The sequence below is a fragment of the Balearica regulorum genome, chromosome 17, assembly GCF_011004875.1.
Source record: "Balearica regulorum gibbericeps isolate bBalReg1 chromosome 17, bBalReg1.pri, whole genome shotgun sequence".
Lineage (NCBI taxonomy): Eukaryota > Metazoa > Chordata > Aves > Gruiformes > Gruidae > Balearica > Balearica regulorum.
The window spans coordinates 10402719-10528680 of NC_046200.1; the positions used below are offsets into that span (position 1 = coordinate 10402719).

The 125962-nt window shown below is 40.6% G+C and overlaps 3 protein-coding genes across 4 annotated transcripts; 2 read left to right on the forward strand and 1 right to left on the reverse strand.

Annotated features, from left to right (window-relative positions):
• Nucleotides 1-47219: 47219 nt before the first annotated feature.
• PI4KA (phosphatidylinositol 4-kinase alpha) lies at nt 47220-110751 on the reverse strand. 2 transcript variants are annotated; one of them, XM_075769591.1, is made up of 55 exons: nt 110499-110751; nt 107771-107887; nt 106438-106531; nt 105681-105769; nt 105098-105170; nt 104495-104754; nt 103735-103801; nt 101594-101742; nt 101005-101070; nt 100637-100733; nt 100062-100253; nt 99201-99301; nt 98330-98459; nt 97381-97510; nt 96615-96710; nt 95707-95890; nt 94849-94952; nt 93726-93894; nt 89914-89964; nt 76327-76435; nt 75663-75799; nt 74584-74717; nt 73460-73542; nt 73113-73183; nt 72871-72995; nt 72337-72418; nt 71557-71640; nt 71093-71182; nt 69819-69938; nt 68111-68203; nt 67602-67758; nt 67202-67329; nt 65794-65952; nt 65379-65530; nt 64779-64886; nt 63931-64058; nt 63731-63850; nt 62970-63049; nt 62637-62830; nt 61817-61907; nt 60837-61004; nt 60237-60290; nt 58892-59012; nt 58460-58589; nt 56261-56331; nt 55325-55397; nt 55135-55205; nt 54434-54543; nt 53716-53820; nt 53132-53257; nt 52677-52797; nt 51844-52003; nt 50471-50560; nt 49531-49614; nt 47220-47634 (listed from the first exon to the last, which is right to left on the reverse strand). In XM_075769591.1, exons 1-55 carry the CDS (start codon nt 110703-110705, stop codon nt 47583-47585), a joined length of 6357 nt encoding a protein of 2118 aa, XP_075625706.1. In that variant the 5' UTR covers nt 110706-110751; the 3' UTR covers nt 47220-47582. The 2 variants fall into 2 exon arrangements, with proteins under 2 accessions (XP_075625706.1, XP_075625704.1); XM_075769589.1 differs by having other exon boundaries at nt 97381-97513.
• Nucleotides 77797-86922, forward strand: SERPIND1 (serpin family D member 1). Its single transcript, XM_010302206.2, has 5 exons — nt 77797-77935; nt 79969-80840; nt 84677-84950; nt 85864-86008; nt 86422-86922. Exons 2-5 carry the CDS (start codon nt 79985-79987, stop codon nt 86611-86613), a joined length of 1467 nt encoding a protein of 488 aa, XP_010300508.1. The 5' UTR covers nt 77797-77935; nt 79969-79984; the 3' UTR covers nt 86614-86922.
• Nucleotides 110752-110885: 134 nt separating the features above from the next.
• Nucleotides 110886-120940, forward strand: SNAP29 (synaptosome associated protein 29). The gene is made up of 5 exons (XM_075769592.1): nt 110886-111433; nt 112938-113134; nt 113869-113954; nt 115010-115114; nt 116775-120940. Exons 1-5 carry the CDS (start codon nt 111221-111223, stop codon nt 116930-116932), a joined length of 759 nt encoding a protein of 252 aa, XP_075625707.1. The 5' UTR covers nt 110886-111220; the 3' UTR covers nt 116933-120940.
• The last annotated feature ends 5022 nt before the right edge of the window (nt 120941-125962 follow it).

The following is a 125962-nucleotide window of genomic DNA, read 5'->3' on the forward strand; positions in this document are numbered from 1 at the left end:
ACAATGTCACGCTCTGCTAATGCGGCCAAAGAACAAGTACCCTGCAGCAGCCATGGGAGAATTAAAATCTCATTCACTGCTGACCTGAGGCTAGAAAGAAGGGTAACGGACCTTTACAGGTTGCGTCTTCCCATTATGTTTCCCCTTTTCAGTCTCCAAGCCCATTGCTTCTGCACATTAAACTACAGTAGCCTTTTACCAGGGAATGCAGTTGTTGCATTTCAAACTTACTTGTCTTCACTAGCATTTATTTGGCCTCCAGAAAGTAGCAACAGATTTCAGCAAGCACCTTTCCCTTGCAGTAGTCAAAATGCTGTCCGGCGTGATGCAGCAACAGAAAGCTTGGAAGGAGCACCTATGCAGATCTCCTCCTCTTCCCACATCCCCCCAAAACAAAGGAAAAAGCAAAAGCCTGGTAAGAAAAAGTCTCACATGAGCCAATTCAGTAAATGAACAGTGGGGGCATGTCCCCCCATATTTTGCCCCCCCCTCCCCCCCCCCCCCCCCCAAAAAAAATCATTAAAGTGTGCTCACTCTGTGCCTGTTCTCAGTCATAAGTAAGGTACTGCCAGGTTCTTATCAGGTCTGTGACCACCACACTTGCAAAACAACAAATCTCATTACAGACTTTGCTTTTCTCTCCATACATCAATCCACATCCACCCCATTCAGGTGTCAGGTACACGAATTCACAGCAGAGTTGTTGCTTTCCTAAAAACCAAATATCTTTGTTTCATAAGAAGTTTGGTGTCGTCTTAGAATAAAAACTAGGAATTCTGGTTTTACAGTAGGAATTACTGGTGAATTTACAAATAGATTTTACTATTTGCTCACAAAGAAAAATTAAGATTGGGGTGCATTAAGAAATGTAATACCTTTATCATCAGCACGTTCCAAATGATCCTAGTTAAAAAAAAAAAAAAAATCTAATGTGTAAAATCTAGTGTGCCTTAGTACCTGTTTAATTTTGACCACAAGCACTATGACATCTCTATCATAGCAACAAAACCGTATCCCTACAAGGTAGAATTAGGTGGGTTTGGAGTTTTCCATTCCTTCCTTTATTTGGATTCTCTTTAAGTTTTATCTCAATTCAGAATTCCCTGGGCAAGTAATGCACATTTGTGGAATCCTATATGTAACATATCCATGCAATGTTTTAGTCTTACGTTACTGATATATAGTCTCAACTTCAGGTCCATTTTAGCACAGACTTTTCTTGAGATTATGATTCTGGATGTAAATCCAAATTTTGCGTCTGAGGACTGTCTCTTGCTATCTGCAATAAAGAGAAATATCAAGAATATAAGATGCTCTAAGCAGAACTGCACTTAGAAGAAAGCTACCCATGGGACTTTGGTAAATCTTAAAAGAAAAAAAACAGCTTAGGAATGTGACAGTGAGGTCTAGCATATCAAAATTCAAATATGTTTGATGAGGAATTTGAGCAGAAGATTGGACAAGATGACCTTCAGTGGTCTCTTCTAACTCAAAGTATTCTATGATTTATGACAATATCTTCTGCTTTGGCCATTAGAGAATTTGTTTCCATCTATTTATTTACTTTTCTGCTTATCACTCTTCTCATCTCAGCAGATGGAAACCAATAAAATGTTCCATGCTACTCCGAATCCCACCACTGGAGAAGTTCTAGATGGTCTGGAGTGGGTGCTCCTCCCATCCATAATGGAAACATGCTGACTGCAACTGACTGCACTTTGAACAGGAAGATCAAACGCTGTGAGTGACAGGTTGAGAAAATGAAACAATCATCTCCATATTTTGTTGTAGGATTTTTTTCCAAGAAAATATGAAAGTGAAATGTGGTGGACATGTCCAAGGAGACTGAATTTAATCCGCTTTTGAAGTTGTTTGTGGATGACAAGAAAAAACATGAAAAGAGTTTCTGGACAGATCTCCTATTTTGCAAGCTAATGGAATTTGCTGAAACAAGACCACCAGCTGCTTTACTTATAATAGTTTGCACTAGATTTCAATGCATTTATTTCCTTCTAATAGGTGCCAACTCTATTGCATACTGAAGATGGGCATCGTCCAATGCTCCAGATACAAACATCCCTTTACCCTAACAATACTCAAAACTGGAGGTTGCATTGTTCAATATGGAAAGTCTGATGAGTCAAACAAACCCCTCAAATCAATGACCTCTACCTTCTGAGTGCATGCAATAAGATCTTGGTTAGAATTCCATGACCTGGAATCCTGAAAAATAAATCATTAATTTCCTGTGTAGGAATGGGCAAGATAAGAAAGATATGTGATAACATTTTTTAAAAGCATTTCTAACATCTATTTTTAAGCAAACATTTCTTGGAAGTTTGAAAATGTTCAGATCCTTCTTTCCAAACCATCCATTACTTATCGGCTGGTTTCCTGAGAAAACCAGTCTTACACAATCCTGCTCTATGTGTAAGTACATATTTATGCAAGTCTCTCCATTAATAGTTGTGTGATTTATTAATATTCATTACAAAACCATACACTACATATTGTTTATTAGTTATAACTCAGTGGCCAATGTCAACTAAATTTGACAGATACAGAGATCTCAAAGATACTCCAATCTGGTTATAGCCAAAACTGGTTTTTTGCTAATTCTGCACACAGTTTTGCATATAATTACTCTGCTTTTTTTTTTTTTTTCCCCACATCTCTCTCTTCTGATTCAAGTTAAGACTGTCATGAAAATACCTTGTTGAGCCAGGGAGGCTAGCTAAGTTCTTATGCAAATGTAGCTTAACTAACCAAAATTTGGATGTCTATCCTCCTCTACTAATGATCCCAGAAGAGAGCAGTGAGAATGAGAGCTTAAGCAAATCTGGTTTTACAAGCAAAAATTACAGGAATTGAGGTTGTTGATTTTAGACTCTTGAGGAATTAAAAAAACCTATGGAGAAATTTGACAGAAGTACTTAAACACAGAAAAGGATGCGGCAATGGGAGGAAGCAGTCTATTTTCCAAGCCCATGGTGGATGTAATAAAAATGGATGTAAAATGAACCAAGGATAGACCAGGTAAGACACCAAGAAGCCATTTCTTATGGTAAGGAATAATGAAGCAATAGGACTAGATTGTCTGGGAGGCTGCAGAAGCTCTATCCCTGGAGAGCTCTAAGAACAGACTGGACATCTCCCAGGAGTGGCACCAGGAAAGCTGAGCCTGCCCTGAGCCAGAAGAATAACTTGGATTCTCTTTTGAGATCCCTTCCAGCTCCATTTGTCTATGCTTCTGTAAGCAGCAGAGTGCATTGGGAAAAGAAAAGGGCAGAAAGAAAGAAATAGTAAAGGCATTTAGAGAAGGAGAAGCAGGCAGAAGACTAGAAAATAAGATACATTAAATAAGTCTAAGCATCATTTGTTCACTGCTGGAGAGACAACTAAACAAGAGTACTCCCTCATGTCACACGCAACCACAGTTGCGGGCCACCAAGCCTGGCCTATCCAATGGAGGATGTGGAGCACAGAGCAAGTGCAAGGCCAGTTCAAAAACGATCCTTCATCCTCTTCATTGCCCTCCAGCTTTGTGCCAAAAGCTTCCAAGGTTCATCTGCCTGTACAGTACAGGGATACCCCGAGACCCTCTGTCATCCTTCATCAGACACGTGTCACTGTGTCCAAATGTCACTCTTTCCAGGCCCAGAGCTATTCTCCTAGCAAGCTGTGAGCAACCCCCCCAAAGAACAAGATCAGAGTCTCCAGCTGTAACACAGGGAGAAAGTAAAGACACAGCTTGGGACCTACAGAAACTGAGTTTAGGTTCCATTTCTGCCACACCTCACTCGCAGCACCGTGCCATAACCATGCAGCACTCTGCACTTCGGACCCCATGGGGAACCTGGGCATAGTACTTCTTGGTGTGAATAGGTGATGCGAGTCCGAGCTCCCAAACCTCTGCAGATGCTTTTGGGACTCCCGGAGTGAAAGGGCTCTGTAAAGGCTCCAGGAGTTCGTTTTGCACATCAAGATGCTGCCACCTAATGGCAAGAGAGGCCGAGCAGCACCTGGGTAAATCGCCCCCTGCCATTTGCAACGCTTGCAGAGGCCCAGGTTTTCTTTGCAGACATAGAAATGCCTTGAATTTATCCAACTCTGCCAGAAATCCCATTCATTCTTCCCCCACTGCTGCACCTTCCAGTGGGCACATGGATCCTTGAATACCATCCTCCCCACGCTGTTATTTACTAGTCAACACAGTAAGTCATTGTTATTGCCTCCAACTCCTTCCACGCATCCTAGCCAGTAAAACTTCCCCTGCCGTGTCACATACACATTAAATATCCATCCCTGTGATCCACGCATGATCGATCTCCCCATCCCACATTACAGTCATGATTAACCTTCTCCCACTACGTCACATATTCAATACACCTCCTTTACCTCCTTCACTCAGACAAAATGAATGTCCTTAGTATTGTCAATAATAATTTTCTTTATATCCTGCATAACAACATGAGGCAACCTGACAGAGTACTCGGGCAATAATTCAATCTTAGCTTCCCACTGACGTTCATTAAACTGAATATAACTTCACTAGAGCTGCCACTGAATTATACCCTCACATCCTTGTGGGAATTGTATATTATTCCCTAGGGAATAGCAGCAATGCAGCTGAAGATGAAATAATCGTTTTAAAAACCCCAGGATTGTATCTGATAGCACATTATTTCTTCATCTCATTACTCATTTTGCATATTAGTAATTAGCAGAGGTTATTTCCTCCATTCCCCCCACCTTTTTGTTTCATTTCATGTCTGATAACACTAATCCAGGGGAGATAAGATGCTGCAAGATTTTAATACAGCCGAAATGACTGAGATCTTCACTAGAGGCAGGCAAACCCTAGGAAATTCAAATTCATTTTGGCAAAAAACCCAAAAATCACTCCTTACCACTCCACCCTGTATTTTGGCATCTGTCCCTTCCCCTAGAGAATGAGCCTCTCCTGGCCCTACTGCACAGCTGGATGGTGCAAGGCTCAGGTGGTCTCTGTGCTGACATTGTGGTGCTGCTCCTACTGCTGCATCTCCAGCCTGAATTTATCTTGCTTGCTATTGAAGAGAGTCTTATGATTTACTCAACCCTAACGATAAGCACAAGATTTTTGCCAGTCCACAACAATTTCTTCCAAGGGCTTTGGAAGCTATTCTGTGATGCTGTTGTGCAGGAGATGGGGAGAGTTTGCTATTTGCCACAGAAGCTTGGAACAGGAAGAGGCTGTACCTATACATAATCAAAATACATCAAAGTACAGCAACTGAAGTTGTCTTCCTGCCTTGTGCCACTTCCTCCAGTCTCCCTGGCCTTTGAGGCATTTCCTTTAGCCAGCACATACAACCCTGTTACCTACAACAGGACTATGTTGCCTTCAGCAAGATGGCCACTGGTCACAAAGCAACTGAGAACCACTCTCTAACGTGTCAGCATCAGCTCAGATCACAGAACTGTTTCCCAATCTCCACCAAAGCAAACGGGGCTAAAGAGCCGTCAATGGCTCTGCTGGGCGGTGAGTGGTGACCACCAGGCTCTGTCGCTTCTTTTTCACAGGCTCCCTGTTCCTGTGGTGTTTGGGGACAGAGCCCAAACATTCCCCTTCAGGTCACTCTCCTGCTCCTGCACACATTGCCTGCTGTTAAACCTTATCCTGCTGAATACCATGTGTTTGATATTAATTACATGTCCGAGCCCCATGAAAGTCATTTAAATTTAATGAGATGCAGGGATGGAACCACTGAGCCAATGGCATTCATTAAGGGTTGCCATGGAGATCAGTTTGCCAGGCTTGACCCACATTAAGTGCCACTGGTCACCTCCCAAACAAGACAAAAACATGAAATAAAAAAAAAAATTGGAGCCAATTCCTGAGGGGTCTGAGCACTATGGGCTCTGACGGCCTTCAGTCAGTGCAGCTGGGGCTCAGCAGAGTTCAGCTTGTGGCCTGTGGCTCTGTCAGGGAATGGGGCTCTACCAGAAATCAGGATGCGCTCCTGAGCGGCATCTGCAGAAAGGAGAAAAAAACAAAACACCAACTCACTGACACAAAGAAGCCAGTGAGCTCTTAGCACTTCCCTTCCATCCTTTACAAGTGGTGCAGCTGAACAGGGCTGTCATTTGAAACATATTTTGTGCTCTGATTCCAAAATTATGCTGATCGTAGCAAATATTGGTATTGTGGCTATGAGTTCATGGAGATAGGGTGAGAGAGTGAGAGATGGGTGTGTGTGGAGAAGAGAGGTTGTAACTCAGTGTGGAAATATTAAGATGAAGACATTTTAAAAGAGAAAACTTCAGTGAGAACTCAGGATGCTCTGCAATACAGGCCCTGCACAGGGCTTGGGGAAAGCTGATGTTACTTCCTGGCTCAGCCATAGTGTCTGCACAGCCTTGGCCAAATCCCTTACTTGCCATCTTCCCCATTTCCCCTCTGCAAAATCAAGGTCACAACATGTCCTTCCTCCCTACCCTTGTCTACTGAGATAGAAACCAAATCAAAGTAGAAAGTGTCCTGCCTATGTGCTCTGTGAAAGGAACAGCCTGACCTCAGACAGCTCTTTGTAGTCTCTCAGTATAAATAATCATAATAAAACAGAATTAATTAACCAGCTCACCAATCTGTCTACTTTCCAGCCCACCATTAATCTGTAAGGATCAGACTAAGATGCAGCTGCAGGAGTGACTGGGTGGAGGGGGCAGCAGGGGAAGGCAGCAGCAGGCCAGCTGTGCAGTGGCACACACACAGCTCACACCCAGGCAGTGTCTTTAACTCTCAAGTAAATCTGGCAGCATTACAGAGCAGCCCCTTATCCAGAGCTCACTGCAGGTGATACAGTACAGCAGCAGAGTTGCCTCTGATTCCCAAATATCTTTTTATATTTTATTTTTTCACCGTAGTCCAAGCACTTACATACCAGCAAACACACACAACTGTCACATCCCAAGTTCTAGAAGGGAACCTGCAAGAACATGATAGTTTAAGCCAGGTTTCAATGAAATGAAATATGCCCTCACAAAGGTGAAAATATAAGTTACAATTTATAAGGCAACTAACCCCTAAGCGCAGAGGCCATCCTTTGAAGCAAAACCCAAAAACCAGAGAGAAATTGCAACAAACTTATCAGAGTACATCTGGTTCACCTACCCCATCTGCAGCCCTGGGAAAGAACCCCATTGCCAAAAATGGCTGAAACCTTATCCTTACAGCCTACGGGGGTTCAGATAATTATATCTGACATGAAAACTTGTAGCACATACAAAAAAACTGGAGGGGGAATAAAAGGTCAACTGTATAAAGATGCAATCACTGTGGCAGGGGCCAAGTTACAGCATGGTGAGCTGTTTAAACAGCCAAGATAAATAAGACACAATTAGGGTTACATTGGCGCACCCTTTTGAGATCCCATACGTGGGTGTATGAACCTTAAAAAAAAGGGGGGGGGGCAAGTTATCAGGACTTGCTGCTTATTTAACTTGGCCCATTCCAAGGCTCAGCCTGTTCTAACTTCATCCCATTTTTGCAGCAAACATCCCATTTCCAATATTTTTGTACTTGTCAAGTGTTTTCTGATCACATCTCTCTTCTTTTTATTGTTTTCATTAGAAAAAGTGCTGAGAAAGGGAAGACAATCTGAACTCAGGGCCTCCTACACCAAAGTCAGCAAACCTTATCCCTTTGTGCCAGCCAGCCTAGGGTCTTCGGTCAAAAATGAAAGCACAGCAATTTCCAGTGTGTTTAATTACCAACCACAGGGAGCCTGGTACAGTCCCACGAATGGAATAACAACATATTGAAACTAGCAAAGGAAAATCAACTGAAAATATTTTGTGGACGGGCCACTGAGTTGAAGCCCACTTCTGGAAAGATGCAGAATTTCATGGGAACATGATGTTGGCATTCAAACCCTGGCTCCTGCAGAGCTCCTCAGACTCATGTCTTGGGATCAGCATTCCCCAGCCTCTGCAGAGGTTCAGAGAAATCCAGTATTTTTACATACCTACCACACCAAAAGGGGCTTGTGTGCAGCAGTAAGGTTAATACAGATCACTTGTTACAGCTCCACCCTCTTTAACACACTTTATAAACAGAAACTCTAGTTACATATTTATGTAGTCTTTACCAATCACATATTTGAGACACTTCCTGCTATCTTAGCATTACCAACACCACCACTGAAACAGACAGGAGGCTGACTCCATCACCTGCTTTAGCCCCTATGCCACCCCACTGATGCAGCAGGAACCATTTCTGCAAATCTTTGAAGCATCATCTTCATTCACGTGTGAAAGAGTACCTGGTTACATGATGGTGACAACCATTTGGGGCACAGATCACAGAGCAAGAGGGAGGCTACAGTGATCCAATGCAAATGTGTGAGCACAGAGGGATGAGATTTCCTTGCTACGTGCACACAGTAAGTGTGCCATGAGTAGCCCCACAACTTTAGCCACACGCTACTGTGGAGCAGAGGAGGGTATGTACCACCACAGGTGTTCTCATTTTTGGTAACTCAAATCCACTGAATTGCTCAAGTCCCAATAGCTCTGCAGCGCATTCACACACAACAAGACAAACTCATTGGAAAATGTATTCAAGAGTGGTCCATCTCACCGCAGCACAAGGAGCTATGGGATGGGAACCCAGACTATTTTACAGTATGACTGGTGGTGAATAAAGCAGCACAGTCAGCTCACCTGCAGTTTTGCAGCGTGGCTATCTAGAACAGGCCAAGGAGCATGCTAAGAGAAAAACCCCACACTAATTCTGCAGCGAAGACATACTGTCAAGGCAGGCTGATCTGTACAGAGCACTGTATGCAGAAGCACGCCATAAATGTCCTGGCCCTGTCACTGTCACAGCAGTGCTCTCCAGGACAGCACAGCCCTTGTCAGTTTGGTAAGCGCCTGCAAATAATACTGCCAGAATCAGAGCCCCAGATATTGCTTGATTTTCTGTGCAGGGCTCCAAATCATTAAAATAGGGTGAAAGTACCACTAAATACACATTTTGTTCATCGCACACTTTCAGCAGGGTTCATTAATTTATAAAGATATTTATGTTTTATGGAAGAGCAGGTCTACCTCTTTCTTGAGCATTCACTGTCACCTGTTCCGCTCTGTGGAGTCTTGCTCCTTTATCAGGTTTGTGTCTGTGCACCTGACTCCAAGAAGCTGCCTGGTGACTGGGTAAGTGCTTTGCCCTGCCTTTACTGTAAAAATGTGTTGGTTTACCACACAGTGGCTTTCCTTCTGGGTGAAGGGCAAAATTCTCATCCCCTGTGCACCACTGCAACCCCACAGAAGAGAAGTGGGAGTTTGTTCTCATTAAAGCACAGACAGTAAGGACAGGCAACCTGGGAAAGGCTCATGGAGCTCTTTGGAAGAAAAGCATGACCAAGGCACTAGCTGTCATACTCTCTGTGTCAAGCTCTAAGAGGCCTCAGCCTAGGACTAGCACTAGAGATGCCCATCTGCTGAAGTCCTCTGTACCCAGCATGTCTTCCTGGGCCACAGGCACACTCAGACAGGCTGTCCTACTGCAGCACAGGGCCAAACGCTCTCCGCTTCCCTTGGCCTGGGGAGTGGAGTGAACCTGTTCACCCAGTTCATCCCACGGCCCAGCAGGATGAAAGTGCCCATGAGGTTTTAATGGCAGTGCCAAGTTCAGGTGGTCCCTGTCACACCAGATATTGCCCATCCAGCTGGGAGAAGAAAAGCAGAGATAAAGGAGCTGAAAAGGTCTGAGCCAGAGTGCAGCACACAATGAGCTACCCCAGGCTGCTGGAGGCCCTTCAGGGCCATCTGGCCCTAACAGCAGCACCAACCTCCCACACACACTCCCCCCCGCCCCCTTCTCTGGCAAAAAGGCTGGCTCCTTCCAGTTGTAGGGAGGGGCAACTGCCATATGGGCTTGTGGCTTGGACACTGTGGAGGGACACCTAATACAGCAGACAGATGAGGGTGGAGATAAAGCCAAGCATGCCAGAGAAAAACATATACGCTCCCCACCCCTTTGCCACCTCTGCCAGATATTCAGGAACCAACACCTCTGCCCTGCTTCATTAAACAGAGAAGACCTACCCTCCCTATTGTCAGCTGTCCCTGCCCCATGCCAGAGAGGCATTTTTGTTCTGTTATGCTCCCCCCTCCTGCCCAGCACTCCCCAGAGCCACTGGCACAAGACAGGGATATAGCTCAGACCAACCAGAACAGAAGCATCCAGAGGAGGAACCCAGCCATGCAGCCCCTCTTCCCCTCTCCATTCATCACTGTCAAGCTGCAATAATTGAACATTTGCATCCCCGATTTCACACAGCCATCCCCTCAACTCCCCACAAATTAGCAGTCCACTATATTTACAGACCAACACGTCTGCTAGATATCTGCTTGTGGTGAAGGCTGCAGAGAGAGGGGGGAGCAGAAGAGCATGATGTTTCTATCCTGCTGGTGCCTGACAAAAAGTTCTGGCCCTGAGGCTGCCAGTAATACTGGGCTTCATTCTTTATGTTCCCCCATCCCACAGGGTAAGGCATCCAAGTGGTGCTACTGCTGTTTTGGGGAGTTTGTTCTGTTTGCATCGTTTACACTTATCTCCTTCCTCTGTGAGCCCTCATGGAGGTGTCTCCATTTAGTATGCAGGCCTGGTTGGCCAGTTGCCATAGCAATCCATAGCAGTCCTCATAATATTGCAGGAAGCAAGATCAAAAAAGCAGGATTGTAATAAAGAAAAAAAAAAAGACAGAGGAAAGGAAGCAGCAGAAAAGCATCTCTCCCTGCTGCTCGCCTGCCCCACCACACACACAGTTACTTTGGAAGAACACATCATTTTAGGATTGGAGTGAAAGATGAACACAGTTTCAACAGCCACGCTGCCAAAAAGCCAGATACCCACAGGGAAGAAAACAGGCGTCACTCATTTAGAAGTGCAGCAGCATGCTCAGTGTGCATGCAGCCTCCGTTCCCTGGAATACTTTATACACCACTTCTTCCTCTGCTAAATTATGTACTATTTGCCTAGAGACAAGGCTCTACCTAGCACCCCCTTATCCACACAGACGCACAACTCCTTTGCTCTAAGGATAGCTAATGCCTAAACAGTATGTTTATTCACATTCCCTCCTGTCTGCTCAAGAGGGAGCAGCTCACAAGCTAGAGTTTGCAAAGGCTGATGTCGGCCTTCAGTGACTAGAGACCAAGCGAAACAATCTTTTCCCTTTATTTCACTACAGCAATCTCATTTGCTGTTTTTCCTGGATGTGCTTGGGATGCCCATTTGAATCAAGTCTATACTGATGTACAAATAAGAACTAACCCAGCCCTGTACACAGTGGCCTCTGAAGTGGTGCACAGATCTATCAGCCAAATCACTACCATGTACAGTTAAGTCCCAGACAAACAAGACTTTGCTATGAAGGAGTTCAGCAGAGGAATGCAATAAACACACCAAAACATCCTATTTGACAACAGTTCCAAAAACAAAGATTAGCGGTCTTGGCCTTGGGGACACCGCAGCTGATGCTTATGTCAGCGCTGTTTGGTATCTGCTCCAACATGTGCTGCTAACCCCATGCATACTGTGGATTTGTGAGGTTATGAGGTATCTAAATGAAAGGAGAATACAGCTGGTGCTACCTGAAAAACAGACCTGAGCTCATCACCAAGACCAGGCATTCAGCTCTGCCTCCCCTGAGCCTAGAGCCTTCACCCATGTCTTCCTTCACCTTTCTCCTCTATTTTGAACATTTCAATTTACCAGCAAAAATATTAAAAGGAGATTTTATTTTTTTTTAATTTCACATTGTATGAGCAGCTTAGGAAGCAAGAGGATGAAGACTCCATCCCCAGTGGAGAGCACGTGGCTAACGGGTAGATTTAATTTATATGAAGCACACTGCTCTCTCATAAGCCCTGCTTGGCATATTAAACTGGTGTGTTACATCTCCTTCCAGTGCCAGAAATATTCATTTCCCACATCATAAAGACCCATCCATGAATAATAATATTAATAATTAAGCACCTGACTCTAGGGCTATACTTTGAGCATCATAACACTCTAATCATTTGCTTATCCCATGATAATTATACTCTTCCATCCTATTTCTATGCTCTGTCTTATTGGTTAACCATTTATTTGCTAGAGTGTTTCTTAAGACTCCACCCAAGTTTTCAGACCCCAAGCCTCACCTTCCTAGCAAACAGATGAGGTATGTGCTCCAGATTCAAAATACTGTCTTTCAAAAGCAAAAGCTATTTGTGCCACCATGAAAAGCAAGGAGAAACAAATCTAATTACCCCTACTACTTTTTAACCGCAGCATAGAAACAGCACTTTGTACTCCTTCCTTAGAGTCTAAGCATCAGCATTCTAAAAGACAGCAGTCCCAAGTCTCTGCTGACAACCGTCATTCTCGCCAGGCTCACAAAGAGGGGTGGATCAGCAATGCATGGCAGTACAGATGTCCCTGCAACCTGTGTTAGTGCAACAAGAGCCACACTCATTTCAGCTCCTTCCTGAACTGAGAAGTAACCAAAGCAGTGGGAAGGGAGGAGAATGAATCTCTGCCACAGAGCCAGGCAGATAATTCCAGCTAAGCTTGCTCAGCACTAGTGAAGAACTAGAAGCAATACAGCTGTGTTAATATGGCATTCTGCCTGGACTAATTAGGTTTTCTGAGAAGCATAGTCTATCTTGCACAGGCTCACCTGAAAAGGCCATTTGTAAGGGGTTGGTTAGTTCAGTGTTGTTTTTTTCAAGCCCATTCCTATCAAAATTGTGGTCCCGGTTCTGCCATCTTTTCCACACCATATGTAAGTACACTAGCTACTGCACTTGATTTCAACTAAAAAACTTGATCTCAACTAACTAAATACAGTTACATGCAACTCAGGGCAAGACAAGGCTTACTGACTGCTTTCATACACACTCCTTTGCTGTGGTACTTACCTCCATGTTTTCCCCACCAAGGCCTGCAACTGCAACACAGAAATCCTATATTCTCAACCATCCACTTATTCACAGCATTCCTGCAAAGCCCAGCCACAAATCTGCCCCATGGAAAAAAGAAATCTCTGAACAGGCACAGATTCCTCATTACATATAATCTCACAGTATATAAGGCATCATTTCTGAAGGAGCTTCAGAAAGAGAGAAGGTTCATTAAAAGCAAGTGGTTAGCAGTCTGCAAGGCCATCAATAAGAAGAAAACAACAGCAGAGAAGCCAGAACAAAATGGGCAATAACTACTAGTACTTCAAAAGCAGAATATATCAAAAAGTTTAGTGTCAGCAAAGAGGGCTTAAGAAAATAACATGAAAGCAGCAAGACCATAAAAAAAAGGTCTGATAAGACAAAAAGGCTGGTGTGTCAGGAAAGATATCTAATGTTGGAAAAAACCTGCTTTTGTAATTGTTTCTGACTCCACACAACAAACAAACACTGGCTCTTATGGCTGAATTAAATCAGAGACTGGTGGTATTGGTTATTTCTTTTGTCTGATAAATAAAGTACCAAAAGAAACAGGTTTCTTGCTGATGTTCTCCCAAAACCAGGGAGTGAGAACACTTACTCCAAAGATGATGGGATTCCACATGCTTACTTGGGTAGAACTTTAATTTATCAAAGAGTTACTGGTTACATAGGGATGAAGACAAGTCAGCTCCTGCAAACTTAGGTGATATAAATAACCTCTTCTGCAAAGTCTGTTGAAATCAAGGACAGACAAAAAGACTGGATGCCAATGCAGGGTGATGCATTTGAAGAGACCGTGTTTTGGCCAGTAATGAAATAAAGGGAGAAGGGGAAGAAAAATTGATTTTCAAGAAGAGATAAAAATAAGGCCAGTTTTATAAAAGTGTGACCTATCAGACTCCAGCACTGACACTACCAGACAAGTATGAGAGCAACTTCTCATCAGATTTCAGTCCCTTGGGGTACTGACATACACAGAGCTACCCGCCAGAAATGATTCACCCTGTTCATTGGTGTCATGTACAGCACGTTAGATTTTATGAAGAAAGCAAATGCCCATACAGCTTGTGGTTCCCCACATCTCTAAAAGCAAGTCACACAATGTCAGACAGGAACATGACTGCTTCTGTTTGGACCTTTGCCTGGGGCTTGGTCTGCACTAGAAAGCTGCACAGCTTTCTTACACCAAGATACCTACAAACCTCCCCAGCCAGGCAGACCTGGTCTTAAAGGCATTCTATGTAGATTTCGCTATTCCTGTAGGAAAAATGGGACAGCCACCTCTCGCAGCACTGCCCAGAGCGCAGTGATATGCAGAGACATATTACCCTTCTTTTTTCCTCCTTTGCAACACCACCATGCTGCCTCTCCCCTCTACTTTTTAGTCGAACAGCTGCACGCTAAATGCCTGGAAGGAACTTGCAGGGGCTGCTGTTTCACACAGAAGCAAACCACCACCCATCAGCTGCAGGAAGTCAGAGCCCAGGGACAGGAGCCAAGCACTGCTGCTCACAGGAAGCAGCTGATGGCTAAATCTCACCTCACTGCAAGGCAATACCTCCTGGCTCTTCCTGAGTTCTGACAGTATCCTTACCTCCTCCTGCCTCGTATGGAATACAGCCTACTAATAACCTATACATATCACTATACCTGCCTTTGTACTATGACTTTTTACCACTGCAACCATACCAGCAAAAAGTCATATTGCCTAACCATATTTAATTATTAAAATTTCAAAATAAGCTTAAGTCAAACTATTTAAGAAAAACCCCAGAAATAAATACTTCCAACCATTGTTTTAACAGCGTAATATAGCCTTATCTGATGGTTTATGCAAACACATTACACACCAGAATACTTGCAATACTCCCTGGAATACCTTACTTATCTGGAATATTTGCTAACAACTTGCCACAACTGTTGACTTTGAGTGTTCTTCGTTGGAGTTTATTATCTGTCCAATGTGACTAATTGTCTAGATAATGTTTCTGGATTTGCTGCTTGACTAGGCACCTCTCAGAATCAAAATCAGCCTTCATAGTAGCAACTGACTATTTCAACAAGAATACTTGCATATGTCCACAGTTAATGTCATTTACCAAAGTCTCCTTTTCCCAACATCTCTATGAACTATGCTGGTCAGAGTAACCAGGGGAAGCCAACAGAGGAAGTCAGAGACATCACGGGGGATGATATTTTGATAACTCATATCAAATTCTGCAAAGAAACTGAGACGAGACAATGAAAAACATCAACTATCCATCAGTGGCTTTTGGCAGCAGCCATTCAGCTCTATCTGGCACAGGACAGTCTCCCCACTAGTTATCTCAGGCTTCTTGTCTCATTCAAGCTGCACACTAAAACAATGTAAAACATTGTTTAAACACAAAACAAAGTATATACACTTGCATAAATGATACACAAGCAAGCCTGCCCCACTGCATCCAGAAGGCAAACTTGAATGTAACCACAAGAGCAGCACTGACAGCCGTGAGGACCTGAGGCTAAAACCCAACTGTTGCTTTATACTTTTAATTGTCTGATAATACATGTTCATTGCATGTCTGCTGTCTCTCATTGTGTACTCAAGACTGCAAGAGCTTCAGGGCAGAGGCCGTCATTTTTTGTATGTTTATACAATGCCTACAACAACAATACAATAGCAACTGGAAATCAAGTAATTGTTATAGTAATAACGACAGCTCAGAAGCAGTGATTCTGGCTATGTCAAAGCTGCACAAATCCATTTAACACACAGATCTTTTAACCTCACTGGCCTATTACAGAGTCTCGCTTTTGAGGGCTGAATATTGGGAGATGAACTAATGCACTGAGGGCTAGCAGTCCTAGTAGGTCAGTATGCAGCTGCTAGTCAGGGTGATGTGATGGGACAGTCAAGGAAGCAAATGAGTCTGTCTGCTTCAGAACTCCTACTCTGAATGCCACGGGTTAAATCCCTCTAATGTACAGAGGGTAGAACTGAGTACAAAAAAGATGAATGGAATTTTCTTTTCATGAGTGGGGGAACTGGTAACAGAAACTTCTCAGACCTGCAACCTAGGTCAGACTTGGCACACTCATCACTGCCACTGCACAACACAACAGCTTCCTCTCAATGAAGTTACAGCCTCAACACTTCCTCTGGAGGCTGCTTTTACTCAGACAGTTAATTCAAATCAACAACACAGGGCTCCACAAAGCTGTCTTCCAGTAACCAGAGTGTAAGCGCAATCAGTTTTCAGACCAAAAAGATGAAAAGTCAGTGAGGCAAGTTCAACTCTGACTCTACTACTGGTGCATCAACTCCATTAATAAGATCCTTCAAGTCTAAGTTACCACAAGACTGTGACCCTATCGCTCTCAGTGGGACACAGGCCAGAGAGGATGGATCCTGCAATCTATCTGTCGATAATTTTTGAGCAGAGCGCAGTCCGCATTCATAGATAATGTAGAGATGAAAGAGTAAAAGCTTATTTTTGTTGTTTCTATTAGCTAATATTGTCTATAAAAGTAGTAATGTGTTGTCTATTATGCTAGAAATTCTATGAACATTTTTGTCTACTTTTATTTAAGCAACAACTGCTCTGAACTGATTATACTCTCAGTTAATGACAGGCACAACAGGTGGGTGGAATAGAAGGAGGAGACAGAAAAGGAGACAGGGCAGTGAATAAAATGAGAACATTTTGCATTCTAAGCATTTACCACATTTCTTTATGCCCCAAGAGCAAAGGGACCCTTTCTGCAGTGTTCATTCATGGTACCTGTTCACTGTTTGTATGACAACACCTACAAGCCATGTTAGATAACCACCTGCTGCAACACTTAGCGCTCCAAGAGATTTGGACTAATACCCAGATAGGCTATGGTGTTTTAAAACAAACCATATGGGGCACCAAACACTGATCACATTTGCACCTGGCTTAAAAACTCCAACCAAAGACTAAAGTCTTGCCCGTCTAGTCAGATGTAATGCTAATATGCCATAGTCCTTGGCTCTGAAATCTTAAAATTTCACCAGACGGCTGGTGAACAAGGCATACAGTTGAGGAGCTAAAGGCAACAGAACATACCAAAAGCAGGGCTGGGAAAGAGCTCGAGCCTCTTGTGTACTAGCTCAGGGTTTCACCAAGACACCACACTGCCACTGCCTTATCCACGTTTTGCCTTGCAGAGCACAAGGGTTAGACCACACTGTCACTGCTTGCCTGCACTGTTTCCTCCAACCAGTTCAGCCTGTGTTTTGTCAGTGAGTGCCCCTAACAAGTGGGAAAAGGAGGCAAGTCCTCTCCTGTAGGAAGCACCATGAAAAAATAAGTATTGATTACCAGGGTGGTGATTGTTGTTTTGATAGCTTCTCACCTATGGGAGGACAAAGTTCCCAGGAAGAATCAGCAGCTGATGCAACCTCAAAATCCAAAGAGCAAAAGATTACAAGGCTCAAAGACAGACCCTGTCCTGAAGGGGTCAGATACAGGGCCCAGTAGCCATCCAATTAAACGCTGGCAGATGCATTATTTATGAGATCACAACTCAATAGCTGCTGGCCACCCTGGGCTACCCTCAGTGCAAACAGCCCCCAAGCAGGGTGCAGCCAGACACACACAACCCATGTGCAGAAGTGGCTCTGGGCAGGTGACAAGACCCTAGACCCAGGTTTAGCAGGGGACTTTGCTCTTTCCTCTGCGAGCCCCAGCCTCCAGACAGCCACCCATACTGCCAGTGATGGTGCCCACTTCCAAGGCCAAGAGAGGCACTAGTCCCTGGCTCCTTCCACTCAGTGAGACAAAGCACGTAGCAGAGCTGCAGGGCAACAGCGGGCAAAGGTTGCTTCCTCTTGCACAGGCAAGAAAAATCTGTCTGTCCCACACCCCTACCATGAGCCTCTCTGCAACATCTGCTGGGCAAGGTGTCGCAAAACCAACACACAAGGGAACCACAAGGTCAAGCGGGAGGTGAGAGCGCAAAATTGCTGTTCTTCCTTGGAGGAACAAGCATCAAAATCCTGCAGCCTGCCCGGGTGGTTGCAGGTGAAGCTGGCTTACCTCTGCCACTCAGAGCTGTTTTAGCAGCTGTCAATTTAACAAGAGTAGTATTAAAATAACTATACTTATTTATAAAAGCAGGCAGGCTAAGTGACATTTCTATTATAGAGCGCACACCACCAGGAGATTCCCTGACGCTGCAGCAAACCAATGTAATCTGCGTGATGATGCACTATTCTCTCTGCAGCACATACGAGACAGCTGTGCTGTACTGGTGTACCAGCAGGGTTTGATTCTCCTCCTCCTAGAGCTGGGGGAAGTTTTGTTACAAGCTTCGGCGGTAATAAGATCAAGTACTAAATCCACAAGTAACCACTAGTGTTACTTGCATTCACTTTCCTGTTCATCTCATATAATCAGCATTATATATCTTGTGCATCATGCTGTCTCTACAACATCCTGCAGCACGCTGTTCTTCCTCACAGTCAGAAATGAGAGCATTCTCTTTAGAGGATATTGCATAAAACTGCATTATAATATCATTTCTATTTTACACTGTATGGCTGAGATTTTCAGACACTTAAACATGGGACCTCTGAGGTTAAGGCAAGGCTCATCTTACAGTTATTTAGACTCCTTCAAAAATCTCAGCAACGTACTGGAATCCCTTTATAGATTCCTCTCCTACCCATTACAAAGACTGCTGCTGTACAGTATTGTATGTACTAACAAACATAACAAAACAACGAGGTCAGATGCCCTTAATCACACCAGTTTAAATCCAGAGTTGCTTTGATAAAATCAACCGGATTATTGATATTTACAACGGTATACAGGGGTGCAGAATTTGACCCCTAATCTCTATCACATGGGTTGCTGCCCTGCAGCAAACTGCAGATCCTAGTAATCTGTTCAGATGCCATCAGTGTAATCTGCAACAACTGCTCTGCATCTAGCAAATTAGTATAACGATCAAACACTCAGCAGTAAAAACAAGTAATGCTTATATCCAAGGCATGCACTGTCCTCTATAGCAATAAAACATGCATGGAACCTCTGCAGTATATTGCACAAACTAGCTGTACATGTCAACAAGAAGCTGCAAACTCAAGATACCCTCCATACAATATACCAATAGCTTTATTCTGCCTGACTCTCAACATTCACTGGGCCAAATTCTGCCCTTCCCATCTAAGGTATGGGCATGATGATATGCTCACTTCTCCCTAGCTGGACAATCAGGGTCATTCCAGATTAAACTGGTACCCACAGCTGCAGAATCAGAGCTGCTAATATGAACAGAAGTTGTGGAACACATTCTTCTACCTTTTGTGCCACTTCCTAGTAATGTTATATGCTGAGCTTTCTGAAATGTTCTTTGAACGTACATAGGTCTCATCTGTACCAAAACACTTTTTTTTTTTTTTTTTACAGTGACTATAGATTGTGAAAGATAATGCTCTCCTGCCTTTTTCCACAAAATATCATTTATAAAAAATCTAGTCTTTTTTTCACTATGACTCATAGGGAAAAAGTTGTAAATCAAAGCCATAAATTAAAAACAAGTCTATTCTAATAAAGACACTAAGCTCTGCTCTAGGTGCCTATGGATTCTGACTGTGCCCATACCAGTACAAAGACGGCAGCAGCACGTGTTCAAACAGAACATAATTTAAAGTTATTCTATGCCACGGTCAAAAGGCATACATGGTGTAAATCATAATCCCAAAGACTGACACTAAAATTGCCTTAGATATCTCACAACTGGATATAGCTTAGCTTTTACATATTAATTTGGCTGAAAAAGACCTGCTTTTCTAGTATTCAAACTGCAAGCAAGATGCAGGGGGATGACTTTTAAGCAGGTAGGTGGGCTCTTCCATCCCAGCTGACTGCTGAGTTAAAAGTTTATAAACCACAGCAAGCTTGCCGCTATGACTATTAGAAAATGATGCCATCTTAAAATAGCACAAAGGCAGGTCTCAAAGAAAACAGCACGGTTTCCTTCCATATACTCATCTGTGTACGTGCCATTCTCGTGTCATGCAGACGGACAGAACAACACTATTATAGTATTGCTGTTTATCTACAGATACAAACACTGTATCTAAATGCTGATACTACTTGGCTACAGTGCCACCATTGTAACTATCTCCTTTTCAGCCCTTGCTCATCATAAATTAAGTACTTCCTAAATGAGAATATGTTCACTTAGCTTGTATGCAAGAGGCCTGTGCTTTGAAAGAAATCCTTCTATAAGAGATTTAGGTGCTGGGGAAAGGCTACTCTGGGCCAGTGCAGATTTTTCACACTGACTATTGGAGAAGGAAAGCTTCCAGATACTCAAGTATTAATTACAAAACATGACAAATTAATATCAACATTCAAACAAGTTCGGAAAAATAATTTCCCCTTCAAGCACGCTCAGCTTTCCTTCCCATTCCAAATTCAACAGAGGGAGCGCCAGGTGGGATGGCCACAGGCAGGCAGCCAGTGCAGCACAGCCCCACCTGCACCAACAGCAGTGCCTTCGCCCCGCTTCTGAGTGACCAAAATTCTGCTCAGTGGCTCAGGATTTAATGCACTATGGGATTTCAGTGCTTCATAAACTGGACTTTTTTTGCTTGTTTTCCCTTAATCAACTGCAAAGACATAAATATGGGGAGCTTCACAGCAGGCAAATTACAGAACAATCTGCCCAGAGGGAAAGCTCCTTCCTAGCAAGCACAAGTCAGAGGTTTGTGGCTTGACATACAGGGTTCTTGTAGCTTTACCATTTTATTTCACTTTATCCTTTTTAATTCAACTGTTAAGGTCCTCAGCATTTAGAGACAATGAGGGGGGTCTCAAGATCAGGAGAGCAGGTTCAGCATTCAATTAATTTCCACAGGGAGTACGATGCCCAGCTTGTTTTTTCTGCCTTTGAAAATTCTCCTTTTTAGTTCTTTGGATCCTGTTGAATTGGCCCAGTGCTACCTTTCGGCAAGATGTTCTGCAGGGTGTGACAGACCGTTTTCTTTAGCCATTTTAAAAATGTTGCCTTTCAAAGTTATCTAGCATCTCCTTCCTCTTCTACTGTAAAATGCAGAAAGGGGAGTTCCTGACCATCATCATACTAGTCCTCATTTCACATGCTTCTAGAATAACTCTCCATTATTACCCCCCTCTCCAACCTAAATAATCTCCAACCCTCTCTTTTTCTGTGGAAGCTGCTTTATGTTTCTAAGAATAATCACTTCTCCCTGAACACTTTTGATTTTTATAATGCTTTTGTGAACACAGAATGACTGAGAACGGACCCAGAACCCCAGGTGAAGTCTGGAGAGAAAATGTCCAGATCTTAACCAGGAGCAGCTCTGGCTGCTGAGACTGCTGACAGTCTAAATTAACAGTTATCAACCTTTTCCAGGTTGCAGATCCCAAAAATTTCCCAGTGGCTGTCCCAGGCTTTGTATAGCAAAGTTAAGCACACTGACAACAGGCTCACTTTCCTGCGGCACTCTCAGAAGAGCCTCCGGGAGCCTCCAGCCCACAGATTATAAATCAGTAAATCAATTGCCTTAAAAAGAGGTGCAAGTTTCTCATTCAGCTGAACAAGGTGTTAACACTACAATGCAGCAACAGCAACGTGCATGTCAGCACTCCTAACCAGCCTGACAGAATGATGACCAACAGAAACATCAGACAATTTTGCAGTTGTGAGTGGATTCGGGGAATACAGCTGGTGTCAACATCTGTATCTTCCAGTCTGACCTCTGACACTGGAGTACTAATTCAGAGCAAGGAGTTTAATGAAATCCTGCTTCTCTTCCTATGGCTCTGGTTAGCATTAATATATGTAAATTTCTATGCAAATACCTGACATTTAAAGGTAAAAACTCTTATCTATATAATAATTACACATACTTTTTTAAAAAAGGTTTTTAAAGACCTGTAATTATGAGACAAAAGAGAGAGCATGTAACGATTATAGTTAATGTCCCTACATAAGTTAAAATGGGTATTGTAGCTAAGACGAGAAAAGGTTTGCCTTTTAAAGTTCTGATTCAGCAAGATGCTTAAGCATGTAAGTAGTTTTAAACATATAAACAAAGCTGGTTGAGAAATACTTGATGCTTTTCTAAAGAAAATTCGGGGGGGGGAGGGGAAATGTGTTCATTACCATTAAAATATTTTATTTCACTAACCATAAACGAGACCTTTAAAACAGGCATTTTCAAAACTAAAAAGTTTCTTCCCAAAACCTTAAATTTCTATTTTCATTTTTCCCTTCAAACAGGAAGAGACAGAGCAGAAAGTTTCAGTGAATAAAAATTCAGTGCAAAACTGTATTTTTCCATTTTTCTCCTGCAAGCTCCTCCGTGAGCCTGAAGTTTAACTATGCTTAAATGCTCTGCTGAAACAAAGGCTAGACAGGGTTTCCTCAAATATGCGTGTTAGGGCTGGTCCCTGTAGTCTCTGCTCCTGACACTGTAGGCTGGCTACCCATCTGCAGTGCAGCATCCCCAAGGCACTTGGTGATTGCTGACTGCTGCAGCCCAGCCCCTGCACTGGGTCCCAGCTGCTGTTCACCTCCAATTCATTTGTGCCTGACCTAACCCACACTGCGATGCGGGGGCTTGATCTCTTCACTGGTGAGTGCCGTGAGCTAATATCCCATGTTAGATGTCACACAGATGAACACGAGGCAGACAAGGGGAGCACACTAGGCCTCAGCCCAGCCGTGAATAACTTACATTTGCCAAGAAGAATGGGTAAATCCATGGGCAAATCATCAAGTAACATCTTAACAAGAAGAGAATGATGATGAGGTGTGCTAAAGGAAATAGCGTGACCAGCCTCACTCCCATCGGCCCCAATGAGCCTCTCTCTTTACCAAGGCACCAGGCATTCACAGAGCCGTCAGGCTGCAAAGGCTTCAGCCAGGTCACTTGTCTTCCCTTCCTGGATTCACACCTACCAGGTTGCTTGGCTTTGCTTTGAACTCGAACAGAAAATTAGGCAATCCCCTCCCTCAAGAAGCAGCTAGGGAAGCAATACGAAAAACGTACACAAAATTAATCCAGGCCAGTGTCAACCTGAGGATGGGGGCAGAGGGAGAAGAATTTATTCATTTTCATGACAATAGCCACAGAGAAAAGAAATGCTCTCCTGCCTCTCCCCAGGGACTTGAATTGAATTCCCAGGGCTGCCAATCAGATCAAGAATTTAACAGCATTTATTCTGCAGGGAGGCTGTCTGGAGCCAGCACGCCAGCATCTGGATGATGCCCTGAGCCTGCACAAGCAAAGCAGTCAGGATCATGAATCTGCCTGGCTTGCGATGCAATGAGAGATTCTGGACACACACACAGAGAAGCGGTTTCTCTCTCATTTATGGCAACATAAAGCTGGAGAGTCAGGGAAGCCTGTATTATTTCATTAGAACTCAAATTATAGGACACAAGCTTCAGACAAGAAATCACTGGCATTTGGACACACAGTGTTGCTGTAGACTCCACTTCCACAAACCAGGATCTTGATTCACACTCAATGACTCGCAACAGACTGGTTTAAGTGGTTCCCATTTGGAACAGTGGTTTTGCACCTCCGCAGGCAGGGAAAAAGACCCAGAATGTTATGAGGCTGGCTGCTCTTCTGGGATGGTTTGCAAAGAGTTAAATTGCAGCTTATGTGACTTTTAGCCCACTGCTTGCAAAATTAATTCATGTTTCAGGCTCTAGAGAACGTGAACCATTCAGAGTGCCAGGGGGATGATAAGCTCTTAGGGTCAATTACTGAACAGATGTGTCCCAGTTTGGTTGCCACTGATTTTAGTAATAATTCCACAAATATATTTAGCCTATACAGGTTAGTTGCAGAGAAGTCTAAATATCCCTGAGTTAGTATATCTATTACCACAAAAAGTTTGCACTGCTGTTTCTACAGAAACAAACAGGATCATATATGTATTTCTGCCACTAGCAGTTCAATCTTTCCCTCCCTGCAGTTTCATTTCTTCCACTGCTGTTAAATGATCAACTAGGAAAAAAAAAAAAAAAAAAATCACAGTGCAAAGAATGCCAAGTCCTCTTCTATTCTTTCCTGGAGCACTTCTAGCAGTGACATTTTCAAATGGTGCACAGCCAGTGCAAGACACTATATTCAACTGAAAATCCTGGAAAGGTTTCCTGCCAGTAAGAAACTGTTCCCAATTTCCTCAGAAACTGGAGAGCAGAAGGAAAGGATCTCCCACTGCAGACAGGACAACTAGTCTCAGACTGCAAAGCATTCCAGCAGGATTTCAGGAGACAACTAGCTATCGAGAACTGGCAAGTACAACACGCAGTTAATCACACAGAGATATCACAAAGGTATCATTGGCATTGCCCTATCTTTCCAGTGCACCATCACTGAACCACAATATAAGATGACTTCATATTCCATCTGATGCAGGAAAATTTTCAGCTACTACCAAGGACTCCAAGGCGGTAGAGTACTAGTGATGACAATGGATGCCATAACTTATTATGTTGCATATTTCCCTACATTAAGCTCAAATTATTTTGATAACATCTATAAATGGGTGCATGCCATCCATTGGAAATTCTTCATATTTCTTTAAGGAAATAACGTTTCTGTATAGAAATTAAGAGTTGGAGGGGGCAAGGTTTCATTGAAAGTACCAGGGAAAAGGTTATGTAAATAACTGCCAGAAAGGCAGGCTGTCTTTTAGTGCAACTTACAGACTGATCCAAACTGAGAACTCTATATTATTGTTATTCATCCATTTAAGGTCCTGTTTTCACTTCCGTTTCCATAGAAACCTGTTGTCCTAAATCTGCAGCACTTATAGCCTTTTAGTGTCATGGGTTCTTTCTTTACAGCTCTAATTACACCATCATCCACAAGGGGAAATGGCTTGGATGCTTTTCCCACCACAGAAACATTCAGGAAGTGCTGCTCTACAGACAGAGGGAATATAAAACCTAATCATAAACCTTCAGACATCGTCCTTTTTGGACAATTCCCCTATGTCACAGCTGTATGTTTTATTGTTTGGGTTTTGAACGTGGGCCATGGCAGAAATAAGGATGGAATTTGCAGAGGAAAAAGGAATTTTAAGATTTGGGTTAGCTTTTGCCTTTCCTCTGTCTTTTTTGGTCTATGGTAAAGAATAATTAAATATGATTGAAGAAACTGGAAAAATACTTGTAAATTAACTACTCTGGTGTCACATGGATATTTAACACATAAGCTTGAACAAGGCTATCAACGCATATGGTCCAGAAAGACCTCCCACTGCCAAAGGAATGAAGCTCATGTGCCCTTTTATTCATTTAATTCAGCTCTCAGGTCTGCATATAATTTGCTTCTCAGCATATGAGGGGTTAAAGTTCCCACCTATTGCATTCCAGATAGGCTCAGTAAGACTTTTTCAGTGTGGTAATAGAAAACACACAGAGACCTTTGTCTTCCTACATGCTGGTAAAATGCCTGTTGTGCTATGCAGATTATTATTGTTATTATTATTTCTGGCGCTATCACTTCTAGCTATGGTGCTTCAAAGCAATGATATTAAAAACATAAAGGCAGGCAACCCTTTGGAAATGAGGAATTGCAACAGCAACATCAAGAACTTTTTATAGCACCCCTTATTGAAACATCTGGAGGAAGTATTATCTAATGGTTAGTGAAGATAGCTAAAAGGCCAGGACTCCTATGTTCTGTTTCTAGGTCTGTCACTGCCACTGACTTCACATAACCTTGGGCAGGAACCTTAAAAGTTTATATAAAGTGATACCTACCCTAGTTTGCTTCTTTATGACAGATAAAGAAGTCATCTAAGACTTGCCAAAACTTTCGTTTATAAGCAATAACAAAAGATGTGTCTATATGCAGACAGTTTTCTGCTATCGCTCCAGTGGTACAAAGGTGTTTAAGGACATGGCCAGTCATCACCCAGAACTATTGCTTACCTCCTCCAGCTGCTCACTTACTCCTCCCATCTCTTCTGTCCTTACAGAGGTCGTGTTTCTACTGATTTGCCAAAGAACGCTTCTTGTGAGCGCTCCCTAGTTTTCTTCAGGCAGAGCCAACTGGTTTGTTGTGGCCAACAATTGGAACTGCTTAAGACAGACACTCAACTTTGCCTGGGGCTCTTCCGGTGATCGGTGTAGAGAGTACCATCAGTTGGTGATGGTAACATCTTTTACTAGCACAGCTGAACCTGGAAGACAATGTTTGCCTCTAATCTGACTGATGCAATTGTTTTCTTTAGGGGAAGAGAATACTATTAATGAGTTAACATATGCATCTGTTAATGTGCCCTATCTGCAGGCCTAGAGGCTGTCCCAGTGCTTTTGACAAAGAACCCTACTCCTTACCAATACAATTTATGCAGATATGGAAGTGGCGTACAGACCAAGTTTTGAAGCCTGGTATTCCCATTTTGCTGGTAGACAGATATCTCCTTGCTCCACTCCTGCGAATGCTTAAATTGAAGTCAACTGAACAACCCACAGACAAGCCTCCTCATGGATTAGTCCATGATGATTGATATAGTGAGAACACAAAGCAGTTAAAGTACTACCAGGTACTTACAGTAAGTTTAAAAAAAGGAGATGATGAGAAAGAGAAAGAATATTTGCTGTTCTCTTAGGCAGTCTTAAATCAGATTTAAAATTGGAAGAAGATATTTAAACTGAATTCTCCCTTTTAAATAAGCTTAAAACCCCAAGCCCTCTCCCCCTCTTTGCAAACCCTGAAAAGTCTTCTTGGTAAACCCTGACTCAGTAATGGTGTCTCCAACACATAGATTACTGTGCAGATATAAAACTTCTGCCATGGTCTTTCCAACAAGGTCTTCTGACATTATTTACTCTGCATAAAGCGTATCTGATAAAATTAAAATGAGAGGCCCATAAAACCAGTCTTTCTAGTGGACATCTTATCTAGTAGCACTTTGGACTGCTCTGCCAAACAGCACCACACAGGTCCAGAGGACACCATGAGTGATAGCTGGAGCACTGAAGCTCTGCTTTCTTTTTTTGTATTTGGGAGGTGCTCCATGCTCTCAGCGTGCCTGCTTCAAGTGAGAAGTGTGCCTTATTAGGAGAGGAGAAAAAAAGATAACCTGTGGCTCTAGTGACATCAAAAATAATAGCATCATGTATGGGACAACTGCAGTGTTGTTTAATGGCTCTATAATAATCAGAAAACTACCTCGATCTCCAAATCTACTTCACCTGGCATTTCAACTAAAATGATTTAAAAAAAAGCGCTGTTGGGACAATGGTAAACCTGAGGTCATAGGTAGAGAGGACACAGAATATAACACTGTCTTTTTGCTATATTCACAACACGGTGTGGTCCTCACACCTTAGAGTCTCCCTGTTACCACACACATCTCAAGCCAAAGTAGCAGGAACATAAAAATCAGACATCCTGACCACACACACACTCCTCAGAGCAAATGCAGCAAAAGAAACATCACAAATATTTATCTGGCTATGGGAATCACTGTCATTGTTGTGCTCTTGCCATAATTTCTGTGAATAATGAAGCTTCAAAGACGCTTTCCATGATTATCTGCATCAGCAGAAAGCCACTTGCCTAAGTCTTTACTGAAACAGAACAACAAGACATACCCCAGCAAAATCTGCACCATAACTATTTTCAAGTTTAGGGAATGTAAAACATTAGTCATTTAACCACAGGGACCACAGTTACCAAGTGCAGGCAGCTGTTTAAAAGACAGCCTATGACAACCCAAAAAGCTCAATCTCCACCCTCCAAAATGGCACAGAAATCCAACAACTTTTGAATAGTGACTAAATGCATAAAGAGTAGGGCGACATGTGTCAGCTAAATTATCTTTTTGTTTGGTATCCTACATCCTGACACTCTCCAGAAGCAAGAAGCTGCCATGATTTACCAATATTTCCTGAACACAATGCGCTTCCAAGCCAAACCAGAGGTCATACTAACCCCACCAAGGCTTTTAAATCTCCAGGAGCAGTGTGTAGTCTGATACAACTTTGCCCTCGTCAAACTGTTACCTGTTCCAAGTGTTTGCAGATGTTTTCCAGCCGTGTCAGAGGCTGCCATTATGACTTTGTTGTTAACGACACTTGAACAGTTTTCTTTAAAAATAGTTCAGGCCTACTTAAGCTACGAGTATTGGGGGTGAGGTAGAATGCAGGCTCAGGGTTCACAGCCTGCTCTGCCAGCTGTTGCCATGCAAAACAAGAGCAGCTCTCACATATGGTGAGCAGGATGTGGGAACCAAATCACTTCTTGGGCACTGGCAGCCCTTGCAAAGCCATTTCCAAACTGTGCCTTGGGAGAAAAAAAGAGGTCACCAAATTGCTTGTTTCCAGCTAGGACATGCTTCAACACTGAAGCAGCCTGTGCCATGAAGTAGAGGCAGGTATGTTATACAGGGACATGGCACTGGCTGGAAACTGCTCAGGAACAAGAGGAGAAAACATGGATGTTCTCAGCGTTAGGAAAAGCAGGAATGCAGCAGTAACCATTCATGCAGGAGAGGTTATACACAAACCAGCCACTACAGATACAGGCATTAGGCCATCCTACAAGGAAAGGAAGGGCAGAGGAACCCCTTGTTTCTTGTTGCTGGGGTGACCATTAACACCACCATAGTCCTCCTTGGGGCCAATAAGCCCCTTTTTCACCCATGCTAGATGGGGAGATTAATTCCAGAATTAACACAAGGATGGGAGACTCCTCTCTGCTCCCTCAGTCAGCACCTCAGACTGAGCCTGTGCTCTGCACCAGCAGGAACGCTCAGCCTCACAGATCTTCATACTGCATTCACTGCCTATGTCCACAAAGGTTCAGTCATCCTTTTATTTGGCTCCATTTCCCAATATGACACACCATGGAGAATGCAACCATGGACAGGTGTTAGGGGGTACAGGAGGGGCTGTGCTGTGTGTTAGGAACGTGTGTGAAAACATCTGAGCTCACAAGAGAAACTCTGCAGCTCCAAGATGGAATTTTTCCCTCAGCGTTTTAGTTAATTATGGCTTACCTCACTTCTCATCAGAAATCCTCTTTGTCCTTTCCACTACCGTGCTATTAAGTGTATCATGCTCAGCACTGACAGGTGACAAATGAAGCGTAAGTTGGTTCACCACACTGACCCTTCTTAGCAGGGTTTACCAGGCTGGGCCTGACCTTTTCTTGCAGGCTAAGCAAATTTCCCTTCTCTGATACTCTGCTGACAGGGTGCTGCTTTGTGGGGAAGCACCAGAGCAGAAGCTTCTCACTCCCCACTATGGGGTTAGGAATCCTCCTCTCCTGGCACCTCAGTCAAAATCATCTGGAAAGAGTAGATACAGCAGAATGTGAAGAATATTCTTTTGATGAGTGAACTATAATGATAATATTATTTCTGGATACAGGAGAAAGGGGCTGAAGGGAAATCAGAGCATTGCTGCAACGCCACCCCGCAATGCCACTCATCCCCTCCCAGTGAAGGTACTATGTCTCTCAAAATGCTGAATTTTCTGTACAGCTTTCAGCAAACACAAGTTTTCCAAAAGAACTGGTCAGCAATAGCCTGCTTTCATGACAACTTAGAAAGAAGGGAGCAGGAGGGGTGATTTGTACCCAGTACAAAACCAAACCACAAACACGTCCCATGTAGCAGACACACAAAGCTGCACTCTGCACATCAGAATGCTCCCCAGAGGAGTCAAAGAATCAAAGCAAAGGAACAGTGATACAAATAGCCTGACTTTTCAAACGGATCAAAGGCCAGAAAAGAAGTCCCTCTCAACCCCAGGGACGAAGATAGAAAAGATCTAATAAAGAATTCAAATGCCATAATCACATAATCCAATAAGCTACAGTTAAACCAAAATGCCTCTTTAGCAAACATCCATGAGTAGGAGAGGAAACAGCTCCAAAGTGCTAGGCACGAATGGCTCCCTTCGCTTCTCCTGTTAACACATCATCCTCGGCCAGTGAGACAGATCTAAAGGTTTGTTCTTGAAATCAAACTCCCATGTGGGAAAATGGAAAAGGGAGAAGAGCATCTCAACAGAGAGAAACAGCACAGATCAACCAGTCATTGAGAGCTGAGCAGTGCAGAATGCATGCTGAACTGACTTGCCATGAGGGAAGCTGGTTAAGTTATCTATGTGAGAAAAGGGAGAAAGGGTAGAGGTTGGGAAAGAAAAAGGGAGAAGAAAATCATCCTCTCCAGACTGCTGCCAAAGTAAGTCCCTGTCTGTATCCTCCCACAGTACTCCACCCCTTATTTTCATTTTATTCTGGATACCTTCCTTCTTCTCTTCCACTCCTATATGATCTCTTTTCCCTTGTCATCTCTGAATCTCTCTTGTACTATCTGGGACTCCCTCAGTCATTCTGCCCAAGTACCTGCTCCCCGAGGTGCGCCTCTTCCATCATCTCCCTGCCCAGTGTGTCAAGCAGGGAAATGACCTTTACTTTGCCATTGTACAGCAGTAGCAGCTGCACCAAGTCTGAGGCAAGATGACCCCAATGCTCACATACAGCTATCTGCTTGGTTATACATGCCATAGAAAGAAGATCTCCCTTCAACATTGGTATTGATATCAGCCAGGAACTGATATCTCCTTTGACATGCTAGGCAGGACTCTCTCTCCTCCTTCCAAGCTCAGACATGTGGACAGGAGCAGACTTAGGGGAAAATTCTGACCTTGCCTGAAGAAGACAGATCCAGACTTAAAATCCCTCCTTTGACAGAAAGCCCATCCCTGGCCTAACTTGAGTAATCAGGGAGCACAAGTTTTGCTGACATATGCATCCCTTTGGTATTTGCTTTTATACCAGCTCCCAAGTACAGTCAGTGAGCAGAGAGCAGTAAATCTCTCTGAAACACAGCAGGGGATGGTAGCACCAGAAAGGGTCATTTCCTCTTGCAGAGACTAGAGCAGGGAAGTACTGTTCAATGGGCAAAAAGGCAAAGAAAGAGGGGCCCTCAGCTCCTCTGATACTTTTGTATATACAGATGCTTCTGCAGAATCCTAATATTGTCCAGTGAATCTGTACATAAATAGTAGAATTAACATTCATAAATACATCAACCTTGTTCTGGCAGAATTCTACCCACATGACTTTCCTTCCCGTGCAGTCTCCTGTCGCTAGCCCCTCTCCTACTGTACTATGTGCTAATCCCAGTTTTTAATGAAAGTACAATATTCCCATGAGATACCTTATAAAGTGCTTTGCTGAAATCTAGCTAGATGATGTCTGATGATGATCCAAGACAGTTAGGTTTTCTTATTAAAGAAATATATTAAATTAGTTGTAGACACCAGGACAGTATAGAACTGGTTGACTCGAATGTTGCTGCAGAGCCTTAGAACGTGACATGTACGCTCATGCCAGCAGCGGTTTTGGTCCTGATGCTTCAGTTTTCACAGCAAGTGCAACGTGTAGGCGCCTGCACAAAATACTGGCAAGGCATGAGGAGGAATGCTGGAATCCAATGAAAAAGCACTTTTTCTTTCCTGTAAGTAATCATTATGGAGGGGAGCACAGCTCAATGCAGCCATTACAATTCTGGGAGTGGGAATTAACTTATTGGAAAAGGTTGGGCAGTAACCCAGACACATGACCCATCTGGAATAAAGCCAGAAAGGGTCATCAACTCTTTTAAACTCCTTGCTTTATGCAATATGAAATTACTTACTGTTGATGCAAAACATGACAGTACTTGCATAGGTTATTCAAGAAAAATCCATTACCTTGATGTGCCACATACATATCTCTGCAAGAGAAGTCTGTGTGAGCACGTTCACACCAATTGTACGGTGAATTTCAGAAAGAGGGATGTAGCAGAAATGGGAAGGAAATGGTGAATTGTTGTATATGATCTTTTACATGGTGAGTTATCAGTTGATTTATGTAGCAAGAGTCCCACAGAGTTAGTTCATGATAAATTCATGAGGCATGTGCTTTTGATCGCACAGTGCTCTTCTCATGTCTTGCCATTTCCAGCTTGTCTTTATCCATCTTCCTGAGACAGTATTCTACCTCACACAGTAAGTTGATGCTATAGACAATAAGGACTAGTCTGCAGCAGTTGCCTCTTCTGACATGCCACATTCTGGAAGGGAAGAGATGCCTTAAGAAGTCAGAAGTCTGGGAGATAGCAGTGCAAGCAGGCTGATTAGAGGAGTTAAGTCTCTCCTAATTATACTCAAGCGTGTGTATGCATATGTGGAAGACAGGGCTGACAGGGACCAGTTCTCAATCACTTGGCCATGGACAAAGATGCTCTGTACGGTACACGCGCAACTAAAGTGCTCTCGGTTCACAAGTAGCTTAGTAGACAGATGGCTTTCTCTGCTAAACTGTGTGAGATGAAAACTCTTTCAGGGAAAAGACAATATGAGAGAAACAGTCTATAGAATTAAAAGGTGCATCAATTCCTGGTTTAGGCCTCAGATGACATAAATTCTGCAGTCTGAACTAATCCCCAGTTTTTAGCTATACTGCATGAGCATGGCTACACCTAAGGAGTAACCAGAGACACTGCAACCAGCATGGAGCTCAGCACAGGTTAACCACTAGATACCTGACCAGCCTTTTGGAAAGGCTGTGCAGCCCACACACTGGTACTATATTGCTTTGAACAGGCACCTTTCAGATCATCATTAAGGATGGCTTGGAGTATGTTGTGGCATTCCCCAGTTCTGCTCTCACTGAAGCCAGCAGTGATCTTGGTGAGCATTGCATGTGAGACCATGGAAGCAGGGAAGATAACCTCTCTCAAACCCCATACTGCTTCATAGTTTGCAACTGCTCAGTACCCAGAAACAATGTTCCAAAGCTAGTTTTAGGGCACAAAGGCATCCCTGGGTTATCTCTACTGGGAGACCTACCTAGTAGGAAGAGCCAGGATGGCATTATTACAATGGCATGACAGTAACAACCAATCACGTGACAAAGTGATGCAACCTAGAGAGCAGCCCAAACTGGCATATCTACAAATCAGAATCTGCTTCTGCACCTTGGGAAATAGTGACCTGCAGGAAGATTGTTGCTTTTCAGCACAGGGAGAAAGCAATGGGAAAGAGAACAGTCTTGGGAAGATCTTTGGCATTTCAACCAACTGCTGCGGTCTGAAGAACTGTGATGATGGCACATTCCAGAGTTACAAGGCTGTGTCCACCACAGGGTATGGAGCACTGGCTTGGAGAAAGCAACCATACTGGAGCACACGTGCTCTAGGGAGAGAATAACCAGATATATCACAGAATGATCTATGTCTCATTTTCATCATCTGTCAGACTTCATAGCTGAGAGATGCACAGACAGGAGAGGACCTGCACGAGCTAAGGACTGTGTGCCAAGCTTGGACATTCTTGCTGGTAGGAATATGCCAACAAGGAGACATTTCCTTACATTAAACACCCAGCACACCACCATTTGGTAAAGAGAGGTCCTTTGGTGTCCAGATACTCGACTCTGATTTAGTATGTGGTACAAGAACCTCTGTCCTTTTAAACATCCCTCAGTAACTGTGGCACTTTGGGAGACAATAATTAGCATAATTGCCAATTCAGCCTCTAATAATGTACAATGCGCTCATTAACCCAATTAACCCCACACAGCACAACAACCATCACAAACAACACAACTGATGTGGTGGAGGGGAATGGCCGCTTGACAGCCCTGCCACATCCCGCACTGCTGACATGACACTTGCAAGGGCTGAAGGCAACTCGCAGCAGCAGGACCCCCACCCAGCTTGGAGATGAGGCATGCTGCCACCTGAGCTGGCGTGTTAGCCATGCGCTCAGCTTTCTTCAGCTATCTCAGGGCAACAGAGGACTTTCTCCTCCCACAAGGTTTTGCCTGGAATAGGCTGGTATATTTAATTAACTACTACGTATCAACACCCCCTACACACACCCCACTTCTCCACCCCCCTCTCGCTGGAAGAGTCTCAGGTGGGATTCACTCGCCTGCTTTCGCTGCTGCTTAATTCAGTCAGGCTGGTAAATAATTCAGCAGGCACTCAGCCAACAAACAAACAGGCAGGCAGCACGAATGGCCAGACAGGGAGATGGAAGAATGAAAGAAAAACCAAATGGGAGAGTAACAGCCTTTGCTGGAGCTCCTTTACCACAGGCAGGACTTCAAGCAAGAAGCCATGCCTACTTCTTCATTCCCTGCAGTTACGCTCTCATCCCCTAAAGAAGCAGGGAGTCTGTCTGACACTGCCATGACCTACTGAAAACCCACTGGTTGAGGCCCTGCTGAATGGCCCCCCAGCCTTTCGCTTCATGTTTAGGGAGAGCTTCAGTGCTCTGCTTAAGGTCTTCAGCTTTGAAATCTCTCCATGACAGGCACCAGCAGCTCTTGGGCTAGAGCTGGGCACATAGGAGTCTGCATCATTGACTCAAGTCTGTTTAGGCCTTTGCTTTTCCGGCCATAAAAGAGAAGATGAAAATCCTTCCCCACTGGGGTCTCAGCAGGCCCAACAAACAGGAGTAACGCTAGGAGCCCAACAGGTCTTCTGATGCCAAGCCTTGGCACTTCCAGTCCAGGGGTCCCAAAGCAATTTCAACATTAGGTTCTTCATGCCACCCTGTGTTACAGACAGGCAAACAGACCCAGGCTCTTTTGCTGACCTTCCCACCATAATGCAGCCCATCAAGTGACACCGCTGAGAAGAGCTTCTCATTTTGGCAGCTCTGTGCACCACTTGCACCATTTAGGTTATCTGCATGAGCAACCTGCAGGACTCTCGCAACCATGTGGGAAACTAACTTGGCAGAAGCTTGTTGGAGAGTGGATGCAGTGTGGTGTTAAAACAGCACCAGTGAAATTTGGCTAGCAAAGACAACACTAATTCCTGACTTCAGCTGGAGGACCCAGCACTAGGCCAAGCTGTTACCCACTTTGCTATCCTCTGTGTAGATGTGGGAACAAATGATCAGGCACAGGCAGCAGAACAGAAGGACAACCACACTCTCACCTATGTCTCCCCTCTTCTCCAAACGACAACAGTTCTCTGGCTCTCCATCAGCTTCCTGGGTTGCTTCTCTATCACATCAGCATGCAGAATGTGAGCAGGCAGCAAGTGCTAACTTGTACAGTATCAGTTCTCAGGCAAGAAATTCCCTACCCCCAGCCACACAGCATTCCTACAAGCATTACAGGAATCTGCACCAAATAGGCTTGCCACAGTGACATTTCATCCTGTTAAACAGTCCCATTCTGCCTCCCAAACATCCTGCGGGAAAGTCGGCTTTTCAGAAGGTGTCCAGGCCCCTAAGTAAGTCAGGCACAGAATAAATCAGAAATCCACATTTACGAGCAGTGATGATGTTTCAGTAATATTGCTATTTCCTGCAAAGTTCTTCATAGTTCAAGGTGTACAGTGCTCCCAGCACAGACGTTTGGAGTTTCCTCACTCCAGTGTCCATGCTGGAGGCTGTCAGTCCTCCACCACTGGGGAGAGCTACCTTGAATACTGTGAGACTGGCAGATCAGGGGCAGGGTGGGCTAAGAGATATGGGAATTATTCTTTTCCCCATCCATACTTTGCTAACGGCAGTGGAGGAAGAAAGGTTAAGGGTTAGAAGGAACACCTACAGAATGGTCTCAACATTTAGGGAGACCATGGCCTGTTAATTCTGGAGCAGAGCTGCACAGAGCCCTGGAGGGTGCTTGTGGCAGCTCCACTCAGCTCCCTCACACATCTGCTCCAGAAGTACTTTGCAGGCAAAGGAAAAAAATGGTTCCTGTAGTATATTAGCCCTTTGGAACAACATAAGCTCACATAGGACTTCAGGAAAACATTAAGAGTAGCATAAGTTTAGACAACGTAGTGCTGAGTGCTGGATACAGCTCTATCTTATGTCTTTAGACACAGCAAGAAATCTCTGCGGTATGACACACTGCTCAGAAAGCAGTAGTTTTCTTTAAGCAATAAAGGCTTTCAATGCAAAAAAAAATTTCCAATGAATTTTGGAAGGCTTATGAGGGATGAAAGTTACCCAACACTCTGCCAGGAGAAGCATCACATGACACTGACTGAGCTCCTACTTTCTTTCTCTTGTGATAACCCAGTGAACACATCTGAATACCACTCCTCCTGTTCCAGACTTGGACAGGAACAACCCAATACAGACAACACATCCAGATCACCACTGGCATTCTAGGCCATGAGTACCCAATTGTTTTACTTCTATTACCTACCCATATCCATTGCCTACCCTGATCTGTCCTGGTGTCAGTTTTACACACCACTTGTGGCCGAGTATGTTGGGCTGAACTATCACAGTGCAAAGAGGAAAGAGTTTGCCTCTTATTTCTCCTGCCTAGAATCCTGCATCTCCCACCAAACAACACCTAATCATGTGAAGGGTCATAAGAATGAGGTGTCTAAACTGTGAATAAAAATATGCAATGTCTCATTAAAATCAGCTACAGTGTCGCAGCCTTGCAAGGTAACAAGTGTACCTGCATTTCAAAGAGGCCCTCAGGGTTTTCTGGCGAGCTACAGACTCAAATGCTGTATGCTGGTAGATTCATTTAGATGTTAATTAAAAATAGGAATAGTAATATTGCTGTTCCACGATGGGCTATGAACACAGTTTTTGTAAAAACTAATCCTTTAGAATTCTTTGACTGCATCAGCGAATATAGCAAAAGACATAGTATCATCAAGCACCAGAAATATAAATTCCAGCCTTACACAAAACCTGACTTCCATAAAAACATACTCCAACTAGAGCAAAGCTTCGACATGATTCATGGTAAACACTCCACTATTTTGTCTACAAAAACAAACAATAAACCAAAACATTTGTAGTGGGGTTTTCCGAGATACTTAACCTTACAATAGTAATGAAGCTTTTATGAATGTCATTTTCAAAGAGTCTTCTACATACATAACAACAAATTAGCATAAGATAATTGTATTAATACAGCTAGTTTGTTTTAGCTAGCCATCTGAGCATCCTATGAAAATATCAATGTATGAAGTTAACTACTCAGGAAACTGCCATGAACTACAAGATTGTCAATATAAAATCCAAATCTCCAAGCACTACTGGGAGTCACAGCGTTACCAAAAAGACCTGTCAAACTGCTGGATTCCTCTAGGCTACGACTAGCGTGGGACACAGGGACAGCAGGCATTTGGGGGCAGCTTACACACAATGTTCTCATTAGGTGAACATCCTCACTCTGTGCTGACTCCTAGCTACAAGATATTTATCCAGTTTGCATGTGAGGATTGTTGCTGAGGTGGTAAAGGCATGAATTTCAAAGGAGGTGAGAGAGCATTCTACAAACACCTCTTACATTATCAATACCCTGAATCTATCCTTGGAGCCACATAATTACGTGATAGTTACTAAACTTTCGGATGCAGAAATACCCTTTGCAAAAGTTAAAGAGGTGTAGGTTGGTTTATTAACATCCTCTGAGTCTCATTGAAAGGGACAAAGAAAAAAACAATGAAAGACTGAGAAAGAAGTTTTTTTCAGGCTAGGAAATCACTAAGCATTTCCTCTGTCAAAAAAGAGAAAGCAGCAGCAAGCAACAGCCACTGCTCAATGAATAGTTGAAGAGTTGTACCTGGTAGAGCCTGTGCAATTTAAAGAGAGCCCAGAAAGACACTCCAGGAGGAGCAGATACCTTCTGCTGGTGGGTAATGAGTCAGTCAGTTGATTAGAAAACAAAGCGTTCCTGGAGACAAGGCTGCCCCTGTAGCAGCTGAGCCACCATTATGCTACAGTGAGCTGTTAAGCCAGGTGTGGTGACAGCCTGGTAAGGTGTGCTGACTCCCTGTCAAGTGTTTAGTTACGTACCACCCACAGTGACAATTGGTTAAAAGGGAAGCAGGGCTACCGCTGACCAGGTCTGGATACTGTTGGTGGGTTCGCGCCTGGACCCACCTCAGGTGAGCAATGAAGTCACGTAAACTCTCTTACGGCAGTTCACAGCAGGGTCGTGCAAACCCCTTCTGGTTTTGGCTCAGGCAGGCTCATATTCCCTGAACCTCGGTCTTGAGATTTTTATTTCAAATACACAGGCCCTCCAAGCATAACCACAGCCAAGATCAGCCTGGTTGCAAGTCAAATGTTCAGATGGTTTCCACCCCAAATCGTAAATCCCAGCCTGTCACCTGGAACTGAGCCCATTCTGCTCAAACCTCAGCCTGCATTTAGGGGAAACTTGACCCTGGTTCACTGAAAGGTTTGCAAATCCAGCCCATGTTCTGGGTTTGTAACAAACCCTCCAAAACAGGCAAAATGCCCTTGGTTTTAGGGTTCATCTGGACCTCGTTGTCAGAGTCATGGTGTCATCTAGTGGTGACAGCTTGTAGGGGCATACACTCAGTACCCACCTCCACTTCCCAACACCCACACCCCCCCCTTAGAGTGTAGTGCAATCACAGGTCCTGTGAATAACTTTCTCCTGAAGTGCATCAACATTTTGAGAGGCAGAACAGTCCCACCATTTCAGCAAAAACCATTCACACTGCAAGGAGAGCTTTTTGCAAAGGCTCCCTAATTAACTAAAGGACAAGTTTTGCTTTTCCTATCGCTTCTACACAATTAGTAGACCCAATCTCCTGGGAAAAGGGCAAACCACAATAACTTTGAGGGATAAGAATCAGCAGCAGGCTCCATTGTAAAAAAGTTTTAAATTTGAGAGTCATTCTCAGTTGCATCTGCTGAAACATCACTTCTACCTATACCATTACCAATAATACTCAAAAATCCTAGTAGTAGATATTAGAGGAAAAAGGATTCCAATTTCCATTTGTACTTTGCGAGCTCCCTCACACAGGTACACAGATGTGGCAGCTGATTTTAGGATTCCCAGTTTACATCCTATTGGGTTCAAGTTCCCTAAGAATTGAGCAGCCAAAGCAGCTCCCAAATTCAGAGCACATCTTTTGCAAGAAATCAAGCTCCCTATGTCTCACTTCAAGCATTTCTAAAGGGATTTGGTCCACTGTATATCCCATGTGACAGGGTTATGGCAACATAAATTCCTGCTCCTTGATGAAGCTGGGAACCGGTGTACCTGCTCTTAAGCCTGTTCTGGTTTTAAGGAACTTTCAGCGAGATTTAAACTTAGAAGTTTTACCTTTTGGCTGAGACTAAGCAGGAACACAAACATAATTGGTTTTCCAGGCTCAGCTGATGGGTAGGAACTCAGTTACCATCAGCACTGTTCCCATAGCCTCAGGCACTGCACTGAGTCACTTGTCCCACAAGCTGATAAGAGCTACATCTCAAAGGAAAGAAAACTCTCTTCAAATTGGAAGAAGGATCACAGTGTCAGCAGAGAGAAAAACTAATTTCAGCATTGTCCTGGAAACCAACTGGGTTTTCAGGTTCCTGAGGTCTTTCTGAGGTTTCATCACAGATCCAGCTAAGGTTTCCTTGGCAGGTTTGTCTTCTTACCTAGAGCTTAATCCCTCCCTCTGATCTAGTCATCCTGTCTGCAAGCTAATGAGCTTGAAATTACTGTGTATTTGTTTGCCCCTCTGTTTGAGCTCTGATCTGTGGCACAACCACAGCTATAGCTGGACTTGCTTCTTTCTTTATTGTCTGGGGTTGCAGCCTAAAGGCCGGGCTTGATGCTGAAAACATTGAAATTCAAATCCCAGTTTACACGTGGGGTGGGGAGAAAACACTTTCCAGAGCCCAGGTTTCTGTTGGGATCCATCTCTAGACAGTGCTTTTCAAGCCTGCTAACAGCACAGACCAGGGCTATCTTCATGGCAGAGGATTCCAAACACTTGATCCCACCTTTGTCACAGACGGCACGGGGAAGACTAACCACTACTTGCCAGGACTTAAAATGACCACAGGAATTATTCATAATCAATGAGCTCTTTACAGCTGTACTGATTCAAATTGTTTTCTTCTCTTGGACCTGTTTTCTTCCCCCATCCTACCACCTGTGTTCTGCTTATTCTGTGAGGTTTAAAGATTTCACAGTGCCATCTACCCACAATGTCTACTACAAAGGTGAAGCCCAAGGCAAATTGCTCAAAGGTAAGAGAGAAGGTTAAGTACTGCTACGTGGGGAAGTTTTTATTTTTTAGGAAGTACTCATGAACCTTAAAATAATGGACAACTTACATCAGAGCCTGCATATGGAGCACCTTTCACCCCAAAGCAGCTTTCCAAAAAATGTACGTGCACTGAGCTACAGAAATATAGTCACCTCCAGAGTTGAATAGAGCCGCTGCTCACGCAACACAGTGCAGTAATAGTAACTACTACATCATCCACAACAAACCTCTGGGTTTTTGGTAAATGCACTATGGATTTCTGCATGCTTGCTATATGAGAGGAGCCCATATATTTAAAGGCTTCACCTGAGACAACAATGCAGAGTCAGCAAAACACACTTCATGTCCCTCAGAAGGTCAAAAACCTCCCCAGCAGAATATGCCAGAATACAAACTGCCAGGCTCTTGAGCAATTTCATATCTGATACTCAGGTACTCGCTAGCTCTACCACTCAGTGCCTGCCGTGACAGATATGTCACAACTAAAGGTCACGGCAAGGTTTTCCTTCCAGACTTGCTCGCCTTACAGGAAAGGCAGATTTGTTTCCCCTCAATTGCTCGGTCCGTGTGTCGCAGGCAGTCACCATCGCTTGTTTCGGAGTGCCCTCTGCCGCTCAGCCCACAGAGCTACGGGGCTGCAGCTAATGAGGCCGAGAAAATTAGCGGGATCTCAGTTAAGGACAGGCAGCAGTCAGCACCATGCAGCCTCACATGCAGCTCAGAGACCCCGTGGTAGAGCTGAGACCGGAGCTCAAGGTCAGCCTCTAATTACCAGAGGTCTAAAGGCAACAGGTTTGGAAAGCACTGCCACCTACCAGGGCTGCACAGTTGGTTTTCAGGGGGAACTGTACCTCAGCTCACCTCCCACACCTCACAAGGCTCTTGCCCTGTTCTTCTCATCTGGGATCCCAGGCAGTAAAGGCCCTTGCACTGGCACTGCTGGGACCCTTCCTTGTAGCCATGGGAAGCAGCTTTACTCTTCACTTCCACCCGGCCCAAGTTATCCACAGGAAAATAGGAAAGCTGACTTTAACACTGTCTTTGAGTATGCCATGTGCTGCCCAGCAGATTTTAGTCTTTGTTATATGGGACAAGCAAAAATGCCATGTCTTAACACCTAGCCCAAAACCTGGAGCCAGGAATCCCTTTGGGGGTCAAGGGGCCTCTGAAAACTGCACAGAAACAGTTTCTATCTAGGTGGTAAGAGATCAGATATTCTAGAAGGTTCTACTAACTTACAACCTCTAATATTTGGCAAAATTGTTTAGTCAGTCGGTTATCCTCACAGCTCCAAAAATCCTCACCCTTCGCCTCCCAATACTTTTTCTGTTCACACTGGAACAGACAACCAGACCTGGCACTAAGATTCAAGTTTCTGATTCTCAATGCCAAAACACATGCTCCTGCCATTTGTGACTTACCTAGGTTAATAAAGTTCTTTCAAGCACAACACCCATAAGTAGCTTTATTAGATCACTTATGTACAATCAGCTACCACACAGGCGCAGCACTGTCCTGCACAAGAAACAGCTTTGCAATACGTACAGAATTCTCTGTGCAATGAGGTCGGGTACTGTGAAGTTGCTAGGTCTGTGCTCCAAAGAGCAAAGTGAAGTTCTCAGCACGGAAATGGTTTGCATGTGCACATGCAAAGATGTACACATACAGTCTTCATCTGTATGCTAACAGCAAGCATCTTAAAAAATATTAGATGCATCGGTCAAAATATAACTCATCGAGTCTTGCACTGGGAAGGAGAACTATATGACAGCAATATATGATTTTATCTTTTTGTTATCCAGAGGCATATTATTCTTCATAAGGTATCACTCCTGTACCTCTACACAGATGGAATTCCATGACTCGCCCCTTCTTACACCAGGATCAAAGTCACCACCCCATGTTTACTCCTAATCAATACACACAGCTTTGACTGTCTCCTAGATTTGCTACAATTCAGCCATTTTTTCCCCTCCAACAGCAAAGCACAATCTGTTTTGCCAGTCTTGTCATTGCAAAGCTGAGACAACTTGCTTAACAACAGACCAAGACGCTTTCCTAGCTCTGTATCTGTTGCCAAAGAGGGGGTTTTAATTCCCAAAGGTGTGTGTGGTGGGGTGTGTGTGTGTGTCAGGGTGTGTAACACAGTCTTTGTGTGAGCACTTACACCCACACTCCCAACAATCACTCCCAATTCCCTTCCCCTTTTGGCTGCCAGGCTTCCCCTGGGAAGAGATACCTGAATGCAGTCAGGTAGGTAACTTCTCCCTTCAGTGAACTGCCAGCCATTGTTGTCCACCTGTATGATTACTGTGATTGCTTATCTATGTCACTGCCTTATTCTTCCTGTTCTGCTCCCCCCCCCCCGTTGCAAGCAGCAGAGACACGCATAATGTTCATAAACCTTAACACAAGCGTGTTCTCAGTTCATTGCTACTACAGTAAGCACTGAGACTAACCATGGCAGTGTTAACCCTGGAGAGGGACACGTTAGAATAACAAGACTCACAGAAACACTATCACTGCTGTTAGGCAACGCTAACGCACCAGAAATAAACACAAAGGCATCACCTAGAACTACAAAGCTCTAGCAACAGGGCTGCTGCAGTTGCAGCAGCTCATCAGAAAAACAGTCCTTTTGGGGCAGTTGTGCTATTTAATAAGCCAGGTGATCCCAGGACTGCATGTTATCAGAGCTCATCTGCTTTTGCCAGCTAAGTAGCTTATCTAATAAATACACTATGTCACCTCACAAATCTTGCTTCTTCAGGATTGTAACTCCTGTGACCTCCCAAATGCAGAATCCTTACAAAAGCACAAAAAACCTCAAACCAACCAACCCGCCACTGACATACTGTAGGTAACAGCCTTGGGTAGGCCTCCTTCACACCAGGCCTGGAAACTGCAACAGCACCTCCAAACATTATTTCAAGGTGCTTTCAGTAACAAGGTTCTGTCAGAGAGCCTTTATCTATAAATAACCCCTGTGCATGCTTTCTCTGAGCATGCCACATGCTGCCCAGCAGATTTTAGTCCTTGTTACATGGGACCAGCAAAAATACCATGCCTTAACACCAAACAGCACAAACACATTATTTTTCATGTCAGATCATTATTAATCATGCTTTTAAGCTGTATCTACATTCAGGACAAATTCTTTTGTTTACTGCTCTTTTTTTGACAGCGTTCATGTGGAAAGAAGGGGAAAGGATGGACATATTTATGATGAAAAGGTAAAAAAAAAGTCTAATCTGAACTGTTCTGTTAGCCACAATCCCTTCCCCCCTCTCCAGCATTTTCCAAAGAGGACTTTAGCTCCTCTGCCCAATGTCTGCTCATTTCATTGGCTCCTCCACCGAGTTCCCATTCTCTGGCCGTATCACCCCTGATGCTATGCAGCATGTGCTGGTGCCCGCAGGGGGTACGGCAACCCTGCGCACCAGCCAGAACATCACACAAGGCACGTTGGGCTAATGGAGGTGGATTGCTGCGCTTCAGTCTCTAACACACATAATGAGATTAGCATTTGAATAGTGCTGATCAAGTTACCAGTAGCACTGAACCCTGGGTCCATCAGATGCAAATGAATCACTATAAATTTTGCTCCTTTCTTAAAGGCTCTTTATATGCACGGCCACCACAGAAAGAACTGCAGTGGGGACAGCCAGGGAAGTCTGTCTCTCACTGTGACCTGGGATTTCTGAGAGTGGAGAAACCATGGGAGCATCTCTGCTTAGATTTTTTTTTTTTTTTTTTCCCCAAAGAGCATTTTTTTTCCCCCTCTTTTTGAAGCCTCTTTTCTCCCAGGGCAGTGGAGGCATCAAGGACATATTCTGGCATAAGGTTCAAGGACACAGATCTTCAGAATTACCTTCGTGTACATCTTAATTCTATCTGTTCTTAATTACCTGAGCAACTTCTGAAAGTCCGGCCAGCCTCCTCGCATAAAGGGCATATCCTTCCCTGGTGGGAGGATGAAGGTGGCATGAGTCTATGTTATCTCCAACTGCATTGATTCAGTATCTCCAAAGTGCTTGCAAAATACTGGAGCATCTTAGTGTTCTCACCTCCTCAGTCTCCCTGGAGGAAGATACAGAACACATCTCACTTAGGAAGAATCAGCTTTAGGGTACTGCCTTGCACAATTAAATGTAAACTACCTAATCCCCTCTGTATCTCAATGGATGCTCAATTATAGAGAATTTTCCTCCCACCTCTATGCTGAGGGAAGGAACCCAGAGGGGAGGGGAAGGAGGCACAGTCAACTTGTGAAAATGAAATCTGCAGATGTCACCAGCTGAGCTTTGGCACACACCATCACCAGAAACCACAGTGAGAAAGTCACAAGAGCTCATCTTTCCTACTAACATGGAATTTTAACACATTCACATTTCCACAAGCTTCATAGCAGAAAAGAATGATAACAACCAAGGGATCTCAAATGCAGTCAGTTTTAAAGAGCATACTGCAAACCAGCTTGCTCTTGTGATAACTGCAGTTGACCTCTACATGCAATTGGCTCCAGGTGCTTTCATTTCTCTGGATAAACTTGACAGAACAAACTAAGATCATGTCAGCTCTCCAGACAGCCTGACTGAAGTATGTAAAATAAGCAAGCACTGTGAAGAACACTCAAACTCACTCATTTTCTGATATAAAACCCTGGACGGCTGTAATTGCTTCTAGCAAATTCTATACATCCTATGCTAGAACACACAGAAATTGCTATGTGGGTTGAGATTTGCAGCTGGGAGTGGCTTTCTGAAGTCCAGCATTAGCAGAGCTCCATTTATTATTCCTAATAGCATTATTCACCAGCTGATAGTCCCTTCTAGCCCCAGATATTTCTAACGATACTACTACAAGCATTTGTTAGGAAGTTCACACCAATTAGCATTCATTTATCCTGTACTCATTCAAGAGAGCAACTTCTGATGCCATCTCCATTTATGCTAGCTCTTGATTGATCTTCTCATCATAAGGCTGCTTGAGACACTCATTTGGGTTTTCATTTTACATGGTGGATTTATTTTGAGGTGCAGGAAGATACATGCACATAAGCATTAACTTGAATTAGCAAAATATTAGAACTCCTCACCACCTCCCCCGAGAAGAGAAGCCTTCACACCTAATCAATCCACCTGCTCCCTGTTACAGGAAAGAGGTAAGTATATCACATTTGTAGTGTCAATCAGCTCCTTTTCCTGTGGAGCCTGAATAGGTACAACTAGCTACAGAGCACAAAAAAAAATACTCCATGTCCCAGTTGCTTGTATAATAAAGCTGAATTAAATCAATAATTAAAGCAGTTCTTGCCACTACTTCTCCCCAGTGAACCTTCAAACGTTTTTGGAAAGCCAGTGGCACCTCCTCATTTTGCTGATGAGAAAAGGAGCTCAGAGCCCATCTTGCTGTGAGATACCCACCACAAAGGCAACAGACATTGGCACAAAACCCATTTTAACACCCGTGGAAAAAGTGCAAGACATTTTTTAATTAAACAGGCAGATTGCAACCCTTCTTCTGGGAAAGGGCCTGGCCCCCAACCTCACAGGCAAAGCCCAAACAAACTGCCCTCGCTGCTCCCTCTCCTGCCCCTGCCTCCCTGAGCTGTGAGCACAGCAGTGCATCTCCCTGTACCACCGCAGCAGCATTCTCTGGCAGAGGCCTCATTGGCCAGCCCAGCTTTGGACCAGCTGCCCCTTAAGCAACTCCAGCTGCCCTAGGCCAAGCAAACACACTGAGAGTTTCTTCAGCAAAACAGGAAATCACCCAGCAAGGTTCAAGCGCTGATTCAAAGGTGCTCAAAAGAGCACACTACTAAGGATAAGATGTTGGTGCAGCCACACTATCGGCCCTGCAGGGCTAGTACCCACCCGTCCCATCACACACAGACTGCACTGCAAGGCTCAGCCTGCCGCCAGCCACCCAACTCCCAGGTAACACCAGGAGCCTGGGCCAGGCAATTACAGCCCAGGGTCCTTCCCCCTGGGGCCGGGGCCGCCTTTCAAAGACCCAGGGCCTTGTGTGGATGACACTCCTCGGGCTGTGGCCCCTCACGACACACCCACGCCCTCAGGGCCCAGTCCCCTCGCTGCGCAGCCTCACCTCTGGGCTGAACCAACCTCACAGCGCGGCCCCGCCTCAGGGCTGGGTCTCCGTCACGACACCTCCGCCCCTCAGCATTGAGCTCTTTCGGGACTGGGACCCTTCCAGGGCCGACTTCTCCTCAGGGCTGGGCCCTCGCCTTATCGCGACCCCGCCTCAGGGCTGGGTTGAGCCCCCTCAAGGGCCAGCTTCTTCTCAGGGCGCGATTCTCCTCAGGGTTGAGCCCTCTCAGGGCGCGTGCCCGCCGCAGCGCTGCGCCCCCTCAGGTGCTCCCGGTCGCCCGTCAGCTGCAGCTGCGGAGGGCGCGTGCCGCTCCCCGCCTCCCCCCGCGCGGGGCAGCCCAGGCCGCGGGGCAGGCAGCGGGCGCCGTGCACGAGGCAGCAGCGCAAGGCCCCTTCCCCCCTCGCCAGCCGCGGGAACCGGCCCGGGCCGGGCCCTGGCAGCCCCTTCCCGCAGCAGGAAGGGAAAAAAATCCCCTCAGGATGGGACCGTCTAAGTTTCCAAGAGCACATTCTAGAATGACAAGCGTGTAGAAAGATGTGTCCCAGCCCTGGGGAGGGCAGCACGGGGGGAGCTTTACCTCGGTCCGATGTTTCAGCTCCTCGGTACGCAAGTCTCGCACAAAACATTTCTTTTCTGAATAAACAATGTCATTTAAGACAGACGAGAAGCTGAAGAAGAAATCTGATTTCTCCAGTAGAAAGAAAGGTCACGATACAATGAACAGTACACAACCGCAGAATGATGTAGTATATAAACTAAAACTCAGCGCATGGCAAAAGATTTGCAACAGACAAAGTCTAAGGTCTTTTATTACATTTTATAGATTAAATATATCTTCAGTAGAGTCTCTTTTTTTAAAACACACAAAAGGAAAAATACATTCTTCATGTACATATGAAATATTGACCACGTAGCAGGGACCACGTACAGTGCAAAGTACGAACACAGCTACATAGACATCACCACCTTGGATGATTATCAGGCCTTTTCTACAGTAAAATAAGAACAAGTCAACATTTCTGCTTCCAAAGAGAAATCCATATCCTTCCCTTCCATGGCATTTTGTGGGATTGTGCAGGAAAGGTTTTTCAGGTTTTTTCTTTTTTTTTTTTTACTTTTTAAAGGTATTATAAAATTGTTGCATTGCATGAAAAATTATCAGTCTCCACAAGCTTTACCTCTTTCACACATTCATAATCGTAGCACAATTTTTATTGTGATTGCAGCCCAACTCCAAAAATCCAGGGAAAAACAGAAATATCTATAACCTGGTAAAAAGAAAGGAATGAATCAGACTGATTGTTGCAATGTCCAGGGAACATGTACCCACATGTACACACATACACAAAAGATGGAAGATAGCGAGGTGTGACTGAGCATCTCCAATTTATTACAGGTTTGGAGTGAGGGCACGGGGTCGCACGTTTCACTTCAGCAATGAATCTCTAGTGTCTCTCAGTATGGGATGTCATTCTGGTAGTACTGGATCATGTCATATGTCCTACTCCTAGAGAAGAAAAGCAAAGCCAGAAGTAAGTAGGAAGTTTATACCCCTCCCCCCCATTGTCACAGAAACAAACATCAAGATTCCACAGGAACAAAATATGGGTGAAGGAAATTAGCTTTGAATGCTCTGAAGGCACTGTGAAAGTCCAGTTACTGTTATGAACAGCACAAGTCATCCTGCTGCTCTTTAAACTAGGTTAAAAAAAAAAAAAAGAAAAAGTATTTCCTTGCTTTTCTAGTGTGGCAACAGCAACAAAGGCTTGGATAAGCCAGAAGCATCTCACATTGCATTGGCAGTTTGTTTTATGAGAAGGAAATGCATAATGAACGAAGCAAGACCATCAGGGTTGCATGGAGACAGGATTATGCGGAAATAAAAGTAATTTTAATTGAGGAGAATGCTAATAACGAAAATAAAAGTGCAGGGGAAATAACAGCATTAATAGCAGCATCTCTGATGAGTGACTGAACGAACAAATCTAAGCCTTGTTAGAGATAACTCAATTATCCATGGGCAGAACTTACTCAGGTCACAGACTAACCATGCTACAGGTAGAGAAGTTCAAGCTTGTCAGAACTAAGCTGGCTCTGGGTATTCACACAGCAGTGTGACTCCCTTCCTAACCCCCAATATTAATCTAAGATTCTGAGCAGATGCACCAGCAGGCACTAGAAAATCCAATTCAGTTCTAGCAGGGCTGTATCTGAGCCAGCGAGCCTTACTGGTTTCAAGCTGACCCCATATGGAACTACACCAGAGTTTGTATGAGACTCTCCAATATATCCCACAAAGTCTGTATTATCTGGGATAATAATAGAACATGCACTTATGATGTTTAAGCATTAAAATTATTTTATTTGAAGTATTAAATGTAATAAAATTGCATTTTACATGTCCCTCCCTTTCAAAAGTTTTGCACAAGATACCAAACTATTTATATACTTGAAGGGAAAAAAACCACAATTGACTGGCTAGCTGGTGATTATGTTGATTTTTAAATTGCTAATTATCTGATAGAACTGATTATTCCATTCAGTATACTGAATAGCAGGTGACAAATAAACATGGCTCAGCTACAAAGACATTCAAAAACCACACTGCCACTGTTCTCTACTTGACGCATTTTCCCTAGTCAATATTATACAATAAATAACATATGGTCTAGGAAAATGATTAATGTGTTAATGTAGTATCAAGTCATGAAGAGAAAATTAGTAGAAAGATTAGAACTCATTTCTAGAGAAGTCAAATATACTTTTGCACAGAATAGCAGCTTTGAATTTCAGGAGGATATTCAGTCAACTTAAGGCCTACAAGCAATTATAAAAAAGATTTTGAAAAGCCACTGTAGGCCTGTTTCAGCTTCATTCTTACTCAGACCAATGGACCATGCATATTTTTTTTTTAAGAAACCTTCTCATTAAAAGATAAAAGGGAACAAGCTTCAAGATCAACCTCTCACCATTCTGACCAGAAGGCATGCTATTCCTGTTACCATTCAATAGCATTCTTTACTATTTGTCCCTTTATCCATAGAGGTGACCCTACCCTATATAAAGGAGATATATTGCAACTAGATATATAACCCCAATAGTACAGTTGGCCGTGCCCTAACACAGGAGCCAAAATGCTTCAAAGATTCATTCTGACAGAAAATCTTCTATCTTTAGACTAGCCAGCCTTGCTATTTGACCAGCCTGGGCTTCAGCCTTCCTTCCCAGTGTAAAAGGGAGGAGATGCAGCATGTTCAGAAGCAAAGCTGCTTTCCTGCATTACCTTAATATCAACAACTCAAAAGTGTTTGGTATCTGACTGATAAAACTCCAGTTTTTAGCTCTGCTCAAAGCTTGATGACCTTCTTTAGCCATAGGGAGAAGACATGCATAGATGCCAAACCTGTTGCTGAGGAAACAATTCTGGATGATCTTGATGATGAAAGTTGCAGCCTCCCGTTCAGTCATGTTGGGACTGAACCTGTGTCTATATGCAGAAAATCACAAAAAGCAAGAGTAAAATTAGTGAGGTTTCCTCTGAGCGCGATACAAATGTGTCTTTGCACAGGCTTAGCCAGATGTTGATTTCACTTGCTGCAAGTACCTACTTCATGGGAGACTGCCTCGTACAAATCATGTAATGTTTTAATGAGCACTTGCCATTACTCTTGTAGTGCAGACAGAGACTGTGAACTTTTCATCAGTCTAGCGGTAACTCTAGGAACAGCAGATCTCTCCTTCTAGGCAGCTGCTACTTTTAAAATATCTTTGTACCTAGTAGTGCCCTTCAGCTCCAGGCCATCATACTTGATGAATCTGTGCTTATCTTTAGGAAACTGTAGGAAGTTACATGCAGGAAATGCTGAGCTGACTCTGGAGGCATAAGCCTGAAGGGCTGTTTAAAGTGTCACATTAGAATTTGTATTTGCCTAAGTTGTTGGATGTTACAACGCAGTCCCCTTCAGTACTGTATTATCTGCAGAACAAATTTGAAGATGCAGCTTTCCAGAGTCCAACACCATTATAGAGGACATCAGACTCTGCAACACATTACTTCTCAATTAAAGCAGATCTTCCCTGTACAGTCTTATTTTGCTAGTCCTATGAACTTAAAGATAATCCACACGCTTGCAGAGTCATTGAACAGCTTGAACTTAATTCTAAGAAAAGGCCTTTGGAATTCCTACTTTCTTAGTCTATAAACAAAAGTTACCATTTTTACAACACTAGACATTTAAGATATTTGAGCAGCATGACACCTATACTCATTGCACAAGTTGTGACAGTATACATTCTGTGAAGAATATACGAACATTTTCCAGTTTGTACATACGCTTACTTACTTCAACAGCTTGATTGTCTGCCCTCGGAAACAGGGCAGTCCCGTATCCAACATTAATGTAACCAGTGAGACTACAGCATCCATGTAAGGCCTAAAGAAAAAGAGGACAAAAAGGTTATAGGACTCAAACTTCTGCAGCTGTAGGAGGTAAAGCAGGCAAGCCAAGGAGCTCGACAAGCTGGATCCCACCTTTTTCTGTAATTAAATCAACACACATAATCCTCTTAGGTTTGCTGGTGGAGCTATACCATTGCTTGCAATCTGTCACTTTAATTAAATTTCACTCTTTTACATTGGACTACCAGATACTCAGAATGCTGCAAGATGAACAGTCTCAAGTAAGATTATACAAAGCAATGCTTTAGTAAACAACATTTCTTTGGCATCAGAAAGGTGAACTACTGCATCAAACCAGTACAAAAGGCTGAAACCAGCAATACCATAGTAGTAGATTATCTTCTAATTCGTAATTACCCCATGTAATTCTTTGCTACATCAGCCCAGCTTCCCTTCTCCTTCCTCTCCTCCCACTTAGACCTTTTATCACCTATCAAGCTATTATACTCTACTACTTGGGTGACATTTTTGCCTTGACACAAAACCTTCTCCAGACTGTTCCCCCTCAAGGAACCAAATTGATCTTGACTCGAAGACAGCCCCTCCTGGGGCTACTAGGTGAAGAAACTTTGATTCTGTAAGATGACATCAATAATACTTTACACTCATGATAGAATGAGCTTTTATCTAGACTCTACTGTACTGTCCTCCTCCTACCCACATGCAACATCCTCTTGATATAGATTTATTAGTGCTTCTGCACGTTAAAGCAAACCTTGTGCAATGTAAAGTTGTAAACCTTTATGGTGACTGGTTGGCAATCACAGCTGAGGAGCTGAGCTACCAAAACCCCTGCATATTTTACAACAGAAAAATGTAGCACTTTTTCACATCTCCTACCTAATTAACTATAGCTGAAATGGTGATTAATGCAATTGTCCTATTTGGGAAAACAAGAAAGATTTTGATTCTCCTATAGTTTCTTACTGCAAAGTTTTAACAGCATACTAAATTGTGTGAGGAAATGTGTGTAACAACACATTTATAAATTGAATATGAAGAAATGTGTGTAACATCAAATTTATAACTTGAATATAATACAGAAATTTTTCAAATATAACATAAGAACAGAACCCTCCCCACAAAGTTAGGCTGCAAAATTGCAGAATTATTATGTTTTTTCAAAGTTTGCAAGATGTACCAGGACAGTCTGACAGGCTCAGACTTCCTACAGACAAATGTTTATTATTATTTATCTTCTCATCTGGTTTTATGCATGCAAGCACTTCCACTTTTGAGCACTTAAGAACACCTTACCTGACTGCCAGATAGCCTCTGACACACATCTCCATAAACCATTTGAACGGAGTTGCCTCCATTTTTCCTCCCATTATCATCACCATCTCATCAGTCAGCTTAATGTCAGGCTCCCAGCCCAGGTTTCCACCAGGTGAGCTTTCAAACATGAATCCAAAATCTGTGCACAGAAGAAAAGTCACCTCATAAACTTTGTTGGTTAATTGCGTGCTGTCAAACCTTACAGAAGAAAGGAGAAGTGGATTTCACGTAATAATACCTACTTTTTCTACCAACATTTCAACTCCTACTGGAAAAAAGCTTTGGGGAAGTGTAAGAATGCCAACAAAAGAATCATCACCATGACATTAGGCTAGACTTAAGAATGATGACATCAAATAAAAACTCCTTGCTGAAACATCTGTGCAGTACCAGAAAAGCAAAGCTAAGGCAAAGGTTACAGCCTCACATAATTATATAAATTTACTTGTCAAATTTAATTCATACTCATACAGTGATTAAAGGAACATAAAGATATATACTTATACATATACACACATATATATCTATGTATGCATGCATAAGCATGTATACATACATAATCCATACATACGTGTGTATATTCTTTCCTGAAGCTGGTATAACTTTGTGAAGCTACATTTAGACAGAAGCAGTCAATACAAATACACATACAATACTGAACAGGCATGAAAAAATCCCATCTGTATTTACAAACTGTGAAATCAGTATATAGATGGATCTCAAAAGGGAAATAGCTTACTATCTTCTATGAGCAATACTTTACAGCAGAAGGAAAAGGTAACTACTGAAATTTGAATGTGGATATAACTGACCAATATGAATAATGTGTCCCTTTTTGTCCAGCATGATGTTGCCATTATGTCTGTCTTTAATCTGGAGCAGAAACAGGAGAAGACTATACGCAGCCATACTGCGGATGAAATTATAGCGAGCCTGTACAAACAAGAAGTTAAAACAAATCAGAAGAACATAGAGAATTTAATAACTCTCCACCCCAGGAGCAGATACAGCTGAACAAAGGTTTGGGGTTTTTTTCATTTTTTTTTCCATTCATGATTAGTTTGAAGCAATGTTCAATGATATTCTCCATACATCTACAGCTGCAATAACTTCTTTAGCTAACTCACTCATAGCTAAAAATGGATTATCAGCATCAGAAACCAGATACAGCATTATGGTAGTCATTATCCAATTATTTGTCATTATTTCTTATAGCCAGAATGTTTCTCAGTTGAGATTTTGCTGTGCTTGCCAACTGATATTTTACCTTCTGGAATGCAAGGGTAGACTCATCTCCATATTGCCTTGTAAAGTAATCATACATCCCGAAGTCTGTCTGCCTGCCCAGCTGGTCACGGGATGTGCAGTCAGGAATGCATTCAATAACACCGCACTGAAGGGGAAGAAGAGAAACAGGTCTGTAAAGCACGCTCCCAACACGTATTTTGTTCGTGGCTCTTGGCAGTCATACAAGTCCCTTGGGAAATGTGGGGAAGCCTATAGATCACCGAATACAGAATTTCTACTCGTATAAGTAGTATATCCATTTTTTTAGGATTTCCATGCAAAGACAAACTCTGTGACTTTCCACTGACTTGTACAATGTAGTTCCAAAAAATCAAACAACGAACACGAATAACCACAGGCAGCAAAATTTCAGAGCCAAAAGCTTCAGAAAATCAGGAAGCAGGAGAGGTAAGACTCTTTTTGTTGCTGGTACTCCAAATATTTGGCTTAAGTGATGTGGGCAGTATTTCCTTGCAGTATGGAATTTTTATGTGTGCTGGAAGAGAAAGGTTTTTTTTGATTAGAAACTATTTTCTACAGTGGTACAGTTAATTGCCCACTTACCCCCGGAGCTGTGGCCACCACTCTGTACGGAAACACAAAAAGATCCAAGCCTACCAGCTGAAATATGTTCTTGAAGAGATCGATGATTTGTAAAGCTAACATGTCCTGTTATACAAGAAAAAAATTGCACAAGCATTACAGGGGTTACGGATCATAAGTTAGATTACAAAAACGCTCTGAGGAACTCTGAAGTGAACATTAAGTTACCCCAGCAGGTCTGCAGATGTGTGCTTGTGCATGAACTGTGGCTCTGGGGGAAATCAAAAAGGGAAAAGATAAATGCTGTTTAAGTGGGTAGCAAGCAACACTGAAGATTTAACTGCTGACCTACAAAGAGCAAATTTTTCCATCACTCTTTGATAAGAGGGCTACTAATAACTCCAGGGATAACAAAAAGCATTCCCTCTTAATCAAAATCAATCAAACTTCAATGTACAAGATATCACCTCAGAAACTGCTGCTATGTTACCAATTGTTCAATTGAAAAATAAACTCTGAAAAATAATTTTAAGTCATGGTAAACTGTATTGAAAAGGTGACCTTTGGTTCCAAACCAGAATTTCTCTAGTGGTACAAGACAGTTCTCTCCCTCAGTCCATAACTAGTGCAGATTCTCAAAATTCCAAAGAAAAATATTTCTATACTAAAATTACTTTCTTTTCCACTATTGTCACCTACAAATCTGTCTCCTATAACTGCAAAGCCTGATAGCTTTTACCTGTCTGCAGTCATCGCCCACTTTAAAGATAGCTGCCTGCCAACAGATTTTCTTACTGTCCACCCCTTCTTCTGCACTTTCATCTATGGAATCAGAACGACAACGCAGACCTGCAAGAAGAGTACAAAGAGAAACCCAGACATGGACTTCAATTAGTAGCTTTCTATCATGACAAGCCTTAAGCACTCAACCCCACAACATTTCACTGCAGGTGCACTGCAGATATTTCTGCCTTGCAAGGTGGATGCTGTAAGAGAGTTCCCTTTGTCTACTGGAACTGGAACATACCAAAACAGTGTTCATGATTTACTTGATAAATGCCTGAATTGCATTAAGCTAGTCAGCTAGAGCATCCCACAAAATTTATTATAAGAAAAAACTGCCAAACCCTGGCAGTCTAAGAATCAGGGAAAGGCAATCAATTTATATGTTAGTCTAAAGTAATAGTTAAAATTTCTTCAAGATACCTATGTGGCTTGCTTCCTGGGACTTAAAAATTGCAAAAAAAAATGGATTTAAGTTTTCAGAATTTTCTACTCTCTTCCTTTGATCCAGTTTCATTTCTGAGCGGAACCATTGCAGATAAAGTTCAACATGAAAATAATTTTACTGCAGCAGTACAGGTCACTAAAAGTAGGCAATTTTAAAGGAATTGCTGACTCTTAATTAGTAGTGTCAATGATTAAAACACAGTTACTAACCTTCTTTTTCAAGCTCACTAACTCCACATCGTTTCACTTTAAATTTGGCCAGGTAGGGTGCTTTTGCTGCACTAAATTGTAATAAAAACAAAGATGATGACAAGTGCAAGTTAGCCAAACAAGAATTTGCAGAAAAACACCTAAATATCATGAATTAACTTAATGGGAGAATATAACAAGAACATGGTACCTCTGCATAGGAGTTCCTGATTTGTAATCAATGTCCAGAACAATAGCTTCAGGATTGCTGGGCAAGTAACAGCCTGCAAAATGGAGCAGACAGCTGAGAACAAATCCCTTGGCTAGTGTGACAATGCAAGTTGGAGAAAAATTGGTGTTCAATACATAGTTTTGAATTAAATAAAATGTTGGAGATAAACTGGAGATTACAGTCTGTGAGCCACGAATGACGCAGTATCCTTTGTATTAGCAAGTGGCTGACAGAAACTAATAGAATACAGTTTTGAACTAATACTGCAGGATCTGTACCACAAAAATGTACAGACAGAACTTCTCTTACAGTAGTCCCTAATAAGATGTGGCTGTTTTTCCCAGTGCACTAGGGAGGGCCCTCAGCAACCAACACATGGCAGAAGAATTGAGACCTGTTAGTCAGAGATGAGGAAAACCTTTCCCCAAACTCCATTTTAAAGAGAAGATTCAGGTTGTGAAAACATATGTTCAAGATTTGGAAGGACCTGCAGACAATGATGTTTCAAGGGAATGCCTGATGGGACAAAAAGGAGAATGAAAGGAACTGGACACACTTCATTCTTGAGATAGCTTCTCAAAAGCGCCTCATCTTTTTTAAAAAAGAAGGTGGTCCAAAGAAAAAGAGCTTATTTATCTTCCCTCTTCAGACATACATTTCTACTTTTATCCATGATGTGCGTTATCTAACTTGCTCTTGGGCAAATTTTGATGGACCAGATAGAAATTATTTGATGAGTAAAATATTTGAATTGTTTCAAGAGAAAAAACAATCCAACTGTTACAGAACAGCAGCCACCAGCATCAAAACTGAGAGCTGCCACTTGCAGAGATTTCAAGATTTGCTTGCAGAAAATACAGTACTCATGCTGAATGCAAAAAGCCCACTATATTATATGATTAAATCTCATCTTACCAGGCTGCACTTTCACCTCAGATAGAGCACTCAAACACGCTTTTTTTCTTTCATCTCCTTTAGGGAATGGCCTAGAAAATTCAATGGCATTTTATTTATCTGCATACTATATATTATTCTTTGTACTAGCCTCAAATTTCTTTCAAATTTATTCAAACTTCACTAAAAATGTTTCTCCCTGTAATGACAAAGATCTCTTACTGCACCATTTCTAGAGAACTTAAAGGCTCAATACCCAACCAGAACATTTTTTATCTCAATGAAGGTTATAGTCTTTGCTTTGTAGATTTAACATTGATTTGACGTATTGGTTGTTGACAAACCCAAACAGCATAAGAGATGTGAATGAAATACATGAAGGCTCTTCCTCATACAGAAATTTGAGCATAATTCTACCTGTGTAAGCACTGCTATAGTTATATCAATGTGATTTTCCTTTGTGGAACTTATTCTAGAATAAGAACATTGCTAACTGGAAAACGACAAGCCAGCAAAATGCCTAAGCAATTACACGCCTAATTTGTTCACATACTTAGCGTGACTGCTGGTGTCAACTGGATAATTGGTAACATGGTTAACGATTAGTATGTACAATTACCCATTTGCACAGGCACTTGAGTTAACCATCTATTGAAGTCAGGCACACAATTGCATGCTCACCTGATGTAGCAGCATGCAACTGAAAGATCCTACCTATGCTCTCGTTTTAAGCAGTACAGCAGATTACTGAAGCAGCAACATAACACTTAATGAAATCACCACAGATGATACATTCATTCATTCATGTCATCTACAAAGCAAACAGCATCTCCTCTGTGTTGTCTTTACATTGGAGATGCACAAAAACCACATTCATTTTAAGGCTGGGGTGCAAAAATGCAATGCTTGCAAAGCACTATTATTATCTGTTGCTTAATTATGCCTTCATACTACCAAACAGTGGATTGATTTCATTCTAAATACCAAGATACTCAGATCCTAACCCCCCTTTTAACTCACCCTACTGGGTGAAAACATCTTAACATGCACATAGAAGGCACTTAGTATTTGATTGTTTCTGGGATCTCAGTGTCCATTAGCCTGATGCCCTTACATTGGTGGTTTGCAAAGCTTCAATTTAAAGTAGGTATGTTCCAGAACATACATTTTATATGACTTTCAAATACTTTCATACACCAGAGAATGTTTTAAAAATATGCAATGAAACCACACTTACAGACTTAGAGCTTGTGTGCTGAGCTGCTGCCATCCACTGGCAAGCTTTATAAAAGTTGAATTACACTTCTTACTGCAGTCTGTACGGTCAACAGTGAGAATCCCTCTATGAGTAGGACTTTCAGTTTTAAAAGATCAACAATCCAATGTTTATGACATCAAAACTTTCTCCATAACCACGATTTAGGAATGAAGGAAAAAGACTTACATATGCAAAAAGAACAATCATCTTTGAATTACACTGCACAATGAAATCTCTTTAAGAGGAAAAGACAATTTCATGGAGTTTTAGCAGAAGGGAAACCATTTATCTATGTTTGAGTTCTTTTGGTTTTGTGGTGGTTTTTGTTTTCTTCATTTGTTTTTAAACTCCACACAAAATGTTGATATGCAAAAAAATGACAGTCAAACTGGTAGACCTAAAGAGACAAGCGCTGTTTTTCCTGCCTGAATCGAGCTCCGCTTACTTTTCAGAAGAACATTGGCAGCATATCCAAAAAACCAAATTAATGATGCAGGTGACAGCTAGGCTGATGGAATTTCAGCTGGGACAAGAGCACCGATTGCTTTACAAATTCCATTCCCGTATCAGTGCATTTTTCTATGGAACCTGATTCCACAATGTATTTGATAAAATCAGACTAAAAACTAACGTTTAAGTTTAGAATCATCTGCTTCCAAAGTAAAAAAGTCATAGTTGTTTCAGATGGACTGCTAGCTCAAAGCATGAACACTGAGATCAGGGCAGGTATGAATTATCCCTAAAAGTCAAATTAAAATGAGCCTTTGCATCCTACTAGAACTCTTCAGTTTAAATGTAACTTAAAAAAAATAATCAATTTCTTATCATATAAGTAATTAATTCTTTTTTCCTGAAAACACTATCCCAATACCCCTAAAAATGACTTAGCCTCTTAATCAGGACACTGGTAATTAACAGAACAGAGAACCCCAAAAAGCACAATTCTGAAGTACAGCACTTACTTGATAATGGCTGAAACGTTGGTGATTTTATTAAAGAAATCAAATTCCCGTTGGTAGAACTCCTTGGCTGGGCCAGATAATGAGCCAGTTATCTCCTCTACTAGCTGCTCCAGAAGTTCCCCAATGTCAGCTGCACATGAAAAAGGAAGCATTTGTGTCAGAAGCTTATTTCAGAAACTAAATGATAGGAATGATGGAAATAGCCACCTTCAGATAGTATTCAGAAAAAGGTACTGATGCAAACATTGCCACATCTCTTTTGATGCATTCTGTCAGGTAGAACGCTTCTACAGAATGGGCCTTACTTCTGCAAATGAAAGCAAAGTTCCTAGATAAAAGGATTCATCCCACCAAGAGAGAAGCAGAAAGGAGATTTAGTCTTAACTGAGACAAGGAAAGGAGTCAAGCTAGATTATATTTTAAAGCACTCACGATCTTTTTGGTGTCCTTCTTCGTCCAGGTAGATATTAGTTTTCATGTTCCAGATGAATTGGTGAGCCAAGAGCTGGGATTTGGCAGCTGCCCACAGGATGTATTCTCTAACGTAACCCATCTGCAACCATATCCAGTCCAGTAAGGATCAAAGATCATCACAACTCATACCAGACTCGGTACTACTGCTTCTAACAGCTATTCTTCAAACTCAAAAATATTTAATGGATGGAAAGATGACGTCTGCACTCTCATTCATGTCGCTAAACTGACCTTTGAAGAACAACAGCATATTTTAACAGGTAGTGAACTGACCTAAACTGTTTTCAGCTTTATTACTGACTTATTCCATTATTCTAACCAACCTTCTCCCCACTTCTGTGCCATTTTCTATCTCTTTGGATTGCAAATCTCTTTCAACTTAGGGCATCTCCTCATATGTGTACAAGAGACATTAATCTTGCTTGGCATCACTAAATGCTCCCGTAATACCAAAAGTCCAGGCAGTGTCATATGGACTGCACATTTTGGTGGCAAGAACTGCATGTGGTGGCACAGTTCCACAGAAATTCTAGAAAGAACAAACTTACAAAAGAAGTTGAAGTGTACAAGGGAATCCTACTTATTCCAGAAGTTGCACTCCCTTTCCTCTACCTGCAGCTACTTCTGTAGTCTGTAGATGTTCCTATGTTTGACTGATATTAACAGACAAGATCCCTGATGTTCACTGATGTGCACTGCAGAGGATACTTTATGCGAAGTTCTCAAAGAATAACTAGTCACCTACACTAGTGGCTGGGGATGTCTTCACCTGAAAACAATGCACTGACCAGAGCTCACACACCTTGTGGGCAGATAACAATGATCTCACATTAATGAACTCTGAACTTGGTCATCAAGCTTTACTTCTGACTTCCACAAGATGAAGCTAAAATCTGATTTCATATACATGATGGAGCACAAGACACTCCTAGATGTCTTCTTTGGTTAACTCCACAGCAAAATTTTTAAGGATAGTGATTTAAATTCATTACTGTTTGCCTCATGCAGACCTTCAAAAGCTTTATTCAGACAGTGTCTTAATCTGGGGTTTCCCATAACAAAATCTCTTTCCTGACAGATGAGCTACATAGGCTCTGGCTTCTCAAGTTTACCTGTTCATAAAAGAGGTCTATCTCAAGCAAGCCAGCCTCTAGAGACAGTAATTTTTCTTCTGTGTATTAGAGATAGAGGACAATAATAAGCAGCATTAGTTTAAGCTTTAATTTTGTCTGATTTGCAGTTTTAGTCTAAAAGCTGCTTTAAAAACGTGGTTTGTTGATATGCAGTTGTTTCATATCCTCACCTTGTCATACCGAAGTGCTTGCACAATCTGTGGAATGTAGAATAAAATGGCATCCTGAAAAAGAAAAGATGGCAGGGGTTTTATTGTTATTGTTTTAGTAGTCAGAAGGGAAGATAGGTCACATGCACAGAGAAAAGCTCTCTTCAGTTAGGTGATGAACAAAGTATAACTACCTCTTAAATTTAAACCATATATATGCCACCTCAAAGTATTTTTTCTGTCTAGCTACTCCCTTCTAAAATATCATTAATAGTCATGTATTTTACAGTCCTAATTCAAGTCTGACAGATGTTAAAAATCCAGCCTTCTGCTGCTTTAGAAGAAATATCTTTCCACTGAGTGAAGATTCAAAAGGAACAATTTAAGAATAGCCTGAAGAATTCAGCTTAGTGTGATTTATGACAAAAAAGCTGCAAGCACACGAGCCAGTTCTGCGTGGGACAACTTTAACTTTTCGTTCCAATATATTCACATTCTGCAATGTGGTGTGCCCATTTAGCATACACGTCTCTCCATGGTATTAAAATGGAGCCTGTGGCCACGATGACTAAGCCCATAACTTTGCTTGGGGTGTTAAGGCTCTCTTGGAACTCATCTTACCGGAGGAAAAGATCGCAGGACTTTAACCCCATACTGAGCTGTTAGAGGATGAGGTGGATACATGCTTGAAAAATAGGAAAGGCCAGTTGGTGGATCTGTTGGTGCCCAGCACAGAACGTGGCTGAGTTCAGGTGCATCAGCATCAATTGTATGCCAGGTAACCAGGTACTGAAAAAGCAGGTCAGACATGTTAGGCATTTGTAGCACCCAGTAATGTCGGGTAATACACATCGGATGGTAATGCTATAATCTAGCTTCCTATAACAGGGAAAGTGAAACATGCTACATTTTATTTTACAAAACCACAGCTATTTTATCTAAAGCATTTTTTTTTCCATGAAAATCTAACTATTGGAATCGCCTCACCTCCCAGATCACCAGATGAAGTTAGTGAAGTCAAGTTACTAAAAGCACAATACAGGAGTTCTAGCATAGGGAGAAAGAAGAAAGGATGAGCCCGTTTGTAAGAGTCAAAGAAGGTTCAAGTTTTCCTGTCATCTATTTTACAGGCGATGTACAGAACGCAGCACTGACAAGACTGTCCTTCACAGGACTAGAGTGCTTCACTGCAGATCAGCATGAAGAGTCTCCTCCATTTTAAGAGGCTTGGCCTCTTGACACACAGAACGGGTTAAACTTGAAATAATTTCAGCAGCAGCACTCAACAGTGGTCTTTTTACACATTACGCAAAAGGAACAGAAATGGTGGCTGTACTGCAAGTGATGAGTTTTGAGACATTTTGTGTATGGTGAGAATATACCCAGGAACAAGATGTACCATTAGCTAACGAGCCACCTACTCTTACTACTGTGATTCTTGCCTCAGCACCCTATTTCCACAGCTGTTCTGTCATTCTCTCCTACAGAGCTGCGGTTAGCACTAGAACATACGCTGTGTTAAGTAAAGACTGTATTTTCCAATATATCTGGATGCAACGGCCATACTGAGGCCCTGTAACAGTATAAATATCCACAAGTACCTTTATTGCTTCAGGAACATCACTAACAGCTCCTGGGTCCAACCGAACCAGACGGGTCACTTCTGTTCCAATAGCTTCAGTGTTCTTAAATCTAAGGATTACCAGGAATACAATAACATTATTAGAAAGTTTTGAAAGCCTCTTCTATTTATGTGGAGGACAGCAAAAGGCAGAAAAGTATATGCTTAATAAACAAATAGTCCAACTATGAAATAATGCACACTGAGGGACCAATATGCTGTCAAAAGAGTATTTGTGAACAACTGGTCCTCATCCAATGCTTTTGTATAAACCACTAGTATTTTAGCCCACTGTTGGATTCTTGGCTGAAACATACTGTCTGGGATTCTACAGAAACCAGTGTGCAGAACTCTACTTGGCAAAAAACTATCACTGTTGTAAGAGGGAAAGAATTTCCTTTCCCTTTTGGAGCCAACTATGCTAATTCTCCTACAATACTTATTAAAGTGCAAGCCAATATATAGCTAGAACATTTCATTCAAAGATACTTTTAGCACTGTTTAAATGCTATGCTTGCTAATGGGTTAAAAACCAAACATAATTTCTTCTGAATAAAACACCATCTAAATGTTAGCAAAGAATGGGTGGCCAGAAAGGAAGCTGGACTCTACTAGAGCCTGAGCCAAATGAGTATAGCAAGTAATCTACTTCTTTTCATTTCAAAGGTCTCAACCAGCTATGAAACTATGCAAAGGGGCTGTAAACAGGAGCAAGTGCATTCAGTACTTAGAGCGTAAGTACTCACTCAACTTCCAAGGCAGCAGGAATTACATCAGTTCTTTCTTTTGAAATATCTCACCTGGTAGGCAGCTGTACAGCAAGATGAGGAGAAATGCTCCAAGCCAGATTTACATTGTCCTTCCATTGCTTCTCACTGAGACTGATATACTTAGACCTCCAGTTTGCTACACTGCTCTCTCCAGTTTGATCCAGCTCTAGCTCAGGGGAAGACAGTGGATTGTACCATGTGATTAAGCGTTCAATCTCAGTAGCCTGAGGAAAACAGGAAAAAAAAAAGTGTTTTCTGGAAGAAGAAAAAACACTCCCAATTTCATACTTTAGTTTACGTATCCTACAAGACCATCACAGTCTTAGAAATTCATGCAGTTTCCCCATTCTTCTGATGACCCACCAACAACGAGAGCAGTAGTGTTCTTCGCTTCATGTAGTACTTGTGTAGCTGTGTACCTCTGTTAGTCTTCTTAGACATTCCTTGAGAAAAGGATAAAAAAAAGTTTTCAGTGGTTTTTGTTCAGTATATTAAATGGTGCTTTCAAACTGTCATGGCAACATTAACGCATAAGAACTGAATAATCTGAATAGGATGCTTGGAATAGGAATGAATAGGACGCTTGGAAATTTAGATTAGAGTGACTTCGGAAAGTCAGCGCTGCAGCTACTCATTGTACAGTTGTTCTCTGAACATATGCAGTACAACAGGCTACAGGGATATAAATTTAGCCAGCATTGCATTCACTTTAGAAACATGACAGTCAACTAAAAAGAAAGAGCACATAGTTTACAACTGTACAAAAACACAGCCCACAATCCAAAGTCACTCTGCTGCCCCTGAAAAGCACTAGGGGCAGGTTTGCACAAAGAAAGCAATTTCCTTACAGGATTTCAATACCTCTTGACCTCCAGTATTACTTCTTCTGCACTACAGAACTGAACATTCTATCAAAAAAATCTCCAGGTAATTTCAAAACTTTGCTGCTCACTACCAGTGAGATTTTTTCTGCCTCCTCTCCAAAGTTTGGCACTGGTAATTAAATACCCTGCCAGAAGAAGAAGAGCCCTATATTAAAGGTAAATGTTGACTTGAAGCAGTATCTGCATATAAAATATGCTGTGTACTTGGCTGCAATGAGCTGGTGACAATCAAAAAGATACCTGATTTTTTAGATATGGTTGACATGCCACTGGACAAAGGGTAAGTATTTATCCATCCTTGTGTAGCCTGTTGCCGAGATCCAACATTGATATCCAGGTTGCTCCTGGTGTCTTGATTATCTAACAACAGAGCACAGACCTGATGTAGAATCCAAGCAATGAAACAACAGGCTTTTGAAATGGCACATACAGGAACTCACCAGGTGGCACAAGTTGACTGGCTGTTAGATACTTCTTGTCTGAGAACATTGCAGTCCAAAACTTGATCAATATGCTGATATCCTCACGAAGCCTCTTCTCCCCTTGTGTAGGGAACTTTGAGGGACAACTTAAAGAAAAATAACATGAAGTTGAATGTATTAGAAAAAAATCAAAACCCCCACAAAACTAATCAAGTCATATTTCTTATTCTGACCAGAATCTACAAGGATGAGGCTACACATCACTACATTTTATCCTCACTGATTTACTCTTAAATGACTCTTAAATTACTCTTACTGACTTAAGAGTACAAGCTTCCTATTATAACTGAAAATTAAGCAGCAGTCTGTCAGCATCTTGGATTCATCTGAAATTTATTATGACTGACTGACCTCCTCACATTTAGACATTCCTATCAATTATTTTCTCTTGTGTCCATGTCAAACGTTGAAATCATCAGATTCAGTGTGGGTGTATTTTCAAAACAGTGAAATTATATTTCAGCCATGCACTCTGTAACAGCAATTCTTTAAATCTTATAAATCTAGGTACACTTTTCAGAATTGAATAAACTCCAAAATAAGGAAAGGAAGAAAACAACAGAAATGTTCCTGAAGGTATTACTTTATAAACCACACACAAAAGCCAGAACTTGTATCTAAGCCTCTTTGAGATGGCTTATGAACTACAGAAAAGCACCAAAAAAAAGTTTCTGTTAAAATGGGTGAAAAAGGAAAGGAACAAGTTAAATCACTACAAGAGAAAGACAGCTGCTGCTTTGAAGCATCATGGGAGGTTCAGGAAATCACGCACACTTTCAGTGAGTAGTTGCAAATAAAAAAAGTACCTGAAATAATCAAAGGCAGTTGAATAAATCTTTTCTCTCAAAACATTTCGGATAGTTGCATTTGGAACCACATCAGCATGCAGCAAAGACAACCCGAGAGTCAGCAACCTAATAAGCAAAATAGTTAAGAGAATAAAAATGATGGCATTCCCAAAATGGTGACCAACGCAACACCACAAAAACCACAGCTATAGCTGTAACTCCATTCGACTCATTGAAAAGTGTCTGTTTCAGAGGTCTTGGCAAACTGTTTTCATTACCATCATTCTGTTCCTAAAGCTGGGACTACCGAACCACAGAAAGTTGAAGCCTTCAAGTCACAAAGAGTGAAAGCGATGGAGCAAAATTATCCCCAACTGATACACTGACTGGATCCATGATGCAGGCAATTCACTGTAAGAATTATCCCATGAAGTTTTCTGAAGCACCAAAAATGACTTTCAAGGAAACAGAGCTTAGACTCTGCATCATTCCAGGCTTTTTAAGGAATTTTCACCACTTGAAGCCAAGGACAAGTTATACATTTAATGTTGAGGTTTTTTCTCCCATCCCTGTATAACCTGTATTTCTTACACCAAGGGAAAAAACAGAACTACTCACTTAAATCGGGGTCCAATTGCTGCCACATGCCTATTCAAACTGCCTTTCGCCCCTCCAATGTTCAACGAAAGAGACCGCTGGAGCAGGCTGGAGAAGATCTCTATTTGGTCAGAACTGCAGTACTTGGCTATTTCAAATCTCTGCACCAAAAACTGAGAAAGAGAGAAAGACATGCCGTGCTTCCTTTGACCTTTTTCATCTCAAAAAACCCGCAGACTTTTCTGTTTCAAACACCTTTCTCCCCCTCAATTATTATGCTCATCTAAAAAGAGTGTATCTCCTGGCTTTGAGGCAGAGGGACTATCATCATGACTCCACTCCCTTCCTGAACCATGACAACAAATAGTGCTGAGTAGCTTAATCACAGAGTCCCTGCAACACCGCCATAGGTGGGACGTTCAGAAGAAATACACACCTCTATCCAGATGTAATGCGGAGTCACCTCTGGTGGACAAGGCCTCGGCTGGCTCTCTTCTGAGGCTGCTAATGGATCTGCTTCTTTCTGCTCAGCAGAGAACAGGCCAACTTTCTGCTCCACTGTCATCTGCCAGGCTCCTGCCATTTCCCGCATGAACTGCAAAAAGGAAGATAACAGTGTTTCCTGTTTCAAGAGCATCTTCTTATAGGGAAAGCACACTCTTTCTCCGTAGAGCACACAAGGATCTAATACATCAATTAAAATGCACTGAAATATTAATGGAGAGGCAGAGACAGGTCTATACAACCCACGTGAAATAAAATGTTTCTTTCACATCCTAAATTACGGGAAGAAAGACTCCTACCTGCAGAAGTTCAGCTAGTAACAGAAAGATTAATGGTAACAGCAGACAAGTGCTATATTTTGTTGAGGAGACTGAACTGTTAGATCAGCTTGTGCTGTCCTTCCCTCCCCTCTACTAAAGGTTACTGCCTCCAACACCAGGACAGCAGGGACAAGCCTATGCCAGGTTCTCACGTTCCGCAGGATACAGCTTGGCCCACGAGCACACACAACTGATGAAGTGCACAACATAAAGATGGCACATAATTCACTTTTGCTGAATCTGCTCTACGGAGCAGCATCCTCTGATAGAAAGGAGGCCCAGCAACCAAGGCTGCTTAAGTGATGGCCTCAACAAGATACAAAGAAACTTCCCAGAAGCCTAAGGAGAAAAAAAGAAACTGATGCTTAAGAAGTGAAACACTGAAACGTGCATGTAAACTGACCTAACTAAATTTAGATTAATGATTTTTCTCCAGCAAGTGAAACACTTTTGCTCACTAACTGGAGCAATTACCAGAGGCAGCTTTCTCAGCTGTGTGTGGACTGTAACTACACTACGCTCAGGTGCTTTATTACTATTAGATTCATCCCCACTTCACAAAATACAGCTGGTCTAGCCTGTCAGAGGATTAGGACACTTGCAAACCTATTCTTAATGCAAGGGTGCAATGCCAGATACCAGAGGCTCTGACTGATGAGCAGGGACATTGATTTCTATTTGGTTTAGAACACCATTCTATAAAGTGTGGTAGTTCAGAACCTGATTAACGAGCAGCTCAGGCATCTCAGCAGCAAAGGTAGTTGTACAGCTGAGATCCTAACACATTTCCTTTGCTATATCATTGCTGCTGCTGAGAAAGATCCATTTCCCACAGTCCACATTGTGAGGGTGCTCAGACTTCCAACAATACATGAGCAGAGATTTCCTGGCAGGCTAAAGTGATTAATAATGCTTTTAACATCCTTATTTAACACAGATTCACAATAACTGTGAATGTCTCAAAATTTTCTTCTTCTCCCCTGGCAGGGCCAGAGAAAGAGTTGTTAAACAGCTTCCTACCGGTACTTCTATTCCATTCTTGGCAGCAAGCAGCCACTCCCAGCAAGCAATTGCTGTTTCCATGCCATGTTCATTGAACATTCGCAGGGGTCCCCAACACAGATGATGAAGGAGCTGGGGATCACAGTCTGAAAACAAACATTCACTCAGATTTCTCCAAGAGAATAAATAAATGCTTTTCACATCAGCATGAAATTGGTGTGCACAGCAGTAATAATCAATTCCTAATAAATAGTTTCTAGTTTAAGAAGGCTTTTCCCCAATATAAGCCTAATTGAAAAAACTCAAAACAGTTTTGCTTCAAGTTGATGCGTACTAGGTTTGTATACGGATAGTTTTTGTAGTTTATTACTCTTGGCATTCACAGCCAGAGAGCAGAACTCCATTTGTTTTTAATTACCTTTGCTGCTAATTAGCAGTGCAGTCAACTTAAACATGGCCTGGGTGTAGAATTCAGTGTGTCCTGATTCAAGAGCATCATTCAGCTCTTTGACCATCAGTTTATTCAGGTCAGATGTTCGTCCTGTAGCATTTGAGAACTGAATCATTCCAGAAACCTGTAAAATATAAGGGGTTTTTCAACAGAGAACAGTATTTTTAGGAATCTAGTTTGGTATTGGTCATGTGGTGATTAAGGAACTCCATAGAGAGATCTTTTTTATTACTTTGTTAAATCTTTAGCTTTATCTGCAATCTAAGAACCCTCTGCAAGACCAACAGTAAAATGATCTGCTTAATAACCTAGGAAAACTATGCCCTTTATCTTGAAGGAATTTAACTTTAGAGCCCATGCTTAAAATAACACAGACCCATATAATACTTAAGGTTGGAAAAACCTTTTCAGCCGTGGCTGAGAAGCCATGCCAGAGCTCATGGACACCCCACGCTCATGAGAAATCCTGTACTTACCTCTCCTGCATAGCGGTTACGCAAGTTAAGAGAAGCCATGAAGTTGGAGTAGTCCTTCTTCACGCAAGTTGGTCTTTCAGTTAGCTGGGTAGCCTGTGACCAGACCACATATAGATGTTTACACTGTTCATATCCAACCACTTGTCTTTTTTATTTATTTATACCTTCACATATGTTTTAAGTTTAGTTTTCTTTATGGTAATAAACAGAATAGTATCAGGACTATTAGGTATAACAGTACTCGGACTGATAAAAATGAAATAAGGAACATGTGCATTAATTCCATGTATACAGTTTGAAATATATATGTATTTGTATATACTTTTTGAAAGATTAAAAAAAAAAATCATGAAAAGGTCAAATCTCTGGGACTGCTGCTCCCTTTTCAAGAACAGATAAAGAAGACAGAAGAGGAGACGTCATCTTGGTTTTGCCCTCTCCATGCAACAGCTTGCTGAACTGACAGTAATGCAGAAAGAGTGTTTTGTTCCTGTCTTTAAAAAGTAAACTACTGATCCATATTTCCCTTTACAGAAGCACTGAGTAATTTGTGACTCAGAGGTTTCTCCTCAAAAACAAATAAAAAGAATGATTCTTTAGACTGTAAAATTATTTTTTTATATTGAGGATTTAATACTAAAATACAAGGCCAGCAAAATCACCAAAAATTCAACACTCCTGCAATGCTTTGTTTCAGTACTGCTAATGGCTAGCTTAGCTCAGCAATGGATAAACTTTTGAGAACTATTCCTATTACATGTCTTGGATATAAAATTTGTGTACTATCATCTTTGCATTAGCAACGTCCAGTCCATGGGAATAAAGCAAGAGGAAATACAGACTGCTAGCAATCTGAAAGAGCTTTTGTTGCTTGGTTGACATACAAGGAGGGCCCCAATCAAAACCAATACTGTTAACATATTAAGAAAATGAGAAAGTTGTTTCTCTAATTTCCTTTCCAGTAATAAAAGTTTCTAGTTTCTTCCAGTAGAGTCTTTATTCTGTCAAGTTTTTTCACCTTGCCCCTTTAGGGAAGTACATGACTGCACTCCTGAGTCCTGGGAGCTCGTTATCCTATTTACAGTTAGTGACTAGTGCTGTCTGTAAGGACGACTGTAACAGAGAACCAAAAGGAAATCCTGCTGAAGCTGGGCATGGAGGCAGTTTCAGAGCTGCTGCTAGAAAACAAGCAGGCTGATAATACAACTGATTCTACTGCATGTTTCTCCAGGAGATCAGAAATTACAACCACAAATGAGAAAAAATGAACTGTAAAAAACTACACATAACTGCATGAAATGTTCAATGCAAAAGCATGTTTTGAGTGAACCTATGTAAAACTCAGAGCAAATGGTTGTCACCCTACACTCACCTAAGTTATAATTCTAAAAAGCAGCTTGTTTCAGCCTTACACAAAGATACTACTTTGGAAGCATTAAAAATCATCTACAGGAAACACTTCAACAGGATTAGATACAGTTTTATTTTCTTGGTTGTTACCATCTTACTTTTCAGTATTTTACAGAACAACATGAGTGGAAGACACCTTGATTTGAGATGGAAAGAAATAAGGTACCTTTCTGAGTAATGTTCAAGTGCTATGACAAAGGTGATTTCGAAAATCTGTATTACGTGGCTATACAGAATGCTATAAAATTAACATGACAGCTGTACAGCTGCACAAAGAAGAATTTTGTCCAATACTCACGCCCAGAGTGGTGTTCTGTCTGTTGTAGCCTGCAAAGTGCAAAACACTTTCTGTAGCCATAGCCAGTCCTGTGTGCTGGGACAAACCTGATACCCAGTTCTGATGTTTGTTTAGGTACTCCTGACAAAACAAAACAATACCCAAACAAAAAAAGTTTTCGTTGGAAAACTACTGTGTTTTTCAAAACAAGGCAGCTCATAAGCAAGTGCTGCATTCATTGCAAACTACCAGAAAACTTAATTATGCATATAACTGACAATAAATAGACTGTCTCTACTCAGCCCTTTTAGGCACTGCTCCCCTGGCAATAGAAACTCTGAATCTCCTCCTAAATACATAAAGAGTAAGACTCGTTCCATTTTGTAAAAGGATAAAGTGATCTAGATGGATACTTGACTGCTAAGTTCTTCTTGAAAAAGAATCACTTTTCACAAAAAGAACCTTACAAAAGGAAACACTTTGGACTCCATGGAAGAAGGGAATATAATTAGTTATCCTTTTACATAAGGATATAATTCCTTGAGGTTTTTTTAGGGAAGGAAATATAAACTTCAGGTAGATTTGCAGTGTCCAAAGTCTTGAGCCTTCCCAGAAATTCTGTTACCAGCAGTAAGTTAGGCACCTCTAGACAGAAAACTAGTCTTAGATAACAGAGACCTGCATTTTACTAGTGAGACTTTTTGTTTACATAAAAGGTATTTTATTTTATTAGTACATCATAAATAGTTTTTTGTAGTCTTTGCTTGTGGTCTTGTGACAGTTTTCTACTGAACTCTGCCACGTGTCAGCATTTACTACACCCATGCTCAAATTTAAGTCTGTAGTTTAGTGTTCTCATGTATTAGCAGTGTTTCTCCATATTTAAAAAAAAAAAAAAGAAAGAACAAAGACAGAAAAAAAAAAAAATCCTCCCAAGAGGGAAACAAGTTTCACATCCTAATCATACATTTCAGTCCATCTCATATTTCAGCTAATGTACCAGCATTAAAACAAACTTTGCTAGGCAGATCATTCTGTTATACCAAATTCTGACTTCTGAAGTAAATTCAGGATGATCAACTGCTTACAAACCTGCTGTTTTGAAGATACACAAAAGTCATATGAAATCAAAAATTCTAATTATTCTCTGCCAATGCTATAAAGGAAATCTCAGAACAACAGAAAAAAATAAAATGATGCTTGGATAGACTGAAAAATCAAAAACATCACCTAATTTAATTCTCATTTTTAAGATCTGCAAAGATGAAATTCTTTCAGAGAAGCAGGCTTATTACCTGTAGATGAGATTTGGTAACTGAGGGAGCCCATTTCATTGCTTCTTGCAGAATCATCCCACAGCGTGCAGCAAAATCCTTGACTATGCTCTAGAATTAGAAAACATCAACACAATCAGTAAAATACAGGATATTTTACAAGAGGCACTGGTTTTAATGGTGTAATAAGTAACACAGGGAATAAGACAGGTTGCAGCAACATGGTAAGGTTAAAATTTTCTCTAACAATTAAAAAATGTACTCTTGGTAAGCGACAAACTGTCACACTTCTAGTCAAGTAAAATAATGAGATTCAGAAAAACCTAAGTAACAAATGCAATATTGTATTTGAAAAACCTCAGCTAAGGAAGTATTTTTTAAAAATATGACCATTTAGGGTAGCTCACTAATTTAGCTCCAAGACATTAAAAAAAAAATAATCAGGCATTATTTTGCTGTTTGATAAATCAAGGAGAACTGCCTACCTCTCTGGCTTCATGTGTGTCAGGGACAGTTATTCTATATGGAGCATCAGGAATGTCATAATACGGTTGGTCCTTGTGAATGTCCTAAACAAAATCAATTATAAATTCTCAGTAAGACAAAATTCATCATCACTTAACTTGAACACTACGGTTAGCACTCTCTCCAAACAAGAAATCTGATATACCAAACATTTTTGCTAGTATTTGCTCTCAAAGTCAATCTGAATAGCTCTAAGAAACAGTTTGTATTCCAGTTTGGTTCTCAGTATAAATAATTTTGACGATCCAATGTCCTCTCCTCTACATTTAGTACAAAAATAAAACTCTATAAAGCATTTCCATCTTCAAAAATACTTGTATGTAATAAATCCAAGGAATATGGATACATATGCACAGACTGGAATGAACACAATCCGACAACCATAATTCATAAAAAATACACAAAGAAAAAAAAAACACTAAACTTTTATTTCATATTAATTACCAGAATTGGTAATCCAGTGATTTACTCTTGATGCTAAATATGACTTTCTGAACCACATTTGACAACAAATTTCTAGCACTACTTTTACTACCTATGAAATAGGGGTGCAAATGCACTTACTTCACAGAACTTAAAATCAAGATTTTATCAATCTTAGTGATGAAAGCAAAACCAAATTAGTAACTCAAAAAAGTATCAAATAAATGCAAAATAAAGCAAAAAAAATCAGTTCTACAAAAGAAAAATGGAAACATACATTTTATTTCCTTAATAGCATTACTAAAAAAGGAACTTACTGCACTAAGAGACAGTGACAGTGTCTGCAGAATATCTAGCATTGTCTTCAACACAGTTCCACTCCACAGCAAGTGAGGAAATCTAGAACGAGATAGGACTCAGAAACACAATAACCATGGAGAGCTGAGGAAGGAAATTATTTTATCAAAAAATGGAGCTGCTCCAAGACCTAGCTATATACATCAGTAGGTAAGCTCAAACTCAACAGAAGTCACAAAGCTTGCCACGGCTCACAACCATGTAGCTCAACACAGAGTCAAAAGCTCCCCAAGAGCAAGCTAAGCAGAGCTATTTCATAGGAGTTGAGATTGCGTTTATTTCATGGACACTTTGCTTTGCTCCATCCATGGGAATACTAAGCAGACACAGACATTTTAAGCATGGGGTTCAGAGCTCAGGTTAAAAATACTATTGAATGTTATTTTTCAAGAAATACCAGCCAAGAAATCCACTTGACAATCATCATCAATTGCAGAAGTAATCCCTACGCAGTCAATGTAAAAAGAGAACAGGAAAATGAAATCTATACTCACTTGTCTACCAGACCAGATAAGTATTTGTCTGCAACTCTCCTGATCCTCTTGTGAATGTGGTTAAAATTCACCAGCAAGAACTGAGCATGTCTCTCCAGCTCTTCTTCATTCTCCTTAGTTTTAGGCTAAAAAGCATGCCAAAGAGAAGTATGAAGCTCTTGAGGAAAAAGACAAGCACATTTTCATAAACTGAAGTGAGAACATTTATACAAATTTAAAATTTTAGTTTCCATGTAACCTACTTTATCAGCCATCATCGTCAGGAAAGCTTCAAACACCTTATCAGCAACAGCTATCACACACTGCATCATGCCTGAGGAATTGACAGAAGTGACAAGTTTGATTATAAGGATTACATTTGCTTTATAAACCATGTATAAGAGGTAAAAAGTGTTTATGTTTACCTAGCCAACACCAAACCAAGCTGATTCAAAATAAAACCAGCATTCTTGCCAAGAACAAAGCAACAACAATCTAGTGAACATGATTAATTTTGTTACATAGTTGCTTGACTTGTTTTAGTTTTGCATGCCTGGAGATAACACCCTAGTATCTGACATTGCAAGATAACCTAGACAGGTAATCTTACCAGATTTGTCTTTTTGAATGGCTTTATCCTCAAAATAGCAAAACATAACTTGGAAGCGATCTTGGTCAGTTGAACGCAACACCCTAGGAAAAGAAGAGGTTTGTGGGTTGGATTGTTTTGGTTTTTTGCCTTTCCCCCCCACCTCCTTTCTTTTAAACATCTTCAACACAAATCTATGTATTTTAACACCACAGTACACACCATACACATACGGTCATTGTTAATTTCATGATAATTTTAAGACTCTAGTAATTGTGATATTGCTATTTGTTTCTACATTCAACTAACAGGGCTCAGATAATAAAATGCTGGCTTGTCACTGAGAGAGTAACTTTCACACCTCAGGAGTGGGAAATCTGATGATGATGCACTTATAAAATCACCACAAACACATAAACACAGTACAATCTTTGGTTTTTCTATATGCTTTGCATCTGTCGAATTTGCATATGATGGAAATATCACTTGTTAAAAAATTATTTCTAAAATACAGCTATGATGTTTCTGGAAATGGTCGTCCCTGTTGTCAATTATTGTTAAAGTAAAAACATGATGGAGAAGTTTCTTCCTACTTTCCTGATCGCTAGACCTCCACCTCACCTTTCAGCTACTCACGTAGTAATAAATACACTTTTAAAGAAAAGAAAAAAAAAAAAGCCTATGAATTCAGTATGTTTGATTAGTACAACCTAACACACACTACTGAGGGGAAGAAAAAGTACACTACGAAAAAAATGTTCTCAGGTCCTATGTTACATTAATCTTGTAGAACACGCAAGCGTCTCCATTGTCCTTCAGAAGTGCAAGCACAAGACTGTGCAGAGGACACATCATGCTTGCAAGACATTCCTTCAAAGAACCCTTTTGTCCATCTTCTATTAGGTCCTATACAGCAGAGATCCCATATTTTGGGCCCTACTGTATTATTCCATCCTTTTTATCTACCCAAAAGGCATTTTTGCACAGATGAATTCCCAGCCTCAGAATCTTCAACAGAGCTAATATGACTCAAAATACTGATTCTCACTTATCTTATTGTCTGGCAACTCTGACTTGAACATAAACAGTTTTGGTTTTGTTTTTTTTTTTAAATTCATCAGCGAAAAAAGTACATATATATATACCTCATATACTCTAGGCGGTAAACAGAAAGGAGATAGGTAGACATGGCAAAGTCCAACTTATTGATCAACGCTGAAACTTCTGGAGGAGGATCCAAGAGATTTATTATGGTACTCCGCAATTCATTTAATTCAGCCTAGAGGTGAATACATGAAGTTATCTGAAGTGGGAGTACTATATTAGTTTGTGTTCTGAAAACATTTGCTTTCAGCTATTACTCTTTTTACTTTTTAACCTTCACAAACAATATACCAGGATACCTCTGTCTGCAGACTAAGACCAACCTGCTCTGACTCAGCAAGTCACGATTCTTCAAATACAGAATTAAACAGAATTAAATACTGGAGTCAAGCTCCCTGCTGATATAACTGCTAGTTTCCATGTAGTTACACCAATGAAGAAATACAATTCCTACACTAAATGCATGTAATTTTGATCAACATCAACCCTGTCCAGCTTCTGAAACTTCAAGGGTCTGTTGTGCCATTCTTTGATGTCAGAGAACTAAATATCTAGGCACAGTCCAGATTTCCGTACTATCTGGGAGTCAAAGACATTTCATAAGTTGCAACTCTTCAATTCCCTTTACACTGCTACCACAAATAGTCCTCAGGTAAAATCTATCCTGCAAACACTAGGGAGAGAGAAGTATACCAGTACCAAGCCAGAGGACAAAAAGGGAAAAAGCTCGCTTAATGTTTCTTTGAAAGACTGAATGTGTGTTTCCTTCCAAAGATTGTTGTTTGGTTTTGTTTGGGGTTTGTTTTTTTTTTTTAATAGTGCAATTTTTGTCTGTCTGATACAAAACGGATGAAAAACTATTAAAAGGCTTCCATCTCCACAAAGACTTGTTTTCTACCCCTAATCAAAATAGTGTAGCTACCACACTAAACACTTGTATTAACACTCAATAAAACTAAAGCCAAGTCATTTACGTACACTGCTGTCCTAAGAGTAGTGTAAAAAAGCTGATTTTCACTAATAGGTGGCAGGTTGAAAGGGTACTGTACTATGTCAATATATGACTATATCATTTAACTCTGATGGACATTGTGGAAGGAGATAATAAAATAATTCTTACAGAAGTCACGGTATCATTCTTCATGGCAGAATTGTACTGAAGAACAGATCGAAGTGGTTCTTTGCTGGGAAAGGTGAGTAATGGAGACTTGGTGGCAATTTCGCACACGCCTTCATACCATTCTTCTGGCCAGAGACCTGAAGCACAAGAGGAAGGTGGGGCGGGGGAGAAAAACAGTATTAAGATTCAAAGTTAGCTAGCATTATCAAGCTATTTCCTAGGGCCAATTTTTCATGCATTTAAGCACAGTCAACACAAGTGATCCATGTTCCAACCATAATAAACATGTTTCAGTAAATCCAAGTGAAGTTTGTCACTGGATAAGTTTCTACTTGATACCATTGTACCCCATGTGTCTGATCTTCCATTTCAGGAACTTAGCTATCAAAACTCACACTTAACTAAGGCTAACTGCTGTATTAGCTTAAAAAAAACCCACCCTAAGTACAAGAACAAATTGTACTGTGCTAAATCTCATAGCAAAACAGAGCAAAGACGTAAAGAAATCCTACAGAGAACTGTCATTTAAGCTGTTTGCTTTGTACTGCCTTTATGCCTGTAGATTTTCTTCAGCCTACTGTGAATTGTTGACATGCAATTACACTTACATTCATCAAGAGTTTATATGTGAGCAGCAATGTTGTTCTTTTAGAATTTACACTACCTGATCCTTCCACAGCAAATCCCATCAGCACTGAATACAACCAGAAGTCACGAAACAGCTTTTGCAACCTGGGCTTGGCCTCCTTGATGGGTGGCAAGCGTCTAGTGAGCTACCAAAGAAATACAAATTAACATCAGAAAATGATGGGAGTTACAATAACTTAATTCCACGCTAAGGGATCAATTCATGTACCTGCTTTACTATGCTTTATGAAGGTAATATTCATTGTCATCTATGAAAACTAGTATTGCTATTGTTACACTGAAAAAAATTAGATGTTGTTAGAATATCTTAAATGCTAACATTTGAGATGCCTGAAGTGAGAATTTCCTTTGTTTTATGCAGGAATAATACCATGCTGATACAGTAACCTCTGAAGAAAATACATTATATTAGTATCCTGTCAACTGCAGAGAGGAAGAGACCACACGAGTCCTTTAAACTGTGTTGAAGACAATGCCATGCAGCTTTGCTTCAGTGCAAAGGAACTCAAAAACAAATAAATATTAGTCAAACATAGTTCTGGTTGCTATTGTTTATTGGCTTTGTGGAAATACATTGAGGCACCAATTGGGGATCTTTCATTGTCTGCACCCACGCACACAATGACATCAGTTCTGGAGAATTTACTATCTAAACAAGCAAGTAAAAGAGCATTATTTTCAACACATTTATTAAAATTCTCTGATACTTTTTGCACAAACAGCTGCTACCACTGGAGGAGCAGTTTATACTCCCAGCCAACACGATATGCAATGTTAGATAAATTTATATAACAAAGCTCTTAGTGTGTTATCCTTAGAAGTGTTAAAAGCACAGGCAGTGTTTAAAAAGTGAGAGAAATGTCCCATCAAACTGCAAGCTTTATTCAATATGACTGTATATTATTACTGTAACCTTTATTAAGAAAATATTAGATTCTAATCTAGCTAGAGGGAATTTTCTCTAACTTACAATAATTCCCTTGAGATATGAAAGCCAGCAGTATTTCAGCAAAAAGTTATATAAAGCCAACTTTTGATATATTCGTATATCATGAGACAGATTGTTCATTTTAAAAAAAAAAAAAACAAACCCACACGAAAAACTCCCTGTAGTATAGTAAAATTAATCTGAGTTTAAGTTGGTGACTGGCATTATGGTAGAAAGTTGCTTGTGCAACACCAATGTTTACACCAATGTAACACTGACCGAAGAAGCCTGACCATCACAACCACAGAGGCCTCAACCACATCTGCAATAAGATGCCCCCCCATTTCAGCACAAAATAGCAGCGACAGGGCTTTTACCAGTCCTCAACAGTCAAGTTTACGTGCATGCTTGACTTTGAAACTGTACATACACACCAATTTTTGCTCAAAGATCTTCCTCAAAAGTGAACAAGTACCTGCAAAGCCCTAAAAGTAGTTCAACAAACAGCATACAATTCAGCAGAGATCACTAAGCAAGGGAGGGATTTTGGCTGACGAAGTAAGTTTAGCAGTGTTTGGTTTAGAGAATGTTTACTTTGGGAGATACACAAAAACCTAGCGTCAAAGTTCAGATTTAAACCCTGCCATTCCCCTTACTTGAGCTATTCAACACATCCCTTCTGTACAGTGGCTTAAAGGTAAGCTTCATTTACATCTTCTGTTATTTTAGGTAGATCTGACCAAAGACATATATATTGCAGCGTGGAGGAATGTTTTGCCTGTGTAAGTGCAGCTAAGCAATCGTTGAACTTTGGCAAAGACGGGAATGTGAAGTTGGGAACTACAGACAGCAAATTCTTCTATGCCAAAAGCAGAAAACATTTATCAGTGGTTACTGGACAGAATATCTCCACCGTAAGAGCCTGACTTCTGGGGGCGGGGAAAAAATGAGATGAATTTATGAAGAAACAATTAAAAAAAAAGACTGACTTGGGTCCTTCAGTCACAGTGTAAAACCATTTAAAAAGCACTTTCTATGGATCCTTCACTGTTGCAAAACAATTCATTTTTTCTGTGGAATAATCACCTTGAATGGTTTTAGGATTTCAGGCTAGTTAGTTTGGAGGGAGAGTTTTGAAGATTAAACTGTTAGTTCAGTTACTTCAGTCCTGCTACAACATGTTTGAAAATATTTTTCTTCAAGCACTGGTTTTATTCACAGATGTGCAGGTATGTATAGCTATATATTTTACTTCTACAGAATAGCTCTTTGAAGTATTTGCTAATTTTAAAAACATTAAAATCCAGATATTAGTAAGATTTTGGTTTTAACGGTATTCAGTGTTTTGTTCTAGATTATATTGTATTTGCCATTTTACTAAAGTACTTGCCATTTTACTCAAAAAAAAACCCCCCACTATCAATGGACTATTGACTTTATAAAGTCATCAAGTAACTTTCTAAAGAAGTCTGAGCAAAAACCAAGACCCTGGCATTCAGACGCCTGTTTCACAGTGTCAGTTGATAGAGTTATTGAACACTCACATTTTGGTCTTTGTCACAGGAAGGAATTACACTTTTTCTTGTCTTTTTAAGATCACTGTAATTATTGCAACCCAATATTATAGTGAAAAGTCTCTCAGACCCACTTCTTGGTACAGCATTTTACAGCTGAGTAAGGCTGATGGATACTCTTTGAAGAATACATACTTAAGATAGCTCTTGGTTTTTAAAATAACCTTTAAAATGCAACAGTCCAATACTCAGTAGATAAAGAAGAGATTAAGTTCCCCTTTAGAAAAACGCAGATTCTACTTAAATATATCTTTAAACAAAACGAGTGAGGTTAGAAATCCAGCATTGAGATAACACTAAGACTAGAGAAACAAAGTTCTGAATAGGAACTTAGAGAGACTTCACATCATGAAGAAAACACGTTGTGTACAGTGCTACACAAAAGCAAACTGAAACGAAACGTAACTAAATAAAAAGCAGAATCAAGCCAATCCTTCACAGAAGCAGCAGATGAGTATACGCAGCTGCGAAGTGTGCACAGACATGTAGTAACACACCTGAGTGAGACCATGAGCAGGCCAGGACGTGTGTTTGTGCCTAATGGGGCCTCACTGACAGTTTTTAGTGCAAATACACATCTTTCTCCAGTTTTGTTGCTACAACCCTAGATCTCCTTTATTCCATCGACTTTCAGCCTTGTTCTTCCAAAAATACTCCCATGAAACTTCCATTTTTGTTGTAGCTACAGGATGTCTGGTTTTCAAATTCTTCTGTAGATCTCAGCCTTCTGCTATGCTCTCGTAGTGGATGCCTAGTCTCTCCTCCTACCAAGCTCAAACCTTCAAACTTACCTTCACATCATATTTTTAGCATACACTAGTAACAGCACACGTTTGAAGCGTTACAGGTTTATAAATGAGTCCCACATATTTTAGGTAATGAGGTTATTACTGTCAAAATATGCCAGTAATGACAACTTCTATGGGAGGAGGTCAACCAATTCTTTGGCAGACTGGAGGCATTATGTAAGCAAACCCAATTATCAGTAAAACAGATCTGTCCACCTAATTAAGCTCTGTTCCACTAAAAAAAAATGCTGTTGAATAAGGTAACTATAGACCTTCTTCTATGACAGAATTCAGTGTGGACCTAAAATTAAGGAACAGATAACTAAAATTCTATTACTCTATGCTCTCTCAACTGTGTTGTCTTCCAGGTTTTGACCTGTCAGAATGATGTTCCTATTTCATTTGCTTGCTTTTGCTCTCATCATAACCTCCACATTTGGTGGAGTCAAGGACTTCAGTGAGCATTTTGAAAGCCTTAAAGATGCACAGCCACATGAAAACGGGACCTATGATATGCCAAACTTACCACCCGAGTTCCACAGAGAAAACACCATCACTAATGACTTGATTCCTGAAGAGGAGGAGGAAGAGGACTATCTAGATCTTGACAAGATACTGGGAGAAGATGACTACAGCGACATTATTGATGCTGGCCCGTACATGGTTTCAGAAATTCAGCAGGGGAATATTCTTGAACTATTCCAAGGCAAAACCAGAATCCAGCGCCTCAATATCCTCAATGCAAACTTTGGCTTCAACCTTTACCGCAGTGTGGCAGACAAGGCCAACTCTTCAGATAATATTCTCATGGCTCCTGTTGGGATTTCCACTGCAATGGCTATGATTTCTCTGGGTCTGAAGGATCAAACTCAGCAGGAAGTATTATCTGTTCTTGGCTTTCAAGACTTCATTAATGCCAGCACCAAATATGAGCTGATGACTGTCCATAATCTCTTCCGCAAACTCACTCATCGTCTCTTCAGGCGCAATTTTGGTTATACACTGAGGTCTGTCAATGATCTTTATATTCAGAAGGACTTCTCTATTCTGAATGATTTCAGAAACAATATGAAAACATACTACTTTGCCGATGCCCAACCAGCTGATTTTTCAGATCCCAACTTCATAACTAAAACCAATGAGCGTATCTTGAAGCTGACCAAAGGATTAATAAAGGAAGCTCTTGTGAATGTAAACCCTACAACGCTGATGATGATTCTTAACTGTCTTTACTTTAAAGGTAAGAATCTGTTATTTCAATTTCAGCAACGGATTTTCTCAGTTTGCAATTCACTTCATACTTCAGTAGAAATCCCAGACTGAACCTAAATTTAGTCTACACTTCAAAAAAGCCTATTGACTCCCTCATTAAGAAGAATCTCTATTATTAGCCCATTTTTGCATGCTTCTGTAGCACACTGATGTCAGTCATGCCCTGAAGTTAGTGGGTATTGTATAAATACAGCAAATGCTTATTACATCCAAAACCTTATAGTCTAAAACTGAGACTAAAAAACAACATATGAATGCAGAATGATCTCAGAAAGCATAAGCTCTGTAGGAGTATCAGATGGTGAGGTATTAATTCATGTGCAAGTTACTAGTCACATTCTGTCCTGCTTCAAGTTATTGGCTTCACTGAAACGGTACAGGTTGACTTCAGTTAAAACACATAACATTTCTGAAGTATACAGGATTCATAGGAATGACTATAAAGAATTTCAGCTTGAAGTATGTATTTTTTTTTTTTATATGATCAGAGCATGATTCTTGTCAACAAGCCTATACAGGGGACTGAAGAGAATAACCAAAAGTTATTCTTCTACAAAAGTATTCTTCTACAACTAAAACCAAATGCATTTGCTACTTGGAATATTTCAGTTAATTCAGCATGAATTGTCTGATGATATGGGGTCTCACATGTATCAATATAGGCTGAACAGTTAAAGAGGCTTGAAGTAAAGACTGTGCAATATATTCTTATTATAAATCCTTATTTTCAATTTCTTTACATTTAAACTAAGAGTCTGTAGTGAGATTTCCAACATTAGTTATCTGCTTCAGGTTGAAAGTTTGTTAATTTTTCAACAAACTTTTAAGAAGGCATTAAATGAGCAAGAGGTGGGAGGTGCCAATGAAAGAACAACTGAGGGGAAAAAGGAAATCTGTTATTGACTGTTTAAGAGGAAAATCAAATGAGGGTGACTTAAAATACTGGTAAGGAAACACAGATTACCACAAAAAGATAACAATGTTTTGAAGCACAACACACTCCTTCCCGTAACTTATAAATGACTTTCTTTTTTCCAATTACAGCCCTGCTTCCAGGAAACAAATGCTCAAGGGCTCTTACACCTGCCTTCTCGGCATTTCATTATAGGAACTTACAGGAACACTGTTCCTATAAGTTTATGAGATGCACCTTTTCCCACTCACTTGCAAGGTGTTACTTCCTTGAATAATGCCACTTGTCTCTTTAAAAGATCTGAAGCAGTCATTAGCATAAGATCCAAATAATCCCCTATTCTGAAGTACCATCCAAAAGGGACTTATTGGTATCCTTAAGTACAACTTTGATGATCATTTCATATTAAATATATGGCTTTATTGTCCATTAGAGCATCCTAAGAAAAGGGTTATGCAACGTGAAACAGATACATAATTTTTTCACAATTTGGTCACATTTAAAATACCTTTTTGTTTTACTCTGAAATTATTAAATACTTGCGCTATCTCAAAATAACAAAACATCACCGAAAATTAAATAGCTTTAGTAGCTAAAAATTAAATAGCTTTGGAACTCTTGAGTCATCAAGATCAAGAAGACTTTTGGCTTTTTCTTCTGCTCATGGAGTCGTGTTAGTCCAAACTGCCTTGGTGCTGTCTGCTGAAGGCTCTAACTTCTAATCCTCAAAACCAAAAAGATCAATTCTGTACTGCTGTCTCCCATTCTTTTGTCTTACAGTGACAGTCTCCTGGTAATTCTATTTCAAGTGGAACCAAAATTTTTAAAAGCAAGTTCTGCTCATGGGTTTCCTAGTTTCCCCACTAGTCCTTCTAGACATGCTAATTTTTGTCCACATCTTTCCATTTACAATATTTACACTGTTTGTACCATTGCGGACAAGCTCAGAGCTAAGAAACCTATGTGTATTCTCAGATACACAGAGATGCTCAGTACAAGTGAGCATCCTTGCCAAACACCAGGAAGTCTCAAGCTCCTTTTATATTAAATACCATCAAAAAACTATTGGAAACTATTCATGTTAGTAAGAAGCAAGTTTTATTTGTATAGGTGTCCAGTCGACCTCCAACTGAGATCTACCCTCCATTCTGCAGAGGTCTGAACAATAATTTATGAGGTTCCTATCAAGCAGGAGCTGGTTATTTTAGCCATGGCAGATCACAGTAGCTTTTGATAACTGACCAATTTTGACAGGTCCAAAATTACTTTTCTGAGATTCTAGTCATAAATGCAAGAGATAAGTCAATCAATGGAGACAACATCTGCCACCACAGATGGAGCCAACAAACATCTTGGTGGAAGATTCAAAACAGGAAGCCACAAAAGTCCTAAAGTGCCAACTGGTTTCAGGTGACCCCAGAAGACCACATGCCTTCTGCTGGAGAACAGTATTTTACCCCAAAACAAACACATTTACAAAACTGTATCCAAGAAGAAAGTTCCCCAGCTCCTCTCTTTTACTAGGAAGAACTGGTAAATGTCTCCCATTCCTCAGGTGATGACAGTGCTGCTGAAGCTCCCCTGGCCCACAGCAGCATCATTTCATTAGCCAGCTAGAGTACTACGTCTGTGAATTCTGCTCCCTGAAGAACAGCCAGATGTTGGGTTTTCCTGATAAGTGAGACAATTTGTTTGGGAATAGTATAATCCATTTTATAGCCCATTCCCTTCAGAATATTAGCCACAGTCTGATCACTTCCTCAAACTGCTCCCCATCAGCCCAACGTATGAAGAAACTATTAGAATGAAAGTTACACTTAAGGCTTTTTTTGTTACTTCAGTGTCAATTTGGCAGTCAGATTAAGGATCTCAGAATCACTTGCAACCTTTTAAAAATAAGGTTACCAATTAAGGTTAAATTTGTAGCCTCTCCAGTCACAACCAGGCTCCCCATGTACTTGCTTCCCAATGGTGACCTAAAATCCAGAGTTTTAACAGGAAATACCGGTAACCCTATTTCCACTATAAAATTCTAGCTTTGCCCATTAAGAAAGAAATAATGTTTTTTCCAGAGCCACGGTTCTGAAAAGAGATCAACAGGAACACTGCTTTAAAAAAAAGCACCTTCTTTTACACACTCAATAAATATTTGAGGTACTACAAAAAATCTTCACGTAGAAAGATTCAAACGCTGATGAAAAGCTTTCTGGGCTGCAAAATATACTGAATTGCATTCTTTGGGCACCTGTCAGATGACGGGCTTTCGTAGGCATGCTGAAATCACAGCTACTGAGTCATAGATTTAAGCGGTCGACATCCCAACTCTTCATGATGTGTTAAGACATAAAGTTAATTGGCTTGAATGGACTAAGTGAAGGTAATGCCTTCAGCATAATATTTTTTTAAACATTTATGCAAGACTAGAACAGCCATTACTTAGCTTGATATACCACTAATGTGCTTAAAACAGACTGCTTCAGTACTGGTTTCAAGTATCAGATCTCTCAGAAAATACAGCTGTGGCAGTTGTTCAGCTAGGTGCAAGCTGTGTCAAGTATTTTGCATCTGTTTAAACTTTGTAATATGTAGGTTCCTTGTAAGAAAAAAATAATAGTACACACCAACCTCTTTCAGATCTCTAGTTTGTGTTTACCTACTTTTGTAATTCAGAACACTCAAATCAGTGAAATGTTAAGTTAGAAAGCCAAGAATTTTAAAGTCACTTTAAAACCTGTATTCTTATTCAGGCTTTGTTGAAATCAACAATCTCCTACAGTAATTCCCAATTCACATGAATTAAAGCTTAATGTAAACTGTTATTCTGGAAATATTTTATTAAACAAGGATCTTGGAGGTTTTTTGTTTATCTGTCTTCTTCATTGTGTTAACAGGAACTTGGGAGAATAAATTTCCAGTGGAAATGACTACAAAGAGAAGTTTCCGACTGAATGAGAAGCAAACAATAAAGGTTCCTATGATGCAGACTAAAGGGAACTTCCTAGCTGCTGCAGACCCCGAGCTAGACTGCGGTGTGATCCAGCTCCCGTTCGTGGGGAACATCAGCATGCTGATCGTACTGCCACACAAACTCTCTGGCATGAAAGCCCTAGAAAAGCAGATAACACCTCAAGTGGTGGAAAAATGGCAGAAGAGCATGACTAACAGGTATCTGCTGAAAAGTACGTCTTGTTAAAAGCCTTAATGTATTTTCTTGATGAGATTGACAAGGGTAAGTAAAGAACACAGAAGATAACATAAGATGTTTTGATTAAAAGCATTAAACCTAAACAAAACACCCAAAAAGATGGATTTATTGACTTAAAATCACAACCAGTGATCTCTCAAAATTCTTTCTGTTAAGTATTTAATGTTGGAGATTTAAATAAAAAGTTTTACTGATAAAGTTTCCAATGACAAGGAAAAACAGGAGTATCATAATAATAGGTTATTTGTGCAGAATAGTTTTGAGCACATGGAAAGCAGCCTATGTTCACTTCAGCTCTATGCATTTCAACATACCTGTTGTGTAAAGGCACACGTTAAGGAAGCAACAATGGACATCACAATTATGGGAGAGAAAAAATTATATAGCCTCTCTTGTGCAAGATGACAGGCTAGGTGGTATCTGCCTTCCGACTTGATAAAAAGACAAAAAGAGCTGATTTGATGTGCTATTCAGGAAGCCAGCCTATTTCTATTGTACACAAGTGACAAATCTCCAATTTAGTACTCCAGAAAATCTGACAGTTCAACATTTATTACAAGCACATCCAACCATGTACTGAACAGCTCAAAGCCAAATCTCTTATACACATAAATAATGTAAATAATCATAAGTGAAATATTAAATTAACAAACCAACGGTTTTGGGAGAGGAATTCATTTTTTAAAACACTGCTGAAAAGTAATGATACCCAAGTTTCAAAAGTGAAAGTACAGTAGACAGTCCTGTATATTTCTGTGTCCTGCTTGCTGAAGACAGCAAAAGAACCAAACCACAACAGATATATAAAGCAAAGGAGTCATGCAAATATGTATCTCCTCAATGATTTTTCATTTTTGTTTTTATTTTTACTAGAACAAGAGAAGTGGTTCTGCCTAAATTTAAGCTGGAAAAGAGTTATAACTTGATCGGTTATCTGAGATCCATGGGAATAGAAGAACTGTTCAATGAAAACGGCGACTACTCTGGTATATCGAATGAGAAGGTCACCATTGACAGGGTATTTACTCCTCTCTCTTCATTTCCTTTCTGATTAAACTATATCACCTGAAAACATGGCAACACAGTAAAAATAATTCATAGTAAGCTAAAATAATATTTTTTCTCATCTTTCCTGGAGGACATAGGAGGGATGTGGGTTTCTCTGTATGTCCTTGTCTACTCATATCATGAGGAACATGTTTAATCAGATGTCAAACACACTAAAAATGTTGTCATCAGTCAGGAACAGACTTATTCACCAACCAAAACCAAAATATTGCTGCCGCATAGGAGTTACCAACAAGACTGTCACAAGGGAGCCATGTGTGGGATGTGGAGGGGGAGAAGGCTGTGAGCACATCATTCAAGTGTACTTACGAGATCCTCAATTTCTTTTTTTGATTGTTTTCCCTTTTGTGTTTGTTTAAACAGTTCAATCATCAAGGCACAATAACTGTGAATGAGGAAGGCACAGAGGCTGGAGCAATAACCAACGTCGGGTTCATGCCTCTTTCTACTCAGATTCGCTTTATTGTCGACCGCCCCTTTTTGTTTCTAATCTACGAACATCGTACGAGTTGCCTTCTGTTTATGGGTAGAGTTGTCAACCCAGCCAAATCTTAAAAGCAGAGACAACCTCCAACACGCTGTTATACACGGGCTGTATAATTACACGTTAATATACCAGTATCATAAGGGAAATTTTATTGTCATATTAGCTAATACAAAAGCCACTGGTATAAAAAGGATATATATTATCTACAGTTAGTTTCACATGAATGGACTCATAGCAGTAGGTAATTTGACTGCAATTTAAAATGGTTAGTGCCATGTATCGATACAAGTGTATTAAAAAAATAAATCACAAAGTAACTTACACTTTGTGTTCTACTTCGGTGTATAAAATGTAATCAATAAAATAGACTATCTGAATTCTTGAAGTTCAGCTCTAAATTTGCACTGGGGTGCCTATTTATAATAAATAGGAATAAGGAAATCCTGAACACCTGACCAGTCTTAGAAACCTAAGTCTCTCCTGGGTATTTTAGTCTAACTTGAAGAAGAGTAGTGTCTACATTCTTTCTTTTGCTTGCATCATTTAACATTCAGTAGCCTCATACACACCATGAACCTTATGGATCAGTGTACTAAATAAGAGGAAATAAAAATATCTTGGAGCAATGAAATACTAAGGGATCCACTACTTTTCCCCAACCTAACTTGTATCATTTCAATACAGTTCTCTGATCCTCATTGTACAGGCAGTAGCAGAATTAGGCCAAGCAGATAAATTATATAAAGATCCTTAGAAAACCTTCTGTACTGAAAGCAGCTAGCAAAATGCTCTCTTCACCAGCTCAATATCACCTAATCCTCTCTACAAAAGAGCGATTTATAGCAATCACATTTGTTAAGAATTCAAATACACTCTCCTGACTTGATTCAATGGACAAAAACCTTTCAAATCTTAAACTAAGACAGTAAACTTTCTGAATCATTCTGGTAACAACATGAATGCTATACAAAGCCTGTTTCACATTTAAAAAAGAGAAAATTTACCTGCACTCTATAGAATATCACCACCTACCCAGTACAAGGATCAGAGTTGCACCTTACACTTCAAGTTATTAAAATCAATGAATATATTCACCTTTGCATACCTTCCTTTGCATTGTATCTTTTAAAAAAATGTGCCTCACAATTCAGTGAGAGTATTTTTATTATTATTTGCAGTATCATATATTGTATCCATCTAAATATATTCCTATTATGATTTTTTCTTATGATAGCAAAAATATGCAAATTAAGCTATAAACCAAGAGTTATTTTAAGGATTAGGAATTCTCTAAAAAAAAGGTGTTTTTCCCAATATTAAGTTTAACTTACTGATTTAATTTTGCTTTTATATACTGCCACTTGTAATTTTGCATCCACTACAACTACTTGCCCTATACACAAAGCTTTTTAACATGACAGCCAGTGAAATATTGGTATATGATGCTGAAGGATGATGAAGAGCTGATATCAAATAGGAAGCTCAGATGTTTCTATTTCTGTGGAAACATTGTGCCTACTCACATTGTGCCTACTTACAAGCCACCATGTGGGGGACAATTTTCAGTATTGAAGGTTCACAACAGTAACCATTAACATTCATATACACATTTTATTGTTTTATCTATATTCAAAAAGAAAAGCATATTGAAAAGATTAAATATTCATGCCCTAGACTTAATTAGTTTACCAATGATTAAATGAGCTGGAGCATCTGCAATATGGGGGTTTTGAGACCTAAGTAACAGGAATTATTCAAGGGAAAGAGGTCAAGCAGAAAAGCAAATCGGCTACTGCTCAAAACTCATGATCTTCATAGATTGTGCAAGAAAGTCAAATATTTGCTTCAACCACCATAATGTAACCATTAACTCTTGCCTCAGATTCTGGCACTATCTGACTCCATTTAAAGGTCACATTAGTTAAGAAAAATACAGTTCTCACTAGCTATTCGGAACAAATCTATCATCAATAAAAATTTGAAACAGAAAAGTACTGCCATATCTTTTACATTAGGTCTCTACCAAGTACTAATCTTTTCTCACTATGCAAGGAATGATCCTGCTTTCACTCAAATCAGTGCTGGCATTACTGACAGCTGAAAAACACTACCCACTAGAACGTATCTCTCAACACTGCAAAAACTGAGCAGCTTTTGAACAACAGCCATCCAAAACATTTATCAACATGTTTCTGTAAAGCTAGGATCAGGTCTTTGTGATCGCTGGTGAATTCATGAAGAACTTTTGTTGGAAACTGGTGGAAGAGACGGGGAAGGAAAGGAACAGTTCTTTGATCTTTAACCGGTGCTAATTTTAGGCTCTTCTCTTTGAAAAGCTTCAGTAGAGAGGTTTGTGAGGGCAGAGTATGAAACGAACGATTTTTTTCTGCTTGTTAAAGGATGTGCAGTATAAGCAAGTTACAAGTAGGCATGCCTGCTGCAAGTATGTAATACATTTTCCCCTTCTGCGCCACTAGCTGTGCAGGAAAAGTTCCACAGAAGAATTCAACTTCAGGAGGGGAGAAAGCAACATGATGCTTTGTGTCCTCCAGTAAGTTGAAGTTTGTCTATGGATCTTTTAGACATGAGTTTTTTTGTAAAAGCTGCAGTGGTTAAGCAACTAGTCCTAATGACCTGGAAATCCAGCTTGGACGTATCAAATTTTCTGTTGGAGATCTAGAATGGCTGCATACCAATTTTTGGCTGAATTAGTAGTTATACTTCGTTGAAAAAAAAAAAAAGTTGTGTCGTTCCACCCCCCCACCCCCCCCCCGAAAAAGTTGTCATCCAAGACCAAAACCAGATATACATCAAAATAAATGAGTCTGGAATGGATATCATTGTCCTTGCACATTTCCTAACGTCATGCTTTCAGCACAACAGCCAATTCTAGTTTCAGAAGACACTTCCTCCCTCCTTTCTCAATGATTTTTTTTTTCTCCTTTTAAGAAGCAGAATTCACTGTGTTGCCAAATTAAGATTTATTTTTAACTCTGTTTCTATTAACTTTTCTTTTTCACTTTTCTCTCAGGCCACAGATATGTGCTGTTTATTACACTGCATGCCAAACACTATTCAAAGAAATATCCCCTGTGGTATTATTTAGCTCATGAATCTCTTGGATTCATGACTAGCTACAATCTAACCCTGAATCACAAAAGATTAATTATTTTAAGAGACATGTCATTATTAAACAAATGTTTCCCCCTCCCCTTAGAGCAAGAAATATTATTTTACAGTACTATTATATTTCTCTTGGATGCTTACTTCTGCACTAGTTGTTAATCAAACCATTTGACCATGAAATAGCACTGATACATGTGAGAAAAATTCTTCTGATTGCAACAACCCAACTGCTGGATACTCACCACAGCAATAACAGGAATAAGCACACCCAGATTCCCTGCGCTACTGGAGGCCTGGAAAAGAAAAAGAAAATTATCAAAACATCTACAAAAGCATTTCTAAAATACCTGCTACAAGACATATTTCAAGCATCAAACATTCCTACTGTCTATGGCAATGTATGTTTTCATTTGCAACTACAACTCTGTCTTGCAAATAGATATGCATGAGGTGGCCAAGAGAGCACTCCAGAAATCCACAGGACTGGGCACACTCTGGCACCTTGCAACAAAGCTTTTCAGGTGGCTCCTCATAGACTATTGAAGGGATTTTTTTTTGCCCCCTTTCAGCACAGGGTCTTCTATGTTTGGGTTAGATATTATTCCTTGAGCTAAACAGCAGGGGGTGGGGGGGTGGGGGTGGGGGGGGTGTGTGTCATTGATACCACATCTAATCTGACATCCAACAACTGCAAGAAAAATGCTCACATTAAATGGGTGGCCACAGACAAATGTTTACTAAAAGTCTCATTTTACTACCAAAATGAAGCCAAAAATAACAAGTCTGTAAAAAGGCATCATTTTCAAGAATTTATTTAAGCAGGGGGAGCAGCCTTTTCCATTGAAATATAAGAAGCATAAGGAAAATACCTATCTCCTATGACTTATTAGGACTTTTTAAATTGCACTCTATACAAGAAGAGTGTTTGCTCTTGGCCAAATACAGTGTTTAAGAACTGTGAACACTCACTGCACACAGTACGGCATCTCTCACCTTCTCTGATAAGGCAAACAGTGACAGCACAGATACCCTGCTCAGAGACATCTCCTCTCTGAAGTCTTTCCCTACCTCCCATATCCCTTCACACTGAATTTGGGAGGGAGAGAACTCTCCAGCTTCCCCCTTACAAGAACGAGACCAGGTATAGAGATTGCTGATCCCACAAGGAGGAGGCGAGGCAGACATGCTAACAGGGTACAGCTTTGCATGAAGTGGAATAAACCAAAAGGAAGCAATTAAAAAAAAAAAGAGAGAAAGCAAGAAAAGCAAAATAGTCTTCAGATGAAACAACAATGATACAACCCAACTAAAACATATTTTAGTTATCTTTCCTGTAGTGTCCAAGATAAAGCAAAACAAAAGACAGACCCTTAAATATTTTTTAAGAGAATAAAAGACCACCACTCAAGTCACTCTAAGGGGTAGGAATGACTGGGAAAAGGCAATATTTTTTTTTTTTTTTTGCTAGCATCAGGACAGTCCACCACACGTGACAAACTGCTGCAGAGTCAGAGTAGAGACGCAAGCTGAGATAGCCAGAACCCAACACATAACACCGACACACAGAACCGTAGAAAAACCACTTTTCTACTAGCATTTGTGTCACAGAAATGGAATGACAGCCTCTTTATGACAATATATGGCACCAAGGATGAAGAAGATGCGATGACTTCCATCCCTGGGCATACTCAGGCGACATTCGTGTTAACTATCAGCAACAGAGAAAAAAAAAAAAAAGAAAAAACAACCAAAAAACCCCATGTTATTTTTCTTCCCCTCCGAGAAGCCACTTTTGCATGGTTGAAAAATCTGGTGTAAAACAGAAGAAATAAGCTACTGTAGCATTTTAATAGCTAGCAAGCAAATTTAAGTCCATAAAAGGTATGCTGAGAAGCAGAGGATGTAGGCAGACTATCTGACAATTATCAAAGAAAAAAATTGCTTTTGTTCGGGAGCACAAGATGTGCTGTGTTTTATCTATGTCATCACTTCTTGAAAATGAAGTAACCCAGCCTTCAAAATACCTGTCATAACTTTTACTCTACACTGAGTAAAGAGTGTTCTACTAAAAACTGCTATCAGTATCTTCACAATAAAGAAACACTGCCTCCTAGCTCAAATCCACGTTAAATCAATCACGTATTTTTCCATTTGCAGGCAGCTTTAAGTCAGTGCAGCAGATTGTCTCCCATAGTGATTTCAAAACTGAAACAGTGGAAAAATATCCCTGAGAGGAGGAGGGTGGAACCTAATTTAGAAATGTCATGTTATAGCAATGTTTACAATCTGTTTTTCACCATTTCAGCTCACTTATCTGTGGTTAAAAGAATCCATGAAACCCATGGAGAGAGATTTTTCCACCACAGGCTTCATGAAAAGCAGATTCTAGACATGTCCTAGTTCCCATTTAAAAGAAGAGTTGGCATCCCTGATTAAATGCGGTCTATCTTCAAAGCAAACAGATTCATTTTGGAGGGATTTACCAAGCGAGTTCACCCATCCCACAGAAGGACAAAGAAAGAACTTAGTACTATTAAAATGTAGCATACACAGGAGGGGAAAAAATTGGTTAAAAACAAAAAAACCAACCATTGTTCCCCTTAGTACTAGGAAAATGTGCCTATTTCAAAAGGAAGTGTTACTTATCAGCCCTAAAAAGCAGGGAACAGCTCTCAAACTGCATCTCCGAGGAAACCTTAACTTTCCAGCATGAACACATTTGAATGATACACAAAAAATAGTTGTATATTTTAATAAAATCATTATGAAACACCGTGAGTTTTTACAAGCTATCCTAAAGAAGTGCATGAATGCCAGGAGGTTACAGCATCTGAACACTAGGGAAGAACAAACCAGAGGAAGGCTCTGATTTTTGATGAGTAGGAAGCAACCACATTTTGCTTTTCAAATGATAATATATATCTCAAGAGCAAAAGTCAAGGTTAACAGCTTGTTTGTGAGTATATTTTAGAGCAAAGATGAGAGAAAGGTATTGTGGGAAAGGCTGAGATTTTTGTTTGCTTCTTAAATAGAACACACACATTGAGCACTCTGGATACTTCATTGAAATGGGAAGAAAAGGTAGTATGAAGTGAGGTGAAAAGTCTTCACATAAGGGAAAAAAAGCAGAGAATTCTGAGTGCACAAAGTAACTGCATGTAAACTGCTCCTGTAGAAATTTAGTTAGCATCTAAAGACACTCCTGTTCCAAACCTTCTTATAGACTTTTAAAGGCCAGTATATATTAAATTTTACAAATCACAACTGAAAATTGCATTTAAAAAGAATGCTATTTTAAAGCAAAACCACTTAAATATACTCTTCTGCAAAGGATTCTTATCATACAAATTAATCTAAGAGACAAGTCTCCTCCTTCTTAGGCAAGCTTTTTGAATAAACTTGCTCTCTAAATAAAGTGCTCCTAAAAATCATCAGAGATTTTTATTACATCTGTAATTTTCACTTCACTGCACTGTTTCAATTATAAGCCTAAACAGATAGGCATCAACTTGGATCTTGGAAAAAAAATCAGGACACACCCACTCATAACAGCAATTCAGGATTAATCAGCATGACAAACTGATTTCTTCAAGCTGGAGGTTGGACTAGATAACTTCCTGAGGTCCATTCCAACCTGCTTTTTCCTATGATCCTACTAAAATTAGAAGTAGAATTCTGACACATCTAAAGAGACTTCAGGAATTAGTAAGAGGAGTTCAGTAGTCAGCGTTCCGTATTTCTCTTTGCAGCTCTGCCTCTAACAGCTCAACGCTCCAGACAGTTTATTCAGCCTCACACAAAATCAGGCTCAGCTGAACAAGTATACCACTGCTTTATCTCAGATACTATACACAGATTCATTAGGTGTTTGAAAGGTATTATAAATCTGCACTCATATTCCATGATCAGAACACATTCTTAGGTTTAAGGAAGCGTGATTTTTTCTCTGTGTTAAGGGTGTGGGGTTGGTTCAAAAACCATACAGAAGACTACGTTTTGTAGTGCCATCTATGTAAATGCACAGCTGCATTAAAAAAAACAGTGAACATCTTACCTTCAGTGCCGGTCCTTTTTCACTTGCTCTCTCACTAGCTCTCTTTCCTTCTAGCCCGAGCTGAACAAACAGTTCCAGCAAGTTCATCAGTAGTTCATCCACAAGGTGTTCTCCTTGAATGTTAGCAGCGATGTTAGCTAGGGCATTAATGACTGCTAAAGAACAGTGTCTGAGAAGAAAGAACACTTATAAACAAGCAATTCCACAAAGTTTATATTTTCAGTACTTTCTTCATGATGCTGATAGTAACTCTTATAAAAAGACTGCCAACATTTTTTCACTCAGTTTTTTCTGGGGAGTTGTTTTTTGTTTTAATGGCACATCACTTTACTGATAATTGAAATGCAATCAGTATTTAAGTGAAAAACTATTTGTAAACTTTCATTTAGGATGCTGTCATGGCCAAATGGAAATTACTTTCCTGTAACAGATATGGCTACAGACAAAAAGCAGCAAAGGGCTGTGTTTCTGGATTGGGAAAGCTCTTCAGACAAAGAATCAGAACTAGTATCGGCTGTTTTTAAAGCTCTGATTGCACTGGGTCAGACAGTATGTTAAAATACACTGACAGGAATAGTCTCCTCAGTTACTCACATTCTACATTAAAAGATATCCAGCCTACCCCAACTATCAACAACATCAGTGATAATCTTTAATTGTAACAGGGCCTAAAATGCATACTTACATACTAAGAATTAAATTGTTAATGGTTTGCATTTAATCTCTAACAAGTACTGGGACCACATTTAAAAAAACAAACCAAAACACACACATGCAGAAGACCAAATGGAACTTCATTAGCTTTTCTAGGCTAAGAGATTAATTACTCTAGTTACAGATAACGTAAGTCATCGATGTAAACTATCATTTACAAACATTAGCTCCTTATAGATATATAAAAAAAAAATCAATAGTACCTGTAGTGAAAAACATTTTCAGAAATATATTATGAAGTGCTACTATTTTTAAACTAATATATTACTCTTTAGCATCAAAGAAAAAAAAGAATGGTACTATTTATGATTTTTATAAAACATACTGGGAAAAAGTGAAAATCCCTGATGTAGACTAAAAGATATTCAATATAATATTCATACTTTTGAAGGACACAACAAAGTGTTACCTGTATCCATGATCCTTATAGTCTTTTGTGGCAGAGTAAACAACTGAGCTTGCTTTAACACTGATTTGTTGAAACAGATTCCACACCTCCTGGTAAATATATTGCTTTAAAAAAAACAAACCAAACAACAACAACATAATCACTAAGTAGAGCTTATTGAATATAACGTCTCTAAAGAGCAACCCCATAAAATGCATTAAGTATTACAAAGTTCTTCAGATAGGTATCTAGTCATAGCCTGAGCATTGGTTTCAGCTTCCATAAAGCACACAGTGGAGGTGCTTGCATTACTGGTTTTAATTGCTCAAATTTTACAAAATTTATTAAGTTCTTTAACTCCGCCTTCCTGATGGAAAACTTTTTTTCCAGGCTTCTGAGTTCTAGCAATTAATTGCTCGGTCAGAGGCACAAATTACATTTGAAAAAGGTAAGTCAGTTAATCCCTGTATGACTGAAGGAGGCAATCTATACTTCTAAATGTATGGACTTACAAGACTTTGAAAGTTAATTACTGATATGAAAAAGCATACTGTGCTATTCAAGACATAGGCAAAGTTTATAAACTTCTTAATAACTTTTAAAAATATTGAGTTTGGTATTTTTTTATAGTTTGTTTTTTAAAAAAGACTTTTATTATTTTCTGTGGAGACTAATCTTCACAGGGACAGTATTTTAGACATTATTAATTAGCTCTTGTTTTCTGATGTCACAGAGACATGATTGTACAAGCCCATACCTGTGGTGAAGAAAAGAAAAACCTTAAAAAACTTCTGCAAATACAGTTTCTAAAATACGTTTCCTTTTAACTAAGGGGAAGGGGTCATGAACTGGCACCTTCTTGGCCAGTTCTTTCCTTACATTTCCAGTGATGACCAAGCAGCCCAGCTGATCAATGATGAGTACATCGAGATGAGAAGGTGGCTGGCAAAACTTCTGCTGTAAGATCTGTAGGATGGGTTCCATCATTTTTGGGGTGTCCCTCAGTGCCACTGCAATATGCCCTAGAGCACGAATTGTGTGATCAGGAATCAAATGAGCTTCCCTGTTATAAAAACAAACAACCCAAAACCATACATGTAACTGTTCAACAGTTATCAAGATCTCCAAGCATGGTTACATTTCATATAAGAAACAGTTGATATACTACATTTAAACATCACTAACAGCTTTAATATCGCCATTCTATATACTCACCTACTCCCAACATTAACATTAGAGATACACTTGCCCAAGTTGGTTTTCAAAACAAAAAACCCCACAAAGATACTATCCAAGAAACCCACACTAATCCATGAACAAACTATTCTAGAAACAACAATGAAATGAGGTAAAAGTGATCTGCAAAACATTAAGACATGACAGTCAGACCAGCTACTACAGGACCTCCCCTTGGAAGTTTCTTGGTTGGAGAGTCTCTTAAAAGTGAAGCAAGTCAAATGCCACAAGTGGCAAACTGTGTCAAGCCATAAAATATAGCTGAAGCCTAAAGGATACAGCAGAGAGAGTACCAGTCAATCTAGGACTCAAAATTGGCTAATACGCACCAAAGATTTGCTGATTCAATCAGATGAAAATTAATCTATACCTCTCAGTATGAAAACAAGCCCTCAGGTCTGCAAAGATTTGCATGGGAAGATCATGACCCCACACACCAGCTCACTAATCTCAGAGACAATTCTAAAATAATGCTGCCTGTACTTATATCTTAGAATAAGCTTCAGGGTCACTGAGTGAAGGAAAAATTGGTTTGATGACTGACAACTTACTTATCACTCTCTTGAGAGATGTACAGACGGTTAGATAAACTCGCAAGAAAGGCCTCAACGATCACCGAATCTATGGTCAAGCCAGCTTTCAAGCACCTGGAAAAACAACGAACAGAAAACTGCTACAACAGCCAGAGGGAAAAAAAGCATGAATCAAACATTTCACTTCTACTACTGTAAATGCACACCAGGTATAAGGAAAAAAATTTATACTGAGATATAAGAACTGATTGCCTAGGAATGCTGCAAATATATTTTAAAAAATGAGCAGACTTTCTACTGCTGCTTTCTCCAGCAACAATGAAGATGGGGATATGCAATAAGGCAAGTTCAGAATCCACTGCTTTAGAAACTTTAATCCCTTGTCTCTAGTCACTAACTATTTGTCTTCCCTCCAGCTCTCTGTAGCTGTTTAGAAGGGAAGAATAATCATTACACTGCCCACATTTGAGTGCATAACAATCCTTCTGTTACAGGATGCTCAGGCAACATGATAATCTAAGCACAAAACAAAAACCGGGCTGAGCATCAAAATGGTGACTAGCATGCATTACATATGTGGGAAGCAAAACAATGAGACTGAATTATTATTTTACAATTAGGACAAAAACAGAACCAAGAGATGTCTGAAGGAAAATGAAGTCATGATTAAAAAAGGCAGAAGGCCTTTATAGCAGCACAGAGCAGCACCTTTTAGATGCTCACAATACTTTTCTGGAAGGGAAACAGAACATGCGTTCCAACATGATGCAAGTCTCTCTCTTACCTGCAGATGTTGTCTATGGCAATGTCACGCAGTTGCTCATACATGGATGGTTGACTTTTCTTGCCAGACATTACATTTAGAGTGGACTCTGAATGCTCGTTGGTTACACTAATCTTGATGTCATTACCACCTACTAAGAACACAAGAATATGGAAATCAACACCATTTGAAATACCTTTTTTTCCCCCAAGATGAGAGCACACAGGTAGAGCAGTATCTGGTAAGTGAATACAAAACAACGTACTTTACAACTCAGAGACCTGAGCTGAAGAACTTTGGAAATGCATGTGCTGTCACTAGCTATACAAGATATTGCTGCATTTAACTATTCCTAAATTTAGTCACTATCAGTTTACCTGTTCTACTTTAGCATTATGTGCTGCTTTTGTACCAGCAAGTGATTTAAACTGAACATTTCATTTTTTTTTAAAATTATAACTTGATATTAGAATTTAAAAACAACAACAAAAAAAACCCTGCCAAATGCTATCAAGATAGTACGAGGATAATCATGCATTGGCTCAGGTTGTAGAATCTCCGTCACTGGAAGTTTTTGAAAGCCCATGTAGACAAAGCCGTAAGCAAACTGCTCTGAATTGAATGCAGGAGGTTGACACATAATACAACCTTCAAAACTGCAGCATCACACTACAGTTATTGATGATCTCGCTCAGGACAAAAGTGCTTGACATAAGGCTATCTTGGTTTCGCAGAATGGGCACAGGAATATTGCTGCTATGATAAAACATAGTTCTACATGCAATGCTTGGCCTTAGATACACTTCCACCAGAATTTGATTTGCATTCCTACCCTCCAAAAAATCACAAATGCATCTTCAGTTCCCCCTACAGCTATATCAGCAAAAAATACTCAAAAGCATCAACAAGCCATACAAGTTGGAAAACAATCACTAGCATATCCTTTGGAACATGGCCTTTTCTTCTTTACCTGTGTGATACTGGCTATGATACTTGTAAAGTTTCACAAGCACTGGGGAAGGTATCACAAGAAAGTCCCTCAAGGATGGATTGACAGAATGAACCACAACAGGGAACCTCTCACACAAACGACCTAGACCCTAAAAAAGGAAAAAAAAAAAAAAAAAAAAGGAACACAGCTTTAGAATATCACAGCACAATTTTTATTTCAACTGTAAGCCTGCAACTTCAACTCAATACAAAAACCCCAAACCAAAACAAACCATATGTAGTTCTGAGGGATTCAATTTTTAGCAGAAGATTTAGGTATTTCAAGTCTCTAAATCTTTTAGATTATCCTAGAATATGTCATACCAGTTAAGCCTTGCTGGATGATTTCACAGGAGTTACATGAGATGAAACACACTCTAAAGTTACTGGACAAGTTTCAACATGTAGAGAATCCTGATAATTTACCATTCCACAACATATTTACCATTGTGTTGTGGAAAATATCGCATTTGTAAGACTATGAATAGGTGGCCAATAAGAAGACATAAAAACTAGAATAACCAAGGCTTAGTTGTAAAACTCAGTGACCTGCCAGTCCCAGTATTTTAACTTGTTATGTAATGGACTAAGCAGCTAAATATTTCAGAAATTAAATACCGGTTAAAAAAACCCCTCATAAATATTATTCTTCAAGAAGTTGTTGAGCTAAGAAAATATTGAAAGCACTACTCCAGTTCTAGTTTCTACACCAGACCTCTAAAATCCAAATGTAGAACATATCAATGGCAAGTAATACAAATAGCAGATAAAAAGTGTTATTCTAGCAACCTGTAAACCCCCCCAAACTCTCACTCACTGATACAGTAATGTAAAATACTATAAAGACAGACCTGCAAACAGCAGATTAGCAGTGGCAAGTGAGCAATGATGACTTTGCTTGAGGTTTTTGACTGCAGCTTCTCTGACAACTTGATGCACAGGTTTTCTGCACCTTAAATGAAAAATCCAGCAGAAAAATTTATGTTTGTCAGATTTGTTATTAGGCCACACAAAACCCAATGCTTACAGAAATTTCTAAAACAACACAGAAAATGTATCAGCTTCACTCTCCTCATACTACAATTCCTCAAAGAGATGTAGTAGTACTTCTGCGAAAACAGTTTTGCAAACTTGGTACCTGCACCAAACAGCTCTGTCAAACACTATGATTGAAAGAATGACAGTACTTAAAGTTGATCTTGAGGGTACTTCACATTTGACAGAAATTAAGTATTGTGTGGTCCAAAGGAAAAAATCCTTCACATATTCAGAGGATGTGTAAGAATTATACAAGAAGAAAGAAAACTGAGAAAAAGTGAGAGCTTCCCAGTGCTGTTAGCAATGAAGAAAAAACATTTTCTTTAAAAGAATGACTGAGAAACATTTAAGACACTAAGAGCAATAATTAAAAACAAAGTAGAAAATAAGCAGCTGGATGTAGTGCAGCAATTATAAAATTTCTTGTAGATAAGCCAATAAATGTTTCTGTTTCCATTTCTATGAAGGGATGTCTAACTACCTAGCCAACTAATTTGACAAATTTTTGATGGAAGTTTTACTCTTATATTCTAATAGCAAAAAATATTTAACTGAAATTTATTTTATATTTCTCTGAGCATCATCTACTCTCAGAGACCTTGTAAGTATTTTTTTTACAACTTTGGGGGGAAGGGGGGAAGATAGACATTGCAGAGATCAAAGAGCATTTTTACCTTGCTCATCTTTCACAGCCCACACCATGAGATCCACACAGGCAGCGTTAGCCTGACAACGCAGTTTTAAAGGACTCAGTTCATTGTGCAGTCGATCCACATCATGGAGGATTTTCTGAAGTTCTGATTGACTGCTGTTGAATTGCTCTAGCACAAAATCATGGATTTCCTTCACAAATGAGTTGGGAAGGTCTAAAGAAATAAAAGAAAATGGCATCATATTAGGATGGGAGTCAGTGTATCAGAATAACAGCATATATAACATCCATTTCTATGTTATAAATTAAATGATTTCATAAAGTTTATCCCCTACCTAAAAAATAAATTTCAAAGCAAAGCCCACCAGTAAGCAAACAATTGAAATGCCATCTCTTAATCCTTTTAGTGGTGCTCAAAATATTTTTTTTCTATTTCCATAACACCTTTTTTATATAGAAACATTTCAAATTACATACAGCTACGTGGAGTTCCCAGGAAATGGAAACTCCCATGTTCAAGCACTCAATACAATGCAGACAACGCTTTGGATCCTAACCGTAATGAAGGATAAGTTTAAAAAGATACAAATACTGTACCTTTCATATAGTATAATGTGTCTCTCAGCATTTTAAACTGAGCAAGATAAAGAGGGTCACTGAATGTTTTGTAATAGAGATCTGTATTAGCACCCGTCTGAAAGAGAAAAGAAGCAACCTGCTAGATTCAAAATCAACTTAAGAGAATAATTATTTCCTTCTACGTTACTGGAAAACATTCCCCCTTCACCTCCCCATTTTTACACAGTCCAAGACTAGATTGAAACCACTGAAAGAACAGTTCAAACAGGAAATTAGTATCAAGAAGGCATACCTTACATAGGTAAAAGATTAATTTTCAAAGTATTAATTATTAAGACAAAAAAAAAAAGTATTCAAGTCATTAGAAAAGGAATTTTAAAACACACCTCTGCAACTTCAGCTACAACTGCATCTAAGGTCTTTAGCAGAGAATCCCCAACGATCTGTTTCACCTACGGAGAAAAAAAAAAAAAAAAAAGAAAAAAGTGTCAGATGAAATTAAGGCTACAAGAATTTCTGGCTGCAACGAGAATAAATACATTTGAGCCTGTGTGTACTGTTCCAAAATAGCTGGTGCAGGAAGCAGACAGGGACAGTAGTTTCTGTCACTTGCTTGAATTCCCAGCAACTAAACCTTTCTAGAAAAGGGTCTCATTCTCACAGCAAAAACCAATCTTCTATTTCAGCAACTAGCAGTACATAAGCTACCTCAGAACAAGTGCTCTGCAAGACTCAAACAGGAAGAAGTTTATGTAAACTTATTCAATTTTCCAAATTCTTCATGGTTCATATGAGAGCTTTTTAGGAATACTATTGAAGCATGACATAAAAATAACATTACACAAAGCTTGAGAGACAAACATCGTCTTGTTTATTTGCAATTCTAAGAGCTTAAACTTAAACTGCATCTATTTCTAGCATGAATACCTAGAATGCAATCTCACTGCAGCCTTCCTAAGAACCCATCTCACGTACCATGTTCAATAGCTGACGGAGCATTTCCAGTGGGATATTAAACTCTTTATTGTTAATGCCATTGAAGAGAGGAGAAACTGAAAAGCTGGAGCTGATGGTAGAGAAATAATAATCAGGATCCAGTGCGCTCCCATCAGGAAGATATGAACCTGATCATAAAAAATAATAGAAATAATAGAAAGTTTAGGGAGAGAGAGAATATACAAACCTTGTTCAGTGGTAATGTTTAGTAACTACTAGAGAGTTATTTCCAACACAGGCAAGCTATCAGAGGCACATTTCAGCAAATCTACTGGTAAATCAAGACAGAAAACTATGATGAAAAAGTATTTGTTCATTAGAAGTTTACAATCACAGTGGAAGAATCCATTTCACCGACTTCTGTCCATGTCAGAGACACCATTGACAAGAAGTCTTCCCGTACTACTGATGGATACATTTACCTGAAAACATTTGTAAATGCCATTTTGTTCAAAAGCATAGAGGTGTAAAGAACAGGTTAAGACAAAACTATCTTGCAAGGTTTCCCCCTATATTAGACAAAATGAACCTGTGTCACAGGTTTCATCTTAGAAGAGGCACTGATTCACTACTGCAGTTTGAAGGCAAAGAGAAATCAAATTATTTCTCAGATTCAAGTACTCTATTAAGTAAACAACTTGCTAAGCATACTGCCTTTGGCACTGTTTCCACTTTAGAAATTACATCTCTGCCTTTCTTAAAGTACTCAGCTGCCTGTGCTAAAGTAATGTTCTTGTGATTAATGGGCTTCCAAGCAACACTTTTTATTGACAACAACAGTTTTCAGTCCTTTTTTCTAAACCATTATCCTTGGCCAGAATAAAAGCAAGGTCACTGCTTATAGTCCTCAGAAAATAAGACTATCACAAACTATATTATCAGGAATAATACAAGGGCTGCCTGTATCTGAAATACCTAGTAGAAGTTAGTACTGAAAATAAAATCCTGATCAGAATAATCATAACTCTACTAGAGACACAATTAAAATGATTCCAAAATTTTCACAAAGTTGGCCACTATCCACCTATAGTTTTAATTAAGATTATTTTTGTTCTACTACTGTAGCCTCTCTCTAACCTGCAGCCTTTTTTTTTTTTTTTTTTTTTTTAAATTCAAAACATGAAGCCCATAAAATTGAAGTAGTATAGGTTGGTTCAACAGAGTAGACAGAAGACAAACAGGTCTCCTCCTCCTTGGCAATTTCAGAATGATATTTGAATTACCCTGCAATCCCATGACACGATGAAGGAAGACAGATGCCTCGACAAATAGTAACATGAAGGAAAAAGAGAAGTAATATGGAAGAAATTGGAAGAAATTAATTTAAGCCAGGGCTCAAGAGAGGAGAATGACCCAGAAACAGAATGCCCAAACTGTTAAAAGCCTCAAAGGGCCAGACAAAACCAGAGACACCAAAACACCACAGATACAGAACTAGTTCTCCATTTGATTCATGAAACAGTTTCTTTTTAAGCTCTGCTTTGACACAGAACTCACAGCTAGAGTTCTACTAAAACTCAGTGATTGAGTTTGTATATTAATTCATGAAAATTTTCACTTTTCTGCCTTTTATGATATAGTAATTAACATGCATTAGCGAGCACTCAACTTCAGTGCCTCCTTCATTATTTCTCCAGCAAATTACTAGGTCTTACACAATGACCCGTACCACATTTACTTCAAATGCAACAGTTGATTTAGAATTACACAATGTGCCACAAAGGTCTCAAAATTCCAGACCCTAGTCCAACAATTTAGTCATCTGGTGAAGCACAATATTAACACTTGTTTCCCAAAGTTACTCAGCTTAATCTCCTGAAATATTTTTGGCCCAGTTGAATTAAGCTCTTCAGTACTAGGCACAGCATAGCAGTAAGGAAGTCATGTCTCTCAGAAGCCTGCCAGAAACAGCTGAGCCTGGAAACCACTGGTGTTAATAATAACTTCCTACTGTCTTTATACCCCAACATTTTTCAGAATCCTAGCAGATATGTGCCAGAGAATTACTGTAAGAATTCTAGAGGGCAGAGAAAGGCGTCAAAAGCATTTTGGTTTTCTATTTTCAATAAATAGCAACAAAACCCCCAAAGCACACACTATTGTTTTGCAAAATAATTTACCTTCAAAGTAATGAATTGCAGATCCTCCAGGAGAGCTCGGAGGGGGAATTCCACGTTCAGGACTAACCTGAAATATCACACAAAAGCCATAATTTAAAAACTATTTATAGAACATTAAAAAAATCTTCCAGAGATGTTCATACACTTTACAATGAAACACAGCTTCAAGCAAAACTAACAGGAACTACATATTGCCAGGCATAGCAGTTCAATTCCAACCAGAAATGGGAAGTTAAAAAAAGCCAATTCAGTGCTTTTGTCTAAAGTAAAGAGATCAGAATGATGACCCCTGAAGTGGATGAAATTATGCTAATAATCTGTGTTTTCAAAACCAGCATCTGAATCCATTCTTCCCCTAAGACAACAGATATGATATCCACAGCTCCCGGTGAAACCAGTGAGAGCTTGTATATCCTCAGCACTTGTGAAAACTTTAGCCATTAATGCCAGCTTCCCAAATTCACAGACACACATTACAATGCTTTTGCAGAGCATAACACAATGAATAGGATTTGTCAATTTTTCCATGCGAAGACTTATTAGTACAGTTGTTAGTTTAACTATCACTGACTATTCTGTAGCTCAGAAACTACAAAATTACTTTGAAACTCAGTTGCAGAACCAAAATAAAGATCACTGTATCTGGTCAAATAATGTGTTAAGAAACTATGTGCATATCCAGGCTTAATGCGGTCTTAACTCCACCAAAACCACGAAATCATCTAGGCACTGGCTGCAACACAGAGCAAGTCATACCAACCTGTGAGATGCTAGATACGCTGCTAGCCTTCCTCTTTAGTGTTCCTTCTTGGCAGACAGTGAGTAGAGAACTGGGAAGAATGGATCTGAAATCATTAAAGGATCGTCGGCGAATTCCTTCAAGCTCTTCTGGAACTCTCAGGGAATGCGGGGGAATTTTTGGAAAAAGCTTTGAAAGGAGAGCCTCCTCTGAATTGCTGTAGCGACCAAAGGCTCGAGAAATTCCTATCAGGCAGGGTACTGCATACTTGCATAAATATTCTGGAAAACAAAACCACATATAACAGTATATTTAACAGTAACTTAGAACTTCCTCTTCATGGTTTTGCTACCACTTCACTAAACTGTTCCAGCCTAATGTGCTTTACAAAGACTTATTTGTGCAAGTAGAGGAAAAACTATGAAGGTACCACAAATTAATACACTTCTCTTGCTTCCATATTTACCAGTCAGCAACAAAGAGAATAAATATGTGCTAAGAGAAATCAAAAGAAAAAGGTGCTCACTCTTCAGGAGTAATCCCGATAATTAGAAAACACAAGAGAAGTTCAGAAGACAGGAGTTAGAAGTATAGCAACAATATAAAGAATTATTTTAATAGTACCTTTATCGTGCATTTGTGGCGTCTGGCACATTCCCAACAGGAACTGCATTACTTGTAGAATTGCATCCAAAATCTAAAGTAATCAAGACAGAGGTAAAAAAAAAACAACTTTTGGTAAAGATACATTATTATTTTATACTAGATCACTATAACACAAATGAAATCTGCAAATATTACCTTAAGCACTTCTGTAAACAAGGCTTTTTTTAAATATGTGACTAAAAAAGTATATTGCCCTCACTCAGCTCACAGAGCTTCTTTTGTAAAGTCTGCAGTTAGCTGGCATGTACTAGCAGAATAGAACTGCAGCAGTCCTAATCTCCGTATCAAAACTCGAATTCTAAAACTCTGGGCTCAGTGACTGACATCCCTAGACATTCAAAAGTAACAGCAGACTTAGGAATATCTTCTACATACTTGACTATTAACACGCACAAAATAATGCAACAGTACACACATTAAAGCAACTGATCTCTTTGCAAGAAAGGAAGCAGCTGTGGTGTACTCTTCTCTAGACATTTATCAGTACTGCCGCATTGGAGAACTGGGTACTACATCAGCACAAACTTAAAATAAACTCTACCTGCTCTCTGAGAGATGCATCCCTGTAAGCAACATCTGATAACAATGTTACCAAGCAGAAACTGAAGTTTTCTGCTACTGGAAGCAAACCTGCAAAGAAACGGACAGAAAATAAGCCACTTAAGCATTGGTAGAGAGAAACAACATAGAAAGAGCAAATAATAAAAAAAGCAAGAAGGCATCAGTGATTCCCACATCATACAGTTCTGAGATAGACTGTAGAAAAATACAGTATTACATACAAAATTTGGAAGAACACTCTAACCATCATAATTTCAGCATGAAATGTTAAAAGAATAATTTTAATAATTAAAAACTTTCCTAGGCTTTCAAGTAATTGTAAAAATTATATAATATTATATACAAGTATTCTTACATTAAGATATATTAAGGGAGTAAGTAATGAAGTGGTTTAAATATCAATTAAGCATCAAAGCTAAAAGTAGTTGTACAAATCTCGGGTTCCACTCTCCTGCTCTAAATACTACACAATCTTCTCCAATTTAGTAACAAAATATATTGAGCATAGAATCATTTGGAAAGTGCAATTTATGACAAAGCAGTCAAGGAAGAAAGCTGGGAGCTATTCAACTTCCTCTTTGCTTCTAAAGAAAATCAATATTAAAGGCTGTTGAGTCAGGAGCTAAGAACCTAGCAGGATTTATCACCTCCCCTTGTACCACGTCCTGAATAACCTTTGTTATTTCTATCTCCTGGCTGACGTTCCATGAGAACGATTGGAAAAACCCAAACATCACCTCTGCCTTTCCGTGCATTGCTTTCTTCTATCCATTGGACTTTGGGAAGACCCTTCAGAAGTCGGAGGAGGTAAGGAACCACATTATCTTTGTGCTAAAGAGGAAAATACTCTATTTAAAATGGAGAAGAAAAGTTCGACCATTATCATCTCAAGATATTTTGGAGATATGGAAAGACTACATTAACCACAAACAGAACTTGCTTCTAATGGTTAGTCCACAGGCTTCTTGAATATTGCAAAATTGATTTCAACACAGGCAAATGAAAGTAAAACAATTCAGTGCTATAAATCCAATCCTTTCATTCTAGGCAACAGTTCATTCTCCATAAAAGTTGGAGAAAAAAGTTCCAGAACAGTAATTAACCCCAAACAATTTATTAGTTTACAGCATGGTCACAAAATAATTTTAAGGCAGCTAGAAATTCAGAGTGCCAGTCCCAATTCAGTGCATGTGATCCATCCCACAGCCTTATGTGAGTCACTTAGCACATCTGTGTAACCTCTCAGCTTCCTAATCTGCAAATCAAAGGACAGTATTTTCCTTCCTTACAGAGTTAGATAAATTAACTGTCGGCTTTGAAAACATCATAAAAATGCTAACATGAAAACAGCTGCCTTATTTAAACTTCATACTGAAAAAAAAACCACAAAAAGGAAAACATCAATAATACGTGTGCAAGCTGTATGATAGTAAATAGATACTAAATAGGAGGAGATTCAGGCCTGATGCAAACCCTAGCAACGTTAAACAACTTAAAGCGAGGTCTAATCACTTTGGACCTAGGACTCAGTATATCCTTCCTTTCCTCTGCACAAAACAACACCACGCCCAGAGTTCAAAGGGAAGAGAACCAGCTTGTCATAAACAGGCTGACAGATACAGAAGGGATGTTTGTATACAATGCAGCCTATGTGCCCTGTTTGTCTCTTCATCCTGGCTAGTCCCAGGCAGGAAAAGGCCTATTGCAAACCTGATGTTCAGAAATACAGTGGAACATACTCGCAATTTAGAAGCACATGGGGAACAGACAATGACACGTATGGTTTGAGCAAATCATCCCCCACAGCCATTCCTTTCTCTCCTTGAGCTACGATGACCAAAAAACACAACAGCAGTTTGGCTGTGGCAGCGCCATAACTACTGTCTATCACATTTGTCAGTACTGTCCTTGTTTCCTTATGCTCTCCTGCCTGCATCCATCTGTTATCTCTGATCTTTTGATTTATTTTTAGGAAGAGTAAATACCAACTTTTCATTCATTGAACAACTAAACTTGAATTAATCCAAAATCTTTCAAGTTAAATAGAGTTAGCCTAAGTGGGAAAAATACCTGAAGGTCAGATTCAATTAGAAAGATTCCTAAAGCAATAACAGCATCTCTGCGACGTTCATCTAACTGGAAAATCCCATGGAAATCCACTGGACACATACAGAGCAGTTTTTGTACCTGAAAAACAGTGGAGAGAAAGAACAGTGGAACAAGATTGCAAGTGTCAAAACAATTCAAGGGAACAACAGTACACGTGCTAAACTGCCTTTCAAAAACCCACCAGCAGACCTCAGGAAAGCAACGCAAATAGCTCCCAGCTTCTCCTTCACAGAGCGGAGCTAGCTGCCGTGTCCATGCCCCACAGCGCGCCAAGCAACAGGCCTGGGTAGCACTAACACCGCTGCAAATGTTTCACAGCAGAGAAACGAGCTGGCAAGCTGTGGGTTTCAAGACTCATTCAAGCCGCCTGTGTTTGAAGTGGATAGTAGTCTTTCCATCTTCTGGAGACAGATGGCCACACTACCCTCTTTAGTCACCAATCTTAATGAGAGTATCTAAGGGCTAGGAAAGAGTGATGAATGACAGGAACTAGAAAAAGACAGAAAAAATCTCAGATGTCAAACATTTTTACCACAACACAGGTCAATTTAAAAGTTTTCTTCAACACTTGATCAAGCTGTTTGTTTGTCTTCACATCTCAAGAGAATTCCTGAAACTTTTCAGAGCATCATCACGTTTACAGAACCCATTCCTGCATCCCTGGTACAACAAAACCTTCCTTCCACTAATTCATTGGGAATTTTGGATGTGCAAGAAATATGCAGCAGGTACATATGTTTACTCAATTGCTGTAAACAAAACCCAGGCGGATGGAGCTTTGGTTACAACTGCACCAATGCCTTCTTCATGTACAACACTGAGCTATAAACTGTTACCTAGCTGAGTACTTGCTCAAATCCTTTTAACAAAACAGATTAGGTTTCCACAACTATTTTCTCACTACTTACCTATTACTTCTCTCCATACCCAGCAAACACACAACTAAAGAATATATCAAATCTCCCAAATACTTTGTTTTCCTATGGAACTGTTAAGAAATGGAAAATGCAACAAGCATATCGTCTTTTTATAAATCTCCTTGATATTAATAAACATTACCTAAAAAGGACAGTCATCATAAATACTTATGTTTGAATGTCAAGTTACTTCCTATTTAGATAAATCTTTAAACACCCTGCCTTGAAATTTCTAAAGCAAGAAACTATTTCCCTAGAGGATTAGAAGAATTTATTGGATGCTCAGCGGAATTTAAGATTCTGGTCCTGAAACTGCCAGACCTCCCAATTACAAGACCTGTAACACAACACAAATAATCCTCTTGCTCAACATAAAACACAGCAGAAGAAATAGGAACTTTGGAAAATAACTTCTGATGCATGTGTCCCATGTCAGGTTAATATTTGCAATAACATGAGCAAATAACTGTAGCTAGATATGAACTGTTAATATCATTTAACTCCTACTGTAGCCTCTCAAACAAAAATAAATAAATACTACTAAAAAAATAGTGAATATTAGCGAACCAACAACAAGGCTTAAAAAAAAATAGTTATTCACAGTTGGCTGTCAGACCAATGGTAGATTTCCAGGACAAGAACTAAGAAAAGAAGCCTGCAACAGCTGGCCAAGAACAAGCGCTCTAGTTTTCATCAGCACAGAGCTGTACTTTTCGACAATTAAGTCATCTTTCACTACTGCATGAATTAGAAGTTCAATTACTTCGTGCTCAGAGAAGCCAACTCCCGGCACACCGTGCCGTCCAGCTCTTCTCCCGCAGCATCACAGCACTTGACCACGCCGGCCGCAGAGACCCACGAGAGGAACTGTCCGGATGAAGATCCCCCTGTCCAGCTTTACGCTTGGTAGAGGTTTATCTCAACCAGCAGATTTCACCTTGAGCCGATTGCATTGCTTGGATTTAACCAGATACGTCGAGTAAAGTAACCAGCCCTAATTAGGCCAAGATTAATCGCACCTACAAGACCACGTCCTACGAACTTCAGGGACGCGCAGCCGCCGTGGGAGCCCGCGTTCCTCACGAGGACACGGGGGGCTGCTCCGAGGGTGCTGGCCACGGCTGCTGCGCTGACGCCTCCGGCTGTGACGGTATTTTTGGGTGAAGATGGGCCACGCGAGCGCCCCGTAGGCCCAGCAGCCCCCACGGACACAGCTGGCAAGCTGAGCCCACTCCCACAGCCCCAGGACAGCCCCCACCTGAGGGCGGCATCCTCCGGGCACGGACGGACAGGCCAGGCCCGGCCTCCCACGGGCACGGCCACAGCCCCGCGGGGCAGGGGCATAAACCCACCCGCGCCGGCTCTGACCCGCTTCCCACAGGCGTCACAGGTCCCCGCGCATGACAGGGCCAAGCGATGCGGCCCGGACGCTCCCGCCTCACACCCACGGCCGTGACCTGCCGCCCTCCCCACCCACGCGGAACAAACATTCTCCACAGGAAAGGCCCCACGCCCCTCCGCCACGGCACCCATGATGCCGACCCTTCCACGCAGACTCCACTCGCGTGACGCACACCCAAACGCAACCTTCACTCGCGTGACACCCCTCCGCCCCTCCCCACGCGTGACAACCCCAGAGTCCTCACGGACGCAGACCCCACCCACCGCCCCCGCAGACGCAACCGCACACGTGACACTCCCACAGCCCCCACAGACGCAGCCCCTCACGCGTGACGCCACGCACACACACTGCCGCACGGGTCGCCCCTCACCTTCTCCAGCGGCGCCGGGCTCTGCACCGCCAGCGATCGCGCCAGCGACAACACTGTGTTGAAGTAGAAGCCCCGCGCGGTGCCCGCGCTGCTTCCACGCCCCCCGCCCGCGCAAGGAGCCGCCGCCGCCGCAGTGGTGGTCGCCGCGGCCGCGGCCGCCGCCGTCGCAGCGGCGGCCGCCGCCGCCGCGACTGCCGCGGCCGCCATGTTGTGGGGGAATAGAAGGGACCGCTCGCCCGCCGGCCAGCCCGCCCCGCCCCCTCTCGCGAGACCGCCACCTCCCGCGGGATCACGGAACACCAATCACATCACAAAGATGGCAGCGCCCGCAGTGGCTTCACTCCCGGCGGCTTCCCCGCCCCTCGCCGTTGCCCCTCCCTCCCTCCTAGGCCCCGCTCTACAAATGGGCGCGCCCGACCCTAGCTTCCCCCCCTCCCCGCCGTGGTGGTCCCTCCCGGCATCGCCAATCCTCGGCGGCGCTCCGCCTTGCTTGCCCCGCCCCGGGGCGATGGTGCGGTGGTTCTGTCCGGCGCGCGGCGACCTGTGGGCGGAAGGGGCAGCGCTGGCCGCGGCCTGAGGAGGGGGGTTCGGCGGCGAGCGGTGGCGCAGGCCCGGCCCGGCCCCGCTTGACGTGACCGCTGCGAGGAGCGGGGGCTGAGGGCGCCGCCTCCTTGGGGCGCTCACCGCGGACGCTTCCTGCGCGACCCGCTGTCGGTGGCACCATGTCGGCCCTCCCGAGGAGCTACAACCCCTTCGCCGAGGACGAGGAGGAGGCGGCGTGGCCGGCGAGGGGCAGCGGGGAGGCGAGCGGCGCCGAGCGGCAGCGGTACCTGCAGCAGGAGGTGCTGCGTCGCTCCGCCGCCACGGCCGACAGCACCGCCCGCTCCCTCTCGCTCCTCTACGAGTCCGAGCGGATCGGCGTGGCCGCCTCCGAGGTGGGTCACGGCCCCCCACGGCAGCTCGGGGAGGGGGGCCGGGCCGAGAACGGAGCCTTCTGCCCCGGGGGCAGCTCCCCGAGGGGCGGCCTGCGCCTGCCGCGGCCGGCTTAAAGCTCCGGGGGGGGGGGGGGGTGTGTGTCCTGTTCTCCCTTTTTCCCCTGACACGTCTCTTTTTAGAGTTACTGGCTGTTGCGGAGACAACGCGTTCCCCTGTGTGATTGCAGGCTGATTTTCTGGGTGGAGACAGTTTGGGTGCTGAGGAAAAAATCCTAGCTAGATCCTCTCTGTCTGATACTGAGACTAGGACTCAGCTTATTAATGAGTCTTATTAATGGCCTTTATGCCTGTCTTTATCCGACTGAAGAGTTTTCAGCAGTTCTCTTGGGTGAATGAAGAGCCTGCCCTGTTGTTTGTGATGTGCTCGCTTCAGCCCGATTAATCATTTCCTTCATTCTTCGGCCTTGTTTGAGAATAGAGTTTATGCTCAGCAATGTCGCTCATAAAGGTCTTGTCCGTTGTGTCACCTGCTAATGGGATGTTGCCTTGAACGTCAGTACTGTGGTTGCCCAAATTAACCCGAGAGCATCCACACGCTGCAGTAGGTGCTTGTGCTGAAGAGGGTTCTCGGTGGCGCTTCTGCAAACTTGTGGCCTCGTGATTTGTTTGTCCGGAAAAGCACAAATGAGGAATCAAGAGTTTAGTCTTAACACAGGGCTTGTGGTAAAACTTGAGTTGTATGTGTTAGCTGCTTTATTGAGGAAGAAGAAAGAACATTCAACTAGAATTCCCCAAAGTTTAGAGAGAATGTGAACACAAGTTCTTTGTTTTGCACTAGCATTAGCTGCGGGCAACTTTCCTGCCAGGATTGATCTTTGGATTACTTTGGAATAGTGGTTGTGCTGCTGAATTAGAACATAACATAATTGTATATATCAAAATTTCTAAATCCTGCACTGTTAGTATTAGCTAAAAGACTATTCCTGCAGTATGAAAAAATTCTATTTGTATTTATTTCCGTTGGTTATTCTGTTTCTAAATTATCAGGAACATCCTCGTAATGTGAAAATAGCATCCCTTCCCAATGAAGCTGTCATTCACAACTAGAAATAGTTCTGCTTGCTCATTTCCCTGCCATAAACCTTTGCATTTTCACTACGGCACCCATCTGGTGCCATGATTGCTTCATCAGGAAGAGATACAAATGTCAGCCTGATGAAAGGCCAATACAGAAAATTCCTGGATGCCATTTGTAGTAGGTGTCAGGATCCTGGCATTGCGTAGCGAGGAGGATTTTATAGCTGGGTAATACTGTGCCAGACGAGCAACTCTTGACTGAAATGCCCTGGAGGAAGAGGAGTGAGTGAAAAAGGTGTATACCTCTAGAAACAATCTACACAAATGAAGGAGTGCTGTTATTTTTCTTTGGAGTGTCTGTTAAATGTGTTTGATGTTTCAGTTTATCTTGGCTTTACTAGCTTCTCTTTCTGTCAATGTCTGTTAGGAGCTTGTACGTCAAGGAGAGGCACTGAAGCGCACAGAACAGATGGTAGATAAAATGGACCAGGACTTGAAGACTAGTCAAAGGCACATAAATAGCATTAAGAGTGTTTGGGGGGGCTTGGTAAACTACTTCAAAGCCAAACCTCCAGACAGCAAACCAGAGCAGAATGGAACCCCTGAATATTATGCTAACAGTAGGTAAGTAAAATAAACGTTTTACTTGGGACTTGCTTCCCGCATCATCTCTGAAATGTCACCAGAAAATCAGAACTTAAAAGATCTGTTGATTCTGCCAATTAAACTCTTGAGATGGTGTCTAGCTCCCTTTTTCCTTTAACTCTGAGAGAAGTATTTTTACTTTTATTTATATTTGTAGTGGTAAGAATAACTTTGTTGCAAATTCAAACAATTACACAAGTTATTCTTCAGTATTCTGAATTATCATGCTTATTTCAGTCTTACCAGGAAATCATGATTTGTAGTATTGACATGCTTCCAGTTAAATATTATGTGTATTCTCTAGCTTCTATTAAAAGCTGTAAATAAAAATTAATTGCTGTGAAATTACTATGTCTTACAGTACTTGTCTCTCTTTAGCTGAGAAACTTCTGTAAAGCCTGGTACTGCTGCATGGATTGATTTCTTCCTCCCCTTCCATCCTCTGCTAGAGGAAAGGAGTAGGTTGCTTCCAAGACAGAAGATACAGTTTTGGTTTTGATGTCAAAGTTTCCATATGCTATTTTCAGCACTAAAGCAGCCAGTTCTGCTTTCACTGAAGACAAATGCTAATTGTTCATTTTAAAGGAAGATTTAGCATCAGGTCTAACAAATTTGCTGCTTTTGTGTAAATTTGATACATGTTCTGTTTAATGGATTCAGAATGAGGCCTGTGGACCATAGAAATGATTTCTTTTTATTCTCTTTATTACTAGATTAAAAGAAGCAATGATGTCTAGTAAAGAACAAGAGTCAAAATACCAGGAAAGTCATCCAAATTTAAGGAAGCTAGATAATTCAGGTTTGTTAACTTTATTTTACACTGAATGTCTGTCAGCAACGTGGGGCAAACTTGCAGAGCAGTGAAGGCAGAGACCCCTCAGCCTGCCCAGCTGCTGACTTGCAAATCTCCAGATGTTAGGCAGCAATGTATCCCAGCCTTCATGGCTTTGAATTCTAGGGAATTGTTTCCCTTAAAACTCATTATACCCATACTGAAGATGTGAATTCTTTTTTTTACTTGGATACAGATTTTTAGCCCTTCCCCAGGGGGATTTATGTAATATCCACTGAAGACTTTAAAAGCACCCAGTGCTTCTGTTTGCACAGAGGAGACTGTTGCCAAGAATCCACACAATGTGCAGGCAGCCTTGCCCTAGGTTTGCCAAAATGTTAACTTGCAGGTTCAGAGGTTCTCCTTTTTAAAGATCATTTGTCATAGTTTTCAGGAGTGTTTTCCTTGTTATTTCAAACATGGACTGTAACCCTTCATACTGAAGTCATTACTTGATTCACACAAGGACCATACAGGGTTTGGTCTTGTTCCCTGTTCTCACAATGCATTAACTTCTGTGATGACTTTTATCTACAGAGTAACTGTTCCTTTTTAAAGGAAGGTTCAATTATTCAGTTTATTAAGAGTGAGAAAGAAGCAAGGTATCTTTATAGTTGTAGTTCTGTAAGTAAATAAATGCTTTTGGTAACATTAATCTCTGTTCCACTCCGCATAATATTAAAAGTCTGTCCAATAGAGGGCAGAAATAACTCTCTGGTGGCCTGACCTGGGAGAGTGCTAACTGCTGGGAGAAGTTCCCAGCCCACCTGCTTTGTTGGTTGGGTGGCTGGGTTTTTTCTTTTTTTCTCTCAACTGCCTAGTAGAACTACAAAAGCCAGTCCAAAAGAGAATAATTGTAGCTTAACTGTTCATCTTGAGGGGTGCCCTATAGATAGTGGTGTTGGGACTACTTTTGACAGCTGTGGTCAGGCTAATTTTTAATAGCCCTTCTAAAACTTTAAAGCCTCTTCTTCCTATCTCTTTTTTATTAAATAATATTCTGTATTTTATATTCTTAACAGACAATGATTTCAGCAAAGCGGATTTAGTTTCTTCAGTGCAAAGGGATTCCTATCCAAAGAATCAACACTTGCGAGCTTACCACCAGAAAATTGATAACAATTTAGGTGAGTGAGAAAATTGAAGCTGTTTGATGTAGTACAATTTTCAATTTTTGGTTCTTAAGTCAGACAAAATTACTAAGTAATATATTGCCAACAAACACGTTTTCGTTCAGTTCATATGTGAAATTTGGTAATAATAAAAAGTCATTTGCTTGTATTCTGCATTTCAAAACTTATCAACATGGCAGAATCCAAAGTTTGATTGAAATGTACATTATTCGAATGGTAGAATGCTGTGGGATGTCTGTGGGTCAACTACTTGCAAATATTAATAACAAATCAGAGTTAGAATTGTGTTTCATGTGAAACCAGCTAGAAACAAACTGGCTAGGATGCCTGGGACACTGATATGCTCTTGGCATCAATACTTCAATTCTTCTGCAACGTGCTTGTGCTTTAGAAATAGTTTTTGAACTGTCCCTGGACAAAGAGACCAGGGGAAGAAACCCCACACCAAAAGCATGAGTCCTCTTAGATCATAGATTGACAATAAGAAAAACGCTCTTACTAAGTGAGATATGCTAGCAAATCTCTGTCACTTGAATGAGGAAATGGTGCTGAAGTATCCCACAACACTTGCGTTCAGGATGTGAAAATGTTTCTTTGACTAATCCTGTAAGTTGATGGGAATATCACTGGGACAAGCAGCCTTATCCATCCATTCTGAAAAATCTTACTAAGCAGGTACTAGTAATATTAATAAGGAAGTACTGCTTTAAATTGACATCCAGATCATACTGGTATGAATACTTATTACCTCTTTTTCTAAAGCAATTGACAGTTAAACTCAAATATTAAATTGCACATCAGTTTGGACCCAAAGAATTTATACTGTGTGCAGCCTTTGAAATAAATGTTTTGCAGAAAATAGAAGACTTGAAAGGCGCTAAGTATTTAATTTGTGAATTTGCTACATTTCTTTTATTACTTCCCAAAACCATTCAGCTGACTTTCTCTTCCTTTGTTCTGTAGCTTATATACAAAGTGCCTGTTTGCTTACATGTGTCACTGTTTAGCTGACCTAGAAAGAAGAGATTAGAAAGAAATCAGAAAGGAATACATCAAAGAGAAATACTCGAGCATAAGAGTTTGTGGAACCATATTGGTTCTGCTCTCAAGCTGTGCAAAACTTACTAGCCTCAGAAGCATTTATACTAATCAATCATGCAATAAAATAGTCTCCTTGTAGCCAAATTAGAAAATGTAGAAATGGGATTTTTCCATCTATGTTAAATAACTAACTGCTTACATCTTCAGTTTATTGACAATATGTCTGCATGAAGTTTAAAGAAAAACAAGTGAGGTAGTGAGCATACTGTGTATACTGAGCTGAGAAAATATGCGCCCAATTTTCTATAAAACATGTTTTAAAAAAAATTAAAAACTACATTATAGGGTGTGTCATTTTATAAAGATCCACTTTGGTTTTAAGCATTTGTAGTTAACTTGTAATGGAAAAAAGACAGAAGTGATTATTTCTGGTAGTAATGCAGTACAAGTGTTAAATAAATTGGTGCTTCCACTATTGGAGAAGAACACTCAGACTTGAGCAGTTTTAACTAACGTTTTCTCACCCAGGGTTTCGGAGAATCCTGATGGTGTCCGGTTAAACATTATGCTTTATACTGCTTTGATTCCTGATGGTCCCTCTCTTCATTGACAGATGAGATGTCTTCTGGGTTGAGTCGTCTGAAAAACCTAGCTCTTGGTCTGCAGACAGAAATAGATGAGCAAGATGATATGCTGGATCGGCTAACAAAAAAAGTAGAGACACTGGACGTCAATATTAAAAGCACTGATAAAAAAGTCCGACAACTTTAAAGGATTTTTAGAATTTTTTTGTCCAGCGTCAGTTCTTCTTGGATGTCTTATCTCAACCAATCTCTTAAGAAATCTTGGACAGTATCTGTTTTTTTGGATGTTATTGATTTTGTTGTCATTAAAATTGCATAATCTTAAGTGCAGCATAATACCTTAAATTTCTTCTTAATGTACATGGGGAAAAGTGCTTGTTGAGTAAAATCTCTCAGCACTTGGTAAATGCTTTTGTGCTGGATACCCTGCTGAATTGTACAACTGTGTGTCTTGTGCATGGAGGAATTTGCAGTCTACAGAGCTTCAGTGTCCTTGTCCCAGGAGCTGTGATGAGAAAAGTAACTGCATTTTGCCTCTATTTTGGGGAGGGGGCAGGGGGAACAGAATGTGCTGCTTTGTTCAGAACAAATGTTGCTAATTCTGTTTACCTACAGCTATTTTAAATTCTGAAAAAATGTTGATTTCCAGCTGTAAAAATAATTCAAAGTGACTGTTCTCTGGCATTTCTAGGGCTTAAGGAACGAACTGTTCTGTGTAAGTTGTAAAATATCAAGGGTATCATGCAGTAATGATAATATCCTGTGCATGCTCCCTTTCCTAAGATGACTTTTGCCAAATGGTGAATCTGCGAACTGTGGATTTTATGTTTGGGTCACTAAATGCTATCACCTTTACAGTATTTTCAGTAAAGATCTCTAAGGGTATCTTACGGTCTGCAAGAAATGTTGATTGACAGTGACCCAAAAAGTTTGAGCGACAAAATCAGCACTTGAAAGTATGTGCCCTTAAAGATTCTTTTGTAGAAATTGTCACTCTAGGCGTCTTTATTTTCTGCTTTCTCAGCTTACTCAATTCAGTGGTTATTTGAAAAATAGCTTCAATTTTAGAAATGGACAGTTGGTCTGATATTGCACAAACAGATCATAGGAGATTGTTCTTTAATTTAACAGTTATTTCAAATGTGATTAAGCATTGAGCAGATGCTGTGTTTTCCTGGGTAATGCGACTGTTTTTAAGAAACTCAGCTATGGTTCACATACTTCTGCATTGGCTTAGCAGGTATGAAAAGTTCCTGCAAATGAAGAAAAGCTCAAAAATGTTCTTTGAGTCTTTCAGATAAATTGGAAGGCCCAACTTGTGTTTTATTCTTTTGTAAGTATCACTGTAGAACAAACTAATTACAATTCTGCTCCAGCCCAAAGACATGACAGTGAGAACTTGCTGTCTGTCTTAAACAAGGGAGTGATTTCTGTTTGGAGAGGCCAAGGGATCCGTGTCAGTATTGCAACACTTGCTATCACAAATGACAATGAGCGGCTAAGAAGAGATAGTTACTTTTTTGAGCTGGTGGCACATTATTTTGCCAATTAAAGGAAGACCTTGGTGTTTAGGGCTATCACACTTGTACCCTTTGTGAACATCACATTCACAACCTCCCCTTTCCTTTTTTTTTTTCCCCCCAAGGGATTTGTTACATCAAGCTCACTTGCTACAAAGTGCACCCATTTGGTAAGGAAATAAGACTTGAGCCTTTCTTCTTTGGCTGTGTTTCCTGAAAGTTCCCTTGTAGAAAAATAAATCACTAAAAAAAGCTACACTTCTTGAACATAGTATTATGGGAAAAAAAATGCTATTTTGGGGGTTACTAGCAAAGTAGAGTTGTGAATTGGATTTAAGGTTGATGTTACTGATGTCATTGATTTTGGTCCCTAAAAAAAAGTGTTTTGCAGGGACATAAAACTTCGAGAGCTATTGAGTACCTTTAATTACTTTTTAATTTTCAGTTTGTCACTTATGCTCATTTTGAACCATAAAAAACCTTATTCATAGCAATGAACATGAATGATATGATTTGTTGTCTCAAGATGGCTGATACATTTATTTAGTAAATGATACAGTCATTAGTTTTCAAAATGTTAAGTACCTCAGTGAAGGAAAATTGAAATTTTGATTATATTTGGTTTAGTTTTAGTTGACTTTCCCCTTTTACTAAAGGGTGAAAAGACTTGTATTTTCTTCATATCCCAATGCTGGTTACCAGAAACACTTGGGTCTTAGAAAGGATGTATAAATTCTCCCCAAAACTGGGAACACCAAAAAATTGCATCATAATTAATAACACTCCTTTTAATGTGAAGTCTGCCTTCACCTGTATGCAACTATTTCACAACTAAATCTTTTCCAGAGTAAGACTTTTGTAACTAGGATGTATGCTGAGACTTTCTCCACTAAGTTGTGGCTAATGGAGGAAAGATGGAGCTGGAGGATCTAGCTGTGTTGTGTGTAATAAGAAATGTGGAGCCTGAATCTAAGCAAAAGTTTTTGTTGATTTAAGAGTGAAGTGTGTTGCCTTTCTGATGTAAGAGATTCTGGGTTTTTTTAGTCTAAATTGTTTCACAAAATGAACTCAAGTTTTTGTTTAACTGTTTAGTTGTATTAACCTTACAAAATGTTTACTGCGTCCTGCATATATTTGCCTTTAAAAAACAGAGGCAGGGAAGAGGAATTAAAAAAAAAAAAAGCCCTATTTCTGCCTTGAGAACCTCATGATCTGAGCAGACTAGAAAACCAGGATCTCAGCCATGTGGAAGTTATATACAGGTCTAACTTCTCATCTCTTCTTACCATCCCATCCACTGTCCCAGCAGTGTATGTCTTTGCTTAGGCTTTCCTGTTCTATTTAATATTGTTGGTTTGGTTTTTTTAATGGCCTTGTTCTAAAGGATTATTTCCCACATTAGATTTGTTCTGTGGGGGGAAAAAGATTGTGTGTGTGTAGAAATGAATCTCTGCTACAAACTGAATTCCCTTTCTCATCTTTCATACAGATACTTTATGCTGATAAAGACCTTAAGCCAAACTGACGTGGGGAGACAACACTATTTTGTAATAGTGATGAATGTTTGTTGTTAGTTAGAATAACTCTCCATCCCACAGAAAGGGGAAATTTAAAGGAAAAAATCCACATGATTTTTGCCTTTCCAGGAAATCTCATTTTGCATGTGTTATGAAGGACTTATTTCAGGAGATTTTCTTACGATTTCCTGAGAGTTTTATTTCTTCTTGGATACTGTTGAAAAACTTACCTTGTGTAGGGTATAGGACTTTCAGAAGAAATTTAATTTACACTCAAGCGCTAACTTGATAAGTTAAATGATTTTTGCCTGAATACTTATGTTGGCATAGGAATTGGTGTCCTTGCAGTAAAATAGCTCTGGTTAATTTTATTCTTATTGGCTTGAATATAAGCTTGATATTAAGGTCAGAAGAAGATAGAAAAAAAAAAATTCTTTATAAAAGGCAATTTCCTTGCTTCTCAAAGTTTGCTAATAAATTTTGAAGAAGTTTTAAACACTGGGAAGTAGCGTACCCTTTGTAACCTAAGATCACATGTTCTATAAACAGCAAGGAAAAAAGTGAGAATAACCAGTATCTGAGTACCAGATTCCTTGCTATATTTTCTTTTTAATTTTCCTGAGTGTTGAACTAAATATTGTAACAAATGATGTGTGGCTGAATTTTAGTCTGTACAACAAAGATTTGTTGCTGTGCTATTGGTCTACTGAAATCATTGGGACACGGTATGGTGTCAAGGGGGTTTTAATGTGTGATATTTATCTGAAATATTTTGTCGCCTAGTAGTTTCTGTGAAGTTATGTCATATGTTAAAATGGTGAAATAGAAAATACTTTCCAACCACTCTGCCTTCTGAACAAACAGGTTTTTGTAGGCATTTTTACAAATGTAACATCATACGGAGGATATGTTTTGACTTTGAAGAATATGAGGCTCAATGTTCAAAATCACAGGTAGTGATTACTTGTGTCTGGCTTTTTTAAATCGTGCTTTAATTCTATGCCACCCAGGTATAACACTTTTTATACAAGTCAATTAAAATATCTTTTTCTTTTATTTAAATGCTAAATTGAACTGTAGTTCAGCAATTTAGGAGATTGAATGAAATGAGTATTGAATGGTAAGATGGTCAATAAAGGTGCTTATTGTTAATTCAGAGGGTTTTTTGCATTTATTTCCCAAAATTCTTTGATTACAACTTCATTAACACTTATTTCCCATAATAAGATCTGCTAAAATGCTGGACCTACTCTGTTAAGTTTGCGCCAGAATGGAAATAAGTTTGCAGCTGGTGGGTTTTGCTTTCTGAGAATAAAGAGAGGGTATTAAATTACATTTCTACTTGACTCTTGAGTAGATTCTTGTAGATCCTGAAAGAGGAATGAAAACAGGCATTTATTTTTGCAAAACTTTAACTTGTGGTAATAAAATAATTCAAGATGTTGCTTGAAAAGTAATCTTGCTATAGTGCTTGGTATTACCAGGAATATCATAAACAGGGTGTGTGCATGAACGAGGCAGACTGAACAGGAGTAAGGCAAAAAAAAAAGTACAGTCTTAAAAACTTAAACCCAATAGGTATGTAATATTCCTGTGTGTTCCTGAATTTGGTGATAGGAGAAAGCTTGACCCTGACCTTCAGTTAGCTTCTTACCTGTATGTGAAGGGAGGAACTTGGCTTCTGAATTTTTTTGTAGTAGAAAGCAGATGCTGTTGGAATGAAGTAGCCCCTTGCTTCTGCCTGCCCCCTTCCCTTTTTCCTGCTGTTGAAAAGCCGTTTGGTTTTAGGTGAGAGTTCTACAATTGTCATTTCATTTTGGTAGGCGGTGGGTTGGTTTGCTTCCAAATAAATATATTACCTTTTCCTGAAATGGGAAAATATGAAGAACAACCCCATTGGGGCCAGAGCCAAGGACTTGGTAAGGCTCACTTGAAAACAAGCACAGAGGTGCCCCCAGAATAAACAGACTGCCAAATCGGGAAGATCCCTGAATGCCAGGCAGGGTTTTCTAAATACAGTGACTCTGGAGCCCTGCCTCAGCTATAAAAAGTCTAGATGGATTGTGACTTTGCCGTTGGTGAGGCAGAACGTTCCAGAAAATGGCCTTCCAGCTCTAGCTGTGGGTATTTTGGGGAAAACAATGGACATCTTCATTCTAGATGATCCTTCTTTTCCCTCCACTTTAATTGTAAATCTATTCTTCCTGTTAACGGATAGCAGTCATTTGCCAATGGTGAGCTCTGCCTGCAGACCAGCACTCTGAAAAGCTGCTAGAATTTCTACCACTTGGAAGAAGAGACCTTCGCCCAGCTCCAGTGTGTCTCACAGCCTTGCAGTGTCAGCCAGAGCAGCAAGAATATGAAGTGTGCCACCAAGGCCACGCTGTATGTATTGACCCTTTGGTGTTGAAAGAAAACGATACAGTTTGGAATGTGTATGTCGGGTGCTGACAGCCCTAGAGAGTGGGAGACACTGCCCCAAAAAGTCCATAATTTAACAGAGGTGTTAGAGCTGTTGAGAAAAATGATACTGTTTAATTATCTTCCTTTGGTTTTACTCAACAAAATTTCTTAATGACATTACCCATTTTGTACAATAGGTAAACTCTAGGTTCTTTATTCCTGACTCTTAGTCTCTCCCTACATTCAATCAAGTTATTAATCAGTTTGCTTTGTCTCACCAAACATTTCCTATGTTTTTCCCAGTTTCTTCCTTGCTCTTTCATCCTTTAAATTCACCCACTCTCCATCCTATGGGAAAGAAACAGCTAACGGAAGAGCTTTTCTTCAATATGCTCTCATCAGTGTATTAATTTTGCCAGTCCTGATTGAGTTCAAATTATGGAGGTACTAAAATCTGAGTTGCTTGCCCCAAGATTTGAGCCCCAGATTTCCCTTAGAATTTCTGGGCAACCCCAGTGTTTGCATCTACTGTTTGTGAGCGAGATGGTGTTTACTGGTTAGTACATTTGGGTGCCTTTGAAAAAAAATTTCTGCAGGAATTCCCTTCCTTGGAGCGACTGAAAAGGGTGGTGATACAGTCTGCTCTTGGCTTCCAGTAAGATCCACAGTAATGTTACTGCACACCAACGCTCACAACATCAGATCTTGATAGTCTTAACTTTATCACCCTATTTTGACCGCTGCCTGGTGTCTGGATTGGCCAATCTGTTTACATCTCTGCCCACTGGTCCTCTTGGATGATGATGACAGGATGTTCCTTCCCTCTTTGAGTGAAGTCTCAGCAGAGAGGCAGTCAAGAAATCCAGCAGTACGATATAAATAGTAAGGTTACAGAACTGTCATGTAAGAAAGCAAAGGTTAAAACCTGATTGAATCCACCTGCCCACAGAAAGCTTTGTGAGGGAGGGACAGCATCAGCCAGCATTTTTCCTCCTGGAATAATGTGTGCAGGATGACCAGAACTGAGTGTCCAAGGACTTGTTACTTGTTCTTGGCTTTCCACAAAAGTCAAATTACTCTTAAAAGGCAGGAACGTGATGGAGACTGAGACAATTCCAGATTCAAAGTTCTGCAGTCTTCTGCCCTGAAAATATTTAGGCTGCTAACAACACTGCAGAGGAGAGCTGTGAGTCATTTTATCTGCTTCATTGTACATTGTTGTGTTATAGGCTGTTGATGTTTCTGACATTTATTTTTATTCCCAAAGCTGCACGCAGTAATATAGTAGACAGGAGCAAGCAGTGTTTGTGGGTGCTCACCCTCAGTCCCTGCCTTTGGGGTTCTCCTCACCTCACTGTGTGTGTGCAGAATGGCAAGAAACAAGTCAGTGGCAACACAACAGCCTGCTTCACTACGGCCAGCCTGCCGCCTCCCACATCTCCTCCACGTGTTCAGTTGTGACTGAGCCAGATAGAAAATATTAATTAGAACATACTGTATTGTGATATGCAGAGAAGTATGTGCTTTCCTAAACAGTTGCAATAATTCAGTGATGGGTTAATTTCTGTTGGTATGTGTTTAGCAAGATCTAATGAACTAAAACTGGACTGCAACATTAAGCCAAGTACAGTTCAGAAAACTAGCTAGTCAGGGTCCTGTTATCAATGCACCAACCTTATTAAGCCACAGAACAACTTTAGTGTGCTACAAACTGGCATTTGTGGCACAGGAAAAGTAGCCTTGTTTCCAAAAGACATAAAAATGGCCTTATAGATACAGAAGTGCTTTAGCAGGTCTGCTTTCTCCCTCTCCTAATGAGGTGGGAAGGTCCTCCCAGTTGAGCAAAAATAGCACAGGGAACCTTTGTGCTGAATTATAGCAGAAAATCTTAAACAGATTCTTCTGCTTTTTATTCCACACACTTGATGCTCACTTGTATCAATCAGAGGAATGTCCTTCCATACCAGTATTGTTTTCAGAAGTCCATGTAAGTTGTAGTCTGGCTCCTCTATCTGACTACTACTGATCGCTACTGACTGAAAAGTTTTTCTTTTCCTTAGCCATATCCCTCAGCAATTTCATGTGCCATCCAAGCAATGCATTCATTATTGAAATTTGTGTGATTTAATAATTTCCAGGCACAATGATTCCAAAACATGTGGGAGGAAAAATGGAGAAGGATTTTTTTCCATTTCCAGGTGTTTATTTTATTGCCTGAATTCTCTCTCTTGACCCTTTTGAATGGCTTTTTGTTGAGCTGCATTTCAACTGCTTGTCCAGCATAGTGTTTGAGAGAGGCGGTGTGGTCCGACCGTCACCCTTGCAGCTTGAAGGGTGGGAAGGAAGCTCGTTCTTAGGAACCTGAGGTAGCTGACTGTTCTAGATTTTCTGACTTTGAATTTCTGGAGCTTTTTTTGTGTCTGTGATGTCCATAAGCTAAAGAAACACTTTTTAATTGCCTGCTTTACTAATGAGTGTTTGAAATGAAATGTTGAGGCCTTATTCCCCACTTGAGCTAACACGTGCTGTGCTGGGTCTACAGTGTCAGCCTGCCAGAAGCCTGAGGGCTTCACCTGCGCCCGGGCGAGGTCAGACGAACAGCACAGCCAACGCAGCGCTTCACCACGCAGTACGGCAGCACGGTTTCTGTCTATCATTGGACACCAGCAGCTAGTGGCAATGGCAGAGCAGGGGGGTTTGGGCGCATTAGAAGGCGAGAAGCTAGAGTCTTAATTTAAGAACACGCTCAAATACGCACCTATTTCTTCAGTGTGCTGAGAGTCACATTAAAATCGTTAATCTTCCTTATATTTTTGCAGTTAGGCACATGTAGATGTACTTGCTGGGACAGTCTGGCTGAGTTAACAACCTGCGTGAATCTTCAGGAAACGTCTTTGCTTCCCCAGGTGTCTCAATGTCAGGGTTATGAAGCCAAGACCCATAAGAATAATTTTCATCTGGTATTTGAGAGAACCATTGATTCTGACTTACCCTTCCTTGAAGCAGTGATAAATGGAATTAGATAAGATTTGGAGAGAGATTTTTTAAGCCTCTACAACCTTGTTACATATCTGCCCAAAAGTGCTTAAAATGAACAGGCTTAAGAAAAGGAAGGGAACTTCTGATGACAGTCTTGGATGCTCTGTCATTGTTTAATGGTTCAGTCATCTGTAGGCCATGTAGTATAGCATAACGTAGTTTTATTTTGACTCTCGTCAACTGCTCTGCTGCTTTTGTACCTCTGTCTGTAGTATGGAGTGACTGGAAGATTGCCAAGTAAAGGGAAGTCTGTGTGTGAACAGCCGGGAGGGATAATATGTAAATCTGGTGGAAAGAGGCAATTAAAGGCAGTGTTGAGATATAATGGAAAACAGACAATATTGAGCCTCATCAGAAATATCAACATAAACAGCAGCTACTGTACAATGTCTTTGAAGTGAACTTTGTTGCTTTAAATAACTGCATTCTACAGAAAACAGACGGATTATGCAATCTGTGAGCAGACTTCCAGAAAACAGTTTGGTCTTCAGGAACATGTCCGTGTTGACGTTCAGCATATCCTCCTGGCACAAGGGGACAAAAGGCTGCTTCTCCCTGCTGTTGTATTTACATAATACAGAGAGGAGCTGGAAAGTTGGATTACATGCAAGCCAAATATAGCTGGAAATAACGCTGCATGTCATATGTAACTATGAATGGAGATGAATGGAGAGGAAGTGATATCTGAGATCAGCAGTATATTAAATGCTGCCTTGTTGCTTCGTAACCCAACACCAA

Excerpts from the sequence above, each read along its gene's own strand:
- PI4KA (XM_075769589.1), bottom strand. The coding sequence starts at position 110,705 with ATGGCGGCCGCGGCAGTCGCGGCGGCGGCGGCCGCCGCTGCGACGGCG. Across the intron at positions 75,800-76,326 it reads ATTTGCTGTGGAAGGATCAG|GTCTCTGGCCAGAAGAATGG; the intron begins GTAGTGTAAATT and ends CTTGTGCTTCAG. Across the intron at positions 65,531-65,793 it reads CGCATTACATCTGGATAGAG|TTTTTGGTGCAGAGATTTGA; the intron begins GTGTGTATTTCT and ends TCTCTTTCTCAG.
- SNAP29 (XM_075769592.1), top strand. The coding sequence starts at position 111,221 with ATGTCGGCCCTCCCGAGGAGCTACAACCCCTTCGCCGAGGACGAGGAG. Across the intron at positions 111,434-112,937 it reads TCGGCGTGGCCGCCTCCGAG|GAGCTTGTACGTCAAGGAGA; the intron begins GTGGGTCACGGC and ends AATGTCTGTTAG. Across the intron at positions 113,955-115,009 it reads AAGGAAGCTAGATAATTCAG|ACAATGATTTCAGCAAAGCG; the intron begins GTTTGTTAACTT and ends TATTCTTAACAG.
- SERPIND1 (XM_010302206.2), top strand. The coding sequence starts at position 79,985 with ATGATGTTCCTATTTCATTTGCTTGCTTTTGCTCTCATCATAACCTCC. Across the intron at positions 80,841-84,676 it reads TAACTGTCTTTACTTTAAAG|GAACTTGGGAGAATAAATTT; the intron begins GTAAGAATCTGT and ends TTGTGTTAACAG. Across the intron at positions 86,009-86,421 it reads AGAAGGTCACCATTGACAGG|TTCAATCATCAAGGCACAAT; the intron begins GTATTTACTCCT and ends TTGTTTAAACAG.